The sequence below is a fragment of the Mauremys mutica genome, chromosome 14 (genome assembly GCF_020497125.1).
Source record: "Mauremys mutica isolate MM-2020 ecotype Southern chromosome 14, ASM2049712v1, whole genome shotgun sequence".
NCBI classification, from domain to species: domain Eukaryota; kingdom Metazoa; phylum Chordata; order Testudines; family Geoemydidae; genus Mauremys; species Mauremys mutica.
The window spans coordinates 31,883,786-32,027,964 of record NC_059085.1 but is presented as its reverse complement, the minus strand read 5'-3'; the positions used below and the strand labels follow the sequence as shown (position 1 = coordinate 32,027,964).

The window sequence follows — 144,179 nt, the reverse complement described above, 5'->3', positions numbered from 1 at the left end:
ATTAATATGAATAATGAGATGCTTACCCTCTAAAACCTTTAATATAGAAAAGGCTACACTAAGCCGTGGTCTATTTAAAAATAGAACCTTGATGTCATGCGAGTGCTTGGGTCACAAATGCAGCTTTCCAGTTTCTAAAAGCCTCATTTAACATACCTGTTATCCAAACACAATATATCGCTGGGGACTTGAAATACCACAAATGCAATTGGCCTGTGCTTTATGAAGCGGTACAAGGGAGGTACTAGCACATTTTTTCTGAATAAAAACCACAGTAGCACAGATTTGTCCATTCAAAGATCTCTTGGTCGCACTCTTCAAAACTTCCCCCACAGGGTCTACCCACAAGATCACAGTATTAATGATATGTGACCATTTCTATCTTCAAGATGGATGAATGAGTTTTTGAAATTCTTTTTTTTACAGACAGGAGAGCTCTGTCTGACTCCATCCCACTCCCCCCAACTGGGCTGGAATGCTTGTAATTATATTTTCAGAGCTGTGGTTAAAAACAAAAGATACAAAGCGCACCAGCAATCACCCAGAATAAGTGGAGTAGTACAGAGATGATGCAGTATTAGCATTGCTAAAGTATATGGATTAATGTGAAGTTACAGTGGGTTTTGGAGAATAATAGTGTGTAAAGAATCTCCCGCTGGGTGTGCTATATACATTTACTTAAGCAGTGGAAGCTATCTAAATAAGAGAATGCAATCATACCCATTCACAACCTGGAATGGAACAACAGATGCCAATGGATAATATACAAAGCCTAGGAGCTGATTCCATTATTGATCAGTTATTTCTGGATAATTTGCTCTTCCATCAATAGTAATAAAAAGAGGGAGAGGATTGATCAAATGCAGTATGACAAGAGACCATCTTGGGAAATGTGTATACAGATCCATCTTTAATTTCAGAGATGCTGTAATCCATTTTCATGTCAGTAAACAATATGTTGATAATGAGTTGAAGGGAAAAATGTCATTAGGATTACTTGTTCATACAACTTTCCTCAGTGAAATGAATTGATTTTCCTACTTATTTGATTTTTGGAGTTCTTGGTGGTTTTGTTCAAGACTGTAATCCAAATTTTAAAGAGACTGTGGCACATGGAATGACAGTGAAAGTAATGAATAGCCAATAGGGTTTTGTTTTTTCTTTGGGGCAGGGGGGAAGAGAAAGAGATCCTTAGAGATGCGTTAATTTCTCTTTGTGGTACTCTTACTTGTCTAAAGTATTTAAGTCATATTCTAGCGAGCTCTTAAATCACTATCCTTGTATATCTAGAGTGGGTAGCCTTCTGTTACAAGTGGTTACCCATGTGCTTGGCTGACCATGGCCAGTGTCTTGGTTGAACCACCTAGGGACAGGGCATTCTTGCCCAATGCTTTGTATTGAGTGCTCAGATAACACACTTCTGGCATCATTCCCAAGTTCTTTCCTTGTATTGGAGAACAAATCTTAGTATTTCACATGGACAGAACAAGCCCCAAAACAGGTCTCAAACAAATCTTAAAATACTGAGTGAAAATGAAATTAAAGCAAAAACAAAAAGGTACATGTCATAAACAGATAGTTAAGGGTTAATGCCTCTGTTACCTGTAAAGGGTTAAGAAGTTCACCTTGCCTAGCTGACACCTGACCAGAGGAACCAATGGGGAAACAAGATGTTTCAAAAGGAAGGAGGGAAGTTTCCTTTGTTTAGAGTTTTCAGTTTCAGCTGGAGTGAAAAAGATCAAGGAACCAGACTCTTATCAGAGTAGTAAGTTTTAGAAAGGAATAAATAGGTTTATATTTATTTTCTTTTGTACTTGTCTTGGTGCAAATTAAGGGAATTATCAAATTTGGGGATTCTTGTGTGTATTAAGATTTTTGCCCAGGGGAACATCCTGTGTTTTCAAGTTATTGTCTGTGAGATTAGCTGATATGCTGTCTCCCAGAGGTTTTTTTTTCTTTTTTACCTTTCTTTTCTTTAATTAAAAGCCTTCTTTTTAAGAACCTGATTAATTTTTCCTTGTTTTAAGATCCAAGGGGATTGGATCTGGACTCACTAGGAATTGGTGGGGGAAAGAAGGGAGGATGGTTAAATTCTCCTTGTGTTAAGATCCAAGGGATTGGATCTGGACTAACCAGGGAATTGGTGAAGGAGTCTCTCAAGGCTACCCAGGGAGGGGAAGGTTTTGGGGGGAAAGGGAGTGATCCAGACACTGAAAATTCTGGATGGTGGCAGCGATACCAGATCTAAGCTGGTAATTAAGCTTAGAAGTGTCCATGCAGGTCCCCACATCTGTACCCTAAAGTTCAGAGTGGGGGTGAGACATACGACAGTACAAAACATAAGTCTCAGGCTGAAAGTATCTGAGGTTAAAAGAGAAACAAGGCAGAGAACAAAAAAATCCTGGGTTTGTCATGCAGAATATTAAAGTCCTTATGTCTCCCTTGGCACATTTTTTTCCCTCCCCTCCCAGCCCCCATGGAAAATTCCTGTAGAATTTGAGAGAATGAAACAAATAGATGTTAGTACCCTACTGTGGGGAACTACAAAGAGGTCAGCACTTGAGATCTTTGAAGCCACTCTGCAGCTTGAGGTCTTCAAACCGCAATTTGGGGACTTCGATAACTCAGACATAGGCTAGGGGTTTGTTACAGAAGTGGATGGGTGGGATTCTGTGGCCTGCATTGTGCAGGAGGTCAGACTAGATGATCATAATGGTCCCTTCTGACCTTAAAGTCTATGAGTCTATAGAAGTCCATAGCAAGGATGTAATTCTTCTAAAAATCTACAGGACAGCATTAACATTCTACAGAAATGTTATTACACTTTATTAAATTTTGTAGAACTCTAAGGTCTCACTGACCAACAGCATTTTTCCATCTCTAACCTTTGGCATACCACAGCTGTGACCTCTTGCTACCTACTTCAATCACTTTGAAGAGTGCATTGGCATTGCATAGTAGCAAGAAAGTCAAATGTTTCATTATACATAAATGAGAATGTTTGCTCAGCTGTAGTAATTTGGATATAATGTTGTGTCCCATTTCTAGCAGAACACATATTCTATATAATATCTGAGAACTCCCCGCTATGGGGATGTCTTCACTGTAGAGTTAGCCCAGATGTTGCCCTTAACCCCGCTTCCATCCACAGTGTCTAACCTGAGTTTGATGGCACTTTAAGCTTGGGCTAGCAGGCACTGCTGAGGGAGTAGGCTTGAGCTCCGGTTTCCCTTTAACCTGGATTGGCAGCCCACTTACTTTGTTATAAAAATGCAAGCTAATCAAGCCTGGGTGCTGCTAGTCCTCCATTCCTATCTCATACTTTCACCTGGGCTGTATGCCTCAACCCCATGTTTGCCTGCTCCTTTTCTGCTGCACTTTCACAGGATTTGAACAGAGATACTATCCAAGAAATCCTTCTCCTGTGCTGCTAGTTGCCCAAAAGCTGACACCAGCCTTCTGGTAAACTATTGTGGGATATCAGTAACACCCATAAAAGCACTTACAGGAGCAAAGGTAGGACAGAAGTTCTCAAGCAATACACTGCAAATAAATTCATAATGGCCCAGTTTAATGCACTTCAAAGAACTGTGGGACATCCTGCTAGAAATCCAGCCCAGCAGATGGGCCACAGAGGTCTGGCATGGGTACAGCTTTGCAGTGGGGACACTACCTATGCTAGGCTAATTCAGGCCAGTTGTGCTGTGAAGATGTAGCCTATAATTCTTCTGTATTGAGAGGTCTTTTTCCAACTTCTTCAATTTCTTTAGCATTTTTAAAGATGCCTTGGTACTGCATAGGTATTAGCTCATCTCTAAGTATATTTTTGTTAGAGATGCTGCAGGTCTCCCTAGACCTCTCCTAGTTTTGAGCTGTACCACCTGGAATAGTCAAAATGTCCTATTTAGGAATCTGACTTCCTCAAACACTATTTTTGAGTCTCTTCCAGACTTTTAATTATCATTATACCAAATGCAACAATTTGGAAATGGAGGAGGAGATCACTGCTGGTTTTAAAAAAAGAAATTGGCCTCTGAGGAGTAACAATTAAACTAAGATGCTTCTGCAGTAAATTTGGATTACGCCATAGGGGTTTCTAGCCCTTGTTATGAATGTCTGAAAGAGCTTCTAACACCAAATACTACAAAGACAGAGGAGCTCCTTTCAGTGCTATCTGATAAAACTGAGTCTAACATTAAAATGTCCAGAATTCTTATTCTTTTTAAGTTAATGTCCTGGCTGAAAGCTATAGGGCTCAGATATAGTTCTGCCACAAATATGTAATGCAGCTTTAGGTTTCAGTGGGAGTTGTACGCACTGTGAACCAAGTTCATCCCTAGCATAATTTTCTGAAATAGACAATAGATGAAAATCTGTCAGTATTTACAGCATTTTCAAAAAACCCAAGTCCCATGTGTTACATTAGAACAGCTGGGGAATCAGTTTGTATGTGAAATTAGCAGTAGGAAGCTGCCCAGCAAGTTCCCACCCTAATTGCAGTTTATGGGGAAAATTGTCTCGGGTAAGAACTCTGGCCATTGTGTGAATAATTTTGAAAGCACTAAACATGCTAGGGAAAGAATTAACGGCCCTGAGCTGCTCCAGAATGAGCACAGGAGCTCTTGGGATTTGTAACTCTGAAGAACAAGCTGCTGCAAACAAAGGAATAAAAATAGCCCATCAGCAAAACAAATGGGCATATCTAGGCTGTAGAACTCCCAATCTCAGGTATGAATATGTTATTTCTTCATGATTGTAGGAAACAGAACTGATGCTGAAGGAATCCACCCTGGAAGAGAAATTTAATTCTTATTTTTAACAACTATCTCAGAGCTGACAAACTCACTACAACTAATACATCATTTTCACAGTATCTATCAATGAAGGATAGCATATGCAGTATCTACTGAAAACTTGTATCAGTATTCATAATCATTATGAAATGTGTGTAGAGATAATATTTCAGGAAAATGTAACTATTGAAAACTATGCCTTATGGTATTAGAATAAAAGTCAGCAGGGAATCATATGTCTCAGTGATGGCCCATTCAAACGGGAGGGAGTTGTCACCCTTTCCTGATGATGTGGTGCAAGGTTCAATTGCTTACTCTTGACCCATATCAGAACAGTCAGTGGAAAGCCATCAAAGACAATTGCCAACAATCAAAAGCACTTGGAGGTAAAAAGGAACATTGTGAGAGATAGGGGATTGCCCTGTCCATGAATAATGACAAAAGACTGCTTCAGTATTTCACAGAACAGAGAAAAACACTCCTCTTCCATTCACTAAGGAGATACCTTGTTGAGTGAAGGTGTTTCATGACAGACTAGATCCTGGTCCTTGAGCCAGTCATCTCTGCAAAAACTGAACTTTGTGGGGGGAAACCTACTTTGTTAGACAGGAAAGGTAGCTATTAGTAAGAATAGGGCCTAGTTTGCATTTTATGATCTTGTTTTATATTGTAACCATTTATTTCCAACACTCACTCTTGATTCTAGTGGAACCTCTATTCTTTCTTAAATAAACCTTCCTTTGTTTTATTATAAGTGTTCACAAATGTAGTGTCTTACTCAGGAGTGGCAATTGAAGATAAAATTGGTGAATTGCACTTTTGGGTGCAGAGGATCTGGAATTTCTGTGAGTAGCCAGTGTCAGAAGGGAACATTTCAAGGGGACTGGGCTGCATGTTAACCAGCAAGGCAAAGACAGAGCTGGTAAAACTGAGAGAAGAGTGATTGACTGGCTGACAGGCCGGTAGCGTCAGGGACCTAGCACCCAGATACCACAAGAAAGATGCCCTTTTGCTGAAGGCCGTGGGTAACAAGGTGACTGTCAGTCCTGGGTGCCCTGAAAACCATCACAACCAGTACCCACAGTTGCTCTGATACATACTGCAGACTTCCTTGACACTGGTAAACTACTATGGAGAGTTTAGGCCATGCTTGTCTCATCTGGTTAAAAAGAAAAAAAGCACCTGATTTTAAACTCTTTCTAAAGCTGGTCAGGATTTTTCAATACAACAATGTTAGAAAATGTTGATTCATCCATAATCTCCCCTCCTCACTCCTATCCCCAGGAAAAAGGTCAGTTTCAATGACTTACAATTTTGATGACAACTTTGTAGTTGTCCAAACATTTTATTTTGACTTTTTTTGAATTAAGAAATTCTGGTTTTCCAGTTACAAATCATGGGTTTTTGTTTTTAAGCTTAAGTTTTACATAATGTTCAAACTTTAAAAAATGGCCAACATTGAAACATTTCAATTGATGCAATCCATTTTTTTTTAATTTTATTTATTTATTTATTTTTTTGGTTCACAAACATTTTTGACATTGATTCTTTTATCCTGATTCAGGACAGGAACTTTGATATCACCAAAATCTTCATGGGACAGGTAAACTAATTCTCACTGATCTCTCACTTTTACAAAAATTAGAAATAGGCAATGGAATGCCAAAAAAAGTTGCCAAAGCACCTGCACAGCAAATTTTGACCTTTCGGTCCTGGTTTATGATGTCTGTCCTGTTGGAGTGGTGTCAGTGACCTCTCATGGAAAGGAGATATTCTGTCTCCCAATAACAATACAAACTCAAAATCACTCAACAAAAAAATCTCATTAGTATCCATTTTCAATACTCTTACATTTTACAGACATAAATTTTCAAATTGTACGGTTGGTTAGTCCGAGACTGAAAAGCAGTAAAGTCCTTGATCCTGTTATAACCTCTGATAAAATAGGCACAAAAAAAAGATGTGAGGCTGTATTGCTGGGACTCCTCTCTGGATATTTTACCACAACCTTGTGAGTTTAATACATACAAAATAACCTTCCTCCTCTAATGGCAAAAGACCTCAGTCACATGTCCAGTATCTTCTGGTACTCCAAGTTTGTAGTTCATAAATGGTGGGCTGCATTATTTATTAAGCAATACCCAGTAAGATCTATTACACTAGAACACTGCTAATGCAATTAAATATTAAAGGGAAGAATGAAATCATGCAGCTGAAATACAAGCCTATTATGACACTTTCATGTAAATTAGTTAACTGAATTTTGAAAATAAACTTTGCCATCCCACTTGCTACTCTATAGTTTATTAAAAAATGCCTTGTATTAGGAAGCATTAAACTGACAATTTATCAATAGTAGATCGGAATCCTGAAAAACAACATGCAAGTGCACAGAAAGTTGGGCAATAAAACAATGTTTGACTAGGTGTACATATTTTTTCATGTGTCAAGGTTAGTGAAAGACAGAAGGCGCAGGAGAATATTTGTTACTGCCCCTGTGAATGGAAGGTATTCACGATGAGGATCATGTAAAAGCCATTCTGAGGTGCCTTTGCACATGCAGGAAGAGGGAATTTAATTTAGATGTTCAATAGAAGTGTCGATCTCTAAGAAGCTCTTTGGATCACAACAGCAGCAATTAACAAATATACTGTTGGCAGTCAAATTTATCCCACAGGGCATGAGTTCAGAAAAAGCACAAATTTCCCAGCTGTTTTACATTTGAATTTTAGTGACCCATTTAAAAAAACAACAAAAAAACCTTTTAATTTGTAGCAGGATTTTTCTCTCACTTAAGAAAGCTTCTGTACCAAGTTTGGAAAGTGTAGATCTGCAAAATCTGTAAATTGCAACATTTCTATTTATCTGACATTGCAGTTTTGACAGGTCTCGGTAGATATCTTCTCTTAGGTCACATTAAGATCAAAGATTATATACTGAATTAAACTAGTTTGCAAATGCTTCCCTCTACATTAACTACTGGGACTCTTTATAGTCTAAATACTACAATGAGGATATAAAGTTTTGCTGACATAACCAGCATACTGAACACACAGCAACTTTTTGAAGAACTGGGATAGTTTCAGTTAAGGTGCTTTGGATATATTAATAGGTATATTAGAAACCACTGTGCTCTCACAACTGTAATCCCAACTTAATGTTTCAAGCCCAACCAATTATTTGTCTGCGTCACTTCATATATCTAAGACTCAGATGTACATAAATAGCAAAATGAAGTTCCAAGAACTTGTCTGTGTCTTTCTGATGCTCAGGATATAGAGGCTTTCCTGGTTATGTTTGCTAGAAAAATGGAAAACATTTTCCACAAGTTCTTTTTCATTCTCCTGCCTTTGGAAAGGAACAACTCTTTTTCCGCTTAAAGTTTTTTCACAAATCTTCAACGCTTCAGAATTGAAAGCTTTTTTCTGTTTGTTTATTTTCAGGTTTTCCCCTATGTCCCCTACTTGTCTCTGAAATAATGGGGAAGGGAAAATGCTAAACAAAAATCAAAAACAAACCCCGTACACTTTTTGTATTTTCCAGTTTCATTGCAAAAAATAGACAATTCTGAACATTTTTAAATGCCTTTGACAATTTAGTTCACGATTTACCATTTCATTTTTGTGCATACTGGAAACTATCAATATGATCACACTCAAAATGAGAACACCCCTAATCTTTCAGTATGAAACTTAATACTTAATGTACATGCATGTGCTCACATGTAGCCCTTAGGAATTCTGTCTCCTTATTTAAGGGAGGCATACCACACTTCCTAGGGTTTATGATACTTCAGCTATGCATATTGTGAATAGTACACATTTACTATCCCTTCAGAATAGCACCCTTACTCAACTCCATGAATTTGGCAGTGTTGAAAGTGAGCATCTAATAGCAATGAGTAGAGCCAGTATCTTATTCTAATATGCCACTATCTCTGCCAGGGCAGCATGCTGACCTCCACCCTCTTCTATTCAAGTTCTGGGCTTCTCTTGAACACTGACTGCCAATTGTATTCAACTCTGCCAAGCGGTGGTAGTTTTGAGACATAGGAAAAAGGTATTTCGGTTGGATAGCCAAGATTAATTAAAAAAACAATAGCTGGAGCCAGATCCAGGTCTCTTGATGAAGGGGAATGCAAGGGCAAATCCTTGCTAAGGGAAAACAGAACAGATGGTAAAAGCAAAGGGCTTGGTACCCCTGGGTAACTTGACTGCCCAGATATTTGTGAAGAGTAAAACTCAGGGCAGTAAAGGACTGAATTTTATTTTGCGGACAATAATCTTTGGCACTAGAACAGAACAGAAAGGAAGAATTGGGATGATTTAGTTGGGTTTGGTCCTGCTTTGAGCAGGGGGTTGGACTAGATGACCTCCTGAGGTCCCTTCCAACCCTGAGATTCTATGATTCTATGAATCTTGGAGCCACTGCTCAACAATATCACACATAGGGGCAATTTGAGCCATTTAGATATTGGCCCAGGTTGGGGGCAGTGTACCTCCCTAAGCCATAATCACTTCCCAAGTGATCTCTGTGCAGAGAGGACTACACTGGCTACTTCACTTTGCAGGGATGCCTACATAGTCGATTACAGATTACACTGATGGGCTGTGTGCAGGCTGCCTACCGCTTGTCTAGATAATATTTAGTCCTTTCTCAGTGCAGGAGACTGGACTGGATGACCTATCGAGGTCCCTTGCAGTCCTACATTTCTATGATTCCATACATTTAAATTAAATTCAAGGTCCTGCCCCTTATCTTAAAAATATCCCATATCCTGGGTCCAGGATATCTAAAACATCTGACGCTTCAGAGCTAAGACCATGGTCAATTACAGTCCTCTGGCACAATGGAACTCTCTACAATAACAGTGCAGCACATCTCTTTGGGAAACAAAGCTTTCTCTGGGGACAGCTGGAGACTATGTATTAAAAAACGACTCTAGCAGCTAAGGATCATCACAATTCTCACTGCTTTCTGCTCCAAGTGCAAGGTGCATATCTTTTGACTTTGCTTTCTCTAACACACACAGCAATGTGTGTGTACATATTTATACAGACAGTCCACAAGATTCTTTCCTTGGAGAGAGGGTGAGAGAACACACACACACACACATGCACACCCCAGATGTTAGTTATGTTGCTTAATGCACTACAGACACTACAATGATGAATAAGAGTCCAGAGCTGGTCACTTCAACCTACATCTCCCACATCCCATGCCAATGCCCCGACCACAAGGCTAGACTACACAAATGAGAGTCTGACATTCTCCCTTGAAGTGGCCAAAGTGAGAATCAGAAGTTTTCCTGAACCAAAGCTCAGGTTTCAGTCCAGAAGGGGTGGGGAAGGACATTTTGACCCAATTCTGTTTGCATGGAAACATTCAAAAGGTTTTGGTTTTGTTCCATGCTTGAAACAAAAACAAGGTTTTGAACCCTCAAAAGTTGTTGTAATACGGAATGGTCATCCTTTGGGTAGTTCTAATGGGGAGGGAGGAGAGATTATATAAACTTTTATTCCTTTCCAAAAAGCTCAATGACTCTTTTGTCATCCCTCATGGAATTTCTGAGCTAGGAATTGTTGGGTTTTTTTCCCCACTCTACATTTGTATAGCAAGATTTGTTTTGTAAAGTGGCATTCTGAAAACAGGAGCATTTTCAATGTCTGTCCCATCCAGAATGGAGGGAGAGAGGAGAAAAGCAGCTAACACTGTTAGGATTCTACAGGTGTCCCATCATGGATCATTGGATAAAGGCTCTTAGCTTGAGCCAAAGCACCCAGGGAAGTGAGCCAAGGGAGCCAACACGGAGCACTCGGTTTGCTGGGAAAAGGTCTTCAACCACAGAGAAGGAATGAAGGTTAAGATAGTCAAAGCATGATGAACACATGGAGAGAGGTTTCATGTGAACGTAATCCCCAAATGAGCCTCACCTAGTGCATAGGCGATAAGTAGGATGCAACCAAATTCATGGCCATGAAAAACGTGTCACGGACTGTGAAATCTGGTCTCCCCCATGAAATTTGGTCTTGTGTGCTTTTAACCCTACATTATACAGATTTCACAGGGAAGACCAGTGTTTCTCAAGTTGTGTGTGTGTCGGGGGGTCTTGATCCAAAAGGGAGTTGCAGGGGCATCAAAAGGTTATTTTAAGGGGGTCACGGTATTGCCACCCTTACTTCTGAGATGCTTTCAGAGCTGGGCAGTTGGAGAGCTGCGGCTGTTTGCGGGGTGCCCAGCTCTGAAGGCAATGTCCTCTGTCAGCAGCAGCACAAAAGTAAGGGTGGCAATACCATACCATGACATCCTTTACTTCTGTCTTCAGATCTGGGCTCCTGGCCAGCAGTTGCTTCTCTCCAGCTTCCCAGGTCTGAAGGCAGTGTCATCGCCTGCGCCAGGGAAGTAAGGGTAGCAGTACCGCAACCCCTCCTACAAAACCTTGTGACACCCCCCCCCCACACACACACACACACACAAACTCCTTTTTGGGTCAGGACCTCTACAATCACAACACCATGAAATTTCAGATTTAAATAGCTGAACTCATGACATTTATTGTTTTTTAAATCCCATGATGTGAAATTGACCAAAATGGACCATGAATTTGGTATGGCCCTAACTATCAGGTTTTTGCTGGCCAAATCCTCAAACCAAAAAAGGATCAGGAACATTTGAAGATCAGTCTAACCTGAAAACTAAGTCAGTGCTTACCCCCTCCCCCCAGCACAACTTGAAAGAGCTACATTGTACGGGGAGTGCAATCAGTGTCCACTTTGAACTCAAAAGCCTTGGGTGCAAACAGCATCATCTATTTGAAATGGGGTGAGGAATATGGTAAACATCTTCCTCTTCTAGAAAACAGATCTACCCCCAGACCCTCAAAAAACCTGCTCCACCCACATGACTAATTAGGATTCGGTTCTCTACCTCACCCCAATAAATCCATGAGTTTTGCCCTTTTTTCCAGACTATGTTGATTACCTGTCATTTTTCTTTTACAGTTCCCATGAGAAACTAATAACTGTAATTCATAAAACAGCTGAGCTATTATTGGGTACTCAAATATATTTCTTGCATCCCTTCCATTGTTGCACCAATAGTATGAGCTGTTCCTTTGTGACTTTGACTTTTTGCCTTGCAAAGTGCAGGCTAGGTCAGACTGTGCCTCTGGCATAAATACGATGTTGACTGACTCCCTTGAAAGGAGACAGTGCAGAGGTGAGATACAGTTATATGATGTAATTAAAGATCCCATAAAAAAGCCACAAATGAAAAATACCTTCCTAGGTAACAGGTGTCTCTCTAACGTGTCAATGCTGTGGGAGGGTAGGTGAGAAGTAGTGATGATAGATAGTGGATTGTTGGAATGAGAAACTGCATTAAAGGATACTTCCCCCACTATAGCCACAGGTGCACGTGTTACTATGTTGGAATCTGACAATGCCTGCATTGATGCTAGGACTGTAATAACAGCATTTTGTGGGAATGAGGCATTGATTAAATTAATAAGGATTCTCTCCTTCCCCTGCCTTGGAATTTTGCCTACTGTTCATGAACCTTTTTTCCCCTCACTACTGTTGATGCCTTAGACACACAGTCTTTGTTATTGTATAAATATAAGATGTATTCCATATTGTATAAGCTGACTTCAATTACTTTGTCCTAGGTTTTCCCAATAGCTTCTTCCTGCGTTCAAACAATCTCTCTCCTTCCAATTCTCCACTCAATGCTTTCATACATAGTTGATCTCATGGCTATTGACTTAAGCCATGAAAACTTGTGGTATCCCTTTTGGACATGGCATGAATTGGCATGGCTGGCAAGTATAGTTCTCACCATAATTATGTCAGAAAAATTACAAGTTTCAGCCAAGAGCCTGATCCAAAGCCCTTTGAAGTTAAGTCAGTGTGAGTCTTTCTATTAATGGGTTTGGATCAGATACAAATTCGGCTTTGCCTGGGAGGCTTTGCCTCTGGTTAACGTGCACTTTTTAAAGTGAGTTTATCCTAGGCAGGCTTTTTAAATTCTTCCTACATCTAACATTTATCTAATGTCTACTAGTCAAACTAATTCTCTCCATACAGAGTCTGTCTTCATAGCTATAGCAAGGGTGCTGTGGCTTGCTTTACAAGTATTACATGGGGCAAAATCAACTATCATGCATTAAACATAATTTTATTAGCTTTTGAAAGAAGCTGCCTTCCGCCTGCTCATTGGGATGTGTACTTAAGTTACTTGGGTGCTTCAGAAGATCACATCACTATATTTAATTCATTCAGTGTTTCTGAACATCAATTAATTGCTAGTACTGAACTAGGCCTATATAAATTCCTCAATCTTATCAACTTGAAGGGCCAAATTCTCAATTTTCATGAATGAGTACAGCCCTATTGACATATCAGTTGAGGATTTGGCCTTAAACTCTCTCTCTATACTCTTTCTCTCTTCCACTCACCCTACCCCCAGTTTTTGTCTCCATAATGTAAAAGCACCTTTCATTTCTACATGACATTGAATCTTCTCAATCCTTTCTTAAAAATACAATGCCCATTGTACCAGAAGGTAAGAGTATGACCTGGACAATTTGTTATCTGAAGACTTTTACTTATTACAGGTGCCACTGCTGCATTAATTTCCCCCCTCTTGGTGGTAAGGACTCAGTGCTGCAAATCTCCCCTTTAGAATAACTTTGCGTAGCTTAAAGAGTTACTGGTGAGGGAATTTTCCCCCTGCTGTATCCTTCAAGAGAACGGTTTTCTCTAGTGTGAATTTTGTTTAAGTCAGGTCACTTTCCTTTGAGAATCTTTCATCCTGAGGGATTAACTTATCAGAATGGAAAAAGCTTTTCCCTCTCAGGAGTCATGGTCACCACGTGCTGCCTTCTTGAATTTCAAAGGAATGGCACAAGCAAAATTAATGAAGCAAAATTTCTAGCTGAAATACTGTGAAGGTGCTCTTGATATCTGGGGGGGAGGGGAAAGCAAACTGCCTAGTGAGTCATGGAAGAGAATTTAAGACCTGTTACCATGAACAATGAGGTCTTTGTCTCAGCATCTTCATATATGCCCAGGGTCTTATTCTCTCTTAACCCATGTCTACACTATGAGCTAGGGAAGAGATTTCCAGCTCACGTACATATACTTGTACTAGCTCTCACTAAGCTACCATGTGAAACAGAGTAGTGTAACCACAGTAGTGGCATGGGATAAATCCTTGAGGTTCAGGGGGGTTGTATTTGGGCTAAGTAGCCCATGCCACCACTGCCCCTTCTACTATAGTTACACTACTATCTTTAGCTTGCTAGTGCAATGAGAGCTAGTACAAAGGATGTATATGAGCTGGGAATCACACTTCTAGCTTTACACTAGTTGTGTATCTGTAATGCCCCTGACTTTAGTTTAGTGACTCCTAACAGACTGGTCCGTGTGAGAAACATTGGCCCTTACCATCTCGAAGTAATAAATTGTGTATCTTATGCATAATGTATGTGTAACTTCCCTTTTGAGAGGCTGAATTTAACTTAAAATATACCCCCACAGAAAGGTGTAATGACAGTGAAAAGTGGGGGTGGAAAGCTACCTGGTGGTGGCCTTTATTACCATCTCTGTGCATTCTCTTTCTAAATGTAACTTAACCCCCCCCAATGCTATTGTCCTTTTATTTCACTCAATGTTACATCCAAAAAAAGTGTACATTAAAGGTGCAAAGTTAAGTACTTGAGAATTAGGAAATGCTAACATTAAGGCTGCTCATGACGCCTTAATTCAGCTCCCTTGTGCATATCCATTATGATCAAGTCTTCTATCTGATGACCATATGCTTCTCCCCCTCCACCAAGACCCCTGCCTCATTCAGTGAGCAGGATGGATAGGGGTCAGGGAATCAATTTGGGTTGTGCAGTGAATGAGGCTGTTGTTACCAGGATTCCTTCCTCATTTGTTGCAGCAGTTGGATGAGGAGTAATGAATGAGGTAGGGAACTGCAGGAAAATGATGAGCTCATGGTTAAGGCAGTTGGAATCTGTCACTGCCTCCATCACAGAGTTCCTAAGGGATGGGAGGTAAGTCACTTGACACAGTGAAACTTTTCACTGGTGGTCCTCATTTTCTTGAGGCACCTGAATTCTGAATTGCATAAGTGCTGAGCATTCACAACTGATGTTAACAGCAGCTGGAGATTGAGAAGACAGATAGGTTAAGAGATTCAGGTGGATGGTCTAACTTAGTGAAAAGGAAGGAAGACAGGGTTTGAGTGACACCATGGAGCTTTGGAGAACAGAGGAGAGGACTGATGGACTGTCACCTGCCTGCCTTGCACCCAACTGACAGCAAAACTGTCTTCATACCAATCACTGAAAAATCAGGACCACCAATATGGGGAGGAGTTGTGAGGATTTCCTGTTTGGCCTAGAGAGCTTATTTTTCTTTTAATTAGTTTAAAAAGTACTTGGGAATACTGGAAGCACAATACACAGTATGTACAAATGCATGAAATATGACTGGATAGCATGAGTGCTCTGTGAAAACTAGGGTCTCAACAGGCATAAGAAATATGAAAGAGTAGAAGCTCAGGTAGCAACTGTATAAGAAGCCACCTATCTTTCTACAAACATTTTTGTATAAATTGCAGGGAAACAGTAAAATTCTATGATTGCCAGCTAACTATTTTTAGGTTCTGGGGGATACAAGAGAAACCAAAGTGATTAACAAGTTTGAAATATATGAAATTATGATACAAATTCCCTCCCCCCACCCAGACTAGTGCATGACTTATTCAAATTCTGACTACAGTTATCTTGGGTCTTTAAAATAGAAGGGGAGATTCTGGTTGCATGTGAATCCAGAAATGGTGCTTAGACCTTATACTGACAAATAGAAAGATAGGCAACAGACCTTTTTTTTTTTTTTTAAAGAATGAACATGAGGTTAGGTTTTTCATGTATATGTTTTTTCTGAAAAATGCAATTTGTTACAAATTATATTGTCTGTAAAAGAATCACTACTGCAGCTCTGTGCTTTTTTTAGTATCAGAAACATAAAAGCACATCAAAACACATCATGTGCAAACTATGGTATTAAACAGATTAGAAAACTAAATGTCATACTATAACATGACCAGGACTTTTTTTGCAGTTAATTTACAAGGCAGGCAGATGATCTCAGCAGGCAATACTTTCTCCACATATGCACCCTGCAGCTAAAATACCTTGTGTATCTTACTGTTCCTTCAGAAAAAAAGGGGGGAAAAAAACTTTACTGAAGTGATAAATTTAAAAGATTATATGAGTTTTAAGATGGGTGCCTTAGCTACATTAATTCTGTATTAAGTCATGTATTTCTATTTTTTTTTTAAAGTCATAGTAGTTTAAAAAAATATTCCATAATAGACCATTCTAATGACTGCACCACAACTAAGGTGGGACAGTTTATCTGGGGCTTACCCAGGAAGGACAGCTCTGCTTTATCGTGGAGGGGAGGAGGAGGAGGAGGAAGAGGAAGGTCAGAAACTGCTGCAAAAAGGGTGCTCCGTGGTCAGCTTTGCAGCAATGACTCCTCCACCCCAGAATGTGAGGTGCAAAGGGCATAAAGGTACAAAACCTGGGGGGGGGGGCAAGTCTCTTTGTTCCACGCAGTGAGGAAGCCAGCAAACAGGATTGTGAAGCAGCCTGTCTCCAGGGACACGGAGAAGGGTGCGCTTGGGGAAAAAAAAAAAAAAAAGAGGCTGCTACCCCATGGCCAGGGCCGGTGCAAGGATGTTTCGCGCCCTAGGCAAAACTTCCACCTTGCGCCCTCCCCTGTCCCCGAGCCCCTGCCCTGAAGTGCCCCCCCCGTGGCAGCTCCACCCCTCCGCCCTGAGGTGCCCCCCCTGCAGCAGCTCCCCACCCTGAGGCACCCCACCGCCCCAGCTCCCCCCTGCTCCGCCTCCACCCCAAGCACGCCATCGCTGCTTCACTTCTCCCGCCTCCCAGGCTTGCAGCGCCAATCAGCTTAGGCGCCGCAAGCCTGGGAGGTGGGAGAAGTGAAGCAGCCACGGTGTGCTCGGGGAGGAGGCGGGGTAGGGGTGAGCTGGGGCAGGGAGTTCCCTTGCATGCCGCCCCCCCCACTGTCCTCTCCCTTGCCTCAGCTCCCTCCGCCTAAATGCCGGCGGCGACCAGGGCAGCCAAAGATCCAGCCACCACAGTCGCTGCTGGAGAAAGTGGTGCCCCCCCAAATCCAAGCACCCTAGGCGACTGCCTAGGTCACCTAAATGGTTGCACTGGCCCTGCCCATGGCCCCAGCTGCAAGAAAGGGCAGGCAGAGGCAAATTACAAGCAGGACACAAGGGGTGTAATATAGCAAGTGTAGCTGCTGCTCGGCATCTGCTGCAGTCACAAGACAGCGTGGCTTTCAGGCTCATGCAGGAAGGGGAGAGCAGAAAGAAGGGGAACTAGCATCCTCCTGCCCCAGGTACTTCCTCCCATAAGCAGGCCGGAAGCTGCAATCTGGGAGAGTGAATTGGCAAGCTAAGCTGATCAGCATCTGAAACAATCAATGTTCATTGGAGAGGGAGTGGGGGTCGAACAAGGACATTTAACGGTTTCATGTAGCAGCCGTGCTGCAAGTATATGTATGGGCTATCAAGCTGCAATTTTTTCTGGCTGTGAGCAGGTTGCGGCTCAGGTGTCTATACTTTTGTTGGAAAGGGGACAAAAAAAGGCAGCAGCTGCAATGCAGGGCAGTCCCAATGGAGCCCTAGGGCTGGAAGGGGACCCAAGGGAGACAGTATTGCAGCAGGGGCACAGGGTGATCACCAGTACGGGGGCTCCTAATGCCCAGGGTAGTGTCTTTAATAACCCTTGGCATAGCCCAGGGCAGCCTCATGAACTGAGGAAGGGGAATGACCGAGGGGAAGTGTCCACACATGCAGGTGGGCAGGCTGTGTGGATTAATGGGGTAGTCAGCAGAGCTGTGCAACAAGTGGTCAGTGAAGTTGTTTGAGGTTTTCTCCACAGCATTACAGCGCTTCCCAAGGGCACAGGGTCACCCAGAACCAGGATGTTCTCCTCCACTGAACACAAGGGATGGGACTAACACTGATCCCAGGGGTTAGTTTGATCTAAACCAGACTGAAGTTGGGGAGGGGAATGAATGGCAGAGGTGGCATCTGGCCTTCCAGCCTGGCAAGGAGTGATGGTCCACGGTGAGTTCAGGGACCATGCTCAACCAGTCTCTCAGTAAGTTCAGTAAGGGAACAGGAGTGAGCCTATTGGGGTAGTGAATACTCTGGGCCCAGAAGTTAGAGGTCCAGAAGCCTGGTCAGATACGCCTAGGAGTGACACCTTCAGTGGGGGCACAGATGGTATTACACAGCTGGTGAAAGCTAATTTGCATTTACTGTAGCAGCTTCAGGCAGCTAGATGTGAGGGGTCTGCACAGGGTGACAGGGTAGGCTGAACATGGGTGGCAGGACAGGCGCAGGCCCTCAGCAAGGGTAGCAAAGCCCGTGTTGGGAATGAAGCCCTTGGGCACATGAGGACTCAGGGCCGCCCAGAGGTTCAGGGGACCTGGGGTCTTCGGCATCAGGGGTCCTTCCGCTCCGGGTCTTCAGGGCACTTCAGCAGTGGGTCCCGGAGGGAGCGAAGGACCTGTTGCCGAATTGCTGCTGAAGACCCGGAGTGGAAGGAGCCCTTGCTGCCGAAGACCCAGAGTGGAAGAAGCTCTGAGTCTTCAGCAGTGGGTCCTTCTCTCATTCCGGGTGTGTTCGGTGACACTGAAGGACAGTGGGTTCTTTCTCCTCAGTAGGGCTGCTGGGCAAGAGGTCATCTGGAGATGTCTGGGAACCTGGCTGAGTTGGCGGGGAGGCAGCCAAGCAAATTGCTGGCGCCTCCTTGTGGTGGATGTCCAGTGCAGGCACTCCATAGGGAAGGCAACCAGTGACCAGATAAATGGCCTGATAAAAGGAGGTACTTGACACCACACACACAAGAATGCGGGGGGAGGTTGGGGACACCTCTGATCCAACCCCCCTGTTCTCATAGCTCACTTTAACACTCTTACTGGGTGGCAGATGATAAGGTCTAAGCCATGGGTTGGCTGGGGGATGTGGATGGAAACAAGGGTGGGGCTGGTGGAAGCCCCAGAAAAGTGATTTGAATAAACATGGATTTGCCTGCATTGTACACTTTATCTGCCGGGTAGTCCCAGGCATCTATATAATAAAGTTGTGGCCTGATTTAAATCCATAACAAATATCTCCTGTCCTTCTTGGTGTACCCAGACAAAGTTGGCACTACAATTTTATTGAAAATGTAGTAATTACATGAATACTTCAATCAGTAAACTTTTTATTGGATTCCAATTCAAATTTTATTCTCATAAATGTGTCCATTATAATGCTTCATACCTTCCAGCATCCCTGACAAAACAGATAAGGCTATGGACTGCTGTAGCCAAAAAGGAGTTGTATTGCTTGCTTAAAAATACACTGGTATTTTGGATATTCTTGCTAGTGGGTGTGGAGTAGTTAAATAGAGCATCTTATATTCTTCAGGGGGCTTAAAGTAAAGGCCATCATTCTTCTTAATTAGGGCTTTTCATATGGACTTTCACTGAAATCACGTTAGGTGCCTTTTCAAGCTCTCACCTGATTATAATTAGGCCCCTTGGAACATTAACCTTGTTTTTTTTTCCCCTCATGATTCATCTCATTAGAAAAAAATGAGTACTCACGTATAATAGCCTGATCCTTACTTCTACTGAAGTCAGTGAAATTTGACAGTCCCTTTTAGGGAGCAGAAACAGGTCCTATGAAAACACTACATCTAGGCAATTCCCCCAATGAAAAGAAATATTGCTCACTATGGAAATTCACTGTGTAACATTGCCTATTGCCTCTTACCTCAGATAATTAACGATGACTACAGTTGAGATGACACATTCATGGGCTAATAGCCTGGATGAGCAATCAGTAAAATACTGTAGTTCTACTTTATTTAATTAAGACTTCCTAGAGCAGTTCTCACTCTGGGTAGTTGGACCTTATTTTAATTTGACCTCTAAGTACCGTGTTACCAGTGCCTCTTTCACAACTGAGCCTATCACAACAATAGCTGCAGAGGTAGCATACACCACAGCCGGGCAAGCTCCAACCTCCACCCACGCTTAGTTGTAGGCTTATGTCACTGCAGTATGTTAACTATTTTCCTGGCTCTGTGCAGAGTTACTTTTCTCTGACTTGCTATGTTCTGAATAGCATCCTTCACCCACCCCCCACTTTCTATGGCTCCTTTCATCCTTTGATTGCTTTCTTAAAATATGAAGCACTGAACAAGTTTAAAGTGCCTTATGATGTAATAAATATGGCTTTCTATTGCACCCCTGTATTTTGTAATTGTTATAGTTACTTTTCCTAAAAAAAGTAAAAATATAGACCTTCAGCTTCATAATTAATCATAAATGGTAGTCATGAGTTACTAGATCTGCTCAGAAAACCTTTTGTTCCTGATTTCTGATCAAACAAAAAGTGAAAGTGACAGCAGTTGTCTCAAATTATGTCTGTTTTCACCTTACCAATCATCATAGCCCATAATAAACTTAATATCCCCTACTCAATCCTAATTAACAACTTGGATACTCAAGTGGTCAAAAATGCATCTTGTTAGCAACCATTAACTAGTTTGGGCTATGAAATTCAATTAAAATTAAACAGCACTGGGTCCAATTCTGCCTTATGAAATACCATTGCAGTTGGGTGAAGGATTTAAGGTTAGTGGAATTACAGGATATATAAATCGGAAAAGAATTAGCCCTTAATGCTTCAGTTTTAGGATAAAAGGTGAAACACCTGAACAAGCTAGTCCCATGAAAAATCAAAACTCCTAGTGCTTGTATTCCTGACACTGAGAACTATGCTGCCTGAGGAGGGATTGCTTGAAACATCTGTGTGAGAGATAAAGACAAAACTATTCACAGGCCTCACATGCATGTTGAATCTAGGCCATAGCTTCCTTTAAAAACCATTTGGTTATAAACCTATTAAATGAATTGTGGCATAGAAACTTAAGACCCCACAGGTTCAGGAGAAGATCTGCTGCTCGATCAGTACAGCAAGTTTTTAGGAGTGGGTGAAGATCTGCACTTCTGAACACTTTACATAAAAACAAATTTATCCTAGGAAAGCATCTAGCTATTTTTAGCTTTTGTGGCCAAAAGCATTCTGAAGGTAGTAGTCAGATAAATAACTAGAGAAAATGGGGGAGGAGGGTGTCAGACAATTGTGTCTATATATTGTGCAAAGAATAATCCAACAGCAGAACTGTAACAAGTATTGTTTTTGGAGGCACTAATCTCATTGAACAATATCAGCACAACTCTGAAAATAGTACAAGTGCTGCTCCGATACCAGCAAGAGGAGAAAAAAGTACTGTGTTTTGTAGGGATAACATTAGTGGGTAGGTCACTTGGAGGTCTTTGTGTTTTAAACTTGAACTCGGTGTGTTTTCTAAAGGCTCTTAACAAGATTAGGTATCAGTTTACATGTCAACATCGCATTATATTTAAATGGGATTTAGGATTTACATGCTCATGAAAATCCCAAGCTTAACTTCTGTTGTAGAAGTAATTTCTGGGGATGTGTTTGGGGAGAAGCCATGATGAACTCTTACACCTCTGAACTGATTAACGACCAAGAACAGCAACTTTCTGCCTACTTCCTGGTCAGGACTCCTACCTTGATCTTAACATGCCTAGAATGTCTCTATGAACTGCTCATTGCAATCCCATAAACCATTCTTCCAGCTGTCTAGGGAGTAGTCACCTACTACAGTAAAAGATACAGCACCTTTGTTATGCTGGACTGGGAGTGTAAAGTGAAGTCAATAGTGATGACAGAAAGCCATAAAGAGCAAGATGTACTCACTGAAATAAGTCTCACCTTCAAGTTTCATCATGAATTTGAAACTCCCAACTAGGTTTCATAAGCCATTTTGCCAAGATTGGAATTTGGGCTTAAAGGTGAGCCCATTTCTTCTTTTAGACACACACACCACACTCCTACCCTCCTCCCACCACTGGATTTTAGTATCTGGGATTACTTTGAAACACAATGGAAATTAACACTGTTAGTTCAACTGAGTTGTGTTGCTGATATGAAGTCTATTCAAGCTTCAAGTCTTGGCTGAAAAGCCAGGAAAATGTGTGCACAAGTTCTCATGAACTGAAACTGGCATTTTGTAGTGATATTCCCCAGCTCACTAATCCCTAGAAAGGTACAAAGTCAATTGGTGCTAAATTTAGGAGGAAAATGGGCTGAAGGGGGAGAGGGGTGAGTGCATTTGAGTAGTCACTCATTTCAACTCAATGAAAGCCTGCAGCAAAGGATTAACAGAAAAGCTATCCCCCAAGCAGGAACACTGAGTGTGTTTCTCAATTTCTATTTTCATTCTTATAAACCTAGAGTTAGGAATTGTGAAACCGGAGCTTAGTCTCAAACTTACTCACATAGGCACTGCTATTTCATACAACACTTGTAGGTAATTTCTGTTATACTGCACTAAAAAAGTGAGGCCTTTTACCAAACCAAAAAAAACAAACAGCCTTTAAAAATCCCCTTACAGTTCATGAAACTGATTTATTCCTTTCATTCATCAGAATGAAACTTTGTTATCTACACAATATCAATGTAATTCCAGACACAGAAGGAGCCAGTTTAAAAAAAAAAAGATACTATTTCTAAGGGATAAAGTATACAGGTGGGTATAAAATGTTTAACCAAGGGCAACAGTAGCTAGCCTGACATCAAAATTTAAAAAAAAAAAAAAAAATGAAAACGCTTGCTGAAAACATCCATTTACTTCAGTGTTCAACTAAACAAAAAAAATTTAACATGATACTTGTGCATCTGGGATACAGACACATTTTTCTTAGAAATAAATACATAGCAATGTCTAAATGATGATGCATGTTCAAGACATGATTTAACTCCCATCTCTCAGGGATGACTTAGTGAAGATGAAATTAATACTGCCATGATGCAGTAGACAGGTGGCCTCTTCCAATTAGAGCTGGAAGTAACCAGGAAGAATGTTGGTGGAAATAGGGGAAGAGGCCTTAGTGAGATGACAAAACACACACAAAAAACTTACCAATGCCCACTAGTTTCTTCTAGCTTTGCTCTGAGTTTTCAAAGCTTGAAGCAAGCCAGGGGAGCATCTAAATGATAAGAAATGAATGTCTGGGCTTATTCCCTCCTCCTCAAATCAATGCAAACAAAAACCAGCAGGCTTCACCTACTGCTACTTCCTACCCAAGTGATCCTGATTTGTCCTGCCTCACTGCTTAGCATGTTTTATTAATGTGTGCATTATATTAAAATAAATTCAGTTTTCAACTTCATTAAAGCAAATGGGCAGGACTGAGAGAGAAATCTGATTAGCTTACTAAAATTCCAGGCGGCTTGATTAGGAGACATTAAATTGCCATATTGTAGCTAGTATTTTGGAATCTCTCATCTAAGGGAATCCCTGCAGCCATCTGAAACTTTACAGCATTTTTAATGGCTATTAGTTAATGTTTGTAAAAATGAAGAGCATTATGTAAGCACTAAGCATTGATTAAACTAAAATAGCAATAATCGTAATGAAAATCAAGAGCAATGTTAGCATAACATCTTTTCCTCTGGGAATTGGGTCCTGCATATACTAACTCAAAACAATCCTGAACACACCTAATCTAGAACACTTTGATTTTGCATAGGTTAAGTAGTATGAGCCCCTTCCTGTTCCATGGAAATTAATGTGATTAGGGTCACTGACTTTAAAATGAGCAGGGTCAGGCCTTCATGGGACATCACAGTGACTAATTAAACAAAGGAAGAAGTTTGCAGGCTTGGGCCTTCTCCCCACAGCATCTTTTCCTTGTAGGATATTAACTGAAAAGCAGTATTTGCATAACTAAGAAATGGAAGTCCAAAACTTCAGATTTAATATCAAGCATTTTGTATGCAGCTGTTTTAAAACCTTGTGTGGTCATTGCACTTCCCTATACATCACTAACATTGTTTGAAAAGCCCACCTTTTCCTACAATTGTATACTGTACATCATTCATAACAGTTACTCATTCCACTAAGAATAAACCAAGTGCATCTCAATGTTGACAGTTTCCCAACTCAGAAAGTTTTGCATCCACAATATTAGACCTTGTCTCGACAGATAAAGAGGAACGGATCACAGAACTAAAAATGAATGGTAGCTTAGTGATCATAACTTGGTCACATTTATAATGTGCAAACAGAAGAGAGAGTCTAGGCCAGTGATTACATATACATACACAGAAATTTAAAAGGGTAAGTTTCACAAATCTGAAAACCATTGAGCCAAGTCAGCTGGGAGAAAGACTAAGTATGAATGATAATTTTGAATGGTTTAAGAATACTTTACCAGATTTCCAAAAAGCTACAATTCCATGAGTGAGGAAGGCATCACTACTGGTTTAAAAAAAAAATTATATATATATATAATCTCCCAACAATATCCCTGGTGTAGAGAGGAAGTGAAGGCAGATCTGTCTCTATACATATATAAAATGGGGAGCCAATAGTAATGAATATAAATCAGAAACTAGGATCAGTAGAAAACTGTTGAAGGGAAGCAAACAGACAGAAGAGTTAAGGACAATAAAGAGGGGTTTTTTTTGTTTTGTTTTAAAGTATATTAGGAAAAAAGAATCCTAACAGTGGTATTGATCCATTACTAGATGGAAATGATTGACTTAATGCAGAAGAATTCACCACATCTCTTTTCTGTATTTGGGAAAAACCATATACAACACTCCTGAGATACTGGTGTAATAGAAAAAGTATGTTAAGCAGCTACAAGAGTTGAATATTTTAAGGTCAGTTGGTCTGCATAACTTGCATCCAAGAGTATTAGAAGAGCTGGATGTGTTGCTCACTGGACTGTTAATGTTGATTTTCAATAGTCTTGGAACACTGGGGAAGTCCCAGAAGATTGGAAGATAGATAATGTGTCAATATTTCAAAAGGGTAAATGGGATGACCTGTGTAATGATAGGCTGTCAGACATCAATCCTGGCTGATTTGGGACTCAACCTGATTTAATTTTTTTTTATTATCTTAACTAATGCTAATTAGGTGGCTTTATGGAAAATAGATCCTCTCAAGTCATCCTCAAAAAAGATAGTTATTACAACTTTGGTTGGTAGAGGCAATAATATTGATGAAATAGACTGACATTTTGATTAAAATCTGGAATGATAAAATTATCATGGTAAACATTAAATGTATTAAAAGCTTGTTAACTGATAGGTCTCAAAATGTAACTAAACTGGAAGTCATTGAACAAGTATGTTTCTATTAGGTTCCCATAAGGTTTGGTTGTTGGCCCTACATTCTTTAACATTTTTATCAGTGACCTGGAAAACAAAATTTCCACTTAAAATTGGCAGATGACATGGAAAGTTTGGGGAGCAGTAAATAATTAAATGTACAGGTCACTGATAGCAAGTGATCTGGATCACTTGCTCAGCTGGGCTTGTGCAAACAATCTGTTTTTATATGGCAAAATCTAGGAGCCAAGAATGTAAGGCATATTCACAGGATGGAAGACTGGTGCATAATCAGCTGAACATAAAGTTCCCAGTGCAACACTGTGGCCAAAAGGGCAAATACTATCCTTGGATGCATAAACGGGGAAACCTTGAGTAGGAGAAGAGAGATTTTACCTCTATTTGGTACCGGTGTGACTGCTGCTAGAACACAGGGCAGGTCTACACTACGGGGGAAAATCGATATAAGATACGCAACTTCAGCTACGTTATTCACGTAGCTGAAGTCGAAGTATCTTATATCGATTTACTACCGTCCTCACGGCGCGGGATCGATGTCCGCGGCTCCCCATGTCGACTCCGCTACCGCCGTTCGGGTTGGTGGAGTTACGGAGTCGACAGGAGTGCGTTCGGGGATCGATATATCGCGTCTCATCTAGACGCGATATATCGATCCCCGAGAAATCGATTGCTACCCGCCGATACGGCGGGTAGTGAAGACGTACCTATAGTGTCCAGTTCCTGCTTTCTGAACCCTATTTATCAACATCCTGCTTGAGCTCTGAAAGAGTCATAAGCATGCCTAAAGGATTACAAAAGCTGCCATATAGTGACACTCAAGGAGCTCAACCTATTTAGCTTAACAAAGAGAAAGTTAAGGAGAAACTTCATTACGCTAAGTATTTACACGAGGAACAAATATTTAATAATGAGCACTTCAATCTAGCAGAAAATGGTATAACAAGATCCAATGGTTGGAAATTGAAGCTAAACAAATTCAGACTGGAAATAAGATGTGAGTGTTTAACAGTGAGTAATTTTACTCACTGGGACAACTTACCAAGGGTCAACCTTGACAGTGTTTAAATAAAGATTAGTTTTTTAGAAAAGCATCCAATCAAATTTAATCATGAGTAATCAGAGTTAACTTGTGCAATTAACTCAAATTAATCACTATTAATTGCAGTTTTAATTGCACTATTAAACAATAGAATGCCCATTTAAATTTTAATGTTGGATGTTTCTACATTTTCATATATAGTTGTATTGTGTTGTAATTGAAATGAAAGTGTATATTTGTAATAAAAGTAATATTTGCACTGTAAAAATGATAAAAGAAATAGTATGAGGTGAATTGAAAAATACAAGTACTGTAGGACAATCGTCATGAAAGTGCAACTTACACATGTAGATTTGTTACACAACTGCCCTCAAAAAACAAAACAATCTACATGTGAAAGTTGCACTTTCACAGTTTTCACTACATTACTTGTATTAGGTGAATTGGAAAATACTATTTCTTTTTTTACAGGGCAAATACTTGTAATCAAAAATGTACAGTGAGCACTGTACACTTTGTATTCTGTATTGTAATTGAAATCAATACATTTGAAAAGGTAGAAAACATCCAAAAATATTTAAATAGTTTTCTATTTTTGTTTAACAGTACAATTAATCATTCAATTAATTTTTTTAATCTCTTGACAGCCCTACTAAAACAATATGCTCTAGGATATATTTGGGGAATTTCTATGACCTATGCTTTAGAAGTCAGACTAGATGATTAGAGTGATCCCTTCAGGCCTTGGAATCTATCAGTCTTAAAGGAATGATTGATATTTAAATATACAGAATTCATTTTCTTTAAATCTTTGCCAAGAACCAGAATTTAAACTGTAGAGCAAGAGGGGTGGTTGCAGACAAAACAGTGTCAACACTAAAATCCCATTCACGCTACTTTGGTTTGCAAAAAAATACATTTTTTGAGAACAAGAACCATGCAACTTTAAGTGACTTGTGAAACAGAGATAGTTGTTTTTTTAAAGCTGAGTGGCCTTATCGTTTGCGAGAAGTTTCAAAGATGCATCAGATAGCACTGAAAGGATATACATCAAAAATAAACTCCCATTTGACATCCTGATAAAGGCTCTGTCTACTATTTCTACTGCTGCAGTTGCAACAGGGAGGAAGAGTAACTGAACTGTGGTTCTTCTAGGGACTGAAACTCATTCTTACATGAAGAACAATGCAGAGGCGTTCAAACAGGTTTGGGTTCATTTATATCCCCAAACAATGGCTAAATAAAATTAGTCTGATTTGGTCTGAGGAGATGGGTCCTGTAGCTGCTGTATTTGTCATCTCCTCTTAGTTCTCTGCTTCCATCTCTTCAAGTCTTACCATTTTCCTTTTTGCACGCGGCCTTCATGAAGTGTTTATGGATGTGACCCGATATAGCAGAGCCACTGCTGTAGATCATTAATCAACTCTTAAAAGGTCAAGAGAGGCTGATCCTGCATCCAAAGTCAACAGGAGTTCTACCACTGATATCAGTGGGTACAGGATAGAGCACCGGGGGTAAATTTCATGATCAAAGGCTGAGAGAGATCTTTTCCTTTTAATACACAATTAACTATCCTTTTATTTTTACCTCATTTGCAAAACAGGTAGACAACATAAGCCAGGAGTCTGGCATACATGAGGTAATATGCATGTGGTAGCAAAATGGGAAGTTTCTCCTGCAATTTCATTTATTTTCCCTTCACTTCCATCTTTTCTACACACAACTAATCATCATAGAATATCCCATCCCATGTCTATCTATTAACTGATTACTACTAGCAGAGCTACTACAAAGGAACAGCAATTGGACTGTTCCAGAAGTATCTGATTACCTCTTTGCTTCCTCCCCTCCCCCCCCACACTTTATGCTCTCCCTTCATCATTCATGGAATTCTCAATATTATTGCTTCTGTTGGCATCTCTACAGAAGCAGCCACATCCATAACTTGAGGGGTCTGAGTGATGTTCCCATGAGAAACATGTTAAAAAAATAAAATGTATCTGACTAGTATGGTGCATTGTGTGAATAGCAACTTTCTAGGCAGCTTTACCAAATAGCATTTTTCCAGCACCTGAGCTTTCCCCTATTTAAACTTAAAAAGAAAAAAATTCCTCTCTTGTTAAGCTTTCATCTTTGTCTTCCCTCTGTCTCCTCTTTATCCCCTGCCCTCTGTTAGGTCTCCTGCCTGAATTATTCTTTGCCTGGAGTCTTTATTTCCAACATATCTTAAAAGGTGCTATAAGTCATTTGGAAACCTAAAGACAACATATGTCATGAGCTTTGCTCTGAGAAACAAGCGAAGCCTGCAGTGCTGTTGTACATCTGACATGATGCCCTACTTTATTTAACCGCTGCTCCCTAATGATTCTTTACATCTTCAGTGTTAAGCCCCGGCACAAGTTGACTGACCTTTTGCAATTATCTATAAAACAGTGAAGTGGCTACATATGATCAGAAAGATGCAGAACATTTCATGCTTTTATCATCACAGAGCTGCAGGAAGCCTGCAGCTCCCATTGGCCAGGAATGGCGAACCGCAGCTACTGAGAGCTGCAGGAGGCCATGTCTGCGGACAGTCACTGTAAACACTGTCTCGCAGCCCACCAACGGATTACCCTGACAGGCTGTGTGTGACCTGCGGGCCACAGGTTGCCCATCACTGTTCTGTGAGCTATTGTTAGAGGAAGAAATATGAAAATTAACATCTCTCACACAATCAGTGTCACTGTAATAAACTGAAAGTTTCAGAGAGCCAAATTTGCAATCAGAGCTGGTTCAATTAATTGGGAATTTACTCTTCTCCCTCTTCCCCACACCCCCCATTTCCATATTATTTCTAAACTGATCTTGATCTGTGCAGGTGGAATTGTACTGTTAGAGAATCCTTGTCAGTTCTTTCTCTACTTCCACAGTACGTAACCAGTGAACAGTTTGGACAAACAATTTTTATAGCCTGTGGGTTTTTCCACAAACTGTTCCCTTCTATTCCACCTTTGATTACCTGAGTAACAGGATATTGCTTCTCCCTCAGAAGGCGACTTCTAAACAAATGACAGTGAATTAGTAGCAAACAATACTCTTTCAATATTTATTCATGCCAGATCTTGGGATCAGACAGTGGCACAAATGCCTGTGGTAAAAATGCCTGCAGAAGAGACTGAACAGACTAAACTGAATGCAGCTCTTTCAAACTAGAAAACTAATTTCAGTATTTGACAAGCTGCATTCAAGAATAGCTTAATAGCACTGCTCTCTCCCATGCTGGGGCTGCTTCTAGTCTTTCTACGTATGAAGCGTTGTCCTTCTTAATCATCAAATCATGATACAACTGCTACAAAGCTCTCTATTCTCCATTTATGGTGGACTACAATTTATATTAGGACGCTAGAAACCCACTGTAGTGGGAACTGTATATATAATAGTCCTTGCCCAGAACTATTTGCCATCTAATTAGATATGTGGGGGAGAAGCAGCATTATTATCCCCATTCCACAGATGGGGAATTGAGATACAGGGATACTAAGGCATTTGCACATGGTCACAAGAAGTTTGTAGTAGGTTGACTTACATGCTCTCCATCTTCTCAATCCCAGTCCAGCATATTGGCCACACAAAAAAAACCCACGCATTCCCTTTTGATGTTACATTTTTCAAAGAATGCAAACCTAGCCTAACAGATAAGGCATTAGAATTGAGCCACTGCACAACTACAATAACCCTTCAATATATTGTCTCCATGTCAAGCAATTCGATATTCAGGAAAGAGGAAAGTACTCCAAGTGTAGCTGTCCTGGTGACAGGGCCAGCTGTTGCACCTCTGACCCCTTCTCATCTGTGTTTTCATTTCTCCCAAGATGGAAGTGTATAAAGTGTTGTAGTTCCAACAGGATTTGATACTTGCTGTTTCCTTTGGAGCTTGTAACCAGCAGTGAATACAGTGACCAAAATAATTTTTAAGAAACTGTTCTTAATAATAGGAACAAAGCATAACATAAGAGTACTCAACCACATTTCTATCTTACCCCAGATTCCTAATTTCTGGCAGTGTGGTTGTCTCTTCTTCCCAGGACTTGGAGATGGAGAGATCTTTAAACCCAACCAAAGACTTTTTTCCCCCCCCCATTTCCACAGCTTGGATCTGCTGCTCCAACCCGGTCTGAGTTCAGCAGGGTATTTGAGGTAGAATTTCAAAACAGCTGACTCTTATACACTGTGCAAGTACTTAAGAGACTATGTATCAGGTTCCAGCTCCCAACTTCCTGGCAATCTTACTACTACATTAACACGCTGTCAAGATAATTTATCAATACTCTATTACAGGCAGTTCTAGATCCACCACAGTAGCCTCATTCTTCAGTGTGGGAGAATCCACATGAACCTAAAGCAGTTTTTCTGCTAATTTTGCAACCAAAAGTTAATCTGCTACTTGACTTTGTTTTTAGTAACTTGACAGTATTTTTCACCAGCAATTTTCAGTCAAATTCTTAGTACATTTTCCATGAGGAAAAAATCCATCATGAAAGCCTTAGAAGTAGGAGGTAGTCACTGATATATAATGAAATAATGTTGGTTATTTCTGGCAAAAGTTATCAGATATGCTCACAATGAAGCATGTACAAGGAGAGCATGTTGCTTGTAGGACAGAATACATCTTCATTTATGCTGAATTAAAGAGCCACTGTTATAACCCACTTTAAGAGGTGAAAGGACAAATTAAATGGATGGTTTAATACCCATGGTGATAAATGCATCAGCTGAGGTCTTTAAAGAAAGTCTATGTATACCAACAAGAACATGTGAACAAAAAAAGTTAGGGTGCAAAAGAAGCACACAAGAATACAGAATGAATCTGAGTCTAAAAAGTGATAAGGTCAAGGTAGTGAGCGAAATACAGATTGCACTAGAATAGGATTAAAGAATAAATGTTTCAAGTACAGTGCATAAGGAACAAGAGATCAGGGAAGGGGATAGAAAAGTATTTAAGTGGATGTAAAAGGAGGGTAACTTATTGACAAAGAATGCTTAAAGCACCCAAAGATTCTTTGCCTTTATACTGAAAGGAGAATAGTGAGGAGAAAATAGTGTGCATGCTTTTGTGGATGAAATACCGACAAAAAAGTTAACTCCAAGGCTAAATAGGATTTCTTCTAATTTAGAAATAAGTGATATAGAAACATTTAAAAATCTTTAAGTAAACTAAAGCTAGTTATGGAAGATGCTGCAGAATGTACTTCAGTGCACCATAGTAACTAAAACAGAGCTCCGAGAACTGAATGAAAAACTATGGATGTTCGTTAAGCCACTTAAATAAATGGTGGAAATGATAAGAAGTACATGAGAGTGAAAGATGACTGGAAAGGAATATGAGGGGGAGAAATAATGATCAAGGGGGAAGTGATGGGAGATGTTTAAATTAAGGAGAGAGACATATTTATGCTATACAGTATGTGGGAGGCGGCAAAGATAAGGGGAGTCTTGTGGGCAGATCCCAGTCCTTGTTAAGCCCCAGTGATAAAGATCCAGGAAAAACTAATCTGAAGATTCCACCTAGAGCAAAATAGTCTCTGGTTAGCCTAAGACCAGCATAGCTGGGTCTGCTACCTCTTCCCACCTTTGCTGATATGTCCCCACTATACCAATGGGAGAAGGGGGAGAACATTGAAAACTGGCAGCAACCCTGAGGCTGCTGTGTTTTGCAGGAGGCCCTTGCAACACTGGTGATTGAAGCAGCACAAAGATAGCTTTGAGCCCCTCCTAACTGTGCCAAGCAGAATTGTCGCAGCTGTTGATCTCACCCATGAAATATGGTCTTGAGACAGGAACAATTGCAGAGAAAAACCCATAGCTGCCATCAGAAAGAGGGGGTTCTTGAATATGTTTAATCAACTTTAGTGCTAAAATATGGATGTAAATGAACCTGAAACCAGAGTACTAAGCTGATGAAACAAGACTGTGTAAAATGGCTTCAGCAGAAGACTAAGAAAAAAAACACCAAACTGATTGCACTTTAAACTCAATTCTGGTTGTGCATTATAACTGAGAGGCAGGGCTCCAGGAGTTGGTCTCTTCCTCCACTATTCTCACTACTGGACATCAGACATGAGCTATTTCAAGGTGTAGGTCCCATTATTTAATAAAGGATGCAAGTCAAATACATCTCAGAAATAGATAGTAAGGAAATTAACTGTTCTAACAGAATGATCCCTGGATGTGAGGAGGTTCTTAAAGCCAATCAATAGTTAAATTTACATGAATAACTAGTTATTGAATTTGAATTTTCACTAACACAAAGATGTACTATGTTCTATAGTAGAGTTTTTTACAATTGCAGTGTATAAGTGTCCAAATGCAGTGGGCGAGTTCGCCAGTCAAATAGACTGTGTGCCAGCTACCTCCATGTGCATGTTCATGTACACGCCCATACATCCATGTCAGCAGTGTGTCACCTAAATCAGTGGGTAACAGTTTATTATTATGATGAAAAAAGTGGTGGCACATGCACAAAAGAGACCAACTATTTAAAATATATATATATAATAATTAAAAAGGTATATTCTGATGTACTCTTAGGGAAATAAACAGGCACACTACACAGCAAAAGTAGATTGGATGTTTGCTGTTTTTGGCTATTCAATAAACGTTACTGAAGGGCAAGAACTTTACAAATATATGCATTTAAGTGGAACAACAAGGCACTGATGAGTCATTGGATGCATACAGGGCCGGCTCCAGGTACCAGCTTAGCAAGCAGGTGCTTGGAGCGGCCACTCCGGAAAGGGGCGGCACGTCCAGGTATTCGGCAGCAATTTGGCGGAGGGTCCCTCGCTCCCAGTCGGAGCAAAGGACCTCCTGCTGAATTGCCGCAGATCACGATTGCAGCTTTTGGGGTTTTTTTGGCTGCTTGGGGCAGCAAAACTCCTGGAGCCAGCCCTGGATGCATAGTAACAAAGTACAAGAAAGATAAAAGGAAAACAAAAAACACAGACCAAACAATGAATTTGTTATTCTAAAAGAAAAGCTGTCTGGGTCTGACAATTGTCATGGTAGTCCTACATTGCTGCTTTAGAGGCCCTGGTTCTTCCAATTCTGAAGTACTTGGGCAGAGAAAAATAGAAAAGAAACAAACAAGTTTCTTAATAACTAAGTTCTGTAGGGAAGCATGGAGTCCTCTTACATTGGAGACTATTGGTGGGGAAATTTTTTGGTGGGGAGAAGCTGGGAGTCAGGGGAGTAACCCCTGTGACCACTCCTCACATTCTCCTCCCCCGCTTAGCCTGGAACACCCACACTCTCCCCATCCCATCCCTTCCCACCTTATGTGGGGAGGGCTAGGGGAGGCTGTCTCTGGCCTGGCTGCAGCCTTCACCGGCAGGCCGGGCAGCACAGCTGCAGCTGCTTTGGAGGCTGCGGGGAGAGCAGTGCACCCAGAAGCGGAGAGACTCTGGGCCCATCTCTTCCCTTCAGTCTCTGCTGGCTGTGCTGCCTCTCCTTGCTCCCTCTGTTAGGGGAAGGGGCTTTTTCCCCACCTCTCCCTCTCTATACCCATTCATAAGCCAACCCCCTTCTCCGGAGCTTCCCTTTACTAAAAAGATTCAGCTTATGAACGAGTCAAAGTAAAGCCCTTCTTGGGTAGCAAAGAGTTCACTAAACTGTCTGCTCTCTCCAAGGTCTTCAGCCCTTTGCTCAGGGTTCTAAAGGAACCCTATACCCCTTCCACAGCTTATGCCCCTTCACCAGCGGCTACTAGGGCAACCCAGTCCCACCCACTCTTCCACACTCCAACCCAGGGATCCTATAAATAGCAGCCACATACTGTTTCCTTTAGTTAGTTATTGCTGCATTTCCTGTGTGTCTCTTCCCACCCAGCCCCTTTATCTCCATCCATTACCTTAGTGTTAGAGTTCTCAGGTCCTTTCACTTCCAAGTTTAGTAAACACAGCCCACCAAACTCCTTTAGCCAGAGCAGGAACCCCTTCATCACCCTTCTGGTTTCACCCAGGAACTGAGCTGCTAACCACCTGCCGCTCCTTTTATCTGAACCTGCTGGGCTCTGATTGGCTGCTTCAACAAGGCTTCTCTAGGCAGGATTGCAGGACCCATCTCTACTGCTCCTTCCTGGGGCAGTATGTAGCAGGGCCTTCAGCAAGGGGCCACAAAGGGTCCCGAACACCTTGCCACAATGGTGTATCAAAGAAATAACACAAATTTGGGACATCTCTAAAAATTGCACTTTGATGTGGCTGGTAGGCTATCCTTATGAAGGGTTTTTTTTTTCACATTCTGTTACAAAGTATAGCACAATGGTGTGATGGTCATAATCATAACATTAAAGATATGACATGTAACTGTAATTTTTCATAGGGTTTAAGGCCAGAAGAGATTAAATCATCTTATATGACCTCCTGTATATCTCAGGCCATTACATTTCATCCTGATACTTCTATATTGAGCCCAGTAACTTGTGTTTGACTAAAACATAAATTGTATTTGGCTAACATAAATCTTTCAGAAAGCATCTGTGACACCCTGGCACCCCAAAATTCACCACTGTCATGTAATTAGGATATGCTTTGTATAAAGTATGCCTTGTGAGGTATCATTCTAAAAGTCATGATCTGCTAGACAGTAAAATATCATTGGATTGTATGTGCTATTGTCGTATGGGAAGTTATGAAGTTTAGCTACATATGTTTTACTGAAACATGTTGTGAGGTTGAAAACACCAACAAGCAGCCTTTCAGCTACAACAGTAAAAAGACCAAACAATGTAAATGGCTTATTGAGAAAGTGCACACAAGCACAAGGATTTCCCCAGGAACTGTGTACAATACAAACCTCTCAGAGATAGCCCTACACAATGGGAACTGTTTGACTCAGGTCACAGCAAAAGAGCTCTCCAGCAAGTGCAAAGAAGATATAAAAGGGGGGAAATGACATCATGATGATACCTTGTTCTCCCTACACCACCACACCTAGAAACACCAGATGGGCAAGGACTGAACTGTGGGCAGTGATGGTCCCAGGCTAGAAGGATTTTTAGCCTGTGTATGAAAATCTGGGAAAGCCAAGACAGCTTGTACCTTAAGATTCTGCCAACCTGTTTATCATTCAGGGTGAGAATTTGCTAATTCATATCCTATCTATCTAGTGTGTTAATCTCAGTTTGCAGTTATGTTTATTTACTAAGGTAATCTGGTTTGATCTGTTTGCTATCACTTATAATAACTTAAAATCTATCTTTTGTAGTTAATACACTTGTTTTTTGTTTTGTCTAAAACCAGTGTATAGAAATTATAACTTGGGAACAGCAAACCGCTGCCACTGAGAGGTGCGGGCGGCCAAGCCTGTGGACGGTCAATGTAAACAAACTGTCTCATGGCCCACCAGCAGATTACCGACAGGCCGCATGTTGCCCACCATTGGTTTAAGCAACAAGAGACCAGCAGATCATCGAGTCTGACTTCCCATATATCACAGGCCACCAGCACCACCCACACACTAAACCCAGACCTGCATTCCTTGTTGCTAGTTGTATAACTTTGCATTTGCAATTTGTTTGAATGAGCCAAGCAGTGCCGATCACTTGGTGGGACTGCCCTGTTCTGATCCTTCACCACTCTGCCAATCTTTGCGTCAGCCACACATTTTATCAGCAGTGATTTTATATTTACTTCCAGATAATGACTATATTGAATCGGTGGCTGGATCTTGTTTTAACTGCAGTCACAGATTGTGTGCACAGCATGAGTGTTGTAGGTTAACTAGTAGTAACCCAACATTTGCATGGGTGGGTGGGAAGAAAGAGGGTACAAAAGCAACCCTGAAAGTTTGTAACTCTGATTTGTATCTTTTTATCTGTGCAATGAAAAAGCTGTCAGGTGCAAGTTAGATAGTTAGAAAAGTTTAATATTAGGTAGTAAGGGTGATGGATGCTGAACTCCTCTGAGGAATACATTTTCACCTATTTCACTAATGTATTGAAATTAGGTCTTAAATGAACTTGAATGGCTTATACAGCTTCTTGGTATGATATTTCTGTGTTCAATATTAAATATATAGAGATTAAATGACCTGTGATCTCTAGCAAATGGAAGAGTTGAATTTGCTTCCTGCGTCTGTCTCCTCATCTAGGCTGCCTCCTAATAAATTAGTAGAAATTCACATTTACAGGGAGTGTATCATACAAGCAAATTCCTAGGAGGTTCACAGATTATGGACAGTGGTTTTACAAGCAAATCTGCCATCACAGTGGGCAAAATAATGTGATGTATACAAAAAGGGGCAAAGGCAGTAGATTTTTAAAGTCCATCTTTAAAGTCCATAACTAGTTTGAATGCTGAAGTAGTTAATATGAATAGAACCATTCCAGATTCCTTCGTTGTACTGTCTTAGAGGACCCTGCAACACAAGAATGCAATCAAGTCATGCCTCAGACCTAATCAATGCCAGAGATTATTTGGGCCCAGAAATTTTGCCATATGCTTCCAAATATAGTAGAGCAGCTGCTCCCATTCTTTTCTTTAGCCCTAGCTCTTAGCTCCCATGTAGTGACAATGTAGCTGAGAGAGGTGGCTACACAATGGAAGGAATATATTACATGACCCCCCCCACTCCCATGGGCCTGACCATGAATGTCCTTGAATTGGTTTATAGGGACAGAGGGCCATGCAGGAAGCCCTTGTACAGCTCTTTAACTGCTTTTTCTGAAGGTAGGATCTCTGCTCCCTGAAATCTGGAGAATAGGCCACTAGAAATGGGGTGGAAAAGAAGTGAGTTCATGACCACTCACTTTATGCACTGACGCATAGGCTGGTGCACTTATTGGTTCATCTGCTCAATGTTCATGGCTGAAGAAGGCTGAGAACCCCCTTCTGCACAAGAAGCAGCATCAAGAAAGCTAGTCTCTTGGAGGCCCCGTGTCTTTAATGCTACACCTGGTACAATGTGCACTGCCTTTTCCCTACTCAGAGCTGTGTCATAAATGTCACAATGTAGCCCTGTGTGATTAGGGTCATTATGGTCTCCGGAAGTGGAGAGGAGTCTAGAAATTGTCCTATTGCATTGTGTCCTTCTTCTCTTCTTGCCATATCTCCTGTCAGCAGTCTCTCTCAGTCACTCTGTTATGTTTCCCTCTTCTCTATCAGAGGCAAAGATAAGCACATTTAAAAGGGGGCATAAAGTTTCATATATGCTAGTGGGATAATTATTAGAAGGCATAGACGCTATTGAAAGACTGGGATAAAAACTCTCATCTGGGAATGAAAATATAAATGTGACTTAAATCTTGGAGGGTTTATTTACCCTTTGTCCTTCTCAGACACACAGAGGCACACTGGAACCTGAGACACTACACTGCAAGTAAAGTACTTTTCACACACAGAGCAAAATCAGTTTGCTTTTATCACAGAAGAAAAACTTTCAAACTAATTGTTTCTGTGGTGCCAAAACTGTGCAAGTTCTTTACAGATTTTTTTAGAAAGTCATTAACTCAAGGTACTTACAACCTGGTCCTGTCTAAACCAGATTCAGCCATTATGGCTGGGAACTGGGTTACCTTTACTGGTACAAATTCCAAGTGGAGACAAGGTCAGCTGACATTTGCCTTAGCTGAGTTTGCCCCTAATTGAAAGTGGCACAAGCTCAACCAGTGCAAATCATACCTTTTCATGTCTATACATGGGATTTGGTGCAGCTTCACTGGTTGCTAACCACCAATAGCTGAATTGGGCCCATGTATAGACAAGGGCTAAAACTTTTAAGAACTCCTAAATGACTTAGGTGCCTAAGTCCTGTTTAAAGGCTTAGGATCTTAAGTCACATTGGGTACATCTACATAGCCGGCAGCAACCCACACAAGGAGTTAATTCAGTAACAGTTAATTTGCTTTAAATTCACACTTTCCCTTATTCCAGATTAATTTTCATTTGTAGACAAGCTCAAGGATCACAGTTGGCTACAAATATGATAAAAATTCTTCTGTGAAAACTGAAGTTTCATTTTCTAAGTAGGAGGGAGAGAGAGTTTAATGAGAATGTAGAAATATCAGTGAATAGTATAAAATTGCAGTATCATACTGGAAAAAAGATTCCCCCTCTAAAAAAAAAATATTTTGTACCATAATATGAATGAAGGAAGGTGCTGGTCATAATAGTGAAAGTGATACAAAGTTTACATAGATTTAACAAATTGATTTAAAGCTGATTGACCTCTAGAAAAAATGTTTGTTGAAAAGAGCCAGTGCAGAAATAGCTCAGGTTCACAATGAGCTACTCTTGTGAATTGTCACCATCTCAAGTTTCCTACACAAATAATGGTATAGCAAAAATTGGCTCTTGTACATTACTCTTTCAACTACCTTGAACCAACTGTCTCAGATCCCTTTAGTATCAACTAAAATTCCAGTAACCTGGAGATATCGTATCTCTGAATATAGTTGAGAAAGTGAAAATGTAGCTCTCAGCTTAGAGATATAAATTAGTTCTAGTGCTGAGTTCTGTGATTTCATTCAAACACGCCTGCAATATTACTGATTCTACTGCTTCCTCGTGTTCACTAAATGAATATTAAGCTGTTTATACATTATGCCAAAGGATTGCTTTAGCCTGCATATTAAATACTATTTGAGAGGAAAGGTCTTGCCAAGCTAGGCCTACAGCCATAGCATGTTATTGGTGATAGTGAGCATCAAAGTTCAGAAGCCCAGGAGTTTGGAGGTTAGAAAATGTGTGGAAATCATATGTATAAAAAAAAGAAGAATCGAAATCAGTGCTAACCCACCAAAAAGAATACTAGTGTTAATGAAGCAACTAAACATGTTGCTTTCCAAGTGGGAGACAAGTAAGCTAGGATATAATTGCCCTAGTCTAGTAATGTTCCTCTCTCTCTTTTATATATATATATATGGCATTGATTTTGACCTTTCTTTCTCAGTCTGACTTTTATTGACACTAATCCTCATCCTATTTATGACATGCTGTTACCAATGAGTGTTGTGTGAAATTAATCATTTCCAACTTTGCAAATGTTGCCATTTCATCCACAGAACATAGTGGGTTTTTCCATAGTGAAAAGCGATTGGATTAATTTCACTTTAGGGGGGAAAATAATTGCAGGTTTTCACACAGGTACCTTACTACATTTTTGCTAATTTCCTCACAGCAAAACCAGATTTGAATTGAGAGACTTCACCTTTTATGTGGGGGAAGGAAACAGGGAAAAGAAATTAAGGCATAGCTACAGAGAAGCTCATTTTGAGAAAGGAAAGCCCTGCTGGTGTTGTAGTGGTTCACTCTTTCCTCAACACAGTTCACTTCCCAAAGAACGTTGACACTCATCAAAGGGCTGTTGTCTAATAATGAGCCTTTCATTCCCATTGGCGACAACTTGCCCCCAGCAAGATCAGATTCTGAGCTTGCTCAGTGGAGTGACAGAAAAGAGGGAGATTGACATTACACTGTTGCCACCTTCCTGCCATAAATGAATCCTGATGGATCTGAGAGACTCTCTTACTTTTTCAGGTTGAGTTCTTATAGTCAGGGGCAACATGCCAACTTTCTAATCTGCTCTTGATTGCTTGGTAATTCGGCTCAGAATTGAAGCAATATTAATTTGCTGCCTTTGTCACAAAATATACACATTTGAGGCATATTCTCATGTTCTCGCCTACAGAAATTGAGCAGAGTGGAAGAAAAGTTAATACTAGTAGGGAAGAACTTGTTGAAATGGGCAAAAGCCTGTTTCTTTCTTCTGCTGAATCTTTGATAAGAAGAAAGTGAAACAAACAAGGGCAATCGGACTCCAGTTGTTTGCTACAGCCAAACCCTTGAAGTACAGTAGCCATCCTATGCAAGTGCATTTCCACTGAAGTATGACATGGTTATGAAAGTAACCAGCTCTGTACAGCAGGGAGAAGCCATGTTTGTTCCACTTTTCATGCCCATATAGAGTGGGTGACACCTTTTTCACATTCATACTGCCAGAGCAACATTGTAAAATGGCATATGGATCAGAGCAATGCTCCGGAGTCAGCATTTGCCAAATGTAGGGGGAAACAGAATATAATTAGGGACAGCCCTAAAGGCAGAATTGCACCTTGAAGTTAAAGAACAGTCCTTCTCCCCCCTCAAAAAACTTCACCCACCAGATACTCCCATGGCCATCAATATTTGCAATGTACAAAACATTTCAAAGCCACAATAAATGAAAACAAACCTGAATTCAAATACAGGTGAAGACATCTTCAGTTTTACCCTGAAGTCTTGCAGGGAAATGCTAGATAAGAACGAATTTTAATGGCATGTGCCCTCAGTGGGAAAGGAATTTAATTTACCTTTACCATCCAGTGATGATAATTTTTAGTCAAAGCTTTGCCTGGTACTAAAATATTTTACCACTATTTTGTGGATGGACGCTGTCCAACTATGGTCCAGTACATTTGCCCCTCTTTTTATTATTTTGGAGGTCACCAGAAGAACATGGAGATAATCAGTCAATTAAAAGAAATATCCAATTCACTGCTAAGCAATATTCACTGGTGATAATCCATTTCACTGCCAAGCCAGATTCTGATACTCCTACACACACTGAGTAGTATCTTGCTCCATTCAAAGCATTGGAACTATTCATGCTACTAAGTCTACGTAAAGGCATGTGTCCTTTGATACTGCAATAAGTAGGTTTATTTATAAACTACTATATTTTTAACAGTCAGAAAACTGAAGTCCTCCTGCCCCAGAGGAGTAACCCTGATGGTCCTTCCTACATAGAAAAGGACTAGTGGCTAGGGAGGGGGTAATTGACATGTCTGGGTTTTAACACTAGGCATGCAGTGTGGACTTGGATATGTAATGTGACCTCTTTGTGCTGCAGTGTGCCGCTTGTATAAATAGGACTGCTGTGATCCTTGTTTTATTAATATTTTAAAGCACTTTTACTGCCTGAGAAGGAAGGTGCTATCTATGTGCAAAGTACTTCTGTGAGATAATTTGTTTGATAGGTGTGTGAGAATGTGATCTATTAATAAAAAGGTGCTTGTGCTGCTTGAGTTTGAAAGGTTTTCTGCCATTGAGAACTTGCCTTTCTGTAAGGGAAGAAAAAGATTTTTTTTTCCTTTGGACTAGATTACACAGATTGCATGCAGCTCCATGTAAGGCAAGTTGTGGAGGGCCCCCTCCCCTGGGGAATATAGGGAGTTCTTTCCACATTAGTAGTGTGCACACAGAGTATGCCTGCTGTTACATCCCTTGATATCCTCCATCATGTACCAGTCACACCTCTCCCCCACCTTATTGGGATGGAATGCCCCTCAACCCCATTGACATCGTAAGAAAAATGATAAATCTGTAACTTATTCTCTTTGAATAGTAAGAGATCAGATTGTGGCTGATCCTTTCACAAGTGAACAGGGAAGGGAAACCCATGGTATCTTTCCACTCCTTGCATGGACCATGTAAGACACACAACAGAACTGTGCCCACAGGAATCCAGTCACGACTGCTCCATACACTAACTGTGTAATCTGCATGTGTGGGAGAAGGGGGTGGGGAGTAGCAGCAGGCTTCTCACTTCTCCGCTGTGTTGGTTAATCCTTCAAGTCCAGCTTCAGTCCAGCCTGTTGTGAGCTATAGAATTATAATTTTCCTTATGATGAGAACTCGTGGAGCCCAAAAACTACATTCTAGTAAATCGTGCTATATTTGTCCTGGTAGGAAGTTCATCACTTACAGTAAGGCTAGCTGAAATACTGGTAAATGATATGTTGTAGATAATATTGTGGTAAACTCTCATTGAGGCCATGTTGAGTTTACAGAGAATTCTGGTAAAAACACAAAGTCATATTCAATTATTCAGAAAGGCCATTTTAGAATGTTTTTGTGGGTTTCTGTAACATATTACCCTTTGCTAACATTTAGTTGGATGTGAATTCAGAAGTGCAACAATAAACAGGAAAAAAAATGCTAATTTCTGCTTTTGTTAGAGTTTATTTGCTTTGCTAGTTATTAATACATAAATGTAATATTGGGAAGGTATTCCCAATTCTATTAATGTAATGATTTATTCCTTGTAGGCTGGCAGAGTTGGTAAGGTCAAATTTTGAAGACCTCTGAAGAGATTTTTCATCTATGGCTGTAGCTACACTGGGCACTTCTACAAAATAATTCCTGCTGTTGCTGCCTTCTGTTCAGATCCACAGGGCTAGTAACACCAACATCAGTAGTGTAGACATGGCATCAGAGGTTTCTCAGATGCTTTTCTTACTCTCACTGTGTTGGCTAATCCTGCTCAAATGTGGTTAAAAATGCCAGTGGGCCTGTGAATCTCATTGATCCTAGGTCATCCTACATATAAGTAGCTGGAACAGATGGATGAAATCTTGCACACTGATCAGATTGTTTTTGACATTCCAGATTCTTGCATTTTGCTGCATGGCTCTCATTTTTTTCACAACAGATTCTTTAAAGATTCCACTTTTAGCCTTCATTGTATCTTTTAAAGATTTTTGTGTTTATTTTTGCTTTAGAACACACACACACACGATGTATTTCACATGCCAAGACCAAAAGCCATTATTCCCTCATGTCCTCCAAGTAAAAATATTTTGCCCTGAGCAAGATTACAGCCAAGCTAGGGGTATATGCTCAAATGGATAATAATTCATCAGATATCTTTAGCATTGAAGACAGATATAATTTGAAAGCAAGTCACATTCTACATGTATAATGTAGCATCTGAACATGAACATCATAATACAGGTTAAATCCAAGAAAACAGCCCACAAAAAGACAAATCCTCTATAAAAATGTGGTTTTGTCACTTCACTTTGTTTATCATATACTATCCAGACAAATGTGTTTTTCATAATTTTGAAAGTAAGCATCACAGTTATTTTTATTAGTATGTATTAGATGCATTTAGATTGTACTGTCACTTAGTTGTAAATCCAGAACTGACCTCCACACGGTTACTTTAGATGTACTTTGTAAATGAGAGAAGAAACTATCCAGGCATATATCATATTGGAGTTTTCTGTACCAGATCCCCAGACTGCAGGTTAGAGTGGCTTGAAAAGAGAGAGGAGGATAAAGAATGAAAGAAAGTGTTGTTGAGCCTGTTGCCTCTACCTCTGCTGTTGCTTGCCACTGTCACAGTTTGCCATTGCTCACATAACATAAGAACGGCCATACTGGGCCAGACCAAAGGTCCACCTAGCCCAGTATCCTGTCTTCCGACACTTCCTGTCGCTGTCACCTTTAGCTGTCATGCCACATTCTGAGGTTCAACGGCCTACTCCACTCTGTAATGATTTCAGCAGATAGTGGGGAAACCTCACTGCTTCTCTTTTTTTGTGTTGTTCTTCACTGCCATGCTGTTCTCACATCAGATCTATAGCTCAGATCTCTTGATCAGCTTACTAGTGATTTTAGTTCCAGTGATTACTGAGCAGAAACAAGGACCCACAAATGAGTGTAATCAGCTCTGTCTTTAAACATTGTAGAGGGAGGATCAAATAGCATTTAAGGGCCCTTGAAAAGAGTCAACATCACCAGGTAAAAACACCTTCTTTCACTTGGATTTAGCATCGTATCTCCATTTAGCAAGTGAGATGAAATTTGTGGTAACCCCTCAATTAGGGAATATTAAGTATAGTTCCACTACCCTTTAGTCATACAGTAAGGATAACAACATTTCATTACTTCTGCATCCAAGGTGTAAGTTAATTTTAACCCAATCAGCCAAAACTGATCACTTTGGCAAAGCAGATGATCACCTAGCAAAGTAGGTCTAGCTATGCAAATAGTCTGCTCCTTCAGTCTTTTCCACCAGCTGATCAACAGATGGTAGGGGAGACCACTGACATATCCCATGTATATGCTTGTGTCCAATATCTTCAACTGCACCCAGTCTGAAAGAAGTAGCCAGTGCATAATACATAGTGTGGAGATTGCTGTGATTTGTTCATGGACTCTCTCCTCCTAACATGAGCCACTTCATTTCTACTTCTAACAGAAGATTCCAGTTACTTTTACAGCCCCAATGAGAGTGTAGAGTAGTTTTCTAACCTTAAACTTACAGGTTAAAATATACTTAATCATCTGTACAGTGTAACAGGGCACTAGTCGTGGGGTGCATGTATGTGGATCCCTGTGCTCTCTTTCATTACACTGATCTGGCAGCTTGGTCAGATGAAAGGCTTGTGGGAGGTTGGCAGGAGAACGAGCTTAGGGAAGTTGACAAAGACCAAGACTTGAGAGACAATGTGGAAAGGACTGAACCATCCACAGTGGTCCCAGGGAAGAAGTCTAGAAAAAGAGCAGAGTCCAGGAAGGAACTTGGGAAAGGCCAAGAGATAGGCTTAGGTAGGAAGAGGTCCAGGGAGGCAAAGCAAGCAGTATGCATAATTGCACCTTCGTTGCTTGCTACAGGGTCCATGAAGCAGAACCTAGTTTAGGCCATTCTGAAATTTTACCTTTGCTTCTCTATGCAAACCTAAGGACTTCCCAGCACTGTATTCCATTTGACTAATGAACCTACTCAGTTTTGAAAGGTTATCTGGTGTTGCTGCAGCTATTTGCTGAAGTGCAATGATCCCTGGAGAGGATAAAAGTCTCTGAACAACAGCCTATCTTAGCTGGACTCACCGTACAGACCTTATAGTGAGACACAGGAATGCTGGGCCCAAAGGCTCAGTCTCCAAGACATTGAGGCCATCTACCCTACTCTTGTGGATAAGTGTTACCTCTTGTGGTCTGGCACTCCAAAGGGGTACTCCCAGGAAACTGTCTAAAAGTGGGAGTGTAGCACATCTCTTGTAAATCCATGACAGCAGGCAAGCTGATACCCACAGATGAAGGGACTGTTAGGTACAATGAAACCTGCATTGAGTCCTGAAGGATCTTCAAAGAATAGTGTGTCCTAGGAAAGGACTCCATTTCACCTGAAAAGGGCAAGTTGGAGCCAATGGGGTGAACTGTGTCTGTACTTGTTTGTCAGTTCCAGAAGAGATGAATCATTGTGACATAGGCAGAGGACTAGGTCACCTCAGTAATCTAGTCATACTGGGAGCCTGAGGCCCACCAGAGGAAGACAATGAATCAGCCATGGAAAAGGGAAACTGAGGAAGACAGAATCCACAAAAGGTAAGCTATTTGATTAGATGCAACATACATGGGATTGAAAATCTCCTCCTGGTCAGGTTGAGCCATGACCCATAAGATTTGATTCCTTTTATCCTAATTTCCATAATCACAAAGATAGTTATTGGTAAATTATTAGGGATAATAGAGCTCCTGCTTCCATTAGATACAATGGGAGCAGAATTGGGCCATCAGTTTCTTAAACACAAATTTTATTACCAAACCTGTTGCAAATTACAGCCATTATTTGAAGTCCCCCCATCTCGAAGTAGGAGCAGTGTGAAGGGAATTCTGGGTGGAAAAGAGAACACTTCCACTAGATCACTAGTACTGATTCAACGCAACAAGCAGTGTTGACGGTCCCCAACAAGAGTCATGTCTGGCCTCCTTAAACCAGAAGAAAATCTTCTGTGATACACTGCTCTTGTTCCAAGGGGAAAATAACATTTTTAAACCAACTTCTTTATTTTTATACATTCTTTAAAAAAAGTGATACAGATAATATGGGCCAATATTTTGAAGAGATACATTTGGACATTTTAAATAGATTTTAGGGTAATGCTATGCATTAAAACTTTTCAATTTGCATATTAATAATTTTCAGGTCTCTAATTAGATGCAGATAACTGTGCAAATAGCTAAACATATTTGATATATTTGAGATTGCATTTCACCTATTATCAGTATCATGCGTTAAAATAATGAACACCAGCAATAAAAGGCTTTTGTGCAGATGCTTGCTTGCCTATTTTTTTTCCTAAGACAATAATCTAAGTTTTATGTAAATGATGTTTGAAAGGACAAAGTACAGTGACGGTGGATGTATAACACAGATATATTAATAAAATAAATTGTGTTCATCTAGCTTCCTTTGGATATTAATCACTTAGGATTCATAAGCAATAGTTTGTTCTGAAAATGTGTCTGAATGAGGTGCTTTTTAAGTGTACTTGAGTTTATTTCAGCCTATTTACATGCATTTGATCAAAGCTTGTCCCCAAGAAACTCTCATTTTCAGTGTTGCTTTTATCATGTACTTTTTAACATGCAAAGGAAAGAGGTGGTCCTCGGTACCTCATTTCCTAACTTTGAAAAAAAAACTGTAAAAATATTTGCATTTTGTATTAATTTAAATGTATATATTGATGCAGTGTCTCTTAACACAAAGAGGTTGTTTAATGTATGTTGCCCAGAAGGATAAAGCATACCATTGAGTCCGGGTCCTACAGTACTTAGATTGTCAGCTTTTTGAGTAGGGACTGTCTTTTTGTTCTTTGTTTGTCCAGGAACTAGCATAACTGGCTCCAAGTCCCAACTAATAGATAATACGTAATAATATCTGTAGCATATCTCATTGGGATATGATACTAAATAAACCTGTTATAAAACAATAAACAAATTAAAATGGGTGCCACTACCACACACTGTGAATAAGGGACACATAGTTGAACTGCCCCAGGAGCAGACCAGAGACTGAACTCTGACTCAATGTCACTTTTCAACCCTGATTCCCTCATGGTTTCAGAGAAGGGTCTACCCGTTCTGCACCCCTGCCTATCCATCCTCCCTTCTCACCTTCACCAGGAGAGAAGTAACGGTCCCAGGGAAGCTGCTCTCAGACCCCTTTTCCACCCCTTCACCTCACTATCATGCACAATAAAGGTAGCTCATGCATATTATACATATATGTTTTATATAAAGAGTGGGAGCACTACAATCTCCCTTAATGTGAAAAGCATAACACAGAACTATCTTGTCAGCAGAGACTCTGTTTCTCTTGCAGTGCAATTTTATAAAGAAATGCATATTTCTGTAAGCTATATATGGCTTGGGTATATGAATACCATATATTTAAGTCTACATTACTACAAGCACATAATTTACTATGTATTTCAGTATATTCAGAGTATGGTTGAAGCCACTTCAGTTGGGTGTAGATAACCAGGAAAGGTGCTGTTGTGGAAAAAGTTGATTTTTGCCTGTAAGATATAATGGGAAATGTATCCCTTGAATGGGCCACCACAAGTTATTGAACCCACTTCAATAGGATGTTTGGAGCTGCTGTTAGCCTCTTAGTCACAAGTACTTGTCTTACAAATTGTTCCTGGCTGTCACTTGGTGTTTTGTTTCCTCCAGACAAGGAAACCTCCTTTTTTTTAGCAGGTTCAGATGCTTGCTAGCTGTGCAGTTGTGGAGCAGTTGGCAATTTCAGAGCAAGGATAGGTGGATTAGTCAAAAGAGGACAAAAGGACACCTGAAAGGTGAAGTGATGTGAATGCCAACCAGAAAAGAAAATATGACGGTAAGGACTGTGAGGAGGCTGAGGTCCCATTGCTAGGATAAAAAGCCCAGGTTAGTTATGAAAGATTTGACCCCACTGCCGGCTGGTGGTTGCACTGAAAAATGCAACAATGTTTTCTAAACAGAATACTGAGAAAAAATATTTTGATGGTAATACTATATCATATGATAATATGGTATTTTGCCAATAAAAATAACTAACAATGACCCTGGGACATTATTAATGTTGATTAAAACTGGATCGTTTTCCTTTTTATTTGGCACTCTGAAAGATGGTATGCACCATGTCTAACATTAAAGCAGAAATAAAAGCCAAGAGTATGATTTTAACTTTATTTCTGCTACAGAGAAAAGTAACTTATTGCTGATAGTAAAAATTAAACCCCTTTAATTTGCCAAAAGATCTCCAGGTTACATATAATAATAAATATACACCTCTACCTCGATATAATGCTGAACTCGGGAGCCAAAAAAATCTTACTGTGTTATAGGTGATACTATGTTATATTGAACTTGCTTTGATCTGCCGGAGCATGCAGCCCCGCCCTGAGCACTGCTTTACCGCATTATATCCGAATTTGTGGTATATTGGATTGTGTTATATTAGGGTAGAGGTGTAATATAATATAAGGAGATATACCTATCTCTCAGAACTGGAAGGGACCCTGAAAGGTCATTGAGTCCAGCCCCGTGCCTTCACTAGCAGGACCAAGTACTGATTTTGCTCCAGATCCCTAAATGGCCCCCTCAAGAATTGAACTCACGATCCTGGGTTTTGCAGGCCAATGCTCAAACCACTGAGCTATCCCTCCCTCCTTTATTTGTTAGTTACTTGTCTGAACAGGATTTCATTTTCCAGGAATGGTTGAGGTGAGACAAATAAACAAAAGTTACATCTTAGCTGCAGAAAGACTGTGCTCATCTACTAGATTTTCAAAAGAATACAAAATTGGAGACACACACATTTGTTCTCATCCTCATCAAATATTGTAATTTTGAGTTTGATTTAAGTCAGCTGAGGTATATGTAATTAAAACTATAGAGAACCAGATTTATAAACATCCTCTAACTTTTCATATGCAGGTTTTTACCCAGAAAGGATTGCAGGCACAAGTGATATAATTTAGGCGGGCATCACTATTGAATACTAGCAGCAGGAAAAATAATATTAAAAATAGTTTTAAAGCATTTTTCCCCCTGGCAGTGAAATCATTCGGGTATAAGGCACAGAGGTCTGTATAAAAATTGAAGCCAAAATGGTGATTTTTAAGAGTAAAAGACTCTGATTCTTTATTAGAGCCTAACCTTTTCACTCAAGTTCAAAGTTGAACTGTGGATATGGACCCACGGAAAGGAGGCCCTTGAAGAATTCCACCTGGATTTCAACAATTTCCACTCCACCATCAACCTCAGCCTGGACCAGTCCACACAAGAGATCTACTTCCTGGACACTACAGTGTAAATAAGTGATGGTGACAGAAACACCACCCTATGCTGGAAACCTATTGACTACTATACTTACCTACATGCCTCTAGCTTCCATCCAGGACACATCACACTATCCATTGTCTACAGCCAAGCCTTAAGATACAACTGCATTTGCTCCAATCCCTCAGACAGAGACAAACACCTACAAGATCTCTATCAAGCATTCTTAAAACTACAATACCCACCTAGGGAAGTGAGGAAACAGATTGACAGAGCGAGACGGGTATCCAGAAATCACTTACTACAGGACAAGCCCAACAAGGAAAACAACAGAACATCACTGGCCATCACATACAGCCCCCAGCTAAAACTTCTCCAGTGCATCATCAACTATCTACAACTTATCCTGGAAAATGATCTCCCACTCTCACAAGCCTTGGGAAAGAGGCCAATCCTCGCTTACAGACAGCCCCACAACGTGAAGTAAATACTCACCAGCAACTACACACCACAGAAACACTAACCGAGGAACCAATCCCTGTAACAAACCCTGTTGCCTTCTCTGTCCCCATATCTACTCTAGCAACACCATCATAGGACCCAACCACACCAGCCACACCATCAGAGGCTCATTCACTTGCACATCTACTAATGTGATATATGACATCATGTGCATATCTCTTCATGTGCTAGCAATGCCCCTCTGCCATATACATTGGCCAAACTGGACAGTCTCTATGTAAAAGGATAAATGGGCACAAATCAGACATCAGGAATGGTAACATACAAAAGCCAGTAGGAAAACACTTCAATCTCCCTGGACACTTAATAACAGATTTAAAGGTAGCCATACTTCAACAAAAAAAACTTCAAACACAGACTTCAAAGAGAAACTGCTGAGCTACAATTTATTTGCAAACTGAACACCATCAATTTGGGCTTTAATAGGGACTGGGAGTGGCTGGCTCACTATAAAAGCAGTTTTCCTCTCTTGGTATTGACACCTCCTCATCAATTATAGGGAGTGGACTACATCCACCCTGACTAAATTGGCCTTCAACATTGTTTCTCCACTTGTAAGGTAACTCCCTTCTCTTCATGTGCAACTATATATTTATGCCTATATTTGTAATTTTCACTCCAGGCATCTGAAGAAGTGGGTTTTTCAGCTATGAAAGCTTATGCCCAAATAAATCTGTTAGTCTTTAAGGTGCCACTGGACTCCTCGTTTTCATGTAATCTGGCTGTCATGTTTTGCGTGGAACTCTAATAAAGACTGTACCATGAGGATATGTTTTGAAACCCTGTTTGGCTGTTTCATTTATTTTGATGTGGATAATAGTGAAAATCAAAATGAAAACAAGGCAAAAGAGCTTAATAATATTGTGTGACCATTACTTACAGGTGTAGATGACTTCAGGGGCCAGATATTCAAAGCTGGCATATAATTTTGGAGCCACAATTTTGCACACATAGTACAGGCTCAATCAATTGTGGGCACAAATGATAGAATTTAGAGAGCAGACTATTTTGTTCCCATAAATCTATATGTTGTCATATGGACCTACAATTGAATAGGGGCACAAAAATGAGAAATGGGAAAATTGGGCCTCAAAATTTTATCGTGGATGCCAATATGCTAATGGTAAAGATGCTTCAGATGGAAACACAGCTAATAGAGCAAGTCCAGACAATTGGAGAACAAAGAAGATGAGAGATGCAGGATCCTGTTTATACAATTGAAGCACTTACCTGTTGGTCAACAGAATGAAATAGTTCCTGATTCAAAACCTATTCAAATCAATGGCCTATTCTTTCCAATGACTTCAGGGTCATTGGATAAGGCCAGTAATGACAGCAGCGTGTACCAGCTAGGGGAAGGTGAAAAAAGAAATTGACACAGGCTGCAGTTCATAGAACAGCAATTTCTGAATCCAAATGAAGCATAATTACTGGTTTGTTTATATTCCAATTGCTTGTCATCAGGCTGGGTAACAGGAACTCACATTTCTTCCCTTTGGGCAGCTGTGACAGCAATATTGACCAACAGCCTTCTTAAAACAAAGTATTTTATTTAATATTTGGAACAAAGCATGAGAAAATGTGAGGATTTAAAAACAACAAACAGCCTATGTGCATATTTATCCTCAATTAAACACATGCTTCACTATAAGCTAAGGTGCACAGGCTTTCCTTTTAAGTTACAGGAATAGAGCAGAACCAACTTACATTCTTTAGCAATCCCAACTCTACCTTTGACCCACCCGGAGAGCCACTCACAGTCACCCAGTGGGAGTGTATAATATATCTCAGATGCCTAAAAGGAACTGCTTCCTTCAGTAACAGTCTTCACAGCCCGTCCAGCCGTGAGTCCTTAGTCCTAGATTAAAGTCTCTTTCCCCTTGGGCTCTGGCCAATCCATATGTGCAGTGCAATCTCAGGGGGTCCCCACACTCAGGTTGCTCCCTGGAACTGTCTCCCAGCCCAAAGTTCAGACTCTTCACCTGCTTTGTCCCTGGAGCAGCAGCACAGACCCCCTCTTTCAGCCCACACAATCTCTTGTAGGAATAACAATTCTTTACTCCAACCAGAGAAGAGCTGGGGAACCAGGAAGTAGGGACAGGATTTTAAATGTCAAATGAGCTCTCTAGCCAACCAGGGCTCTGTAGAAGAGCAATAGTATCATGCACAGATTTCAGGTAACCCTTGTTGTAGCTGAATTATTGCAGGAGTAAAAAGGGCTAGTTGAGGGACTTAGGCTGGTGGAAATGAATCTCATTTGAGCAGGTGATCTGATGGCTTTTTCATTTTGGGGCTAGATGGTCTATTACTCTGAAGGGAGAGGGATCCATTTTGAACAGATATAATTTTACTACTAGATAGCTGTTTAAGTGACTGTTAGAGATTATTTTTTATTTTAAGTACCCTCATTAAAAATTGCAGCCTAACATTTAACTAAAAATAACTATGATGAGCCCTGATTTCCTGCATTTGTGGTAGCATTCCCATATGCATTCATAAAGCTCCTAACATTGGATCAGAACATTTATTTCCTTGTGTTTTGAGTCATTCAATAGGTAAGTGGATTAATAGACTTTCATTCCAAAAGCACTTAGAAGAATCATATACATGTTTATTCATTGTCCCTGGCACTCAAACTTACACAATTTTCCCATTCTTACAGCATGTTCCTTTAATGTCTTCTATGATTGCAATTAGATCAGTACCTAGAGGAAATGCATGCACTTAGAAATTGATTGAACCCACTATTAATAGTGCTTTTTGGATTCTGTATTAGATAGCAAGGAGTCAGATGTGAAACAAAATGTTATTATAATTGAGCATTAATGCAAAGGATAAAAAAAATCAAATATGATTAACAGACCATGGATACATTATCTCACTTGGAATAATAAAAAAATGCCATACAAAACAAGGGGTAGTATTAATAAATCATTTTTATACACGTAACAAGAAAATATGTAACAGTTGTTACTCTTAGCAAATCTCATTTTTATGTACTACAGCCATTTAAAAACTGCTGCTAAGTATTTTGAATGATTCACCAGGAAATTTTATGTATTTCTCTGTGGCACTCAAAGATATGGATGTGATTATTTTAAATATTCTGAATTTTATATATACTGTTTTACATTTCTGGCTACTTGTTTTGGAAATCTGTATCTGACATGAAAGCTGCTTTCTTTCTTCCAGTCAGCATGGTTGAGATAGTACCAAACGCATACAGGAGAGCCATTGCTAAATGACACAAAGCTAATCTACACACTCCATAATTTGCACAGAAAATCTCTCCATGCTTCTTAGCAAAGATTTAATATTAGGTCACTGTAATGAGGTTCCATTGCTAAACACTAATTGGTCTTAGAAAGCACTGTAGAACTGTTTATTTTGTGCACAAACAACTGCCCTCATATTCATGTTCTATTATATTCACCCCTCGCCAGCCTTTGCTGCAAAATGATTCCAGTTGACTCTATTGCCAAATACCCAGGGGATTTTTCACTAATTTAATGCAAGCAGGACTGGCCCATAATTTGTACTGCATATGTGAAGAATGACAACTTAAATAAGGTCCAAACCTACAAGGTGTGGACTGCCTCCCTTGAAGAGAAGAGCATAATGCCTTCATTTCCCCCTGAAAGTACTAACCTTTGAGGGTATTCAGCTCTGGGCTAGTCACCAATTGTAAAAATAATATTCAGTATTTGCATGGATTACGGATGAGTGAACTTCAATTTGTTTCAGGTTGATTACTGAAGCTTCCATTGCTTGACTGTGGCACCTGAACTTTCTAAACTGCTTGATTCTGCTAATGCATAGAAAAGTCGCAAGAACCAACTTTCTTGAGAGATTTATGGTTCTTCTTTCCAGTTAGCTCTCTCTCTCTCTCTCTCTCTCTCTGATAGCTAGGAGAACATTTCAAATGTGTTCTGGGAATATACTCTAAAATTAGGCTTGGCAGAATTCTATTTTTATTTTTATAATTTTGGAGGATAATGTTTATTTTTAATTCATTTTTATTTATCTATTTAAATGTTCATAATTACAGAACATTATGGGGGTATCAGACAGTTACTTAATGGTAATAGATGCTGAGATTCAAAAAGTTAAATATTCATATTCATTAAAACACAAATTGTCAATATCACATCAAAATATACAAAGTAAATATCCTCGTATCAAGCTCTAATAAGGTCTAAACCAGCATTTTCCTTATTTTGCCTCTCTAAATTTTGATCATCATCAATGCAAATATTTTGTCGGTTTCTGGTGAAATAGATGTTTTCTGACAAAAAATTAATCCTTCCAAGTTTATTTAAAGATACTTTCATAATACTGGCACCTCTTGTGCACGCACACACTGAAATTTTAAGCCCATTTTCTGATTATAAAAGGTACACTCATTCAGTCAGGGGATAGACACAATACCATGTGACTTATATCACTAATTGCACAATATGAATAGTGAAAAATGTAAGTGAACATTCTTAAACCAACCCATATTTTAGATAAGTTGTGATGTAGTTATTTCAGAAAAAAATTGTCTGCCAAGAACCATAGTTTTCCCACGTAACTAGATGATCCTCCAGGAGTGTTATCCCCTTGATTGGTACCAACTCACAATCTTCAGTAGCACTAGCAGCCTGATGATTAAGGGAACTCCACTGAATATTTATTAGTCACAGTCACGCAGTGTAGAAGTATGCAGAAGACAACCTTTGACATGATTAATACTCAGGAGGGATTGTGTCAAGGAAGGCCTTATTCATCTCTATGCCTTCAAAAGCTATGTGATGCATACAAAAACTAAAGTGGTATTAGCCACTTGGTGAAACAATAGCTCAAGAATTGAAATAAAATATGATAGTTGTTATTTGTTTGTAATGACAAGAACAGCATGCCCTGATTTGAGAGAGGCAAGCCACTGAAGTGCTTCTGAAAATCTGGCCACTTTCTCTGCGTGCCTAAATAGGAGCTGCTGAATGCTGAGCTCTTCTGAATCTGTAGCCCACATTTTTTAAGAAAGGGGGGGGGGGGAATTCAGAGTTCATACTAAACTGTGACTTTTATATCAAACTCCTATTTTTTTTCCTGTAATCCTTTGTAGAACAGTTAAATTGTAGTTAAAATGAAAAAGAGAGCACTTTGAAGGTGAGCAATAAAATCAAGACGGTTTACTGTCAAATATCTCCTTTTAGATTCTCATTGTTTTGTAGTTTAGATTCCAGTTTTAATTATGGCCACCTGTTCTTATAAAGAATGGAGAACTCTTCTACATCCTCTTTACTGCAAGTATCTTTTTTCTTCAGGAGCACACAATACCTTACAATTTATTAACCTTCATCCTTAGATTTTTAATAGCTAGGCAAAATAACAAGGGTTCTGGGGGCTTGGAGAGGATAAATATCTAAACGTATAGGCACTTATTAAAACTTATTTTAAACGGCCTAAAACATTGCCATCTTGCAAGCTCAGCCTTTTCAGAGAGATGATTGATACTTCCAGGTTTTATCTAGGCCAGATATATAACAACAAACACTTCTCTCTTTCTATCAAAACTAGGAAGTACATATTCATGTGACTTTATTGAACCTCATACATATGGCGTTTTATTTTGTCCAAACTGGTTCACTTATTCCTAGTTCAAAATGTATTAGATGTCCCTGATCCTGCAATAAACTCCAGGCATGTGTCAGCATGGGGCCCCATGAAGTTATGGGGTGTTCAAGAGATTGCATGGTTGTAGGGATCCACCCACCCAGAACACACTGCAGGATTAAGGATTTAGGCTGAAAATTCCTAGGGGAAGGGATTCTGTAGTAGAATGTGCTGGCCCTTTAAGGAAGCTACAAACCCAGCATGGCCAGGACTCTGGTACAATCCAGAACCCAAACATTCTGGAATCTATTGATTATAGTTTCCAGGGTGGTGTAGTTCTACTGAGAAAGGAAACTGTATACAAGAACTCCCTTCTGCTCCAACTGAAGAGAAGCCTGAATAGACTAGGTTGTGGGTCTCACATGTACTAAGGTATGGGTGTTCATAGAAGAAGTTCATGAAGAAGGAAAGCCTAGAAAGGAAAGGTTTTTGGAACTGCTAGTATGGTAATCCTGAAGTGGGGAGAACTCTACTAGGAAGGGGAGGAAAAAGGGCCTGGGGAGCCGAACCAAGCACTCTTCCTCTTTTTGGGGTCCAGGGCCAGAGCTTCCAGGAGAGGGTAGGAGGAAGCTTCCACTCTGCTTCCCTGGACTGTGAAGTCACCAAGAGTTGTTGTTGTTACACCCCAGAGAGATGGACTTCTGTCTCCCGGGAATGGCTGGAGTTTTGATTTAGCCAGAGGGCTAAATTAACCCACTGCAGAGGGCAAACTGAGGCAGTAGTCACATCTCTACAGTGAAAAGATAAGTCACTGCTACCGGCTTCACTTTCATTTGTCTGTAAAGCACCATCAACACTTGCAGTTCTGTAGGATTAATAATTTTGCACAGTATTTTATGTATAAATCATTCAGATGTTATAACCTGTGTTTTTGCCTTTTCATGCTTGAAGCAGCATTAAATGTACTTGTTGTTCATCATAATTATATTCCCTCTAAGAGAAAACAAACTTGTTCTCATGGAATATAAAGGAGTTATTTGTTCCAAACAAATGCTTGAATTCCACTATAGATTTCCATATATTTGTTTTACTACAGCTTGTCCATTTTATTATTGGAAATGCTAAAAGTGAAGCTATTTTATTAGCATACAGCTACTCAGTAGCAATACTTCTTGACAGCAAAGATGCAGGATAAAATAAAACAAAACACTTCTAGTTCATTAAAAATCTATTCCTTTCTTTTAGATGCAATGTAATTGTTCTAATGTGCCGCCTGGACATGTGGCTCACATCATATAAGAGCCTAGTATAGTAAATAGACTAAATCCTGTAGATCAAGGAAGGGTGTGGAAGGCCCTGTATGAAGCAGAAGCAGAGTGGCTCCATTGTATAGTGCGGGGACCCCAGAGATAGTAAGAAAGGTGGTTTGGAGGCAGAGTAGAGTGGATCTATGACAAGCCAGATCCATTAGCTCATTCCTCATTCAGAGGCTGTGAATGTGACTCCATCAAGTAGCTGATGCTATGTAGGGTATATACATGGATACTCTACCCCCTATTCTTAGATTGGATGTGAGGAAAGAATATCAACATCTGCTCACTCAGCTGAGGCTAGTGTGGGCCTTGGATTAAAATTAATTCATGTACTTCAATGTCTAGAATATCTGAGCATATTATTAAAAGCATAGTGTTTATTAAATGTTATTTAAACCAGCATATGATAGAAAACTAAAATAAGTAACTAAAGCAATTATCAACATATAACCTTACCACCTGATGACCTGGATTATGAAGGGGGAAAATGTCTTACAAATTGAGCTGTGATAAACTTGCAAAAACTCAGTTGTTTGGTGAACAGCTTACTGAATTCTCCAGGCTCACAGCCCTTCCCTGCTCATCCTTTGCTCTAGCTTTGTGATAGCAAATGGCTTCTCCAGACTTCTATAGGACTTTCTCCCTGCCAGCAGTGATAATGGTGGCAATGTTGGCTCTTCAGGGAGAGTCTCCGAGGGGAATCCTCTTTTTATTTTTATTTTTTTCTCCACTGTAACCTCCTCCATGCTTCTCCTCTGTTCACTCAGCATATGGTATATTTTATCCAGTTCCCACTACCTTCACTCCCTCTCCACAGGCTAGCAGTCCAAGAGGCCACCACATGTTAGAATATAGATATTCAGGCCTGCCTGTAAAGGCCTATACTTGAAGAACTTAGGTGTATTTTTTATCACTGAGCTAGTTACAGGGGTATAAAAACAAAGAATCAAAATCACAGCCCGCCTGTGTATGGGCTTTCTCTCACTAGGACAGTCAAAAAAAAAAGCCCTCAGACTAAGGCCTTTGGCTAAGCATACGGTTACATCCTCACCTTCCAAACCAGTCACTTTGAAATAAGGTGCTATTGGGCTGTTAGGAAGATTCTCTCCTGACAGTGCCCATCATCACCAGATAAAGAAACGGATCTTAAGATGGTTAAAGAAAACTTAGTTTGACAGCATCCTGTCTGGCAAGAAATCACTTATCAATGGTTGTGGTTGTGAAACCCTCATTTCCGTATTGTTTTATCTTTATGCCCCCCCCACTTTTCTATTGTTACTCTGTCTGGTTCTCTAATTGTTTCTGTCTGCTGTATAATTAGTTTTGCTAGGTGTAAGTTAATTAGGGTAGTGGGATATGATTGGTTAGAGAATTATGTTACAATATGTTAGGATTGGTTAGTTAAATGTCAGTAAAATGATTGGTTAAGGTACAGCTGAGAATATTGGGGGAAAGGGAAATTAGAATAACGTTTGCTAAGCAGGAGAACAGGGACACAGGGGGGAATGAGGAACAGGGACACAGGCCAAGGCTTTGTGGCATCAGAGCTGGGAAGGGGGGCACGGGGTAAATCCTCTGCGGCGTCAGAGCTGGGGATGGAACACTGGGGAACAGACTCTATCGGCGTATGGAGATAAGCCCGACTGGTGTGAAGGGCTTTGGAATATGCTTGCTTGGAAACTAACCCCAATTAACACTCCATTGTTTGCACTTCAGACTTCTGGTCTTCTGCTGTCTGTCTACGTGACAAGAACCAGGGCAGAGGGTGAAGGGAAAGCCCTCTAACACCACAGAAGATTATAGTCTGGTAGAGGTTCATGGACTAAGCCCTAGAGGCCCCAGATTCAATCCTGCCCGCTGGTAACTGGGGTCTGTCGGTGTTACAAGTCGGGGCTCCTCTGGGATTTCAGCTGGGAAGTCTTTGAAGCTTAGGACTCACTTCCTCAGCTAGAGGAAGTGTGTAACCCACACACCTCCTGGGTGTGGTGCTCTGTCCCATCTAGTGGCAATGAGACCACTTAGAGAGAGAGAGAGATAAAATGAGTCTGCTCTACAGCCTTAGCTAACAGCCAGTTGGCTTTTAGCTCATGCAGTAGAGGCTCATGCTCTAAGCTCCCGAAGCCCCAGGTTCGATCCCACCTGCTGATGACTGGGGTCTGTCGGTGTTAGAGCTGCACTCGAGCACAAGGAATTGTGTGGCAGCAGGAAAGAGTTTGGCATTGTCTTAGTAACTGAGGGCCCAATTCTGTCACCTTTACATGGATTAGTACTCTACTTTGAGTAATCTCATTGATACAACTGGGGACCACTTGCATGATAAGGTACAACTCACCATGGATGAGAGTGAAAGAATCAGGCCCTCAGTTATAGACAGAAATCTGTACAATAAGAATAAGCTATAAGTTGAGAGGGCATTTATCTGGGAAACTTTACTACATTTCCTCAGACCTTCTTTTATATAGCTATGACGTTAGTGAAAAGGGATTTCTCTGTGATAGCTACAGACTTGTTCTCGGACATCACGGAGTTGCACAGCTTCTCACTGTGAAAAGAATGATCATAACAAATTACAAGGATGAGTTCCACAAGTATATTTAGCAAGAGAATACAGGTATATGTAGATTTTTTAACCCCGACATTTTAAACAGCTACACCAATGCATTCATTCTAAAGAACTGTGGAATTTTCTCACTGCTAACCAAATAAAAGTTCATGAGAATGTGTGTAATGTGTTATTATTAATAATAATAATTCAATAGCAACATTTCCAATATTCTCTGTGGGGAACAGAACTCAGGAACAGCTGATCCCAAAAGCATAGACCTTTGCCACTGGAGTTACAGATGTTCTTGAGAGCGAAAACTTCTTTATGCCACTTTTTTCATAATGATGCATAAAGAATCATAGAATCTAAGGGTTGGAAGGGACCTCAGGAGGTCATCTAGTCCAACCCCCTGCTCAACGCAGGACCAAACCCAACTAAATCATCCCAGCCAGGGTTTTGTCAAGCCTGACCTTAAAAACCTCTAAGGAAGGAGATTCCACCACCTCCCTAGGTAACCCATTCCAGTTCTTCACCACCCTACTAGTGAAAAAGTTTTTCCTAATGTCCAACCTAAACCTCCCCCTCTGCAACTTGAGACCATTACTCCTTGTTCTGTCATCTTCTACCACTGAGAACAGTCTAGATCCAGTTTTGTCTTTTGTTTTTTAATCTGAAAGGATAGTGAGTGGTGGTTTCCATGTTGGTTTTGTTTTTGTTTTTTTAAACCTCAGTAATATTGGGCCAGATCCTTAGCTAGTGTAAATTGGCATCTCTCTAACTTTGGTGGAGCTATGCTGTTTGCCACCAACTGAGCATTTGTTCCACAATCCCCCCCCCCCTCCTTTATGATAGTACCTTATTTCAAGGCTTTTACTTATCTGACTTTACTTAGACCTCCTCACAAACACATGAGCAGGTCTGGTTCCCGTATACAGAGTGATTAGTTTGTGAACTAGCCAACTGTCAAGGATTACATTTGACGAGTTGAGTCTGAATCCTAAAAGCTTCTATTTCCAGGGTTTGCATGGTTATTGCAAACTGTATATACCTATTAGAGTATCACAATCCCCCCACTATATAGCCTAACAGACACTTGCAAACCAGTTAACATTTTTCATAGACTATGATAAGTCATGTAATATCCATGTTTTCCAGTTAGGGTTGTATACATTTTGATATTTAGTCTTATTTTCCCAGGATCATTTAAACTTTTATATTGGGGCTAATTCTGATCTCAGTTACACCAGTATAAACTTGGAAACTTATAAATTTATAAACAGTGAAATTGCTCCAGCTTTGTGTAACAGCTCCTTTCATCTCATCTCACCTGCCTCCTGTAGGAAGTTGAGGTCTCGGTTGGTACTCTGGCTCCCACCCAAAGTCCCAGGACAGGCTGGATGGTGTGGAGGGGGTCAATGCTTTTATACCCATCCTCAGGTTTGTGGGACCTGGGGACATTAGTGTCCAGTTGAATTCTTCACTAGAACAGCCCTCCTGGGTAGTGGGGGGAGAAGGCCTCCCTCTTGGCTATTTATTTCAATAAAGTAGTGGCCTCCATATTTAACCACATTATGGCACTGGTCTCATTGTTTGTGCGTTCACATCTGGGGAGTATAACACCTACCTACATGACAAGGGTCTGGTGGGACTTAACTATTGTAAATTCTATGTGATCTTTGGTTGCAAGATACTACATAACTATCATTTATTATTAATTAATATTATTATTATTGTTACCTTTTTGACCTGAGCAGTTAGCCAATTCTTAGCGTCTTGGAGATTGTTTCCATTAGGCAGAGAAATTGATGATGGAGACGGGTATTTCTCTGTGTGATGGGATATACCAAGTCCACACTGGGCTTGAAGGGGTGAACGAGAGCCTGTGGTGCAATTGGCCTCACCCCACTACACCTGCACTAAGTATCAGACTTAGAAAAAGGTCTGAACCTGGCTCAGTTAGGGCCTGACCAGGAAGAAGGGCAGATTTCTGCCTCTCAATCAGGGAGAAAAGTCGGGCTGGAGTCAGGAAGCTGAATGGGTCAGCTGGCAGACAGCGCTTCCCAGAACACAGGTACATCTGAATTCTGTGTGGTGGGCCTGCAGAGAGAAGAAAGACTCCAGCTGGCTCAGCTTTTGCTCTGCAAGGGAAATGGAGAAAACTCTTCTGCCACAGAACCAGCTGGACAACAGAAATAGCTAAATAGTGAAAGGGTGGGAGAGGCTTAGAGAGTGGAAGGGGCACACCAGGAACCCAGAAAGAGGTTGAGGCAAAGGACCAAGATAGAGCAAGATAGGAAGTGGTCCGGGGGGGGGGGGGGCAGCAAGGGGGTCTGTGTAATCAGGCCTTGACTGTCTTTTTAAACCCAGTGGAGAGGACGGCTTTGGGATCCCCTTCAGCCCACTGAGGAAGGTGGAGCAGAAACCCTCCAACAAGATGTTAGGACTACTGAAGTCAGGAGTAAAGATAGTCTGGGCTTGGACCGATGGTCTAACATGAAGTTGGCATACTATCAGGGATTAGACTACTGGTTTATGCCAGAAGGGTGGGACAATATGTGACCTGTCCAGAGAGCTAAGTCACAAAACCATCACAGGGCCAGTGCGGCTTTCAACAGAGATGCTATAAGGCAAACTTGCTATGCCATGCCCAGCCACCAGGGGGCATGCCAGCTGGTGAGTTTACATTTTGATGCAATCCTGTGTGTTTACAAAAAAAAAAAATGTACAGAGTCTTGTTTTCTTGATCACATTGAGAATCAAACAGGTGACAATTTCTTTGGTCACAGTCCAAAGCATCTTTCCAGCCCAAAAACTTTTCCCCCATAGAGCTCTCTCTTGGCTTGTTTTTATCAGGGCCACATTACCAGTGCTTTTTTCTATGGCTGCTTCTATAAACGATAGACAAATTTCCACCCCACACAATGCACAATTCAATTCAACCCCCACTGAAAGCCTACCACCCACATAGCTCAGCTTCTGACCAGCCTTGCACGTAGACTGTGTTTTGGGCAGGGGCTACTATTATTTTAAATATATCACATCAAAAAAAGAGTTTAACTGCTTCTTGTATCCTATTGAAGGGTGTCTATCACCCAGCCTCCATCACAACATTATTAACATGCAAGAACAGCTCATTATAAAATATGTGTGCTACACCCTTTGCCTGAATGCATTAGATATGTCCCAGTGTATTCTCCATGTTGTAGGCAGTAATTCAAGTATTTATGAAAGAACAAAATATATATTATGTTGAAATATAAACAATTTAATGTACAAAATATACACAATTCTTTCTTAATCCTCCAAAGAAAGTCCATAAATTGCACTGATGTTGAAGAGGGGGTTACCACAACTTCCAAAACAATCAAGCATCGACTTCTAGCACAAAATACAGTCGTTTCTGAATCTGAACATAAGTCAGATAAAGTAGGAAAATCTCACCTTCAGACCACTTTGTAAGCTCTAGTGTCAAACCTTTGTTTCACTTTTCTGCACAGCACAGTCGCTAAAGGAACAGTAGGTGGGCCATAGCATCCTCACTGCAGAAAGAGAAACATGAAGATAATAGATTCTGTCACAAAACAGAGTGGTCAATGATGGCATTTCTGCTGGAGTTAAAATGTGAAGTAACTCAGTGTGAGCTTTGGTCTAGCTGTCTGCCCCCCAGTTCTGTTGAAATTCAATAATACTCCACTCAACTGATCAGTGCTCAGCAGAAGAGAAAGAAAGAGACACCTTTACAAATAGAACATCTATATAGCGTGCTAAATTTTTAGCTGCTGCAAAGTGGCATAGTCCCAAAGATTTCAATGCAGCTATGGGGATTTGCACCATCTAAGAATCTGGCTCATTTAATGTGTATCAGTATAAATTATGTAAGTAGCATGACTGAGAAAAACTGCCTACCTGCCGATGTGTTCCTGCATGCCGTCCCTAAACACACACACACGCACACAGTGCCTAAATTAAAAGAAAACTAGGGTTCCAAAGTCAAGCAGTCACCTTTGAGAGATGCCAGACTGTAGGCTGACTGTGCACATGGAGGAGGAAATTGTTTATTTTTTTAAACCTGCCTCCTTAACAGGATATGAAATATGAGCTTTCACTTCTATCTGGCTGTTCCAGGGCATATATAGGTTGTAATGGAGATGCAACCATATTGGGTGCATACTCCTGATGTTTGAGCACCAATGGGCCATAGTAAGAGGACTTGATATGAGTGGGTAGATCAGGGGTAGGAGGTGCAGACCAATTGCTCAGTGTTATGGGGATTCTGCATTGCAACTCGTAGGCAGCCATGGGAAGGCTGTCCCTAAATTAGAGCAGTCCCCTGGCCTTCAGACCAAACAACAGCCTAAAATCTGTGCAGCAGAAAGATGGTTCAAATCCATCTTTGCCCTTTCTTCTTCCTGTACTGTGCATCCCAGGAGGAACAGCACAGAATCTGTCCCAAGGACTTTTTCTGACCATGGATTGTAATGGATCTAAACTTTTTCACTAGTCTTGATTTCACAAAAAGCAGCTTCAGTATGACTCTATCCCCCTGCTCCCTTACCCCAAACAGATTAGCCATTGCAGTACAGTACTTGGTTTTAATGTCACCAGTGTCTGCTAAACAAATGAAGCGGTAGACTGAGGAGTGGTAAGACTACCAACCAAGGAAAAGGAAATCCTACCCACCTATCTGCTCTGCAGAGAGAGTAAGAAGGTGTTTAACCTGCATCTCTCCCTGCAGAACAATGCAGAGGAAACTGACTATAAACTCAGCATTTCCTGTATTTCACACAGGATTAACTCTCAGTGGAGGATGTGTCAAACTGTGCTTTGTTGACCACAATTTCATTGCCTAGGAACAGGAACAGTGACTATAACTTATTTTAAAAGAAACAACATATTAGCATTTTGTTTTTATTTACAGTATTATAGTCAAACAATAAAGTGCCCTTTTAAATAATTCATTTAGAACTACAATTACACATTTTAAGGATACATATTTAATTCTAAGAAGCAATATGAAAATGGATACGTTTTAGATTAAATAAAATGTTTAAAACAACTATTCCTTATCACATTAAAATCTAATGTACAGTAATTACTTACATTAATAGACAGTTCTCTCATACTAACTCATATCAATTGTGCAAAATCTGTAAATCTAATAGTACAGCTACATTTAAGAGCTAGCAGTGCATAACTGGTGTTACAAACATAACAAAGCAAATAAACCCAACTGATACTCACTGGAAAATATTGGCAAGCTTTCTTAGCAGAAACAATTCTCCTGATAACATTTTCTCCCTCCCCCCCAGCTTTTTCACTAGTTATTGCTATTTTGCATGAAAATCTGATCATTGTGGCTCAGAAGTTTATTTGGCTCTTTGCTTATTTCACTGGACCTTATAATACTTTGTCTAACATCACAACTGATTAGCATTATTTGGAAGCATTTCTATAATGCCCTAAGTGTAAAAATTTAAGAACAGTCTAAAAAAGTTCCCTGCTCTGTTAAAGTCACCAGTATTTGGTAAACAAATGAAGTGGTAACATTACTTGAGACACCACCACACACACAACCAATATGAAAATAATTTGGGTAACAGAAGGTATGCCTAGATCGCTAGTCAGGGTGGGGAAAGGGTTGTAGTGACATAGGAAAGGACTTAAAAGTAAGAAGGAGGAGGTTGCTTGTCAGACTTGGACTGAGAGACTCTTACAGGGATACATACACCAAACAGCCTGAAAATAAGATATGATGACAGCAGTGGGAGAGTGCAAATGTTAATGCAGTGCTGTACCTGGGTATCACCAAGACCTTATCCAGGGCTTTTCATTAGTAGATTTTTTTTACAAAGGAGGTCAGCATCATTCTGCCCAATTTACAGATAGGGAAACTGAGGCACGAGGCATAAGGCAGTGACTCACCTAATGTCACCCAACAGGCTGGGGTCTCCTGAGTCCCAGTCCAATGCTTTATCCCCTAGGCCACACTGCTTCCCATGAAGAGCTTATGGATTGAACAGGAAGGAGCAAGAATTTACATGGGCATCACTAAGCAAATATGAATGCAGTTTTTGTCCACAGGCCAGATTCTCTCTCCTGCTCTTCAAAATCATAAAGAAAATGCTCAGAATTGTCAAACCTGAGTGCCTAAATTAAGGCTCCTAAAGCCATATTTAGGCATCTAAGTAGAAGTGACATGATTTCCCCGCCCCACCCCCCCCAAAGGTGCTGAGCAGTGAGGTCAAAGGACAAATACACACCAATGTTGATTATTTCTGCTAGATTTTTTTTCCATGTGATGTGTTTAAAATTGGTTAAAATAGATGTTGACTATTCCATCAGTCATTGTATGTTAATAATATTAACACTTTCAACCTTTGAAAATGTGCCTTATTTGTACCTGTAGATAGTTGTTAAATTCTGAAACTATCGGTGTTCATCTTCTTGGCAATCCCTTGTCTTTCAGGCTACTCATACGACACACTTAACTTTTAGGCCCCAATTCTGATTGGTATTGCACTGAAGCGCAAACCCCAGCCTGCAGTAGGAGCCCAGAATGATAGCTGTTCTCCTGGATTCCGCCTCCTGGCAAAAGTCCCCAAAAGACTGTCCAACTGGTCTTCCAATGGGTAGGGGATTGAGCGGGCAAAGCCAATAGAGCAGTGTAACGGTGCGGGACTCACCCCTGTGGTGCCTCCTGCTGGTTGTCCAGGTAATTAGCTCGTCCGGCCTCCGGAGCACCCTCTGCAGGCCAGTGTCCCATTTGCTAGTGGGCCGGAGTCCATCCTGGATGCTGGTGCCCCTTTCAGGCTGGGGTGCTGCCCCCTGGCAATACATGACAGATCTGGGTCTCCCCTCCCTGGGGAACCCCCACCCTCTATCTCCACCTCGCCTCAGTCTATGGCCACTGCCAGTCATCACCTAGCCCCCGTTCCCTGGGACAGACTGCAGTATACGTGCCACTCATCACCGGCAATGGGGGGTTGGACCTGCTGCCTTGGCCTACCCTAGCCTGCACCCCTGCAACCCCAGTACCCTTTTCTTGGCCTTTATCAAGGCCTGCAGCCTGGGGCGTTTCTAGGCCAGAGCTCCCCAGCTGCTCTGGCCTTCCCCCAGCCCTGCTCCAGTCTCGATACCCTGCTTAGCTCCTAGCAGCCAGGCCCATCCCTCTCTGCATCTAGAGAGAGGGAGTGTCTGTGCGCTCCTGGCCCACTGCCCTCTTATAAGGGCCAGCTGGGCCCTGATTGGGGCATGGCCGCATCTGTGGCTGGTTCCCCAATCAGCCAAGGCTTGCTGCTTTTCCTAGCAGCAGCCTCAGCCCTCTCCCAGGGCTGATTTCAAGCCCTTCAGGGCAGTAGCGGTGGTCACTTCACTACAAGCAGGAACATACTTTGGAGCTCTTGTGCTTTCATGTGTAGCAATCCTGCCCACATAGTTGGCCCCTCTAGAACCTCTTGGCAAATTATTTGTGATGTTAGCAGGAAAAGAACAACTTGGGGAGCTGGTATCACCTAGGCTAAAAAGTGCATATGAATATAACCGTACAGACTGTAGGATAGAATGCAGACTAGAATTTGTATAGGACTAGAACAGCACAACTTCAAAGTACATATTTCATCATCACAGTAGCAGGGATAGGTTGGCATAGGAGAAAGTGTGCTGACTGTGGGCAACTGAAGGATGTCCCTATACTGAAATAACAATTCTGGGACCACATATGCTGGCTTTAGGACCATAGTCTTTCACCAATGTGCTTCTGTCACCAAGAAGCTCTAATACGCTAGAGAGTCTGGGTCCAAGCTGGCATACATTAGTTACAAGTACAAAATCTAGTGCTATCTTTTTAGTCTTAGATTTTCAGTAGAGGTTGCTTGGTTTGCACATGATGGCTTTTGCTTTACATAAAATACACCTTATTCAGGCAGAACTTCCACTGACTTTATTGGGAGATATGCAATATGATGCCAGGTCAAAGTCCACAACTATAACCTAACATCCGAATGATGTATAAATGGGCAAATCTAGTGACTAAAACCCACCAATTGACTTCACTGGCATTAGTGACCCTTCTATTTACACATTTGCAAATATTCGGCTCTATTTGTTCAATACAATGACCATGGAAAGCAAAAACATCATGAATTCTTGCATGATTAAATATTTTTTGACAAAGCTTCCTGCCAAATGTGCTCACCTTGAAAACATTATTTATTGTTAGTATTAGCTGTGTAATAGACATGCTGAACAATTACGTATAGATAATTCATATGGAGATATAATATGCTGGTTAAGTGACCCAGGGTGAATATCCACATGTTCATTAACAAACTATTGGCTAACTTTATGTACAAATAATTAATACATTCTTAGAATTCATGACCTGCTCATGGATAATTTGTGAACAGGATAAAAAAAAGAGGTTAAACTAATCAGAAATATATTACAATGAATTAGGGAACAATTCTATCCCTAATTGTGCACTTAAACCCAGATCCAAAGCCACTGGAGAGCTCTATTGACTCCTGGGGAGGCTGGATCAGACACTTAAGAGAGAGAGAGAGAGAGAGAAAGTGTGGGTGAGTGTTTACTTCAGCGGGTATCCATGAGGACAGAATTTGCTTCTTGATGTTTGTTTTTTAGTTTAGTTTTGTTTTAGTTGTGTTTTGTTTTGTACGTCTATCAGTGGGTCTTGAACGAAGGGTTGAAACTCCAGAAGGTAAACTAATTAAATTGTCAGGGAAAAAAAATATGAACAAAATAAGCAAAAAATGCTTATTTAGTATGTATGTCAGTTCTCGACATTCAGAGCAGGCTCTTGGAATGTGCACCAGTTTATCAAATGTAATCCTGGGAGGATAGATTGGAAAATGATTTCTACTCATTTGCACTTGTTTCAAAGGTGACTCCATCATCACTGTCTGAAAGACGCTCTGCCCCTCAGTAACAAATGATTACAGCTAAATGAATCCCAGAGGTTTCCTACTAATGCAGAACAAAGGCATAAGAATGAGAGCTGTGGCTCAAGATCTATTTTTTATACCAGCATAATTTTTTGCTTCACTGATCTATCACTAAACAACAGCTGCTGGGCTACAGACTTACTGCACCGGAGGAATGGTACCAAATCCTTTAGTGACTGGTCGCATGTGTTTGCCTCAGGCCTTCAAAAAAGTCAGACTGGGGTGGAAGAACTGGCAGGTTAATGTCACCTCACTTCTTCTGTCAGGGATTTGAAGATGCCAGACACATCGGAATGACAGCCTGCAACAAGACTGAATTCCATATAGATTTACATTCTTATCTCCGCAGTTGTAGCTTACCTCTTTTGAAGGAAGAAAAGAAAAGTAAAGCAAACAAACCCTTTTTATTTGAGTTGCCACAAATATTTTTTTTTTTTTGTACTTTAGCTTTCACTTTATCTAAAAGTTCTCCTAATTAACAAACATCTTTGTTCCTGTTTCCAGGTGTTTAGAATGGCATTCAGATCACTTTATTATTCAAAAAGTATTGAACAATAATGGTATGAGAGACCAATTAATTAAGAATTGGGGGAAAATTAAATGCCTTTTGTAACAGACATCTCAGCAGAAGGATTTTTTTTAAATGACCCTTGATTGCATTGTTTGTGACCACTATTTGAAATAAGCTTTCCTATTTATAATAGAACCATTAAATTCACTTTAAAGGTGATTAATATTTCTGCAGACATGGATGTTCTGGTATTTAACAGGGTTTAGAGGCTATGTTATGAAGTTGGTTTGGAAAGGAATCTATCTCTCCTATTCTTGAACAAAGCAACCCTTGATATTGGGTAACTATACTGACACACATTTTACAATAGTTCATTTCTTCTAAGCAGTTGTCAGGGTCTCCTCATAATAAGACTCTTTGACCTTTAGAAATAATTCTCCTTGAATCTGAAATGGACTGAATCTGCTGAGCTTCACAACAAACTGGAAGGATCAAACTTTTCCCAGGTTCCTGGGTAGAGTGAGACAGCAGATAGGTTTGATATTATCATGACAATGGCCACAGGGATGGATGTGTGGGCAGATGGGGTAGGATATTGGGGATCTGATTCTCTGGTTGGCCATGTCCTGGTTTGGAAAAGTTGCTGATCATTTTTTATATAACTATTAACTGTACAAGTTTCCTTATATCATCTCAAACAAATAAATTGCCCTCATTATAAATGACATGAGACCCCAGAGGTCTCACTTTTTTCAGCAAAAGTCAAGTTAGAAGAAGTTAAGCTTTTATTCAATGAAATAAGAGTTTACATTTAATTTCTCTAGAATAATAGATAAGCCAATTGATGAGACACTAGGAGGGAAATTATATAAATTGATGGACTAGCCCCTCAGAAATCAATAATTATTTTCTTCACCCTCTTTTTTTCCCCTCTACTTTACAATGAAGAATTATATAGTGATAAATTACATTGGGGCACATCCTGAGGCGCACAGAGGCCTTCACTTTTGTGAAAAGGAGCTTTTAATAGGCCTGAATGATCTTGAGAACAATTGGGGTTGGGGATAGGATAGTGAGGGGGTATGGAACATCTGAGCAGATGCTTCTCAGGTAGGTCTTGCATAGACTCACAAAGGGGCTCAAATATCATGCAAACTCTCTTTTCATCTAACTCGTTACCTTCCATAGATCTTTTCCCTTTTTTCTCCCCTGCACAGAGACCATAGAAGCTAAGGTTATCCCAAATAATAGGGATGCAACATGAAAGAATCTGAAGGCTGCTTCCCATTGTTAGAGTCTTTCTTTCAGCAGAGGACTATGAAGTCATCGTCTAAACTCTATTGAAGAAGACACGTTCTCTCAGTATATGTTCATTAAAGAATGGTAAGGATCCTTTTAGCAGGAAATTCATATATCTGCCAATACAATTGTTTACCCATGTGAGATAGGGAATATTTCTCCAAATGAGATCTAATGGGAATATTTGTTCTCTTACCAAACAGGACTTGGTACAAAAGAGTACAGAACAGGGGCTGCCCAACTTCTTAGAAGGGAAAAGTCAGTATACCAATGTTAGAACGGAATTTAAATAAATGGGCTTCTAAAGGTTGGGGACTCCTTTTAAAGGACTGGGTATATTTGAGATAATAGAAGGGCTCAGGAGCCAAGTATTATCCATTTGAGTTATCCAGCTTAGAAAAGGTCTGACAGTTTCATCCACTTGAGAACACATTTCTAAATGTCAGAAGCTGAACTTACCTTTTATCCATTTGTGAGTCAGAAATCAATTTGGAATATCAGTTCCTAATGGAGAAACACAGTCAATGTGGAAAGAAAAAGTACTTTTTGCTGAAAAGTATCCAATCCCTCCATTGCTCAGAAATCTAGCTGCAGAACAACTGAATGAGTTGGCTGGCCAGAAAGCTCTTCAGTAGTGGGAATAGTGGTGATTTGGCCACAGCTGCTTGTATCACTGTGGAGACTTTAAAAGGGTGTGTGGGGAAACTAAGTGGAACACCTAGATAGCAGCAAGAGCATAAGTCATCCCTCCATTGAGTCAGTTCCTTACATGAATGGGAGACGTGTGAAAATAGAATATGACACAGAAGCACATGAAAAACCGGTAGAGGTGAAGCAGTGAGTGCAGGAAAGATGAGGAAGGCTGATGAGGAAGGCTGAGTTTGGCAGCCTGAGGGCTTAAAATTTCTCGTGTTGTAACAAATCCAGGATTCGCAGCAGTGAGCGCTGATATGTAGCTCTGAAAGCTAACAGGGTATGTAGAAGGGCACAACAGAAGATGGAAGTACAGACTATTCCATAAAGTATACTTCTCCCCTTGACTGTTAGCTGAAGGGTTGGGACCTCAGTTTTTATTAAGCCTGGCCATGCTATACAAAATTTCTTCAGAAAATGAGCACATTTAACTGGTTTGCATCAATTTTGCAATAAAAAAATTGCCTGGTTTTCCAGAAGGGTATTTGCAGTCAAATATGTGGTTACAGTGAGTCAGGGTTTTTGTTTGCTTGTTTATTAAAAAGGGAAAAGGAAAAAAAAACACACAGGTTTCTATTTCACACATTTGACAAAAGAGCTGGCAATATCTGAAAGTTTGATAGGGTGGGATGTATCATTCAAAAAATGCAACTAGCAAATTATATATGTTATTTTCTAGCCAAGAATATGTAACTGTAATATTAGAGAGTATTCAGAGAGGTGGTCACAATATTAAGATCGACTGGAATTAACAAAGTATATAATCTTTTTGGATACTTTCTCTACCTTAGTACCAACCACAGTTGGGTGGAATACAGGCAGTAGTGGAAGTGGTAAGTCATCAGTTTAAAGTGACATGTAATGGAGAGTTTAGTGGAGAACATACATATTCATGATGGATATCTGTTGGGTAAATTCAGCTCTTCGGATGATGCTTGTCTCCTGTTCATAAGAGAAAAGAGGGATGGATGCATCAATTTTAAATGAAGATGGTACACTGTCTCCAAATAGACGGTCTTCTAGAGTTATAAACCAACTACATACACATCCCAATTTCTGGGAGCATAGTTATAAATCACGACAATTCTTTATGCAGTTCAGTATTCTCCTTGTTCTCTTTTTCGAGTCTCTTTATGCCATCTTGTTTGCATCTCTGTCATATTGATCTTCCTTATGTTGTCAGTGTCACACTGTCTAAAGTGTGCCAATCTCAGGACAGACTGTCAAAAGAAGGGCAGACACCCCAAAGTGGTAGTATATTCTAAAATTAGATTTCACGAACCCAGTCACAAATGTGAACCTCTAGATCTCTGTAACAGATTTACCATGGAGTCAGAGACAGTCCCTTTGGGCTCTGCACTCTATCTTGCCACGCAGGCAAGAAGGACTTAGTGATAAATGGTCACTTCCATGAAAAATCACAAAATATTTAGGTTGCTTCCATTGCCAAAAGCCAGTCACTTAACCCAGATTAATATGTACTTTAGATCTCACACCAAAGATAACGCCTGAAGCCAATCCTGTAATAAACTAACTAAAGGTTTGTTAACTAGAAAAAATGAGTTGTTTACAAGTTAAAGCAAGCAAGCATATATACACAAATGAGTGTCAGTCTGTGATTCATAACGTGGCAGATGTAATCCGTCATCACTGAATGTCTTTTTTAGGGCTTAACCAGGTTGACCCTGGGGAATCTCCGTTTTTTGTTTGTTTGTTTCTTAGCTCTAGCCCTTGTGAGAATTCAAACAGCAAGCAGATGAAAAATCTTCATGTTAGCTATTTTTATTTCCCTCTTGCAGCATTGAAACCAATGGGAAGAGGACTTCTGCCCCCACTTCTCCATGGGTAGATGGGGCAATTAACAGAACTTTTGTCCTGTGATGGTTCACTTAATTTTGATAGTCCTCCTGGATGGGCGGGAGTTCACAAGTTCAGAGCAGGCATTTTTACAATTGTAAAACAAACTTATGTTTTACCTTGTAGCATAGAATATGGACATTACAAGTAAGATTAATGCGTGCAGCAACTTATGAGCATTTTATAGAGTCAAAACACGGAGCAGACCTTTAGAAGTCTAATATCTATCTTGAACAAATATTAGCATGAGTTGAATTTTTTAAATCATGATTTGAGGACTTCAGTAACTCAGCCAGAAGTTATGGGTCTATTAAAGGAGTGGGTGAGTGAAGTTCTGTGGCCTGGAATGTACAGGAAGTCAGACTAGAAGACATGCTGGTTCCTTGTAGCCTTAAAGTCTATGAGTCTATGAGAACATATAGTTGAGCTGGTCTGGTTGCCAGCTATGAATTTGTCAGTGCTCAAGCTGACACCTACAGATTTGGCAAGAGCTGGCACAGTCAGAAAGGCATGAGATTGGGTGGGTGTACTCACTACTCTTCAAACTATCCTGCCTCAGTAGCTAGAATAGTTGATATTTTGTTTTTCTCCCTTAGGCACACTTTGAGATCATCAGGCTTTTTTTCAAACTGTTTGAAAGATGAAAGACTTAATTTCTTTAAGAGGCTGTGATATGGTTTCAAGTAGAGATAGATTAATATTAAAAAAAAATCCCACTGCTACATTGTTTACAATCTTCAATTTTTATGAATGAGTACTTATCTGATTATGTTTATGGAAAGGCTTATGCTAGAAGCATTCACATGGCCCACCACTAACTGACCAGGGGGAGGGTAGGTGTTAAGAAAAAACATTACTTATATCCAGGTTATTCCATAATGGTAGTCTCTGGGATTTGTTGCACCTTTCTGAAAACATCTAGATATGTTCACTCTCAGAGAAAGGCTAATGACTTCATGGGCACCTGCATTGATCTGGTATGGGCAATGCCTATATTTCTCTCCCTATTTTTAAAAATATCATAGCACCAGAAAAAAAAAATAAAGAGGAGGTGAGGAAGGTTGTTCTGGATGTGACTCATATTTTTTAAACAATTTTTTTTAATTTGAAGAATTGTATTCAAAATCTTAGCCAATACTCTTTCTTTAGACTTTCTTCAGACTTTCTACTACTTTTGGTTGTGGATGTCAAACCTTTATAATTTTTTTTTTAAATTCTGTTATTGAAAAACAAACAAACATAAAAGGTAATGTTTTTCTTTATCCCAGCTGGTAAAATCAGAGATACACCTACCTTATCAGGCTAACTCTGAATATCACTTATAAAGTGTCTCTGCAAACTATGAAGTGTCTAGTGTGTGCAAGAAAAGACAAATTCATGCAAGGAACTCAAATTTTCAATCTGACAGAAGAGAAGTAAAGGATACATGCACCTTCTATAATCTGTGTACAAAATATAAATCTCAACCTGAGTGGTAGATTTTTTAAATAATGGGCAGACTTTTTAAATAATGTTTCTTTTTATGTTTTGGGTTGTTTTTTTTTACTATGATAGTTGGGCTGGAATAAAGAGAGTGATTTTAATCAGTTATGTATTGTCATTAAAGGGTTCTAGAAGTCAGAAACCTGTATCTTCATATACTTTCTCAAGAATGATCACCAGATTTAGGAGCTGTCCAGACATTACATAACACATTTTTTCATGACTTTTCAAGACCAACCCAAACTTTTGTAACACTTTGTAACACTGAAACAACACACAAAATTAAGGATCCACCTACCCCTTAATATCTTACATAATTTATGACAGCCCATTATGTGAACAAAAATTTAAAAATTATGTGAACTCCTTCAATGTCAATAAAATGGTCCTGGCAATGACTGAAATTACAACAAACATATATCTCATGTCTATAGGGTTACACAAATGCTTCCACCAAATATATGTCTTTATTCTAGAAATGCTTATATAGTAACTAGTGACTATTATAGGTGAAATCCTGGCTTCACTGAAGTCAATAGGTGTTTTGTTGCTGATTTCTTTGGGGTCATGGTTTTACTCTATTTGGCAAATATAAACCTTTTGTACATCATGCAAGCACTCCTGAATCAATCTTGTATGTTGTGAACATATTTACTACCTGATTTTAGGTACATCATTATAAAACCAGAATCATTTGACTTCACTGGCGCTACACCAGATTTACATTGTCTTAAACCCGTTGCAGTTCAACCCTCTTTGTTCAATGGCCTGTTAAAAGATCTGTTGTCCTCTTTGGGCACAAAGCATAAGTACATAACCTCCCGCCCTGAAATACATTGAATTTCCTTCCGAAATAGATTGAATTGTTCCCTCAATTTGCATTTACCTTTGCTAAAGGCCATTTCCCTTTTTGCTAGATTTGGATTGTATTCAGAGAAACATTAGATAAAATTCCTTCAAACTACATTTCTCCAGTACTTGTATGTTTCACTGTGATCAGTGAAAGACTCACTTATTTTTAAATTTTAAAACAATAATAAATAACTTGAAGGATTATATTACAATTAACAGCAGTGTATTGTAGTTCATCAAGCAACAGTCAACATTTTATGCATATAGAATATAATAGCTCAAACAAGCAAAACTCCCACTGAAATCAGAGCAGTTAACCTAAATAAGAACTGAACTGGGCTCCATCTTCCCATCCGCTTCTGAGAGTAATTCTCCCTGTATTTCCTTTTGGCTTATGAGCAGCCAAGGATAACCAGATCAAGATGAACTTCTTCATCATGAAAATTTGATGTATCATATCATACTTTTGTAGCTACCACTGCACCAGCAACAGCCTAAAGAAGATAACCAGGTTGAAAAGCACTGGAAAAAATAAATAGTACAAAGAATCTCCCCTCTGTTACGTCATTTTTTTACAGTGATGTAACTGTTGAATCAATGGAGTAATCCTGGCATAATACTAATGCAGCAGTGGAAGAATTGGGCCCATAGATTTAAAACATACCAAATGTCCTATGTGCACAGAGGCACTTACTAATATGTTGGGAAAAAAAGCATAAAACAGTATAAATATGTCCATTATTTCCTTAAGGGAATAATATGCCATCTTATTATTTTAAATAGTTATCCTGATACTTCAAATTAAACACATTGAATTAAATAAAACAATAAAACAAATATATTAACTACAAAGAAATAGATTGTAAGTGAGTACAAGCAATGAGGCATACAAGTCAGAAATGGTTACAAGAAAAAGAGACATAAAATGCTTACCGACACCTAACAAACTAGATTGGATTCAAAGCTAAATTTTCTCACCATATGCTGTCAGCAGTCTTATTGCCAAAACTCTTTAGGTCAGGACCCCTCCCCAATGCTTCCTTTGTCTTTTCCGTGCAGAGAATGCAATGGCAGGGGGAGAGAGAGAGAAAGAAGGGTTTCTGCCCCTTCTTTTTATAGTCCTGACTCACCTTTGAGAAGCATTTCCAGTTGGGAGTAAGACAATGGGCAGTCTGTGTGGAAGGGAACTTCATGCTGTTTCTTTGCTAAGACATAACTTTTTGCCCCTGCCCAGTTTCCTGCCAAAGAATGGCTACCTAGCAGGTAATGGTCCAGCATCCTGGTTTACAGCTGGCCCTTTGTCTCTGAGGAACTGGTTTAGCCATCCACAGAAAACACACTTTTCATCATCATCTCAGGTTATGTTTATAACTTCACATATAATGCTGCAAAATGCATTTTGTCATGATATTATTGATCAGCAAATGATGAGTTTTTAAATGATACCTCACAAGGCTTTCCTGGTACAAACATTATTACTAGGGATGTCAAGTGATTAAAACAATCAATTGTGATTAATCACACTGTTAAAAAATAATAGAATACCATTTATTTAAATACTTTGGATGTTTTCTACATTTTCAAATATATTGATTTCAATTAAAACACAGAATACAAAGTATACAGTGTTCACTTTATATTTATTTCTGATTATAAATATTTGCACTGTAAAAAACAAAATAAATAGTATTTTTCAATTCTCCTAATACAAGTACTGTAGTGCAATCTCTTTATCATGAAAGCTGAACATACAAAATGTAGAATTATGTACAAAAAATAACTGCATTCAAAAATAAAACAACGTAAAACTTTAAATCCTACAAGTCCACACAGGCCTATTTCTTGTTCACCCAATCACTCAGACAAACAAGTTTGTTTAAATTTGTAGAAATAATGCTGCCCGCTTCTTGTTTACAATGTCACTTAAAAGTGAGAACAAGCATTCACATTGCACTGTTGTAGCCAACATTACAAGATATTTACATACCAGATGCACTACAGATTTATATGTCCCTTCATGCTTCAACCACCATTCCAAAGGACAAAACCCCAAGGAGTTCAGTCACACATTTAATTAAAGCATTATTTTTTAACAAATGTCATCGGCATGGAAGCATTTCCTCTGGAATGGTGGCTGAAGCATGAAGGAGCATAAGAATGTTTAGCATATCTGGCACGTAAATACCTTGAAATGCCAACTACAAAAGTCCCATGTGAACTTCGATTCTCACTTTCTGATGACATTGTAAATAAAAAGTGGGTAGCATTATCTCCCATAAATGTAAACAAATTTGTTTGTTTTAGTTATTGGCTGAACAAGATGCTGGACTGAGTGGACTTGTAAGCGCTAAATTTTTGTATTGTTTTGTTTTTGAGTGAAGTTATGTAACAAAAGAAAAGACATTTGTAAATTGCACTTTCACAATAAAGAGATCGCACTACACTATTTGTATGAGGTGAATTGAAAAATACTATTTCTTTTGTTTATCTTTTTACAGTAAAAATATTTGTACTAAAAATACTATAAAGTGAACAGTGTACACTTTGTATTCTGTATTGTAATTGCAATCAATTATTTTGAAAATGTAGAAAAACATCAAAAATATTTAATACATTTCAATTGGTAGTCTATTATTTAACAGTGCAATTAAAACAGCGATGAATCACAATAAATTTTTGAATTAATTGTGTGAGTTAACTGCAATTAATTGACAGCCCTATTTATTACAATAGTAGGTAGGGTGTGAACATAGAAGTTTAGTCTGTCACTTCTTCACATAAATACGATATAATGCACTGCAGAAAAAGGTAATATTGATTTTTAAAAAAAAATATAGAATATTGGTATGCATGGACACGATTATGCTGCAATTCATATTTTTATGATCACCGTAATTACCCTTTCTGCTTTAATGTTGTGACAATTCATTTCATGCTTTTCAGTCACAATTTTTGGTTTGAAGTCTACAGATAATTCAGAGCTTATCATACGGGAAAGGGTGTGTGTGATGGGGTCCAATTTACTAAGAAAGAACCGAATTTAAAAATACCATAATCTATGCAGTTCGAATGGAATCTTGACAGCTGCTATTCACAAATATTGCTGACATGGTTTATATGATATTAAAATTCAGAATTACTGCACTTTCATCAGTTTCTAGTTCCACAGCTGGCATTTCATGTTGTCAGCATCCTGTGATTTACAAGACTGTATATAGTGTAAAAATGTTGTTTTAAATGGACAATTTCCTAAGCATGTTTACTAATTGGTAGGCTGTGGCAACTTAAATGTAAACATACCGTATGTTCCGAAAGTCAGACTGCTTTACGTGAGAAAAAGAGTTGAATCTAATAGCATGAGTTTCATTAAACTTTTATGAAAATCACTTGGAAAACAAACATTTCTATGCAAATTTAGAAAGAATGGTTTAATTTGTGAAGTTATACCAAACCATAATTTTTCCAATGTCACAAATGCAATGTAAAATACATGAAAGATTATATTGATACTCACTACTTCAAGATACAGAAGCTGTTAACCAGACAGTGCATGGAGTCTTAAAAATAAAGCAGTGTTTCTAATAATGTTTATATCAGATTAATAATGATATTTAATTAAATGATGTAAAGCAAGACCAGCAGAAAAATGTAAAAGATCAGGAATATTCTTCTTCTGAGACCTGCAGAAATGATGTAACGCTCCGGGAATTAAGTCCATATATTATACATTACTTGGAACACCACGAATCCAAACATAAAGAGAGTTTGAGGATACTACCAGTATGTTATTAGATTTCTAAATCTTGCAGTGCTACAAACCTTATGCATATATGTAACTTTCGGCATGTAAATAGGTCCTTTGAACTCACAGGGATGACCCATGAATACAGTCGCTTATGTGAGTATTCGTTTGTAGGCTCAGGGTCTATATATAATTATGAGTTAATACTAAAACCTACTTCATGTTTTATGCAGGGACATTTTGAGCATGATTCTTTTATTGGGTCTCATATTTCTGTAAGTGTGTATATTGTTATTTACATTTTGAGGCTCAAGTTTTGTGGAACTAAGTCCACATACAACTCATCAGTAATTCAAATCAAAGTGTACACAGAATATTTCTAGTATACAAACAGAGGACATTAAAAATTGTGGCCTAGATCCTCAGGAATGCTGGAGCTCTCCGTCGCATGCTTGTGAGGGTCAAGGAAAAGATGGCATTTAACCATTTTAATGCTTCCCCATACTGGGGCTTCTGGAAGCACTTTTGATCTTGACTGCAAGTTAGGGCAGACTTGGCAAAGTTAGAACTCTGGTGGACAATCTTCAGCCCATGGGCTGCACACGGCCCATCAGGGTAATTCGCAGGCGGGCCACAAGACAGCGTTTACTGTCCACAGGCATGGCTGCCCACAGCTCCCAGTGGCCGCGGTTCACCATTCCTGGCCAATGGGAGCTGTGGGAAGCAGCGCAGGCTGCCCATAACTGTTAGAACTTGTTTTGGTTTGTAATGACACTCTAGGTGACTCCAACCACACTGTTTGTGATGGAAGATGAGGGAGAGGAGGTGTGGGACCTGCTATGCTTGTTCTATGCCATCTGGGAATTGTGCTACACAAGAATACCTACCTGCCTTCTTAAGGTAGTAAGAAAGAGTTCCTTACACTAGAGTCCCTGAAGAAGGTAGTCACAGGAGTTTTGAGGGTTTCAAAAATGCAGAAATACATCATCTTTACTAGTATGCACTTGATCTTTGGGCTGTGCCTAATTTGGTAATTTCAGAATCTGAGTTGAGGGACAAACCCTGATCCTGGGGCAGGCTAGGGGCTAGTTTGAGCAGATCCAGAGCTGCTGCAACTGTTACCAGCTGGCTATGGCTCTCATGTGCAGTTCTCTGGCCATGTTCCTTCTCTGAGATGTCACTTACAGCTGGTTCTGAGGGGACTAAGGGATGATATAGTGCAATTTGCCAGCTCTCTGTGGTGAACCTCAGCTGACTGGTTAAGGCAGTGTAGCACAAGCTAGACTATGGCCCTCTTTATCAAAATACACAGGAGTCTCCATTCCCATTGATTCCGGTGTTTAAGTAACTCCTGTTACTGTTAATGTGCATTCTGGATACTCATCAATGCTTTGCAATATGCATATTTAAATCTCATGATTGATTAGACTAAGAGAGGTGACTTCACTCGACCTATACATAGAATGATGGTCTGGACCTATACATAGAATGCTTCCGCCAACGTTCACAGGCAGAAATTGTGGAAAAACAACATCACTTGCCTCATAACCTAAGTTGTGCAGAATGCAATGCCATCCACAGCCTCAGAAACAACTCTGACATTATAATCAAAGAGGCTGATAAAGGAGGTTGTCATCATGAACTGGTCTGACTACCAAAAGGAGGCTGCCAGACAACTCTCCAATACCATATTCTACAGGCCACTTTCCTCAGATCCCACCGAGGAATATACCAAGAAACTGCATCATCTACTCAGGACACTCCCTACACTAATACAGGAGCAAATCAAACACCCTTAGAGCCCTGACCAAGGTTATTTTATCTACTACCCAAGATCTGCAAACCTGGAAATCCTGGACGACTCATCATCTCTGGAATTGGCACTCTCACTGAAGGACTATCTGGACATGTGGACTCTCTACTGAGACCCTACACCATCAGCACTCCCAGCTATCTCTGTGACACCACTGATTTCTTGAGAAAAGTACAATGCATTGGTGATCTTCCAGAAAACACCATCCTAGCCACCATGGATGTGGAGGCTCTCTACACAAACATCCTACACACAGATGGAATACAACCTGTCAGGAACAATATCCCTGATGATGCCACAGCACAACTGGTTACTGAGCTCTGTGACTTTATCCTCACATACAATTATTTCAAATTTGGTGACAATATATATCTCCAGATCAGTGGTACTGGTATGGGCACCCTCATGGCCCCAAAATATGCCAACATTTTTATGGCTGACTTGGAACAACACTTCCTCAGCTCTTGTCCACTCACACCCCTTCTCTACCTACACTACATTGATGACATCATCATCTGGACCCATGGAAAGGAAACTCTGGAGGAATTCCACCACAATTTCAACAGCTTTCACCCCACCATCAACCTCAGCCTGGACCAATCTACACGGGAGGTCCACTTCCTAGACACCACAGTACAAATAAGTGATGGTCACGTTACCACCACCCTATACTGAAAACCCACCGACCGCTATGCCTACCTTCATGCCTCCAGCTTCCATCCCAGACACACCACATGATCCATCGTCTACAGCCAAGCACTGAGGTTCAACCGCATTTGCTCCAACCCCTCAGACAGAGACCAACACCTACAAGATCTTCACCAAGCATTCTCAAAACTACGATACCTGCACGAGCAAATAAGGAAACAAATCAACAGAGCCAGACATGTACCCAGAAGCTCCTGATGCAAGACAAGCCCAAGAAAGAAACCGACAGAACTCCACTGGCCATCACCTAGAGTCCTCAGCTTAACCTCTCCAACGCATCATCAGTGATCTACAACCCATCCTGGACAATGATCCCTCGCTTTCACAGACCTTGGGAGGCAGGCCAGTCCTCGCCCACAGACAACCCGCCAACCTTAAGCATATTCTCACCAGCAACCACACACCACACCATAGCAACTCTAACTCAGGAACCAATCCATGCAATGAAACTCGATGCCAACTCTGTCCACATATCTACACCAGAAACACAATCACAGGACCTAACCAGATCAGCTACAACATCACAGGTTCATTCACCTGCATGTCCACCAATGTTATATATGCCATCATGTGCCATCAATGCCCCTCTGCTATGTACATCGGCCAAACTGGACAGTCCCTATGTAAAAGGATAAATGGACACACATCAAATATTAGGAATGGCACTATACAAAAACCTGTAGAAGAACACTTCAACCTTCCTGGCCACATAATAGCAGATTTGAAGGTAGCCATCCTACAGCAAAAAAACTTCAGGACCAGACTTCAAAGAGAAACTGCTGCGCTTCAGTTCATTTGCAAATGCCCCTACTTATACAACCCAAAATGCCATTGCCAAGAAGGCTAATGGCATTTTGGGTTGTATAAGTAGGGGCATTTCCAGCAGATCGAGGGACGTGATCATTCCCCTCTATTCAGCACTGGTGAGGCCTCATTTGGAGTACTGTGTCCAGTTTTGGGCCCCACACTACAAGAAGGATGTGGATAAATTGGAGAGAGTCCAGCGGAGGGCAACAAAAATGATTAGGGGGCTGGAGCACATGACTTATGAGGAGAGGCTGAGGGAACTGAGATTGTTTAGCCTGCAGAAGAGAAGAATGAGGGGGGATTTGATAGCTGCTTTCAACTACCTGAAAGGGGGTTCCAAAGAGGATGGATCTAGACTATTCTCAGTGGTAGAAGATGACAGAACAAGGAGTAATGGTCTCAAGTTGCAGAGGGGGAGGTTTAGGTTGGACATTAGGAAAAACTTTTTCACTAGTAGGGTGGTGAAGAACTGGAATGGGTTACCTAGGGAGGTGGTGGAATTTCCTTCCTTAGAGGTTTTTAAGGTCAGGCTTGACAAAGCCCTGGCTGGGATGATTTAGTTGGGTTTGGTCCTGCTTTGAGCAGGGAGTTGGACTAGATGACCTCCTGAGGTCCATTCCAACCCTGAGATTCTATGATTCTATGATCATCAGCTCAGGATTAAACAAAGACTGTGATTGGCTAGCCAACTACAAAAGCAGTTTCTCCTCCCTTGGTGGTCACACCTCAACTGCTAGAAGAGGGCCTCATCCTCCCTGATTGAACTAACCTCGTTATCTCCAGACTGATTCTGGCCTGCATATTTATACCTGCCTCTGGAAATTTCCATTACATGCGTCTGACGAAGTGGGTATTCACCCACGAAAGCTTATGCTCTAATACATCTGTTAGTCTATAAGGTGCCGCAGGACTATTTGTGACTTTACTGGATATTCATTAAATGGCCATGAGGAAAGAACTTCATGAATACCACATAGAACTAGTGACTAGCCTTGTCTATGAGAGCACACATTTTTTAATCCTCTTTGCTACAACACAATGTTTATATCTTTAGACTCACTCTCTCTAGACTTCGTGCAGAGGTCTAAATCCCACTCACTTTGCTCACACAAGCAGTCTCATTCTCTTCACTGAGATTTACCAGAGGTTGTCTTCTGCAAGTAAGGCAAGCAAGATCTGATCAGAAGCGCCTGATCCTGTTGTCTTTACCTGGGCAGACAGAAATCAATAGGAGTTTTTTCCTTAGTGCACACTGTAAGAGAAGGCCTGTAGATTAATATGAATCCTTTTAGAAGTCAGGATAGACACACATTGTGACTGTGATGTCAAGAGTTATGCATTTCAGCTCCAACCACTGTTAAGGGAGCTTTCAGGGATGTAAGATGACAGATGTACAATTATAGTTGTTATACCCCCACTTTTGTAACAAGACAAGTTAAAATAAAAGCTGCTGTTACTCAGACTTCATAGTACTTTACGCAAACTTCATTACAGATTATATTGTTTTAACAGAGTGCCGTGAAAATAACATCCCAGTAGGGTTTCCTTAGTTCATTTACAATTATTTCTTTCATAGTTTTTCTGGAAGAGGAAAATATGAACCTCTACATATTTGTGTAAAGCCGGTTTTCAAGGAGCAGATTACGGTACTTTGTAATCAATAGTGCTGGGGCACTAAGAACTGCTCGAAGGTTTTCATTAGCTGTAAGAAGAGCGTAGTTAAAGGAATACTAAAAAGTATTGATGTTTAAATTTGATTTATCAGTGTTATTTAAGCCTATCTCTGCACTGCAGTGAGTTTATTTTTCCAATTAAAGAATATTCTGAGGTATCTCTTGGGTTTAGACAAGTTTTAAACAAGATAAAGCACCTTGTGAATTAATTTATTTTGAAGAAACAAGAAAATACAATTTCTGTTGTCTTTTCATTAAATTATCCTTTGGAATATTGATTTAGCTCAGGCTTAGAACTTATTTAGCTAAAAAAATAAAAAAGGTGTGTGTTAATTTGGTGATCCTGTTCCTATAGCATTATATAGAAATAACTTTTTTATTTTTACATTTGGATGCTATAGATATGGGGAGAGGGAATTAGTGCTCTTTATACCTTGTATGCCTTGTAGTGATAGACTCAAAGAACTCAATCTATTTAGCTTAACAAAGAGAAGATTAAGGAGTGACTTGATTATAGTCTAAAAATACCTACATGAGGAGCAAATATTTAATAATGGGCTCTTCAGTCTAGCAGTGAAATCTGAAATATGATCCAATGGCTGGAAGTTGAAGCTAGACAAATTCAGACTGGAAATAAAGCAGACATTTTTAACGGTGAGTGTAATTAACTCCAGGAACATTTTACCAAGGGTCACAGTGGATTCTTCATCAGTGACAATTTTTAAATCAAAATTAGATTTTTTCCAAAAAAATACGCTCTAAAAATTAATTTGGGGAAGTTCTATGACCTGTGTTTTACAGGAGGACAGACTAGATGATCACAATGGTCCCTTATGACCTTGTAATCAATTAACCTTGTAATTTGCAGCTTTTGTATGCTCTATTTTCATTTACAATACACAATAAAACACTGGGCACTAGTCTACAATTTCTTCTGATGAAAAAATAAATGTGACCAGGTACTACTCTTATATTTTCAAACAGCAGTTAGCTGCAAAACAATTTTTTAAATATTAAAGTTGGCTTCTAAACAATTAGTGTGTTTACATTAGAATGTGTTGGAAAAAAGGAGACATTTCCACTGAAAATTTTGACAAAAATGAAAATAAATTCATTTTCATTGAAACTTGCCATGGTAAATTTTGAACTTTCGGTTAAAAAAAATTGAAATCCCAAACATTGTGTGGCCATGGTTTAACATGAGAGGTTTGGGAAAGCTATCCCATACAAAAGAGTAGGAGAATGAGACACCCAAACTACAATTCCTGTGAGGTATTGCAACGACACCTTGAGATTTAAACATTTGTCTTTCAGCTGGAAACATTTCAGTTTTCAGGAGTTCAGGTTTTTGACCCCCAAAATGATTTTTTTCATGGCAAGTATGTACTTTTTTTTTTTTTTTACACAAAATATTTAATTTAGTCAAACCCAATATTCTGTCAAAACAGTTTCATCAGAACATTTTTAACTACCCATGGCGTATTTGCAGAAAATTGACTTAAGGTATACTAGAAGTTGTTCCTTAAATTTCATTACAAATCTATAATTACTCCTTGGGCTCAATGAAACCCCCACTGCTGTCAGTGAGAGCTGTTACATTGTCTTCAATGGAGCTGCATCAGGGTTTGTGTGTAGCACTCCCATTGACTTTAACAGTTGGTATGCATTTGGGCCATGTGGACGGTGTCCTTGTATCTTTTGTTCATAATTTCAAAATCTAATGAGAAGCAAATTCACAGCTATTTGGTTCTAACTTCTCGAGCCAAATCCTCCACCCCATTAAGTCCCCTTTGTGCTACGTCAGGAGTTGCTGTAACTGTGTCCTGAATATTCCCCCAGTGGAAACCTTGATGGTCACAGAACCAGCCATACTAGCTCCACACCATCCCTTTGTAAGGCTCATATCTGGAACATGGCCAAAGTGCCCAGTAATCCTCACTAGAGCAATCTTTGGTAGGGAATCATGGTGCGGAGGGGAGGAGAGGAAGCATAAAACAGTTCGGATTTAGGGCCTGAATTGGTTCCAGAAAACTACTTTTGCTCCTCCCCCAGGTGCAGTGAATGCTATTCTGAAGATTTAGCACCTTGTTTTTTTGGAAGACATGAATTAATATTTAGTACAATGGAGGTTTCTTTTATTAGTTTGAATGGTGTTGATACTAGTTATTTAATCTTATCTCTTAGGAACACTTACATTCTGGTGCAGTGCGGGGCAGCCCTTGTAAGCTAGCATTACACGTTGGGAAAACTAGCCTTTGTAATTAACTTGAAATATTGTACATAGACATGTTACAGTGAAATCCAATTTTCCATATTATACACACCAGGCAGCTTTGCTGAATGATATTAGATTTTAATGAGATTTATAACCTGATTTAATAATTTATTTTTTAAGTTAAATCTGGAAAGTAAAATATCATTAACTTTGTAGACTTCTCTTTAAAGTGCTCCATTATTTTGTTAAAAACCTTTAAACTGTGAAAGTAAATTCAACATTGTTAAGCACTTATTGTGTAATTCCTGACAAACCCAATGGAACCTAACATTTCCATTGATGATTTTCACCACTAATCTAATAACCAGAGTTATCCATTAGCTAGAGCGAAGATTCTAAAAAAAAAAAAAAAATCTCCAGGCTCCTCAATTAGTATTTAAGGTTTTAATTAAGTGCCCTGATTTTATGAACACCCATTTACTTCAAAATAGTTGTTGCTGGGTACTCAGAATTTTGAAAATCCAGCCACTTATTTAGGATCCTAACTTTTGATTCCTATGTTTTGAAAATCTTCATGATTGAAGATTTTACAACAAAGCTAAACTCCTTGGTTTACTACATCATCTCACTTCCAAGCACTCTCAAATCTATCAACACATTTACTGACAAACACCATAAACCATGATTTATAGAGATTCAGTGAGAAAATGAGAAAGGAGCAAAAGATGATTATTCTAGGGAAGTAACCTTCTAATTACAAATATAAATGGAACACAGCATTTTTTTTAAAAGGTTTATTTTAATTCTTCACACTGGTAAGACTGAAACTTTGTCAGCCAAGGATCTCAGCGCCAAGGTGGAGATGAGATGTTTCTTCTGGCTACAGAAGAAGAAACTGACTCAGTCCCAGGAATGAGGGAATGCCTTTATATCATACTTGAGTGCCTTCCTCTAGCTAGCACCAAAAATCATATTCATGAACTTCTAACAAAGCCACAAAACCAGTTGAGGCAATATTAGGGCAGGATTGTAGTTTGAATTTCTTGAAAGTCAGCCTGATGCAGAAGCTACACCCCTTATGTACCACAGGGTGCCTAATATTGCAGTGAGCTAGGAATGTTTAGAGCTGGGGTAGTGATGTAGACAAAATAAGTCAAAGGAGCTTGGGCTCCTTAGCCAATGCGCAGTGGAAACATATTAGCAGAGAATGGGGTTCAGATCTACTGCCGAGGAGCACAGTACCCAGGCTGTGTGGCAGCCAGGAGTCTCTGGAAAGAGGCATAACACTGACTTTTGTTCTGCAATGATCCTGGGGCTGCTGTGTGGGTTGATCCTTCCTGGCCTGATTTTCCACAACCTGTCAGATCCTGCTGTAAAGCCTTCTTTCAAGCCTTCTTTTAGGCTTTTTCCTCATAGACCTGAGGAGGAGAAAACTTACAACCAAGCTTTTCTCAGTCTTTCCCCTACCCTCCATTTTCATTTGGTTATGATAAGGTCCTGTCTACATGGGGTTCTGTACATTGTTGTAGCTATACTATAGTAGCTGCATCAGCATAGATACATACCTTTTACATTCTTCCAGAACATGAAAAGGGCTTTTATGTAACCATGAATCAGACCCTAGAAGTTCATTTTATTGTCCCGTTCTCATAATTTCAGTCAGGGTTCCAAGGGTCAGATGATGGGGATCTATATCTGATGTCTGTAGCAGCTGGGGATAAATACAGTTATCAAATTCTGATGTAGATCAGAGAGCAGCAATTTGAAGAGAGCAGAAATGTTCCTATATCAGGAGATGTATTGCTTGTGAATGTTACACTTCCTGATTAGATCACAATTTGTCATGGAAGCATTTGGTCTGAAGACTTTTGGGGGGGGGGGGGAAGGGAATTCCTAACCAAAAAAACAAGTTTTGGATGTTTTTTAACTTTAAAACTAAGTTAGCTTATTAGAAATATTTGGAGTGTATTGTTCTTTTCCATTGAAGACAACGGTTAGTTATAGTGTCTTCTGGTTAGAAAGTTCAGCTTGTGTTTGTCAGAGAACAGAGAGATTTAAGAGATTCAGTCATTAAAGGAAGCTTTATCTCTATATATGTAAATCGCTTCCAGGAAAGTTGTAAAAGCTCTTTTTCAAAAATATCCTGAGTAAGACAGCAACAGGTTGGTACAGCCAAAAATGTATTGGGATAAAGTACATAGCTGGTAAAACAATAGGAAGGAGGCTTCCTTTTTCTCTTTATTTAAGGGATTTCTTTGGTGTTTAAAAACTGCAAGTCTGTGTATTATCAAACCTGATAAGATAGGCAATAGTAAGGGGAGGTTTCAGGGGACAATAACATTTGCTTACCATACAGGATTGTGTTGTAGCAACATCATGACTTTGAAAATGAAAATTCTTACCATTGTATTGACGTGTTCATCCATTTGGGACATTTCTGCTTAATGCACGTGTTTAATTACTTTGTCAGAATTGTTCCTGATCTGTACTGGATCACTGTAGCAAAAAGGAAAAAAAACCAAACCTATAGACCTGAATAAAATGAAACTCAAATGGTTTATTTAAAGTTGAAATAAACCATGTAAATTCCCAGTTAGGTCATACACATCATGTTGTGTTACTAATCATTCTGAAACTATTTACTTTACTAATAGCTAACTGCTAGCTATGTTAATTTTTTCTAAAGATATTTGCATTCTCATAAGAGTTTTGCTGTTATATTTTTGAACTAGCATATGTTCCTACAGTTCAAAATGGTATGGTGCTGTGCATAATAAGTGCATACTTATATAATATGACTCTATTATGAATCCCTTTAACAATTATATATAAAATCTATAATGGCTCTTTTGTTGCGGTTGTTAACTAATAGTTGCAGTACAATTGTTGCAATTAAGCATCACTTTTATGCATGGTGTGAGGCTCCTGAAATAAAATACCTCTGTTCTTGGTTACCAACATCATTGTCAAATCATATACCGTATTGTAATAAAACTCAATCTTTGGCTTTTAAACAGCAGAGTATCAACAGAAAGAGTTGTTGTAGTCTTGTGCCCTATTATATATTTTCAGGAACATCACCATAAAATGTTTTCTCTTTTGAGGAAAGTATATTTTTGCCACTTTGGCCAAGCAGTAGCCAACATTTGGGTCTTTGTAAGATGGTTTCTGTTTGAATGAGAAATTGGGGACAGAAGGCAGTGTAATTTGTTCATTTGCAAAATGCATAAGTTTTGTATCTCTGAACAGAGGTAGGAGGAAAGCAGCACAGAAGCATCTCTCTTCACAGAACTCTTAGGCCAGACACCACTGCCCTAGCCCAAGAAATAGTAATCTTGCCTCAGACCTTAACTTCGCTGGTGGGGAGAAGAGTGTGTTCTTAACTCAAGTTAACTAACCTGAGATACAGTCCCGATGAAGAAAAGGCAGTCTGTAGTTTTCATGAGTGAGCAGGTCAAGTTGAAGACTAGCCTCCCCCAGGGTCTTTAACTCAACCCGCTCACTCATGTTTTAACGTTAGCATTATATTGCTAAAACTTGATCAGATCATTGTTAGGCTAGTAGGATAGATTTAAAAACATAAATGCCATTCATCCTTGCCATCTGCTAACTTCATTCATGGCAGACAGCATAATCTAGTAGATAATGGACTGATAGACACAGGTGCTACTCCTTTTCTTCAGATCTAGATTTGCCCTTCAAAATAATTCTGCTACCGCAAAGTGCAGACGTAACTGGACCTAGAGTCTCTGTTCCAGACTCATTAGGTTATCCTTGACAAACTTATAGGTTGTTCTGATTATAATACATTGAATGATAAATAAAATCATAACCATAATAATACTGTAATACCACATGGAATCATTTTACTTATAAAACCTGGCCAAAATCTTCAGAAGTGGTCTTGCATTTTGGATGCCTCAATTTTTCAGTCTGAAGCTAGAAAAACCAACAATTTATTTTTATGTGATGTATCACTCATGAAGTAACTATTCTATCGGGTTTCAAACAGAAGTAATTGACTTCCTGATTATGAAAAAGAATATCATATGAATGAGATTTAGCCCATAATGCATTTCTGATTACTTAAAAGATATATATAGTTCCTTCACATTGAGACATGGGCAGACTTTCTAGTATATCTGGAGTATTAGATGTATTTTGTCCCACTCTAATTCTATATGTAAGTATTATGGAAGGGAAAAAAATCATCTTTCTGTTCTTAAATTATTCTTTCCTTCTTTGTCATTCTTTTGTGTTTCAACTTGTTCTCGTTCAAATCCAAAGCCCCAGGAAAGTCACGGCATGTTAGGTTTTTATCACTGTTCATCATCAGGTGATGATGTACTAATACTACCACAAAGATTCTACAGTTCTTGTGCTTCAAGCCTAATGTGTACCGCAAAGAATGTGTGTTCTTTGTTGGCATTCACGAGCCACTGCAATGAATGATCACTAGAGAACTGTTGTTAGTTGTCCTACAAAACTGATAAGTTGTCATTTTCTCTAACCTCACAGAGAGATGGCCCTGGAAATGTATTTCCAGTGAACTAAAATGAAACTCAGTAAAAGAAAATTGCTGACTTTCAACACTTTTATTATTTAACTGCTAGTGGGTTGTCCGTGTTTTCCATTCAGCATACCCTAAACTAGAGCTTGCTACTTGGAGAGCAATTTTTTTCTCCCCAAGAGAAGATTTTACAAAATGTTCCTTTCTTAACACATCCTGAAAGAAGCTGATGAAAAAAAAAAAAGCATTTGCTGAGGGACTGCTGATTGTCTCCCAGCTAGCACTGTAATGTAAATATTCTAGACCAGATTCTCATTTGTTGTAAATTGCCTTATTCAAATCAGTGAAGCCTTACTGAGGATCTGGCCTTCAGTTTTTATTTTTAAAAGGATGCCATGTATACCATTGAGCCAGAGGACTAATAAAGATTATTAGAGTGAGGGGTTGTGAGTTTTTTTGTTTGTTTAAGAACAAAGCAAACCTCGAGGTTTAATTATGTGTACACAAAATTACTTTTTCTCAACTGAAAGGAACAGGAACTCTAATATCACTGTAATGGGCATAATATAAAACAGATTAGATAGATCTATAGATGGACAGTGACAGTATAAGAATGTGAAAAAAAATCCTTTCTGAAATGATTTGTTTTATGCACAGCTTTGTGTTGATGCACTTATAAAATTAATTTAATTCAACTAGCCCAGGACATGTGTGCATTCCTTTCTAATGCATAAACATCCGCTGAAACAGCCATGAATATTCATTTGAATTTTTAATACAAAATTTCTACTTAACTGTGTTAGCAACATTTTTCATCTTTGCGAGACTGGACTTGGGTAGCAAAAATAGTCACAAAAAGCAAAAATTTAAATTTGACTATTCACCAAAACAAAACTTTACATTATATATTTAATTGTTCAGAATTACTGTAATATAAACCCAAGTAAATAAATAAATTAAATAATGCTTTGTTGAGTGATTAGGGAAAAGAAAACAATGTTATAGTCCTGATCCAACAAACTTCAAATTGATCGGAGTTACTCAGATCTTTAAAAAGGTACTATTGTGAGCAAAGGGTATGTTTACAAGGCACTGAGGATTTATAAAACAAGCCAACATAGTGCAAAATAAATTTGGAATATAAGTTTTATACACACCCACACATGTTTGGGCTATTCATAGAAAGGGGGAAAAATTAACAAACAAAAAAACCCAATGAGGAGTCCTTTTGGCACCTTAGAAACTAACAAATTTATTTGGGCATAAGCTTTCGTGGGCTAAATCCCACTTCATCAGATGCTTGGAGTGAAAAATATGGTAGGCAGGTATATATATTACAGTACATGAAAAGATGGGAGTTGCCTTACCAAGTTGGGGGTCAGTGCTAACAAGGACAATTCAATCAAGATGGAAGTGGCCTATTCTCAACAGTTGACAAGAAGGGGTGAGTAGCAATAGAGGGAAAATTACTTATTGTAGAGCTAAGAAGGCCAATTCAATCAAGATGGGCATGTGATATATGCCATCATGTGCCAGCAATGCCCCTATGCCATGTATACTGGCCAAACCGGACAGTCTCTACGCAAAAGAATAAATGGATAGAAATCAGACATCAAGAATTCTAACATTCAAAAAATCAGTAGGAGAGTGCTTCAATCTCCCTGAGGACTCAGTAACAGACTTAAAAGTGGCAATTCTTCAACAAAATATACTTCAAAAACAGACTTCAACAAGAAACTGCAGAACTGGAATTAATTTGCAAACTGGACACCGTCAAAATAGGCCTGAATAAAGACTGAGTGTGGCTGGGTCACTACAAAAAGTAATTTTCCCTCTCTTGATATTCTTCTCAACTGTTGGGAATGGGCGATGTCCACCTTGATTGAATTGGCCTCGTTAGCACTGACTCCCCACTTGGTAAGGCAATTACCATCTTTTCATGTGCTGTAATATATATACTGCTTACTGTATTTTTCACTCCATGCATGTGATGAAGTGGGTTCTAGCCCACGAAAGCTTATGCCCAAATTTGTTAGTCTCTAAGCCCTGGTCTACACACAGCCCCTGGTTCGAACTAGGGTACGCGAATTCAGCTACGTGAATAACGTAGCTGAATTCGAACTACCCTAGTTCGAATGACTTACCGTCCAGACGCCGCGGAAGCGAACTCCGCGGCTCCAAGGTCGACTCCGGCAACTCCTCCTGCCGCGGTGGAGTACCGGAGTCGACCGCAGCGCTTCCGGAGTTCGAACTATCGCGTCTAGATCAGACGCGATAGTTCGAACTCCGAGAAGTCGAACTCGCCGCGTCGACCCGGCGGGTAAGTATAGACGTGGCCTAAGTTGCCACAAGGACTCCTCATTGTTTTTGCTGATACAGACTAACACGGCTACCCCTCTTAATTTAGAATGAGTAACTCAGCAATTTTCACAATGTGCTCACGAAAAGTTTGTGAACAGAAAAAAAATAGATGAATTATTTATTTAGCTGTAATAATGGACTGAGATTCCGGAAACCTGTGTCCTATTCCCAGCTCTGCAACTGAGCTTCTGTGTTTCTGACCTTGACAAGTCACTTAACTTCTCTATGTTTATTTCCTCTCCCACCCATTGTTTGTTTTTTTCTCAGATGATAAATTCTTCAAGGTGAAGATTGTCTCTGACTTTGACAGTGCCTAGTGCAAGAGGGCCCTGCTCTTGATTGTGGCCCACTGTTACTGTAAAAAGGCAGGCAATCTAGTCCATTCATAAAGGCCAGTAGAGAATTGTTCCTTATAGCATTTGTTATAATTCTTTATCTAATTTAGGTTTAAGTACCCCAGTTTAAAATACATTTAAGGAGCAATTCCTGAAGTCCATCATACTCAAACCTACCAACGGCTTGATACATTCACTAGAGTGAATGAGAAACTAGAAAATGATTTCATTTTAAGGGCCAAACCCTGAGAAGTCCTGCAAAGACTTAATACTGGATAACTTTACACACGGAGTAGTCCCATTGATTTCAGTGAAACTGCTTTGGCCCCAATTACAACAGCAAGTAGCCCCAAAGGGTAGAAACATTTATCACATACATATGTCTTTGCAAGATTGGGGCCCAAATGCGTAACATTTAAATGTTTTATACTCATACTTTTGAATGGAAATGTTGTAGTTCATTTATACTGCAAAACCTCATATAGAAATATTAACTTGTAATGCTCTATACCTTTCATTCTGCTAAATAAAGATTTCTGCAGTTTGGTTCTAATTTTATTTAAAAACTTTCTGGAGAAGAAACCATACTTCAAGATCTTGGAGGGAAGGTGTTGACTGATATCTGTCAACCTGAAATTAAATGTTAAATTAATGAGTTGTACCATAGCTGTATTTGCAATAGGGCAAGCATTAGTTTCAGTCTCAACATCCGAATCTTAAATAGAAGACAGAAATAAGATAATCATAACATTAGAAGAATTTTTTTCTCTGTTTTTATCATGAAAGTGGCATATGCCATATTTGTTATTTCTCTGTTGGCTTCATCAATGTGAGCTTGTCATATACATTTTAATACATGATTTATGGTTATAAATTCATATTTTCCATTCTCATTTATTATATAGTGTCACATTGTATCACAGCTCCATTTAATCATCTCCTGTCTGCATATTAATGGTTACAAATCTGATACCTGTGTAAAACTAACAAGCCAGTGGCTGTAACTGTCTTAAAGTGCAACGGTTGAATGCTTTGAAAAGTTGGGTTGAGTAGAAAAGTTTAGACATCTTTGTGTATGCATAACCATTTTTAATAGCTCAGATAGATAAAATTACATATCATCACTAAGGGCTTGATTCCACTCCCATTCTGCAAAGCTTTTTGTAAGTACTTAACTTCACAACCTATAAGTAGTCCTAGAGCATAAAGTTAAATCATAAACACTTTACATCACTATTAAAACACTTTTTTGTTTTATTAGTAGTAACAAAAGTAAGCCCCAATCCTGCCAACTTTACTACTCATAGTTATAACACTGAAATCAGAGTAAAGCCCATGTGCAGACATGTTTGCAGGATCAGGACCTATGGTATCTCTCTGACCAGGAAACATTGTGTTAAAATTATCTGTGTTATTTCACTCTGAAAATTTAAAATAAGCACAATAGATGAATGAGTGTTAATTAGATGAGAACAAATAATAATAGTCTAGGTAGTGCTGCTGAATGACTTATTGTGCTTAATATTTCAACCAAATATAAAGCAAATACTATAGGTGAATATATTTCAGAATTATGTAGAAGAAAAATAGATAGATGTAAACCAGGATTTTCAAAAATAGCTTTATTAGGGTCTTAAGTCTATATTAGACTTTTATTAAAGTGGCCTGATTTCCAAAAGTTTAAAGCACTCAACAACACCCACTGAAGTGAATGTGTGTTCATCAGTTTGGAAAATCAGGCTATTTATTTTGGAGCCTAACTATAAATTTTGGAGCCTAACTTTAGGTACCTGTTTTGGAAAAGTTTGACCACACGCTCCTATCCTGCAAAGAGTAATGCACATAGTTAACTTGAAGTCAATAGGCAAAGCCACATATTTAAAGTTAAGCATAAGTGCAGGGGCGGCTCTAGGTATTTTGCCGCCCCAAGCACGGCAGGCAGGTTGCCTTCGTCGGCTTGCCTGTGGGAGGTCCCTGGTCCCGTGGATTCGGCGGCACACCTGCGGGAGGTCCGCCGAAGCCGCGGGACCAGTGGACCCTCTGCAGGCATGCTGCCGAAGGCAACCTGCCTGCCGCTCTTGCGGCGACCGGCAGAGCGCCCCTCGTGGCTTGCCGCCCCAGGCATGTGCTTGGTGTGCTGGTGCCTGGAGCCACCCCTGCATAAGTGTAGGGGCTTGTCTTCACTACTGGGGTAAGTCAAACTAAGCTACTCCAGCTACTCGACATACCTTAGGGCAATTTACCCTGATGTCTTCACTGCGCTGCGTCGGTGGGAGGCTCTCTCCAGTTGACTTACTTTACTGCTCTCGGAGAGCTGAAGTACCGGAGAGCACTCTGCCATTGATTTAGTGGGTCTTCACTAGACCTGCTAAATTGACATGCAATGCATCGACTGCAGTGTCAAGTATTTGTAGTATTGAGGCCAAAGGGGCTGATCACAGATAAAGCTTGCGAAAGCAACATCAATTTAAATTCACCTAAATGACCACCTATTACTTACCAACCAACACCTTTTACCAGTATTTTTTAGAAAAGCAGTATTTTGTTTGTGTGTGCGTGCGAGTAATTTACACATGTTCCCCCTTTGAGCCATTTGCAAGTAGGCATGGCTAAGTTCAATGTAAATCTTTCCAGGTAAACATGAATAATGGTTGTTTTTAGAAGAAGAGTGATTAAAGTCAAGTCAAAATTTCTAAGGGAGAACAGAAAAATCAACAAATAATTAGATCTGTGGGGGAAAAAAAGAATGAAGTCAAAACCAGGCAAAATTCAACTGGTTTTGAACTATGTTACAAGCCCAACTTTCTCACCTCTGAAACCTTATGCGTAAACCCAAGCCAAAGTAAAAGGATATCTGAGCTGGGTTTTGCACTGTTTGACCACACTTCAAGCCACTGATCCTCCTCTCTATCTCCATGCAGCCACCAGATCTAACCTCTGGGGTTTGTAGCCTCGGACAATAATGGTTTGAAGCCACTGTACTAGCTGTTCTGCATGGCACTCGGTGTCATGGCCCCACCCCCTAAATTTATTTATTTATTTATATTTTTATTAATTAAAGAAAAAAGTAACTAAACTGGGTCCCTCAAAGAAAAAGAAAACTCTTTCCAGGATAATTTTTCAGTGTTTTTTAGAATTATTTGGATGTAAAGAAACTATCCTTCAGTAAAAGTCTCTAACTTTTTGTGAATTTCCAAGTCTTGCTGTGTGTTGTCAGAAGTGAAGTAATTTGCAAAATTCCATGACAGACAAAGACATGGCCCTGACAAGAATAATTCTCACTGTCTCAGTAGTTCTGTCTATGCATGCAGAGCATGTTGCAGAACAGTTGACAATGCCACCACAAATGTTCTCCTTTTTCCAAAGTGGGCAATACAGTGTACATGTGTCATAATGTTGAGAATGGAAGTGGGTTAGATAGGTGACAGGACAGAACTGCTGGGGTTTTATTTTCTCTTTAAACTCAAAGGCTAGAAGCTTTCACAATATCTTAAAATGGAAAGCTGAAGCTAATGGACATTTTAAATTTAATCAAAGCAGTGTTGGATGGCCATTGGATGTTCTCCAAAAAAATCCAGGAGTTAGTGGACAAAATCCAAGCTGGAACTGGATTCTGCTGCCAAACATTTGAGCTCAGCTTGAACAGATCCAGCGTTCCTATATATATACATATATGCTATAATGAATATTTGAGGCAATTTTATCAGATACATTATACATTCTAGTTAATTTATCTTTCCTTCCGCTTGGTTTTCTGAGCAAAGGTTCAAATACATTTTTTGATATATTTCCCAAAATGAATACTGAAGTGGCCAATATGCATGATAGCAAATGGAAACATCTTAATCAGAGTTTGGTCATGGGTTTCAAGGAATAGAAGGTGGTATACACATCATGAGGAACCCTTTCTAGAAAGTGGAAATTCTTCTGGGCAATTTAGGGAAGAGATCCAGGACAAGAGAAGAGCAATTCTGAATCTACACTAGAAGAGCTGCTGAGTGATATAACAGCACTAACTGAATATAGGGAAATTAATAGGACTTTTGTCAGAAGTCTGCCAATGTGCTTTTTTAGTGAGTCCGTGGGGTAGCTTCTATAGGGAAAGACCATCTGCTGGAGCAACTGTTCACAATTCACTTGACATAGGCTCGGATTCCCAGGTCTTCACCAGGTGAGAAGTGAATATGTGGTTTTGTAAATCCACGGCTGTGGGTAGGCTGAGGAGGATGGTTTGGAGAGACTGCTATAGATAGTAGTTCAGAGGCCATACTAATGGGGAGATGATGATCTTCATCCTATCCTCCTCTGAGTTTTGTTTTTGGAGTCAGGGATATATCTTTGGGTAGGTGTTTCCTTTTGGTTTCTGACTGGCAGTCAGTCTGGTCATTTGGGGTCTATTTAGGGCCTGATCCATTGTCCACTGAAGTGGATGGGAATCTTTCTATTGAAAAGGTCCTTGGATCATGAACCTGATAGTTTGACAGTATCTTCCTTTGGTTTTTTGCTGTTTGTTTGTTTGGATAGTCTATTTTAAATAGCCTTAATGTAATTCTGTTTATGAAGAAATTATAACATTGTACAAAAGTGAAGGTGAAAAAGAGTTATTAACTTGGGCAATGGAACTCTGCAGTCTTTGTTGCCAGAAGGCATTGAGATAACTGAAAATGTGTTGAACTTTACACACATTACAATGCACCTAACATTCAAAATATAGTTAAAATTCTGAGTGCATCTTTCTTGAAAATAAGATGTTGCATGCCAAACTCATTTTCACACATTGTACGCTGAACATATGCTCCAAAGAATTTGTCTGTAGTCTGTGCAATTCTGGTCTTCTCATTCTATGACTTCTTTTGATTAAGCTATCTGGGCCCCAGACTCTAGCTGTTGCCCACAGGAAACTGCAAATTGATTGATTGATTCCCTCAGTGATGGCCATTGCTTTCTACTGATCCAGCAGACAGAAATAACTTTTTAAAGTTAGTTATTAACTAGCTTTAGCCAGATTTTTTTTTCTTGCTTAACTTCATCAAAGTTTTGAAGAATATGTTTTATTATAACTTGTCCTTGTACTGTACTGTCTTATTTACAGATATAGATTTTATCTGAACTAGTAGGGGGAGAAAACTTTTTTTTTGCTTTTGTAATGAATTGTATATGTAAGCCCCACGGACACAGGACCTAGAGGATGGAGCTCTCTGCTCCCTCCGTCGGTGAGAAGGAAAAAAGCCAGCTCTGGCCAGCTTCATTTTACATCTTGTTTATCCATAATGCACCTCCTATGTTTGTTGTTTAGTTGGTATTTAAGTTTTGATTTGTAAAGATGAACAAAAAAATCCTTTCTGACTAATGAACGGAAATAGGAACTGTGCAGGACATGCCCTGAGTGAGCAGTCACCATGACGTTATGAGAATAAATTTACTAAATGCTAATCAAACCCTATTCAGAAGACATAAATAGTAATTTCCTTATGGACTTTTCTATACAATTTATTGCTATAGCATGAGTGCTTCACAAACATTTATTTATTTCAGACAAGTCTCCTTTACTGCACAACATTGATTAATTTCCAGAGCAGGCTCATCTTATCCATTGAGTCAGGGGTTCTATGGAAAAAGTAGTATGTGATCATGTAACTAAACTATATCATATAGCATACAGACACCAAGAGTAAATAGGTTACATGGGGGATTTCCTATGCTTCAGTGTTTAACTTTGCAACCTTAATGTTTTTAACATAATATGTGTGTGTGTGTGTGTGTGTGTGTGCGCGTAATTTCCTAGTGTGTTTTTTTTAAATCAATCTGAAAAAAAAAATGCCATCATGGGCTATCATATTAACAACAACAGGGTCATCAGCAGCATTTGAACCTTTAGATTTCCCACATGGACATCTGCCAGTTGAATTTATGGAGTAATTGATAGCAGTAGTAAGTTCTCATCCTCTACATGGACCAGTACTAGAGGGGAATGGGACACTTTTCCAGCGGCTGTCACAGATATTTGCTGACAGCAAGGGAATGACTGATGAGATTCAGGAAGATTGGGTTCCCTGTCAGGTTGTGGAGGAGAGCGTGCTGAAGCAGGAAAAGACTCTTCTGCCCACTCTTCCCAAATTTGATGCCCTTCTGCCCTCTCCCTTACAATCGGTTCCTGTTCTATTCCTATCTTTCTTCCCACCGCTACTTCCTTGTCCCATCCCATTTTTCTCACTTAGACCATCTCAGACCCCACCCCTCAAGCTTCTCGTCCCTTGTCCGGCCATTCTCAGGCAGCACAAAGCTCCTTGTCCAGACCGTGTCTTCATTCCCCTGCCTACGTTGCCCATACACACTGGCTGTTAGTCCCAGTCTCCCTGTCTGGTCTCCCCATTCAATCTGTGTCACCCACCCACATGGGCTACTTGTCCCATGCAAAGACAGTCCCAATTCTGCCCCTGGATCCTTATCCGTCTCCTCTCAGTCCCATCCCAAGCTCCTTTTCCAGTCTCACTCCCTCTCAACCCCAGGTCCGGCCTTTGTCCCCTCAGCATTAAAATCTGTCAGCTTCCACTAGGGTGACCAGACAACAAGTGTGAAAAATCGGGACAGCGTGTGTGTGTGTGTGGGGGGGACCCTATATAAGAAAAGGACCCAGAAATCGGGACTGTCCCTATAAAATCGGGACATCTGGTCATCCTAGCTTCCACCTCCATGCTGCCTGGGCACAATAGTGGGGTCACTGCAGCCTGCAGGCACAGGAGAGACAGGCTCCTGCTCTCATTCTGGTGCCTTGACTAGGCCCAGCCCAAAGCTGCAATTGCAGGGAAAATCCTGCTCAGCTGCTCTCAGTAGCCCCAGGCTAGAGCATGCTAATGTGGACAGACTCTTCAGACAATTTAGGTGCGACACTCTAGATGTCTCTGTGCATTTGCAAACTTATTTATTTCCTCCTCCCCCCCCCTCCAAAGGCTTATAACTTGATCAAATTTGAGATCGGGGGACTGGAAAAGACACATCCCTGACACAAAGGGCATCCCTCTGCCATATCCCTACTCCAAGCATGGGGGGCATTAGAGCTTCTCCCAACAAAGATCACCAGAATTTACCATGGGCAAAAAAATATTTTTCTCCAACCAGATTATTGGACATGGGCTGGACCTAGGGTGACCAGATGTCCTGGTTTTATAGGGACAATCCCAATTTTGGGGTCTTTTTCTTATACAGGCTCCTATGACACCCCCCTCCCATATCCCAATTTTTCATACTTGCTGTCTGGTCACCCGAGTTGGACCATTTTGACTGAAATTCTCAAACACAATTTAGACTGAGGCAGAAGGCTGGTGTGTAAAATTGCTGTCCAAATGGTTAAAGTTTCACAAAGTTTAAGCAACTAAAAATAGGTTCTTATAATGGGAAATGTCAGGAAACTTTAAGAATAAGCAATGTTCTTAGCCCCCCTCCCCCAGTGATTTGAAAATATGAGAATAAGCCACCTACTAATTAAGGGCTGCATTTTTATTTAATTTTTTGCACTATTTGAAAGCTTGAGAAGTTACTACTTGTCATTCCATCCCAAGATAAAAATAAAACCTTTAATTATGTATAGCTCATATTGTACTACTTGTATCTGTTTGTCTTTATTTGTATTTTTCTTTCGGGATTTTTGAATGTCATCATTATAAAGACATTTCCTGTGTTCAAAATAAATGGTACAAGACTAATCTGACTCCCCCCTCCCATCTGGATTTTTGCTTACGTAAGGAAATAGGAGATGTTATGAATAACATAGAAAAAGCTTGTGCATGATGAATCTTGATGCAGTGATTGCCAACATTTGGTAGCATATACAACATCATTATTTGCTATTTTAAATTGTAGAGAGAAAAATAAACTGTCATCTCTCAGTAACAGCTGTGTGGTAACAGTGAGAATGTCCTTAAAAACCTCTAAGGATGGAGGTTCCACCACCTACCTAGGTAACCCATTCCAGTGCTTCACCACTCTCCTAGTGAAATAGTTTTTCCTAATATCCAACCTAGACCTCCCCCACTGCAACTTGAGACCATTGCTCCTTGTTCTGTCATCTGGTACCACTGAGAACAGCCGAGCTCCATCCTCTTTGGAACCCCCCCTTCAGGTAGTTGAACTAGAATGCAAAGAAATATTTTGGACTTTGCTCATGTATTAAGCAGCTCAGTCAGAGTAGGCATAGCATGGCTAATCATCATAAAACACATTGCACAAACATTCTAACCAGTGTACAAATCAACTGCTGAAACTTCAACTCTACCTGCTGCAACAAATTTGAACCGTGTAATTCAATTATGCTTAAAATCCAATAATAAGAGGATACGTACCATGAGCAAAAACAAAACATGTTTTGCTTTTGGAGCCAAGTCCAATAAATGTGAATCACTACAAGCACATGCAAAAATATGTATGCTATTGATTTCACACTGGAGAGCTGGTAGGATGAATCCTTCACAGCCACTTTTTGAATGATTCTTATTGCAGCCTCTTTCCATGGCTTGTCAATATTCCAATGAGGTGGCATTTGTACTCATAATGTTTGGCTTTATTTTACCACAATCTCTTGCTGACTTTCATATTTGGGACTTATCTGCCTCACATTAAGGACAGTCAAACCAAGTACTCAAAGGAACTTACCTAGCTATATATTGTTTATTTACTACTTAACATAACATAAGAACATAAGAAAGGCCGTACCGGGTCAGACCAAAGGTCCATCTAGCCCAGTATCTGTCTACCGACAGTGGCCAATGCCAGGTGCCCCGAGGGAGTGAACCTAACAGGCAAATGTGTACTTCTGCTCTTGATGTTCGTGTGAACTTCCCATTTACTTTATTTGGAGTTCCACTGTGGATTGAACATATTATGGGGTCCTTATTAAATGTGGAACTGGGCCATCTCAGTAAAATGAATTTAGTACTCATGCACTAGAGAGATTTCGGGGTAATTCCAACACACCAACAAAATCTCTTCCAAACATTTCTATGTTAAGTGCTTATTTCCCAAATCTTAAAGTTTAGCGCTTATACTCTTGGGATTGATCTTGCACTCTTTATTTAGGAACACTGGTAATGCCAGCAAAAAGTGTGTTTCTGGATAAGGAGGGATTGAGAATGCAATTTTTCATCCTGCCCACTGTTTGCCTACCTGCCTAGATTTTTTTTAATTTTTCCTTTGCTATGGCCCTTCTAAGGGAAGAATAAGTAATTAATTAATATCTCCCAAGCTTCCAGGAAAAAAGAAATGCAAAACAAGTGCATTTTGGATAGATATCACCCTCACTAAAATCATGTTATTTACTTCTATCCTCCTCCTCATTCAGCTTCTCATCTTCATTGCAACAAGTACCTGGAACACATTACTGAAATATGGTTTTGTGCCTAATCTGCAACCTCATAAGAGATGGGAAATGACCATTTTATGTTGTAGCCTACCAATTTGTAGATAATCTATCTCTGTGAATATTACAAGTTACGCTAGAGCATTTCATTCCAGTTAGAAATTCAGCACCATATCTGCATGTGATTGCATATTTTGTATGTTTCTGCACAGAGGCCCAGAGAATCTGACTGTTACCCAGAGGAGAAATTGGCAGAGTCCAATTAAACAAATGATATCTCTTCTGTAAAATTGGCTCATCATCCATTTTAGGACTGATAAATATCATGGGCCAGATACATTTGAGGGTTAACATCAGGGACGAATTTGACCATGACTTTCTACCACCAATTTGGCTGGCTGTGAAGAACACAAAGGTGAGCCAGTCTTTCCTATGTTTATATTCAACACATATATGCTTAACATAAATGAGGTGATATAATCACATCTAGATTACAGAGTTTCAGGTTCAGTGTTTGCTTATAATAATCAGAGATTTCCCCCTCTTTAAAAGGCAAGGGTGAAAGGACAAGGGTCCTTCTAGCTACTTACATACAGAATGGTCCAATGAGAGCTCAAATACAACATGCAGAGGATAGCAGAAGGTTAAGTGTAATATTGATATGATAAATAGTCATACATTTTTAAAGCCATTCTTTAATTATTACTGTAGGTTCAAAGCACTAGGTTTGAAGGACAGAACAATTACTCTTTTAGCTTTGAAAGCTTGTAAATGGATAGTGGTACATATATTGTGTTTCTCAATACTTCTGACTAGTCAATTACAGGTAATTCACATTTCAAAGCAGAGTTTGGCCTAAGTGGTATACTCAAGTAATAGAAATTTCAGACCTCTCAGAACAAACACCAGCTCTTTGATTAACTAATTTATGCAGGAAGTAGCAAAATTAGACACCCTAAATTGTTCTGTCAGAGTTCACACAGACCTCTTAATTAATGACTTATAAACCAAAATTCATAATTGATACCAGGTGGCCTAAATGCTAGCTGAGGTCACATTACAAAGTGTGTGCCCACAGTAAATCACATAATATTATATCCTTTTCTTATGTTTTGGCCTTGAGACTGCACAATATGGGAGCTAAGAGAGTTTTGATGCATAGAGGAAAACAGTAAGAGATGGCAAGATGAGTTTCCATGAAGGGATATCTTGTGGGTTGGGTGTCTTATTCCTGAAGACTGATTGGGGAGGGGAGAGGGGTGGCGCAGGGGAGGAAGAGATCTTCCAAAAGTATTTGGTCTTTATCTACATCAGGCTTAATCTTTCCCCTCACTTAATGGTTGCAAATAAAATATCCACTGCATTTTATTGCAAACCAATCATAATATCTAGTAATATATTTATTTAAAGAAAAATAATTACCAAAGACTTTATGAAACAAATTTCATACTACAGCCTGTTCAAACAAATCATGTTGATTATTCATTATTTAAGGGGGGGGACTCAACACTTGAGTCACGATATTATTTCAGTTTAACAAAACTGAACAACTGACCACTGACCCCAGCAGCTGATTTGTCTGTGCCCTATTAAACCAGTTCCTCTGGCTAAAGGCCAGCCTTTTCTCTAGGGTTTCCTTTTTCAATAGAGGATCGTTGAGAGTTAATGACCTTCTATTGTTGATCCTTTGCCACTGAACCCACTGGAATATTGGTCCAACGTGGAGGTTGAAAGGAGAACAGAGAAGACAAAAGGCTGCACCTTTAAAATTGAGTTTGCAGTAGAGCTGGCTGAATAATTGATATTTTGGTTCAGGCAACAAATTGAGAATCAGAACAAATACTCTAGTCAGTTCTGAAAATGTTCAGAATTTGTCAGCAAAATCAGAAGAGTCCAGAAAACACATTCAGAAAACTGCATGTGTTCCCCCTTAAAACATCGAGCTTAGGGCACTTAGAAGGATGGGGGACACCCAAGTTTGGATGCAAGGACTCAAACTCAGCTCTCCCTCCTCCTATCCTAACCTAACCACCAGGAAACAGGCTATTTTGGGATGGGTCGTTTTCGATCTCTCCTTTTGAAGCTGTTCCACTTTTTATAAGTACTTAAACATTCATTGAGCCAAAGAGAGAGAATGACTCCGTAGCCTGGTGATTAAGGCACTAACCTGAGAGATAGAAGCGGTGGATTCAAATCTGTCCGAGTCAGGCAGAGAGAGGATTTGAATCCATCTCTCCTACCTCTCAGGTGAATTCCTTAATCACCAGACTACAGATTCATTCTCTTGCTGTTTGGCTCAGTGAAAATTTAAGAATGTATAGAAGGTGGAACAGCTTCAACAGGAAAGTTTGAGGCCAGGCTAGCCTATAGACTGGTGATTAGGATGCTCAGCAGACCAGCAGGGCGTAGTGATTGGAAATCAAGTCGCTACTTCAATGACTACTTATGTAGTTAGACAAAGTAGAACAGCTTCAACAGGAGAGAGTAAGAGCAAGCTGCTCTAGAACAGGCTGCCTGTCAGGATGCTCAGCTGGAAAAGGGAAAATATGAGTTCACAGTTCTAGAACGGGGTTCAAATACGAGTCTCCCACATTCCAGGCAAATGCCCTAACCATTTGTTTAAAGGTTATAAGGGGACCCACATGACTGTATGTTTTCTGAAGTGGGCCCTGAAAAACCTTCTTCCCTGTTTAAACTAATCAGGTCAAATTTGCAAATAATTTTGGGTCAACCAAAATGCATTTTGGGGGAATATCATAGAATCATAGTTATTTATTTGAAAAACTTTGCATAGCCATTCTTTGCAGCTTGGTAAAGATACATTCAGAATTAATAAATTACACAGATAGTTCCCCCAAACCATTACATAGACCAATAGCAAATATTTCCACCAATAAGTCAGTGGACATGTGAACAACAAATAGCATAACCTGGCAATAAAAAAAAAAAATCAGAAAATGCAGCATGTTTATTTAGGAAATTTTTTTTTCATTACTTGTGCATAGAGACAAAATCTGCTCTTGTGGGAGTTAGGTGCCTGGAAACCTTTAAGGATCTGGGCTTTAGTTACTGAATCAAAGCTAAAGCAGGTCAAAAAATATTGACTGAAATATACCTGTCAGCAAATGTGGTTTTGTTAAATTGAAATTTTGTTAAACTGAAATTTTTATATTTCAATGAAATGTTTCAATTTTCTGATTGGAAAATTCACAATGAAAATTTTTGTTTTGGAGTGACATTACAAAATTAATTTAGCTACATCAAAATTAAGCAAGCTAAATTAATTTTGGTTGTTTAATTTTGATTTAATTAAGATTTAGGGGATGACAATGCAAAACAGCCACTCTGCACCAGAGAATATGGTCTATAATTAGTAAAAGAACAGATTTTAAGTTTTAAGTTAATTCATGGATGTTAAAATGAAGCCTTTATGAGACTTAGGGCTTGTCTATACTTACAGCACTGCAGCACTTAGTGAAGACACTTCCTACACTGAGAGAAGAGTTTCTCCTGTCAGTGAAGGTACACCACTTCCCCTAAACGCAGTAGTTATGTCAGCAGGAGAAACCCTCCTGTTGATATAGTGCTGTCTACACCAAGAGTTAGGTCAGTATAACTGCATTGCTCAGGGGTGTAGATTTTCCACACCCTGAGCGGTGTAGTTATACAGTAACTCCTTAATGTTACAGTTATGTTCCTGAAAAATGCGACTTTAAGCAAAACGATGTTAAGCGAATCCAATTTCCCCATAAGAATTAATGTAAATGAGGGGGTTAGGTTCCAGGGAAATTGTGTGTGTGTGTGTGTGCACACACACACACACACATCTTTTGTCTGGTGAAAACACACACACACAGTTTTAAACAAACAATTTAATAGTGGTACATAGTGATGATGATTGTGAAGCTTTGTTGAGGTGGAGGAGTCAGAGGGTGGGATATTTCCCTTACGGCTAAATGATAAACTAGCAATTGGCTGAGCCCTCAAGGGTTAACTCTCTCACTCTGCAAGGCAGCAGGAATGGAGGGAGATATGTACATTTCCCTTAAGTACACTGCCTTGTTAATTAGATCAGCTTGCTGAGACCACAGCTGCTACAAGCTCCCTCCGTCCTGAGCCCTGCTCTATGGAAGATGGGGTAAGCAGGGTGCAGGAGGGAAGGGGACACCCTGACATTAGCCCCCCTCTTCCTTCCCTCCCCCCTGGCAGAGCAAGCAGGAGTCTCAGAGAGCAGCTCCAAGGCAGAGGGCAGGAGCAACACATGGCAGTGGGAGGAGGGACACAGCTGAACTGCAGGCAGCTGCTGCACAGGGAACTTAGGGGAGCAGGGAGCTGATAGAGGGGCTGCTGGTCCACCCTGGTTACAAGCCCCCACCAGCTGGCTGCAAAGGGCTGCTCTTCCTGCAAGCAGTGGACAAAGCAGGTGGCTGCCATACAACATTATAAGGGAGCATTGCGCAACTTTAAACAAGCATGTTCCCTAATTGATCAACAACGTAACAACGAAACAACATTAACCGGGACGACTTTAAGTGAGGAGTTACTGTACCAACATACATTTGTACTGTAGACTAGGGCTTAGTTTTGTCCTGTTGGATGTCCTTTCATTAATAAGTCCCCCTCTTCTACTATGGGAGGTAAACTGAAGGAAGAAAAGCATTAAAAAGCATACGTTTTATTTTTCATTTGATCTGTGCAGGTAGTTCAAAACCTGCTTCAGTGGATTATCTGAATGGATAGTAAATGTGCCTTTCAGTGTCCTTTAATACTGGTTGAAAATATGAGACTGAATAGTACAAAGATATAACCGATCATTTTGCTATCCTGAATAGAAGCAGAAAAAATAATAAAATGATGAGAAAATGATATACAGGTCACTAGAGTCACTGAACATTAGAGGGTAATTGCTTTCTCTCATGGAAGCTTACAATGGTGGGTAGCCTAAGTGGAGGAGTGTCGGGTACCTGTCTAGCAGAAGAGTCATTCTGCCAGCATCTCTGGCTTGTACAGACTACAGTCTGTAGTAAATGTGCTAGCTGGCCATACATCCTACAGGCAGTCTATATCTGCCTAGAGCAATGCTGTGTCATGCCATTCGAAAACAGGAGAGAGGGAAAGCTTTTAGAAATTTTCTACATATAATATTCTGTCCATCACTCACCCTCCCCTTAAGTTCTTTTTCATAGCTTTTTGGGGGGGAAAGATATGTATTACTTAAGATAACAGCACAAATTGCACTGGAACACATGTCCAAAAGTGCATTAGTTAAATGACTGATGTGTTTTTCTGTAGCCACATGTTTCTCCAGCCTCACCCCTGGCTGCAGCCTTCCCATTGTCTCTTTTGTAAAAACACTGTTAGTTTAGAGCTTCACACCTGCTAACACCATCACCTTACTCAAATGCCAGCCTTGATGTTTTATAACAAAAAAACAAAAAATATCTTGCTTTGGTTAGACAGTGCTCTCTCCGAGTCTCTGCTCTCAACTTGTCTTCTTATAGTTCCTAATGTCTGTTTATTCATCCACTGCATGTTGTCTAAATACTAGATGATGAGTTTTGAGTTGTAGGAATTGCCTATGTTACTTATTTGTACTATATGTAGTACAATGGGGTCATATTTTGGACCTGTTTGAGGTCCATAGGCACTACTGCAATAATAAAAGTCTAGAAGTAGCTGCCAATATGTTACTGAATTTGTTCTTAATACCTTCAGAAAGAGTCCTTTATTGCACATTTAATCCATCATCAGGCTACATTATATGAGTCTCTTCCATATAACTCATTTGACTGTCAAAGTTAGAAGATGGTAAGACAAAGTATAAGTTTTCATGCAACACTTTTACTTTTGGTTTCACATAGGAGTTATAACCAAGTTTGATACAATAATTGTGAAATAATGTCATCTCAGCAGAAATGAATGACATATTTAGGAGCAGGAAAGATGTCATATGGTATTCAACAGCTGCCATAACGCCATGCAATGTAATCATAATCTAATCCCATTAGATGTAATATGTTCTAGTGCAATGTTTAATTGGTTGCACTTTACAAGACTATCCTGTCAAACTGTACTCTGGACAATCCAGCAATACTGACTTCCATATGTCAGTATAATCCTTAAAGTGCAATGATAGCATTTGCCTTTATTATTCAAGAATGTGCCAATTCAACAGCAACATATATTTTGGATGGAAAGATAACTTTCAAATATTTGTCAGAGTACATATGAACATAAGAATGGCCATACTGGGTCAGACCAAAGTTCAATCTAGCCCAGTATTCTGTCTTCCAACAGTGGCCAATGCCAGATGCCCCAGAGAGAATGCACAGAAGAGGTAATCATCAAGTGATCCATCCCCTGTCGCTCATTCCCAGCTTCTGGCAAACAAAGGCTAGGGACACCATTCCTGTCCATCCTGGCTAATAGCCATTGATGGACCTATCCTCCAAGTACACTGCTTATGTAAGAATTTATGGACTTAAAGGGATGGTTTCTGACATTCTTCATGTTGATGTGGATTTTTATTTTAATTCCAGCACCAGTCCTAACACATGCACAGACTAAATTCCTATGTATAGCTGAGTTGTAGTCCAATGGAAAGAGACAGGAAAGACCCCACATCCTGAAAAGCATGCATCTTACTTAGTTCGAGGTCTTACCAGGACCATCATGGTGGAATATTTTGTAAACTCTCTTTGTCCTATTCCATGTTATACTACTCTGAGTTGCATAGTGTAAAGTCACTGTACATAGAGTTCTAGGTACATTAAATCTCATTATAACTGCAGTGGTTCCATAATTATTTGTTAATATATACGAGAATTGGAAAAAAATATAGAAGACTAAGAAACAGAATTTAAGGATTGTCTTGGTCAATAAAACTTATTCAGTGGGGAAGGAGGGGAGAAAAAGAATGTCATTCTAGTGCACAAGACCCCAATTAAGTATACGTTTAGCTTTAAGCACATGTATAATCCTATCTGAAATCTGGAAACTGAAAAAAACAGGACGGGATTGATTTGAGAGCCTTGATTCAGAAAAACATCCCTATTCAAGACAGCATTTAATCATGTGCTTAACTTTAAGCCACTAAAATCAACTGGATTTATGCATGTGCTTAAAATTTAACTTACTTCAACTTACTTTGTTTTAATGAGTTGGCGGCCCTAGCACGGGTGAAGATGCACACACACTTCGAACAGCAAGTCTAGCACTGGTATAGTCAACCGCTGAATATCACACACGAGTTTGCACAGGATATTCACATACCGAATCTCTGGATGTGATCACAATCATAATTTGGGCATTAAAACCAACGCTGGTTCAAATGTTTCCCACTTCGGCCCATATACCACCATCCAAAATCTGGATGGACACACATACTGTTTGTGAATACAATCAAATCATGACTAACTTGAATTTACCAGTTCATGAGAGCCTCCAAAACCTTATGGACACACCTGAAATCTCATAAACCTTTTTAAGATTGGGCTAAAGTTCTTAATACATTCACAATCAATCCTGAGGCTTACTGGAAAGAATTCTGAGATAATCTCCCAAAATAATACCTGATTGCCAACCCCTAAAAAGAACTTCCAGACTTCAACCTATCCCAGAAACAATGGTCCGAATTGAACCATTTTAGACCATCCCCGGCACATGCTGCCATCTCGTACACCTCTGGAAGATGTGCGACAACAAACAACATGATTTTAGACACCAGTCACAAACTATGGATTACATTGTAAATAAATGCCTGGTTCAAGCATTTGCTGGTGGCATCTTAGACTTACACCAAATCACTTCCAAAGCTGCTCTCGGGCTCACTAATATGGATTTAGTTATTGGAACATTGCTAATCATGTCTCTTACCATGCGACATTCCTGTATTTAAGTATGCCACATAATGTTTGTTTAAAGACGAGGAGAGAAAAGACAAAGGAAGAAGGCAAGGACAGTTTAATGTTTAAAAAACATTGCAGAAAAAAGATATATATGCAGTCATTGCAGTTGTATAGGCCAAAACTCTCAAAAGAAGGGGCAATAGGTTCACCTAGAAAAATGCTTTTGCATTCATTACCACTCCTCGCCCACATACACAAAGAGGGAGAGGAGTAACAGCTCTGCAGAGGCTGCTCCCTGCCCCTCTTCCCTTAATCATGAAAAGAGTTTTACCCACAAGTTGTTTCAAATGACATATATTTAACCTGACAGAATTGGCTCATTCTTGTACTAGTAGTTTGCTATTCCTTGTTGTTATTATTTCAAATAGAGCTTATCTGAAATTTACTAAATCATAGGCCTGTTGTTCTTGGATACCAAAAGTACATTTTCCTTTACATTGATGATTCAGGCAAGCACAGCACAGGGAGATTTGAGGCCACGAACAGATATTTTCCAGCATCATGAATCAAAATCTGCAAATGCTGTAGCAATGATTAGTGCAAATGGTCATTACGAAAGTCCATTCCTTACAGAAATGACTACTGAGCTAATATACTTAACTGATCATTTTGTAGTGTGGAGTGAGTCTTTAGTAAATTCTCTGTACTTCTAACTAATATATTTTTAATTAGGGATGTAACTGTAGTACATAAAAATGCTATATAGTTTCTTCTTAGTTATGAGGTAATTTCAGTGTCATAGGGGCCACTTAATGTTATAATTTCTAATAGGAAAGTTAAGTCCTGGCTGTAATGCAGTGCTTCTCTCTGTGTTAATGAAACACTGACAGAGCTCAATGAGTACTAACACTAACAATCTCATTTGTTCTTACTAGCATTCCACCTCCTAGCACACCAAATGACACTGTCATAAAGAAATACTGTATGTGTGGACAAAGTTCATGGGGTTAGAATTTATTTTCAGAGAAGAAAACAGAACAAGGGCTTTAATTGTACCTTTATGTTGCCTATACTGTATTTTAAATGGTGGTGAGAGATAAAGAAACTATAGTGAAACAATCAGTATGGGTGGGAAGCAAGTGGGTTAAACTTAAAAAAATAATTGAAATCTCAAGCTTGGCATTTCTTTGTGATAGCAGGTACATGCCTTGCATTTTTCTCCCCATGTATATTTAAAATTAAACTAAAGCTCTTTAAATAAGAAACATAAAACAACATGATTCTGATGTGATGTATGTACATTAACTTCAATTACACCCGGAGATCTTTCTTTCCCCCTCTATATGCAGCTTTTGATTTTTCTCTTCTTTTTCTGGAACACTCAGGCACCCCATTTAATTCAGGCTAATAATTAACAACAAAATAATTCTCCGAAGAAATTCATTAGGTTCCATTAAACAAACTCTCACTTTGGGAAACTCAATCAACAAACTCTGGATTCCAAATGAAAGGTAATTATGGTGCTTCACTGAGTACAGATTGATTATTGTACTGAGCTCATAATAATCTGATCTAAGATTGAGTTCACAATCAATCAATATATAGCTATAAGCCCAATAATACACATTATCTCTATGAGCACAATCCAGTTTCTCTTACAATCAATAGATATTCTCTTGCTAACTTCAGTGGGCATTGGATTCAGCCTTTTATACTTTAGTCATTATGTTTCCCTCCCATATAAACATGAAAGGTGGGGAAGATATTAACCCTCTATTTTCCAGGAGATTTTATGTACCATTGAGCTGTGTACCCATCGCTGGCTGTAGGAGAGGTAGATGTGGTTGCAAGCAAACGGAAAGTTAAACAAGAATGCAGAGGCCAGGGATTCACAGGCCTCTCTGGTCCAATCTTGAAAGTCCCCAGTTAGGCATGCAGAGGGTTTTTCCAGACTCCCACAATTCCATCAATACCTGTCGTGCCCAACACAGCTGTCTTGCACCTATGATTTAAATGACTAGTAGCAGTACTCTGGTCTGTATCTCACTCTCATACACGTTCACAGAGACAGATTCTGATATTTAACATGGAGTTATAGTATCACTTTACTCCAGTTGTGCTACTGAAGTCAATGAGACCATTTGTGGAGTAAGACTCAGACTGCATCAATATGAATAAGAGTAGCTCAATCTGGCCCAGAGTGAACAAAGATCATTAATGCTGCTTCTTGCATCACTAGCTCTTTTGGAATAGGTTAGTCTATGTAAGAACATCAACATGCCATTCAGGGCTTTTGTACTCTGTCTTGGGGTACGTCCATACTACCCGCCCGGGTCGGCGGGTAGCGATCGACTTCTCGGAGTTCGATATATTGCGTCTCATCTAGACGCGATATATCGAACTCCGAACGCGCTCCCGTCGACTCCGGAACTCCACCACCGCGAACGGCGGTGGCGGAGTCGATGGGGGAGCCGCGGACTTCGATCCCGGTAGCTGAACTTGCGTACCTTAGTTCGAACCCCCCCATAGTGTAGACCAGGCCTCCATTTCCTATTTCTTGACCAGGCAACCCTTTCCTACATTTTTCTAGGAAGCATTAAAAAAAAATCAATTTCTATAGTGCTTAGGCAAAGTGTAATATTTAAGGGTCCATTACACGGTTGTATTAAAATAAATTTTCACCAGAAGACTCAGACACTTTCCCTCAAATGGGGACTCTGTCCATGCCAAACTTCTGTTTTCTATCCTTGGCCTTCCATGTTGCAATTGTTTCAAAATGATATATGCTATAGGATATTTCCCTCTCCTTCCCTCCCCTCCCCCATCCAGTTCTCCTTTTACTAAAACATGATGGAACTGTTTTTGACTAAGAGAAATGGAAAAATAATTCCCTTTGAGGCAGAAACAAGACCTTAAAAATTTCAACTCAATAGTTAAAAGTTTTGGAAAGATATAATTACAAAAATCAGGGAGCTGAAATTGAAACACATATACAATCTCAACTGTAGCAGTTTTTCCTGATATAATTATAATTAGCTCTGGTAGTGACAACTAGTTAACGTTGTGTACTACTTTCCATTATAAGACTGTATTCATTTGCATAGAACACCACCCACAATTAAGAGTTCACAATGACATTCTCAATGCTGGATGTATGCTCCAGGAGGAAAAGTGTAGGAATGTTTCAGCAAATATAACAAAATTTTTTAGAACAAAATTAGGAAAAAAAGATGCTGTTTCACCCATGATAAAATTTGTAAGCCATTTCATTGAAAAGCTCTAGCGCTGCTCTGCTTTGGAGGGTGTCAAAGCTTGCCTTTTGCTGTCCCCATGGAAATCTGTCCAATTTTCGCCTCTGAAATATCACAATTTCCACATGTTCAGTGGAGAATTGTTAGAGCTAAATTCTCAGAAGGTTCCATCTGCACCAAGCATGCTCCATTCCCTCACACCTTCTGTCTCCTGACTAGACAAAGCACATGCGATCCCCACAGAACAACTGACCGTGTGCCATCATTAGAATCAAGAGCAAAGGAGATTGTGTTGTGTTCTCAGTGCCACCCCATGCTTCATAAACAGGAAGGAAGCAGATTGATAGAGGGAGATTGAGGCAGGAGGACTGAGACAATTGCCAAGGAGGGGGAAGAGGTCAGACTCGGAGGAGAGGAACAGGAGCAGAAGGCCCTAGACTTCTACAGCACACGCCTGCCAGAACTATTTTTACTCACATGAGCATATAATATATTTTCTATAGCGTCTCTGTCTCATTCAGTACACTGGATGCATGGTGCTCTGAGGATGAATCAGAATTGTGTAGTGAATTAGGCTGTTGTCTGAAGGATCCCCTGCTCATTTGGAGCAGAAGTTGGAGGTGTGTACAGAGAGATGCAGTGATTGCAGGAAGAGGAAAGATCGTCTCAGTTAAAGAAGATAAATGCCATCCTGGAGAACTGAATTCCATCTCTGCCTCTGACACAGAGTTTCTATGTGAAGCTGGATAAGTCACAAACTAAATTTTTCACAAAAGTGGCCACTAATTGTGTGTTTCCTAATTTTTTGGTTTCTGAGCAACCTTAATTATGACATTACTTAACTTTTGAGTGCTGGCTGCAGCTCTGACATTCTCCTAGTATAGTTATTTTGGATGCAATATGTGTGTGTGTGTGTGTGTGTTTATATATTTTATATATATATATATATAAAAATACACACACACACACAGCATCCAAACTAACTATATTCGTGAAGAATCTTTTATACTGGTTATTCTACTTAGCAATGGTGTGTATATACTGGAGTATATATATACACATACATACACACACACACACACACACATATATTGCATCCAAACTAACTATACTAGGAGAATGTCAGAGTTGCAGCCAGCACTCAAAAGTTAAGTAATGTCATAATTAAGGTTGCTCAGAAACCAAAAAATTAGGAAACACACAATTAGTGGCCACTTTTGTGAAAAATTTAGTTTGTGACTTATCCAGCTTCACATAGAAACTCTGTGTCAGAGGCAGAGATGGCATTTATCTTCTTTTTATATATTATATATATATAAATACACACACACACAGCATCCAAATTAACTAAATTCGAGAAGAATCGTTTATACTGGTTATTCTACTTAGCAATGGTTCATCAAAGAAGGAAACAGGAGGAAAATTCATGCAGATTGAAAGAAGGTATGAGACAAATAACATGTTGTTTATCAAGGGGAAAAAAATATATGACTAGCTCCTCTGCTGGAATAAATTCACATAGGTGTAGTTCAACTGAAGCCAATGAGACTATTTACACCCACTGAGAATCTGGCCCAAAGACTAAGCAAATATGTCAGATAGCATCACAGAAGCTTTTGCTGTTCTACTCTAATAATTACTAGTGGACAGCTAATAACCACATTCAAAAATCCTTCTTGTTATTGGTATCAAACTTGCCTGTAGCTAGAAAAGGAAAAGTAATGGACAATTACTTCAAAGGGACTTGGTCAGATACTTGGAACCTAATTTATAAGAAGATGACAGCCCAGGGTTGGCTCAGGTATCATTGTTTCATCAGCATGCAACACCAGTGCCACTCAGTGAAAGAAAAGAGAGTTCAGACGCACAAGAGGAGAACGAGGAAAAGAAGGAAAATGCTGCTTTGTTTTGTTATGGATTTTCTAATGAAATGTCCTCCCAGCCTGCCCTGCCCTAAACAAAACAACCAGCTTCTGGTTCAGCCTCTTCTCCGGTGACATTATTAAAAAAAAAAGGACAGATACATAATCTGGGAAGTTTCCCAGGTTTCTCATATACAATCTGCAGTTTCTATTTCTCAGCCTGTGTTTCCAATACATCACATCACCAATTTTATAATGGACACAGTGCTCTACACCAGTAAAACGCTGTCCATTAGAATAGATTTTGCTCCAAAGGGAGGCAAATCCTTTTGTATTGCTGGCAAGAGAACAGCCAGCCTATTCCTTCTTGAACAATGGCAGCGGCGCTTGTGTGACTATACTGCACAAAGGGGGATGGTCTGGGGAATTATGCAGCTGGTTGCACACTTCTTATGCAAAGTCCAGATCCATGGGGTTCCCTATGCAGCAGTGCATACAGGTAGGAGAGAAGCAGGGCTACTGGATCTACCACTGTGTGGATCTTCTTTTCTCACCCTGCAGCAGTCACACATTGAGGCCTCTAAAAGTTGATTCACCCATTGGGCCTAAGTAGTCACTTTGGCCTCAGATGGGGAAAGAATCACCATGGAAATACTGAGAGCAAAACCTGGTATTTAATCCATGGATTTGGCCTTTCATATGTGTGGTGCACTCCCATATTATCAGTATTACAAGCAACTGAAATACAATAAGTATTATATAATTAATATTAACAGGAGTTCAGAGCAGAGCAATCATGGAAAGATGAATTAAATCCCAATTCTGGAAATTGGATCTTTAAATCTTTTAGAGCTAGCTTATAAAAAACAAAGAGAAAAAGCACTCACAATAAGACACTATCCAAAATTATGTTTGTGAGATGGCTATGCTATCTCTCATCCTGCAAAATCAATGCTTCACATCTACTGTTATGATTGCTGGGTTCTGTGTTGTTTCTGAAGTTTTAGACTGTTGTAAGTGTCTTAAAATCTGTTCTAATTCTTTTTTTGGCTCCAAAAATATAGCAGTACTTCCTTTCCTCACCTTCTGATTGCCAGCCCATCTTTCCTTGTCTGTCTTTATCGTTCCCTCTGTCTTTTTGCTCCCATTCTTAAATGAAAGTGCTAGTCCATTGTATTGTATCTCTTGCCTGGAGTTCTTATAATGCCAAAGAGATAACACCTCTGTATTTACCACCACACAGAAAGAAAATAACAGGAGAGAGGGTGTGTTTGACCCATCGGTGACAGTGTATTTTCATTATAATTTTTTAAAAAATTAATAGATTCTAAAGCTTAAAATAGATTTTAATATGTTCATTTCTAGTCCAGTCAGTTGGGACTGCAAAAAGGACTGTTCTGAAATATACAAAGAGATATTAAATATTGATTAAACTTATTTCATAAACAAAAGAAATACCAAATATAACTTCCAAGTACAGTTTATCATCAGTTGATTTGTAAGCATTTAATATAATCTTTTTCTGTATTTTTTCTCCTATTTTTCTACAAATACAATGCAGTATTGTAGAGTGAACAGCACAGGTAAGAACACTATGAAACCCAGATGATCTCATCGTATAGTATAATATAGGGCCTGATCCTTCAAACCTTACTAATGCAGGTAAGTCCCATTGACCTTGCAAGATTTTCAATCTATTTCCCATTTTAAATACAGTTGATTATTTTACACCAAAATATCATGAAAATAGGGTGACCAGATAGCAAGTGTGAAAAATCAGGATGAGGGTGGGGGATAATAGGTGACTATACAAGACAAAGCCCCAAATATCAGGATCATCCCTATAAAATTGGGACATCTGGTTACTTTACATGGAAACTGGCCAATTTTTTATCTGAACTGCATATTTGGGAATATAGATTTTAATTAGATTGGGAATAACATTATGAAATATGGAAAATAGATTGGATAAAGCTATGTGAGGCCAAATTGTGGTCTGGTAGAACGATAGAACAGGGGCATAAATAGCTAAATAGAATAGGGAACCAGCAGCCAACATTTGCTAGTGTTTTATCTCATTGATTTGTTTCTCTTTAAAGAATTGTTCTTCTGACTTTTCAGAGCTTAAAGCAGTGTTTCTCAAACTGGGGTCGCCGCGGCCCACACTGCTTCCAGCAGCTCCCATTGGCCTGCAGTGGCGAATCACGGTCAGTGGGAGCCGCGATCGGCTGGACCTGCGGACAGGGCAGGTAAACAAATCGGCCCAGCCCGCCAGGGGCTTTCCCTACACAAGCAGCGACCCCAGTTTGAGAAACACTGGTTTAAAGCTACCCAGTGTCCTCCTGTATCAACTCATAATATAGTTCTTGAGGAGTGGAATTTGCCTCCACTTGAAAAAGATCTACTTTTTTGACATATTGATGTGCCAATGTCTGGCATTTTGGTTCAAGGTGACAGATAATAGGGGCTTTTTCAGAATCAGGTTTTTGTGGGTGAGGAGAGATGATGCAAATGTCCATAGTTATATCAAAACTTTTCTACATATGCCTGTTTGACAAAAAGATAAATGGTTATTCTAGAATGCATATTATTTGGAGGGGGGGGCTTATATTCCCCAAAAATAAATGCATTTGATTTTTTAGTTTAAAAATAAGTTGCTGAGGACACAACAGCTTCTTTCTTAAGAAGAATTTGATTGTAACATACTCACTGTGCATGAACAAGATGCACTTGGGTTATGCAGATTAAAACGGCTTTAATTATGAACATTTTCACTCAGATAATACAGGAAGCAGAGGGTGGGGGGGCACAGGGGAGGGAGGGAAGACAAAATCTACAGAATCTTTAAGAAACTGTCTTTGAAAATGTTGGCAAGATTATGAGCTTGAGAGGGAGAATGAAAGAAAAGGAGGTGGAGCAAGCCAAACTTGGAGAAAAGCCAAGAGGGTTGTAAGTATAGGAACCAATCAAGTAAAAGAAATTCTGCTCTTTGGTGGCAGAGTTGGTATGAGAAGAGGATAAATATGCAGTGGAGAAAATCACCATTACCCCTGTATTTTATCCAGAAGTGCTCTGTAGTTAAAAGCAGCAGTGGAAAAAGCAGCAGTGAGAGGGAAGCCAGGGCTTGGGACTGGTGGAAGGGAGAAGAGAATACTGGAGATAAGTGTTCTGGAGAACTTAGATCATTGGCTGTGAGGGAGGGGAGGAAAAAACAGAACTTTAGATAAATTAGGAATGTTGATGGATTGTAGCTTAGAGGAGGATTGCAAGGTAGGTGAATGTGGCCATTGATGAAGGAGAGAAGGCAGTGGTCAATGAATGTGAATTCAGTAGGGAGATCACAAGGATCTTGGTTAAGATAAGATCAAAATAAATTGACAAGAATTTGTTTTTTTAGAAACTGTGATCCATTTTGTTAATATCTTGTTAGTTAAATATTTCTGCCCTCATGGAGGCAATATGCAATTTTAAAATAGAATAATCCATGCTTTAAATTTCTCAAAAAATGTAGCATTTCTAAAAAACTCTGTTGTTTATTGTCAAGTATCGGAAGATTAAAGAATCATCAAATAACTAGTGATATTATGAACATGTAAAAGTCAAAATTACATATTTTTTTAAGTGAAGAAATTAACTCCAATCTTTTGCATTTATAAACCAGATTTTTAAATGCTAGTTTATTGGTAGATTTTAATAGTTAATCGATATAAGAGTCTGTAGATGTCAACTAGAGATTTTTTTTTCCAAGTCATTAAATTTCTTCTTCCATTCAAATAAAGCCATTTTACTTTCTCTAGAGATCATAATTTAGATGTCAGTCTTTGCTGTACTGAAATTCTGATGTTGGAGCCTTTGCTGTGCTGAAGACTGGTTTCCCAGTATAAAATTAAATAGTTACAAAGTTAGGAACCTCTTAGTATTTTTCTTGAGTCACTGCAGGACTGCTTGGATATTTATTTAAATTAGGGAGGAATTAAATTATGCAAGTTACAGAGGGTAACACAAAAAAAGTGGTACAAATAGGTGAAAAGATTTAATGACAAAACAACATAAAACACTCTTTACCGTCAATTCAGGGCAAAGATCTCTCTGCTCTTAAACAGGGGCAGCTCCAGGCCCCAGCACGCCAAGCGCGTGCTTGGGGCAGCAAACCGCGGGGGGCGCTCTGCCGGTGCCGCGAGGGCAGCAGGCAGGCTGCTTTCGGCGGCTTGCCTGCAGAGGGTCCACTGGTCCTGCGGCTTTGGTGGCCTGCCTGCTGTGCTTGGTGCGGCAAAATGCCTAGAGCCGCCCCGCTCTTAAAACATGTGTAAATCTCTCTTCAAGATCAAGTAAGAAGCTAACTTTAACTACAGTCAATGGCTGAAGCAAAGTTACCAAGACAGAAGAATAAGATACAGTAAAAATCATTCAGGGTAAATTATATATTAATTAATGTATGGTGAAAGTGTCATATAAATACTAAGTACTATCTTTATTGTTGAAAAAATAAAATTAGTTATAAAGAACAGATAAAAAGATTAAAGAAAAATAAGAAATTGCAACAGTATTTTTACTCCTTTTGTTGATATTTAAGCAAAGAATAGTACACAAATACAAAACTACAGTACAAACAAATGCTCATATCAAATGGTGTCTTTTGTAGCAGGACAGCATCCAGAAGGCATTTCCCAATCAGACCTATTGTCCATCTCCCTTCTGGAAACAAACCACAAAGAGTCCCAAGCCACATATATCCCATCCAAAAAGGTTGTCTTGAACAAGGTTGCCCCACAAAGTCAAGTCTCAGTCATATGAAACACCAGTGGTTTAGGGAAGAGATTCCTTTATTCATAAGTACTTGCCTTACTGAATTCCTAAAGTATATGCAAGAAAGGTGTAATTATCAACAAATGCAACAACAATTTAGAGCAGACCAGTCTGTATTTTTCTAGAGACTTCTTTGAAGTATACATAGTTATCAAATGAAAAATATAAAACTCTTAACACTGCTTTGATATACAAGAACTGGTAAAGGGATCTATTATGGGGAAGGCAAGAGAGAATGCAGAAGCCATGAGGACTTCAAATCTGAAAGATATTTCCAGCCAAGAGGACAGCAGCTCTGAGATCCTCTTAAAATTTTAGATCTTACATTGTGGAAATTTATTTTTAGCTACAAAATTCATATTTGAATCTTAAACGATTCATGGGGAAAATGTTTTTTTCAGGTTAGAAAATGACTGTCACTTGAAGTTACCTTTCTCTTTAAACTTTCTGGAGAACTTGGGAATTGGTTATTTTTGTTCAATCCCTATAGTTGATAAGCTATATATTCATAGGGAAAGTCCCCAAGGATGCAGTAATTAAAACCCATCCAGTATATCATATCAAAGTGGGGTTTCTGCTGAGTGAATTGAGTCACTAACTTTCAGGAAGTGCTTTAAAGTGAAGTGGGGACAAGTCTTAATGGGACTGTTATCCTGAGATAATGTGATTCTGCTAATGCATTTCTCATGTTTCACTATAGGTGAGGCATTATTTCCAATGAATAATGGTACCGTGACCCATCACAAGATCTGTGGACAAGTTTGAAATTCACAGATAACTACTCTAGGGCTTCTGTTGAGATGGGAATTTTATCCATTAGTCTAAAATGTAATCTAATGGGCCCCTTTTAATAAAGGGCATCTTATATGTCCATATTACTGTAAGTGTATTCAGTTATAGTAGTTTTGTTAAATTATCTGGTTGTCCAGAGTCTCTTGCTTGATTTGTTTCCTTTTCTAAACGTTACTAATTCTCTCTGAAGCCTTCTTATGCTGTTTTTTTAAATGTCATGTTTGGATTTGTTCCTTTCCTATTAACATATAAGGACATAAGATCATAAGAATGGCCATACTGGGTAGGACCAAGGGTCCATCTAGCCTAGTATCCTGTCTACCGACAGTGGCCAATGCCAGGTGCCCCAGAGGGAGTGAACCTAACAGGTAATGATCAAGTGATCTCTCTCCTGCCATCCATCTCCACCCTTTGACAAACAGAGGTTAGGGACACCTTTCCTTACCCATACTGGCTAATAGCCATTAATGGACTTAACTTCCATGAATTTATCCAGTTCGCTTTTAAAGACTCATAGTCCTAGCCTTCACAACCCCCTCAGACAAGGAGTTCCACAGGTTGACTGTGCGCTGTGTGAAGAAGAACTTCTTTTTATTTGTTTTAAACCTGCTGCCCATTAATTTATAAAACTAGGGGCCCCAAATATTTCTCTCCAGTCAGGCAGAAAAAATCTGGGGAGCCAGAGGAGGGGAAGTGCGGCTGAAGGGCTGGTTAATGAAGACACCCTCAAGCCATCAGTAAGGGAGCCCTAAGGTAAGGGTGAAGAAGAGAGCTGTAGGGAAGTGGCCCAGGGAAATGTAGCAACTCTGGCAGTGAAAGGTTGGCTGCCAATAGCTGCTACGATTAGGGTCCCTGGGCCAGAACCTGGAGTAGAGGGTGGGCCTGGGTTCCCCCCAACCCGTCACTACAGGAACACCTCCTGGGAGGGGAAGTCAGGCCCCTGTCAGGACAGGAGGCTAAACTGTTCTGAAACAAGCCCCCAGGGACAACAGAGACTGTGGGAGTTCTCTCACCAACCTCCTTGCTGGCTTATGATGAAAAGGGCTCAGTAAACTGTAACCCTGACCCTAGAGAGAGAAGGGCTATGTGGAAGGTCACAGTGAGCCACTGAGGTTAACATAAACCGCCTAGAAGTGCGAGACCTATGGGGACAAGCTCGGCGCTCTGCCACAATACCAACATATTCTCTTCACCCAAGCCCTGCTTGCCCCTCTACACTGCTATTTTTAGCAATGTGATATATTGCTACCTTGCTGCAGCTGGAGTCTTTCCCCACTACAAGAAACAAAGGCTCCCCCCACATGGAAAGGGTCTGGCAGGGCAAGGCCTGGGAAAAGGTTCCACCAGCTCCCCTCTGTTGCAGCCTCTCCCCACTGCAGGGAAAGACTGTGGAAAGGGAGGAAAGTCTCTGGCAGGCAGCTGGGAAAGGTTCAGTCCCTCTCCCTACCACCTCCCCTTTGCCAGAGACTTTCCTCACAGCAGGAAAAATATGATGGCAATTAGGATGACCAGATGTCCTGATTTTATAGGCTCAGTCCTGATTTTTGGGACTTTTTCTAATATAGGCTCCTATTACCCCTCCTCCCCCCCACGTCCTGATTTTTCACATTTGCTGTCTGGTCACCCTACTGTCAATGGGGAAAGGCTCCAGCAGAGGGGAGGCAGCGGAGACAGTGTTGGGCAGCTCCCTGTTCCTGGAGTGCCCCCCTGCAAAAGATTCCACATCTATTTTCATGGGTACACCATAGAGTGAGCTTTCCCTTGAATAAAAGGTGGGGGGAGAGGGGGAAAATCACATTTTGTGCTGACTTATTCCACAGTAGGAAAAGTCTGGCCCAGCTTCTCTCTACTGTCTCCCCCCTGCCAGAGCCTTTCACTGACACACATAGCTACGCACTGCAGTGTAGATACCTCCTGCTTTTCACTGTGCGTGTAGCTACATGTAGACTCTACACCAAGCTCTGAGGTGTGTAGCGTTGATGTAGCCTGAGATTTGCTTATAAGAAGTTTATTGACCAAAGCTTAGAGATGCCAGTGATAGCACAAAGAAATATTATAAACAAAAAGTTACATGTGAAACAATCAATGTGTTTCAGAGCCTAAACATAACTAACAAGATGACCGCTTGCTAACAAGGTACTGCTTATCCAAAGTCCTGTCCACAACATATTTCAACCAGGATGGCTGAGACCCTCCTTTCATGAGGCCAAGCTCTACTGCCATTGTCAATGTAAGTGAATGCTGAGAAAGACACCATTAACTTCCCAGGTGCCCCTTCTATGATGTGGTACTTTCCCCACCCACTCTTCAAGGAAAAGCAGCCTTTAGCACAGCACTTCTCAGCTGCATCCCCCATGGCCTCATGCGTCCTACCAGGGGCTTTTCTTGCGGCCACAGACTCTTGGGCTGTGATTTGGGGGGAAGCAAAGTAGTGGCCTCCTCTCCCAGGGCTGCCAGCAGGGGTTGGGCCCTGCCCCTCTCTGGAGACACAAATGTTGGAGGTGCAGGAAGCTGGTGAATTCCCCACCTTTCCCGGGAGGGTGGGAGCTGGGGGAGGCTTCAGCCACAGGGCTTCAGGCTCTGTCCATGCAGTTGCAGGCTATGGTTCCAGCCTCAGGCTCACCACCCCCAACATTGTCCCTCCCTGCCCACCTCCCCATCCAGGGCTTAATTTGTCCCAGGCCTTGCCTGGGCTGAGTAAATCTGCTGTGGAAAGTGATATTAACAAATATCGCTTTTCACAGCAGCAGACTTGCCAGCTAGCAAGTTTTTTTTTAAATTTTTTTAAAAGCAAAAGAAACAATAAAAAGTCAAGAACATGCAAAGCGCCTTATTTGTGTTTCTATTCTGTTTAGGTCCAGTAATGAATAGAGACAACTGCACATTATTTTTATTGCTGAGTCTAAAAAAACTACATGAATAAATTACAATGATTTGGATGTGTATTGTGCATATTTATTGGCTTTTCCTATGTTAAGTATTTTAGGAACAATTGTCAGGGCGGCGATCAGCAAGAATTGGTGGCCGCACTTTTAGGCCACCAAAAAAATTTGTTGTGAGAACCTCTGCTCTAGAAGAATGCTTCCTACAGGCCCTAAAAGCAAGATTCTGAAGCATGTTTGATGAAAAGCACATTCAAATACAATAGTTTTTCCCCGTTTGGGATTTTTCTTTTGTAATTCTGCCTCTGGTATTCTTTCTCCAGAACCTGATCATCCCTTTCTGAGGGGTATATCCTTGGATTTCCATGTATGGAATTATAAAGGTGTATTTATAGGAATATAGATATAATTATTGAGGTATGGACCATAATAAAATTAATACTGAAGAATACATTTTATTAAGATTATGACCTGACAACAGAAATTCCGAGAATCTTATGAGAGTCCTGAACACTTCAACTCACATGGGTTGTTCAGAGTCAGGCAATAACAAATAGAGATATGTAAACATAATTAAGTTATAACTGTTTCAATTGTATTTTTAAAAATCTGAATGTACATTGTGACCCAGCTTTCTATGATATTCATTAGTTACTAATATGCATTTTCTAGCCTTTAAAAAAATTGAAAAAAATCAAGCATACTTGCTTACACTTTGACCTCAAAACTGAACTGGGGCTTTCTATGGATGAATCCTCAGAGCTTGTCCTATGAAGCTCTGACTGCTTTTCCTTTACTTAGTTTGCCCATAACAATCCTACCTAATGGATACTGGCACTAAACAGTAAAATGGGATTTAGGAATAAAATGGCAAAATCTAAATCTCTAAGCCATTTGTGAGTTATAAATAAAGTATAATGCATTATAATGAATTGCTATTCCAAACCCCATAGACAATGCAGATAAGCAAATCCATGTAAGCTCTCAAGTCTAATGTAACCATCTTTCAAATAAAATCATGTTAAGTCAGTTTAGTTAGTGATTGCAGAAACAGATGTGCTGTACTTTTTAGTTAAGTGCATACTTGTATAAAATGAAATATATACAGATTTCATACATTTTAATCAGTTTCCTTTCAAGTATTTGTTACTTCAGTAAATTGTTTAACCTTATGTATTAGACGGTATATAATGAAATGCATATAGCTCTCCTCTACCCCTCCAATATACTGCCTATCCTGCACTTTCAAAACAAATAGTATTTAAAGGCCACTATCAATGCAAGATAATGTGCATGTTTGAGTTATCATTTGATTTCAATATGGAAAAGTGGAATGAATACTGCTTATCTTCCACTTTCAGAAACGAGCAGACCGTTAGGTGCCATTATCAGTCCTAAATTTTGAAGGTGTTAACATACCTTACATGATAGAGGGATCAATACCTAAGTCCATATTCAGGGAAAAGTGAGTAAATGGACTATGTGCTGAGATCAGTGGGCTATAGGGGATGGATTGGATTACCACTTCTCGCCTATGCATAGTGGTGCATGGACACACAAACTCTGTGACCTCTACCACAAATTCATGGCTTCAGCAGACGGTGCTGCCTTGCACACCGGTCTGTGACTGGGGTAGCAGTTACAGCTTGTGAACCCATGTGGTTGCAGACCTACCAGCTCCCCTATTCCCTTCTTCTTCCCCCTGTCCCCCTCCAACTGCAATCAGACTCTCTTGCCTCCGATCGGAGTATACCTGCCCTGTTATCACTAGCACTAAAACATCAAGGTGTTATCTGATGATGTAAGCCAAGCAGGATCATCCATCCTGGTCTGTACGAGAATGAAAAAATCTCCAAGGAAAACCCAGGTAGCTGTTTGGAATAGTGCTGGAGATTTCGCAGGGAAATCCTGTCACTATGCCTGGTATGGAACACAGCTCAGAGGGCCAAACTCAGGTCAGACTGTCAAAAAACTGGACTCACCCCCACACTGATTTTATATTCTATGAATAGATTTAACCAGATCAGCAACAAAGGTGTGCTCCTGGATCACTATACTAGCTTAACATGGAGTCCCAGAGAGTCCCCTTAAACACTCCTGGCTACATTACTAGCCAGATGAACTGGACTTCTGTGATGAAAGGTTATTAAAACTAAACATCACCACACATTAGTTCTACCTGCCCACAAGGCCAGTTGCTTATCCAGGTCAGTGGATGCTCAGGACCTGACACCAAAGACAATGCTGCAGCCAATCCTTTAGGAAATTAACTAAAGATTTATTAACTAAGAACAAGAAATGAGAGTTGTTTAGAGGTTAAAGCAGGTAAAATACATGACAGGTTAGAGTTTGTAACGATAGTAGGGAGGTTAAATCTGCTAGTTTTCTAAAAGTCTCTCTAGATTGCCCAAAGAGTTTATGGGGACCTCAATCCTTTTGTTCAAAATTTGGTTAGAATTCACCAGCCCAGGGATGAGGTGGCTAGGGGGCCTTTGTTCTTCCTTTTCAGGTCTTGACCTTTTTTGTTGGAAAAATCCTGGCTGTGTTTTCAGTCAGGTAGTTTGATGGTGTACTTGCTTTGCCATCAGTCCTTCATATGAATTGCAAATTCTAGTTTGCACCTTTTGCGTAGGTTGCTATTTGAGGTGTTTTTGGGAATGATGTGGGGAGGCCTTGTTTAGAGTGCCTTTGTTATTCCTGAAGAGCTAACCTGTGGGTGTTTTTCAGACTCACGCCATGTTTGAATTAAACATACAGCAAAATTTTGTAATTTCACACACAATTTTGATACCCACATTATAAGAAGATGATAATTTGCAACAAATTGCAGCTTTTCCAAGAATACCTCAAAAGGCATACTTCATACAAAACTTCACAATTTTGTAAAAGTGTTGTCCATATTAGTGTAGACAGTCACCTTCCCTTTTATACAGCACCACAAATCCTTTCTCTTGGTCACTACTGAGTCAACGTCCATTCACAATATTAGGGGTAATAGGCTGCTCAACTTGACATTTTTAGGACAAGATTTCACAATAAGATCCTGGCCTTATGCTTCTAAAAAACCCACAGAAATTTTTGCAAGAGTAGAGATGTTAACCCTGAGCAATGACCAGAATCCATTTTGGGTAAGTACATTCTTCTTCCCTAAAATTACCCTTCAGTTGCAATTGGCTATATTATTCATTTCCAGTCCTAAAATGTGGTATGCTGTTGCTGTTAGAAAATGGGGCCAGATCTTCAATGGGTGTAAATCCACTGAAGTCAGTAGAGCTATTTAGTTTAAATCATCTGAGGATCTGACCCTGGGGTATTTTTGTTCCAGGTATGGCTTCATGTTGTTAGGGTGAAAGCATTCCTATATTATGCAACACACACACACAATTTGCAAAGTCTACAAAGCACTGAGGATCCCTCAGGACAAAGGACTGCAGCAATGTAAGTCATTATCATTAGTCATTATTCTTTTGCATTTGCAGAGAAAATGGGACAGTTAGATGTCATTTTTTGCAGTCCTGCTTTAATATCAAAGGAGTAAGGAAAATCAATAAAGAAAGTCATTTCCTTTCAAAACTGACTGAGAATAATGCCATGGACAGTAAAGTTTCATTCCCCTATCCTGGGATTACACATTCAAATCTCATGGGTGGCTATAGATTATCTCCTTGGGTCATCTGATGTGCTCTAGCAGTTTTAAGGTGTGAATGTGGAGATGCTTCTGGGAGCATATGCGCGTTTTAGAAATACAAAAACGGAGTTGATTATCTTTTCACTTGCACTGGGCAAAATCATGAGTAAATGAATGGAGTTACTCCAGCGTACAAGTGTTGTGGCTGAGCTTGGCTATGTTAAGGTTGTACTCAGAAGTCCGAAAATGGTTCTGGTAGCATTAAGCCTTCAAACGAAAGTGAGTTGTTCTTGCTTTATGTGTGCTGTCTTTGTATGGCAGGATTGAAACTAAACAAAAGATCCCATGGACATGTCAGATAATTTTTAAAAAATGGGAATGGTTCAGTGGGAACGTGCACAATTGGATTTAAAAAAAATATGGAGTGTAATTAAGTGTTAACTTCACTGGAGCTGCTCCTATTTACACTAGTGAAGATTTGGCCCATAATGTGTTTTCTATTGCATCAAGCCACTGGGGCCACACTGTGCCACCCGTCCGCCCAGCGCTGGAACTATGCTGCATCTGGGGACACTCTGGCTGTGATGCCCAGCGCTGGGGCTGAGGGGTGCTTGGAGGGGGTAGTGGTGGGGTAGTGTGCTCTGGGCACTGATGGGGGCCTTGGCATAGGGGGAGGGCACAGTGACTAGCCTCCCCCAAGAGCATGTTCACCTGCCGCCCATGGATACACACATTTGCACACAAATACTCTAGCTTAATTGAATACCATTATTTTTAGAGGGTGGAATTCACCCCTGTTGAGAAGCATCACACAAAGCCTATGCTCCAGTTAAGCCCTGCTTTGAATGGAATTGTTTTCAGCTTTTGCACAGAAGTGAATTTCACCAACACAGAAGAACCATTTTGCAACAAATTGTGACAACATTTGTGGCTATATGAAAGGGGTGTAAATACAGGAAAATTAAACAGGAGAGAGAGAATTCATCCAGCTCTAGCTCTGTCTGTGATCTTATAAGTGAAAATATTCATCAGAAGCTTCCACACCCTTGGCCACATTTACCCCTCATTGAGTATCCATCCTTCTTCCAAGCTAAAGCCATGAGTAAAGCAACCAGGATTGGCTTTCTCTGTGTCTGCCATGCATTCTCAAACATGCTTCTGTGTGCTACCGATAATGCCTCTGTGTGCTAAAAATAAGTCCTTACTTAAAAATAGTACTTGAGATTATTAACATCAAGAGAAAATTTAAAAACTTTGCTTTATCATTTGTACAAATATGCACCAAGTTAGTGTGGAGGCGTCAGGAACAGCCAAATCTAAAGCTACAAACACTTGCTAAAGTCGATAGAAATACATTATTTTAAACTTCCATATTTGTGCTTTTAGCTCATCTTTAACTTGCCCTACTCTGCTACAAACATATTAATATTTAATTACTCTACTAGTGTAAATGCTGTTGGCCATATTTACAAGTAGGGTGACCAGATAGCAAGTGTAAAAAATAGGGACGGGGCATGGGGGGTAATAGACACCTATATAAGAAAAAAGCCCCAAATATCGGGACTGTCCCTATAAAATCGGGACATCTGGTCTCCCTATTTACAAGCTATGCTTTATAAAATGATGCCTCCTTTAAAACCAGGCAGAAACTTCAAAGGACACACAAAGGAAAATGTAAAAACTTTGCAAAACTATGAAACAGAGGATATCTTGACCTTTGCATGAAAGTTGGATTTCACTTTATGCCAATTACATTGCAAATCATCTTCCCATCTAGTATAATTTACTTTAAAAAATGAAAATAGGATGTTTCATCTGAGTGCATGTCAAAACTGTATAAACAAAATTTACATTAAGAGCTATCCAAAAATGCCTATGACCAGTGCACTTAGCTATTCTAAATTCATGATGGAGCTAGCTGACTAGCAGCCAACTAATCTCCTATCATTTAAGCTAACCTAGAAAACCTTGCATAAAGGCTACCTGTTATCTGCCAAATCTGCACTTCATTCACAGTATTTTATTGTCATCTAGTCGACACTTAATTTATGCTATTATTAATACTATACATAAAAATGAGTTCTGGCTCATCTCTTCCTGATTTTTTCCTCACATTAGATATAATCAGTTTGCATAAGGTGTACCCTATTAGATAAATTCCTTCAGATGTTCAGAGCTGCTTTGAGCATAGGGAGCAGATCTTAATTAGATTAGAGCTGCGCAAATAACTGACTTTTTGGTTCACTGACAGTGTTAAAAAAAAAAATTGTTTTGGGTCAACCACAATTTAAAATTAAAAAAAGTTTCAGGTGACCCAAAACATTTCTTTTCAATTTCTAGCATTTTAATTAAAAAAATAAAATTGAAGAAAATTTCAAAATAAAGTCATTTTGCATTAAACTGAAACATTTTGTTTCAAAACTGTGAAAATGAAATAGACTATTTCAGATTTTTTGACACAAGGAATTCAGCAAAATTGACATGAATTCAAAGTTTTTCAGTGTCTCTGAATCTGCATTTTTTTTTAAATGGTTTTAGCTGAAATATTTTGCCCAGTTTTAATAAGATCTCATCTAAACCTACTTTTTCACCTAAATTCCCACCACCAGTAGACATGCACAATACCACCTAAATCTTGATACTGCCCCATAGCTAAGAAGCTGCTCAAATGTGCCAAACCCCTTGCTGTAGTCTTTGTCTACAAATCCTAATCCCATAGATAGTCTCACAACCCACCTTGTACAAAAGATAGCTCTGGGGCACATTCATTCTCCAGGCTACCCAGCAGACCAGTGTTCAGGGCCCTCCCTAGAATGTAGAAAACTCAGGTTTGAATCCCAACTGTACCTGGTTTACAGCAAGAATTCAAATCCAAGTCTCCCACATCTCAGGTGGGACTTCAGCTTCTAAATAAAACAGCATAATTTTTTTCCCACTGGAAAAATGCAAAATCAGTTTGACCAAAACAATTAATGAATTTAGGGGGATTTCAGCAAAATATTTCAGGTGATTAATTTTTTTCCTGGAATTGTTAAAACTGTTTTGGCATTTCTGAAACATAATGCTTTGACTTTATATTTCAGAATTTTACTCAAGAACTTTTTTTTTTTAAACTCTCTCATATATGAGCTGCATGAGGGAATAAGCAACTAGATGGTAAATGTGGAGTTAGGGTTAATCCACCAGAATGTCCTGTTAATTTTATATGGGAGATTTGCACAGCATCCATGCTTTCAGATATACACAAGCACCAGTTCTGTAGATCTCAGTAGAGGACTGGGCCCATTATATAGGAAAACATATATTCATTGTAATAGCATATTGTTTGTTTTCAACAAAATTTAAGCAACTAGTACCCATGTGATCAACAGAAATCAGCAAATCCTCTTTAATTAAGAGCATGCAGAGGAAACTACAATTATATTCTCTACAATCATGCCACTGTTCAAAATATTAAAACTTATTTTTATACATTCCATGTTTGGAATTTTATATATCCTTTTCTGTTTTGAAATGTTTTATCTCCAAAAAGGTATTTTTTATTTGATAGAACCATCTTTTACAGCACTTTCCTACAGAAAAGAAAGAATTAAAAATCTACAACATGCTAAGCCTATTAGAAAAAGGAAAATATGGACCTTACACTCTGTGTAGTTAAATGGTAGCGTTTCACACCCAGAGGAGACTCAAGCCCTTAGTAGCTCTTTATCTCTCCCATTCCAAAACAGACCAGGTCCAGTATTGGTCCATTTATGAACTAACTAGGCTGAAAAGAGTTATATGGCTTCTGACTAATTTATGCTATAGATTTTCCAGTTCTAGTAAAGACATACAGGTGCTAAGGTATCATTTATCTGTATCAGTTTACTTTTTAGTTCTATCTTAGATCCATTGTTCTGCCAAAATGAACAGTAAGGGCTTGTTCAGAAGTGCACTGAAGTCAATGTAAAGATGCCCGTTGCTGTCGATCAGGTTGGTATGGAATTATGGCCAAGCTGGAGGTAGCACAATATCACAAGAGATGTCAAAACCATTCTAATTTACTATTTATTTAGGGCTAGATTATGGAGCCCCCATTCAAACTGGAGAGCACTTACACAAACAGTCAGTGTGAGTAAGGACTCTACAACGTATCCCCTCCCCCACACACACCTCTTACAAGATACATAAATATAATAGTTACAGGATTAATCCTGTATCATATCTTACTGTGCAAATAGCCCCACTGCTTTCAACAAGATTACTTTCGGAGTAAGGTTAGGTACTATTCAAAATTTGGCAGCATCTGGCCTCATATGTTTAATGAATGATAAATACACTGCCATTCTAGAGGAGATTTTGTGCATGTGACTATCTCTGGGCCACATGGAGAATTTTGACTCATTAAGGACTAAGAAAAAATGAAGTAAGCACCTCTGGATTTTTTCCTACTGTGTGTTTGTTCTTTCTTGGCCCTCTACTTGTGTTTTTGGCTAAATCCCATAATTATACTTCTATAATATTTATTTAGGGTTTTTTTTTAATCAAATGATGCTCATTCATATGCTTAGTTTTATTTGTCTAAACTACATCTGGCTCAGACTAAGACAACTATATTGCATTTGTGATTATGGGTAGATAATGATCATGCTTGCAATTTAGAAAGAAGTATGGGAATTACAGTACTCTAAAGTATAGTGTATAACATAAACCAAATAGTATAGTTAAGTTATATGAGCATTTGGGAGAACAGTATATAATGTATATAGAAAAATTGCACTACTTTATAATATTTTCAATATAAAAAAACTTTAAAAGACCACAATTTTTAAAAATCTATTTAAATTTCCATATCATTACTCTATTGTTGCTAAGCCTGCTTTTACAAGCCATTTTAAAATAAAAGATACAAAAGAAATAATTAACAGAAAATTATATAGTGATGGCTGCTCATTTCCAAGAAATATTATGTTTGTACTTTAAGGTAGAACATTTAAATAGGCTGAAAAAAATAAATGCTCTATTCATTTCTCTCTCTCTTTTCAGATCATAATACAATAGTGTAAGACAGTCATCATTTAAAAAAAAAACGACGTGGCTAAAATATATGTTGTAAGATTACACTATATCTAGTTTCAGCACAAACATTCTAAAGCAGGAGAACAAAGGTATCTCATATGAAAAAGGCTGCTACCTTCATTATACATAATTTAGAAGACTGAAAAGAAGAGTGAAGATACAGTGTGCAGGGTGGTATCTGAGACCAAAAGTAGAAATTTCTAGTGTGCCATATGTAGAAGTAAGTAATTTTAAAGTGTATCTATTAAAATATAAAACTTATTCACAGCATAGAATTTAAAAGCAAGTAACTGTTACAATTTTGTTTTTAGTTTAAAATTTCACAGCATATGTTAGGGCTATTTTGTAATATCTAAAACTACTTACTAATTAAGTGGGTTTTGTTGTTGTTTTTAAAGACAAAATAGGAAAAAAGCTAAACAATGAGGAAACTGACTGGAAGGCATTTTTTGGATCCTAGGAACTCCCTGGGAGAGGACATTTTTACAATAGTTGTCATTTGGATTTTAACTTGGGGTAATAGTTATGAATAAAATATTTACTAAAAGTATACAGCAGATTTTTCTTCTACTCTGTATGAAAGCCTCTCTCTTCCCTCCCTCCGCCCCCATCCCAACGCAGCCATTTTCCAGGTTGTCAAAAGATGCATGGTCTCAAGGGCTGGTTTGTCATAAAAGGTAAGATCAAACCAATAGAAAAATACAATGAGCTTGTGCAGCAGGCCCACTCAGCCATGCAGTGATAAGAACAGTGGCGGTCTTTGCAACGTAATCTGACACACTTCATTTGTCTCAGAGCAGATTTTGACATTATGTCACATGCCATGATTTCCCATCATCCCTTTGCTAGGTTGGAGCCACTCCTCCAAGAAATGTCAAGGGATTGTGCAAAATATGTAAGCAAGAATGCCAGGAGATTTTTTCAAACGAATTTGACTTTTAGGAGACTCTGTAAGTCAAGCACCCAAGCAGGCATCAATTGCTTTCTCACAGCCAAAGAGCTGTCACTTTTCTTGGAAAGTTAAATTTGTCACAAGGACAGAAAATTTCACCATAGTCTGTTTAAATAAGTTAGGGAGTAGAAGCTTTTCCCAGGTGATTTTTTTTCCTCCCCCTCAGAAAGCAAATGTATCAATCATTTTATTCTCTGAAATAACAATTTATTATCCATGCAGGAGGCCTTAGATTCAATCTCCACAGTATACCGAATGTCATGTCAGATACTAAAATCCATCATCAGTCTTTATCAAGGAAGTCATTCTGCTCTTGTCATCAGTTTTTATTAATAAGACTATTTATTACTTCAATAATTAATTATGACAAGTAGTCTGCCACTTGGATAAAGAATAAATGTTGATAAATTGCATGGCAAATACACTGGGGCTGTGTAACTAGCTTTGAAAATATGAGTGGTGGTATAATAAAGAGTTATAAATTGGATATCACATAGGTAGAACAGAATATTTTATATTCAGCCAACAAAAGGATAATGGTCCCTTCTGGACTTAAAAATATATGAATCAATGAAAAATCATACTAAAAGAATGTTAGGAATCTAAGCCAAGATTGTCAAAAGTGACTTCAGATTTCATGTGCCTCAGCTTTGAATACTCAACTTGAGACCCCTTAAAAAGGGGTGGTCCTCAGAGGGGAGTTTAAAAAATAAAATAAAACTGAGGTTCCCAAATTCACTAGTAACTTTACAAAATCTAGTTCCGAATACATAAAGCATAAAGAGTCACAGATAGATATTTAAGCGCCAATATTTTTCTTAAAGATGCAATTCATAGATACCAGCAATTTGGGACAGGGACTGTTTCTTACTAACTGTATGTATAGTACCAAGCAGAATGGGACCCTGATCTTGGCTAAGGCCTCTTGACATTAAAATAATTAATAATAATGCAGAAAAAGTAATTTGTAACTTTATTCTACTACTACTAGCCCTCTTTTGTGCTGTTTCTTGCATTTGTAGGGTACCGTTTGATCAGACTTTTAGTGTCTCAACTTTAGATATATTTTTTGTCTGTCAGACATGGATTTTTAGGAAGGGGTCCACCAGCATAACTGATGTTTGATATCCTCATGGAAAAAGCCACTTGGTCTATGTCAATACTTTTGTAAGCTGGTCTTTTCTGTTGACTATTAGGTTTTGTGGACTCATCTGAGGACCCTACTGGAAGTGAGACAGTGTTGTTCGAATGGCTGAGTTCTTTCCTCTCTGGAAGACTCCATTGGGTGGCCTTAAGAGACCTTTCATGCAGCAAAGTTTTATTTTGCAGGCATATACAGATATCTCTTCCCCCGCCCCTCCCCAAAGGATAGTTCCACTTTTGAATTGATTAGTTCTGTATGTGGCTGCATGCCAACTTGGAAGTGTCACCTGTAGAAATTATAAAGACCCCCCCCACACCATGGCAGACATGAATGCAAGATTGACTCTATTTCCTATTTACACAGACCCTTACCTCCTTTCTCGGTAATTGCTAGAGGCAGCTCTAACCCCACATCATCTACTGAGAGTTTGTCAGCTGCATTGCTAATCATTCTTGGGAAGAATTTATGGTGTTGACTTTAATATGTGTACTGCGCCATGGCTGTGGTTATTTCAGAGACCACCATCCCACCATTTACCTCTATGACAATTGTGACAGCTAGATTGCTCGAGTAAGAGTCTGAGGATGTGTGTGTCAGAGGACAGATAGCTGGGCATCTTCTGCTGAAAGTTCCCACATTCCCCACTGGTAAGAGCCCGGATTGCTAACGTGTATGGCACAATGTGAAGCCTCTCTCATAGAATATTTAATAGTCATAGAATATTAGGGTTGGAAGGGACCTCAGGATGTCATCTAGTCCAACCCCCTGCTCAAAGCAGGACCAATCCCCAAATCCCTAAATGGCCCCCTCAAGGATTGAACTCACAACCCTGGGTTTAGCAGGCCAATGCTCAAACCACTGAGCTATCCCTCCCCCCTCTCTCAGTTCGTAGCCTCTAAGTTGTGGGTGTGGAAGGAGTTGTGGTGATGCTGTGTGTACATATAATTATATCAGGAATGGAGGAAGTTTCTTGTAACTTAAAAAAAAAATGGAAAAAAAAAACCCCACACACCACATATTACATTGTGCACATGTAGCTAGAAACTTTGTGATTGGTCAGTCACATTTTCTAAGTAAAACATTTAAAACAACAATGAAAAAGATCTGTTTTGGTTTTTTTTGTTTTTTGTTATACAAATGTGTGTGTGTGGGGGGGGTAGTGTGTAGCATCTCGCACAAAGGTAATACACATGTAGCAATGAAAAACATATATAAGGTAAGATGGTCTCCCCAAAAAGTTCACATTTCCCAAATACAATCCATATGGAATGTCTCATGTTATCTTCAGTGTATCTATGGTAAAATCCACAGGCAAACAGATTGCTTTACCTGACAGTATTAATGGCAACTTCTTTTCACCAAAAGCTTTTACATTGATTAAACTTTTACATTGTGTGAATTTAATTGGATATATTTTATTTTCTCATTCATTTGTTTACCAACAGACCCTAAAGATAGAAAGCTTTTGAAATCATAGGGCAAAATGTAATTAAGAGTTACTCAGACATGTAATTTAATCAGCTGAATAGGAAATAAATTTAGGGTATGAACAACTTCACAAATGACTTAGAATTATTTTTGGTGCTAATTCTTTCTTGATGAATATTATCAGAGATGGCTTAGAAGGACTTAAAATGTTTGATTTCCATTTTATTTTATTTGGATTTTAATTACATTAAAAATAAAATCAGCAAAGTTCATCTAAGCACAATAGAATGGTGATGTCTGTGCTTAGCACGTAAAATCAATTTTCAGTGCTTACCACATAAGGCAAATAAACATTGAGTGATCGGAATCTGAAATGAGATTTAACATTTATATTGGGAAATTATATTTTTGAATATTATTTTTCTTGCTCCTGAATCCTGTTTTCTGGGCTCCTTTCCAAATTGTGAATGGCCTCTGCACAGAAGGCATCTCAGTTCCCCCACCCCACTTCCTCATCATTTCATGTGTGGCCTTTAGGATGTCAGTTATGGCTCAGTCCTTGTGTGCAGCTGAGTATCCTCGAACACTCAAGTCACTGAGACCAGTGTACATGAGAAAGGGGCACCAGTTAAACTAAAGATGTAATTTTAAACTTAGTTAACTATTTTAAGATTGGTTTATTTCAGTTTGCTGAAGGGTGTGTACACAGGGAGACTGAGTGCACAGCAAGATGGGTGTGAATCTACAGCCCACTAGCTTGCCATGCACTAGCTGGCCATGTGGCCCCTGCTGCCATGCTCTAAGATTCCATAGTACACACCGATCTGCTGCTATTACAAATGTATGTAGATTAACTAAACTGATTTAAAACCACTTAGAGTTAACTGGTGCAAGTTTCACATGTAGACAAGGTCAGAGTAGTAAGGGTAGTCAGAACCTTGCAATATCTAATCTAGATTCAGTTTACTGGGAAGGAATTTCATGAAGTTTACTCTAGAACCAGAATCAAACAATTCTGCCCTCCACCATCCTTCCCAAAAAGGTTCAGGGGGCCCTATTCTTAAAGAACAATCTGCACACATACAATGGAGTACATAACACGCTTTTCTGTGCGCAAACAAAATGTCTATTTTCAAGAGCCCTGTGGATGTGCACAGATGGACTGAAAAGAAGGTGGGTGTGGAAAAAATCTGCTTTCCCTAGAAGCCTTGTTAACAGACTGGAGCAATGGCTTTGTGACCATTGTGCTGCTCTAATTGCCAGACTCTGGCCAAAATAAAACCTTCTCTGTTCTAGTTGTCTCTTCCCTTCCTCCGCATGTTGTCAGGCAGCTTGTTCATGAAGAGGAAAACACAATCTAGGCCAGTGTTTCTCAAACTGGGGTCGCCGCTTGTATAGGGAAAGCCCCTGATGGGATGGGACGGTTTGTTTACCTGCCCCGTCCACAGGTCCAGCCGATCGCAGTGGCTGTGGTTCGCCACTGCAGGCCAATGGGGGCTGCTGGAAGCAGCGGCCAGTACGTCCCTTGGCCTGCGCCACTTACAGCAGCTCCCATTGGCCTGGAGCAGCGAACTGCAGCCAGTGGGAGCCGCGATCGGCCGGACCTGCGGATGGGGCAGGTAAACAAACCGGCCGGCCTGTCAGGGGCTTTCCTTACATAAGCAGCGACCCCTGTTTGAGAAACCCTGATCTAGGCCACTGCAGCCTGTGTCTCAGGTTTATGTTCAAAACAGATTTCCACTTTTTAATTGACATAAATAGCGTCAGTCTTTACAGAAAAAACAAGGAAATCCTTCTGTATTACTATGCTGAATGTAAAATGTTATTTTGGAGGACTATCTGTGTGATGTTAGAGCACAAGAGGAGGAGGGATTATCTTGGATCTCTAGGACCTCATTGGAGGCCTACTCCTGTAGCACAGCAGGTCTGCTTATGTGGCCCTGATCTGACTGACACTTGCATCCTCATGGCAGCATACAATGCGTAGAAATCCCACAGACATGTGCAATGAAACAGCAGCTGTATAACTCACCCAAAATGCTCTTTTCATTTCCAGGCTCCCTGTTCAAGTCCTGTCTCTGTGCCGATCATGCGACCGTATCCTCTACTTCATCTGCCTCATACACTCACTCACCAGGACCCTGGCTCTCACACAGGAGACTCAGGAGTGCTTGGGGTGAGAGCTAGAGGGATTACAGAATATGTGGGAGGAGGGGAAGGAGGAATTTTCTTCTAATTCATCATTACATGCCATGCAACTTTAGTATAAAACCAATGGCATTCTTGGCAAACCGAAAAAATGTGCCCTGCTGCTTTAAACTGGCCGACTAGCCTCCCTGAAAACATTTATCATCCTGCATTGGCTGGACCATGTGCACATTTCACTCAGGGATAGACATATTGCTGATGGCCTTTGGTAGGCCTGGTTTCAAAACCAGTACTGCAGTGAAGGTGCCCCACGTAGTGACTGTGCAGCACTTTCCCTGCCCTTTGTCATGTTAGCATATGCTAATAGCACATAAATGTAGAGTAAATTATCCCATGCAAAACTGCCCAAATTGGCCAGGAATGCTGAGCCTGCCAAAACTGAACAATCTCCTTATTAAATGCTGATGATGGTGGGCTCAAGGGATTTTCTATATTTTTGTTTGTTTTTAGGCTGTGTTATGTTGGCTAGATATCCTCAGGGCAAAATGTGCGCAGTCCACGAGACCCGAGGTAAAAGGAAACAATCGTCGTAAAGAACTTCTGCATAGTTTGCTGTAATTGCGGTCTATCTCTGGGGAAACTGATAGAGCTCTGGGCCTTCTATTTACCAATACGTGGGTTTTCTTTAGCAGCATTCACTGTTACCTGTGCTCATTTGAAGTGTCATAAGGAACTCATCCAAACATACGGGTGTGGATGACTGGTTGATACTTGTGCTGTCCCCAATACTTATCTGGGATGATTCCATCACCAGTATTCCCAGGGGCACGTTTCCATTGACTCCAAGCTTTCTGTAGTGGCTATAGATAATCTGCACGGCCAGCCTTTGCCTCTGGAGCATCTGAACCTCTTCCATGTCCAGGAAGCTGGAACATGTATTGCTGACTATTTCCTTGAGAAGGGTACCTCATCTGTCTCAGTACAAACTGCTGTTTGTTCCTCATCCACCTCCCCACAAACTCTTTTCCCCTCTCCCCCCAAACTCCTCTTTTCTCCTAGCATCCTAAAATGTGCTTAACTCTATTTGTCCCAAGCTCCATCTTTCTCACAACTTCCATCACAAACCAACCAACCAACCCACCCACCCACCCACCCTATACTGTCTAAGTGCAACTGCTAGGGAGATTGTGGGTAGGGATTCCCTGGTGCAGCCACCACCATTCTTGAGCCAGAGTGGTGGATCCAGCAGATGAACTGATTGGAAACCCCTTTCTGCTGGCTTCTGCCTGCCAAAACAATGCCTAAAATCTTCCTACAGTTGCCCTGCACATTTCTGAAAATAGATTGTGTGCTTATCTCTGGCCATCCCTAAGATGCTTCCCTTTTCCATTCAGCCAGTCTTTGGCGCTCACACGTTCTCTAGAAGGTCTGTGCACTCCTATGTCCTGTTTGTTCTCCAGGATGTATGCTCGCATCAGAATTAGTGCTCGTGCAATGTGTCCCTTCATTCTCCTATCTGTACCTGTGTAAATCACTGCTGATCATCTCAGAGATGCTTACAAGAAATGAAGAATAGGTTAATTTGCAAAAGTGGAATTCTCTTCTCTCCTAGTGTCTGTCAGGTAACTAAAAACACACAGCTCTGCCTAAAAATACCATAGAGCTGGAACTTAATCCATTCCTTTATCTTGTTGTATCCATTTCCTATGCTTCACACATTCTCAGTGATCCAATACCATTAGTGCCAACTAACTTCTATGGTTGCTGTGCCAAAGGCTGACAGATTAATAAATGGTAGACAATGACTATCAGTCTAGGGGACACACTTCCCTGGGCCATTTTGTGATGCGTTCACTACACTTACTTTTCATTTGTGAAATCAATATCTTAATACATCTCCTAAAAGAAGAACAGCTGTTTTCTCCACAGATATATCTGACACTAGCACTCCTCAATGTGATCATCTCAACCATCCTGATACACAGATGGTAGAACTGGAGTTTGTCTCATTTTTGAGTTTGACATATGAAGTGTGATTTAACTCCTACATAAAATGTCATGGAGAAATAATTTGATACTCAAATAGTTGATTAATTTAATTAGGACCTTAATCACCATTGTTTTATAGAAAATGGAAACTTTGATTTCAGGCCTGATGATTTGTAAAGTAAAGCACTCTTGTCATAGCAATGTGTCATCCAGACACCTATTTCTCACATATTGCTCTTTTAATTAATCAGATACAACAAGGTGAGAATTATGGTGTTAATAATTCACACACTGTTTGTTGCTTTATTAAGAAAAGGTTGAAGACTAAGCACCTTTGGAAGTATTAGGCATCATAATTCACACCCTGTAGTGCCTTAATGTGGTTACTTTTTCTTTAGTATTCTTGCCGGCAAGTTAAGAAAGTACGGGCTGGATGAATGGACTATAAGGTGGATAGAAAGCTGGCTAGATCGTCGGGCTTAGTGGGTAGTGATCAATGGCTACATGTCTAGTTGGCAGCTAGTATCAAGCAGAGTGCCACAAGGGTCGGTTCTGGGGCTGGTTTTGTTCAATATCTTCATTAATGATCTGGAGGATGGTGTGGATTTGCCAAGTTTGCAGATGACACTAAATCAGGAGGAGGGGTAGATATGCTGGAAGGTAGGGATAGGATACAGAGGGACCTAGACAAATTAGAGGATTGGGCCAAAAAAAATCTGATGAGGTTCAACAAGGACAAGTGCAGAGTCCTGCACTTAGGAAGGAAGAATCCCATGCACTGCTACAGACTAGAGACCAAGTGGCTAGGCAGCAGTTCTTCAGAAAAGGACCTAGGGGTTTCAGTGGACGAGAAGCTGGATACGAGTCAGTGTGCCCTTGTTACCAAGAAGGCAAACAGAAAATTTGAAAGCTTAAAATATAGTAAATATTTTATGTTCCTATTATATCTTGATGGGAAATAGTTCATGTCAGAATAATTAAAGTAAAAAGCAAAATCCTTCAGGTTTTTCCTCCTCTTTTGTATTTAGATTAAATATTGCCTTTAGTTTTGAACAAGCAGCAATATTACTATGGGTTCAATGATGGATCAAATAGACATTTGTAAAGCTCACAACACTGATAAGGTTACTTTCATCGTTCTGTAAAGCTTTTTCTAAAAATTACAATAAAGAGACGAAACAAGAAAAAAAAAACCACACACACACACACACACAGCTCAGGCATTGTTAATGAATAGACAGTCCCACAGGCCACTTGATCTGGGAAACACATTTCAGTGATATGTATGTAGTGTGTAATTAAAACACACTAAATGAGGAAATATACAAAAACATGAATTACACACACAACATATGGTGGCTTAACTATTGGTATGTACACATAAATGAAAAGGACTCTACAGTATATGTTAAAACAAACCAACCAACCCACCCACCCACCCTATCTGTGCTAAACTAGTAAAAATCCATTTCTCAAATCAGTTAAGAAGTTTTATATGGCAAGCTAACAAATGGACACTATAGTAGATGTTGCTATTTGTTACAAAATGACCAGTTTGCTAAGAAGCCACAGGCAATGGAATTAATTTTGCCCTGAGTTTTCCCCCCAAACTCATATACCGGGGCACAATCATGTTAGAGACCACAGGTATTGCTCCCCATTAACACCCTGGTACCGACTGGCTACTTTAAAAAGGGGGAGAATTTAGGGTATAGCTCGTCAGGGGCACAGTGAACACTGGGACTACATCCTTGGAAAGGCTGCCAGAGCTACCACTATTAATGCATTCCTGGGTACATACGGAAATAAATCATTGAGTTGTTACCTAAGTCAAGCTGAATTTCTCCTGGGGGCTCTTGTAATAGCATGGCCCCTTTCACACCTCTTCTAGCTGGACTGTGACATATATTTAAAGGTATTGTCAATCCTGTAGTTGTAGCTGAAACAGGTTGGGTTTACTGGAAGAAACCAAAAATGCATGAAGGCTTCTGAAAGCCAACCTGAGAACTAAAACTGAACAAATACCTTAGAAAAGCGGCTACAAATAAACAACAGAATAGATTGGTAGAGAGTGTGTGTGTGGGGGGGGGGGCGGTAATGCATACAATTCATTTTGTTCTTTAGTAACTTGCTTTTGTAAACTATTAGGTAACAGTGGTATCAGGCAGACGCCACTGGAGCCTCTTCAAGCTTCCAAAGCATACTTCAAATATACTATACATCTTGCATTCTGGTTGTTTCACTGCTCCTCATCCTAAGGTCCAGATCATTCCACGGGGAGTTAGGCGCCTAAATACTGATGAGGATCTGGGCCGGAGTGCACCTACATCTCACAGAAATCAATAAGTGGGGGTCATTCTGCTCTATCCAGGAAGCACTCAATATTTTGCAGGATTGAGCCCTTATGAGAGCTGAGTGGGAACCAGATTTTCCATTTCCCACCAATATCCACAAGTTGGGAATTTTGGTCCATTCCAGAACTTAAAAAAAAACAAAAAACAAAAAAATATTTTCTTGAAAAACAAAAACAAAAAAAAAATCGTTTTTTTCCATTTAGATAAAAATCAAAATAGTTCACTCCAATTTCAAATATTTCGTTCCTTTTACAATTTCATAGTAAATACATAAAACAAAGTTGAAATCAAAAGACATTTCAAAGTGGAAAGGTCAGAATGTTTTCTCCTGAAAAGGGTGAAATGGAATGTTCTGACCTTATCAGAATGTTCCATTCCATTTTTATTTTTCAAAATGAAGTTGTGTCAAAATCAAGATGTTTCTCTGAAACATTTCACATTCAACAAATCAGTATTTTTCAATGGAAAAAATGTTCCACTGGAAATTTTCTGACTAGTTCTACTTACATAATTTAGGCTACTAGGGCTGATGTTGACACATGAACTTTGGACAGAGCCCAGCAGCACCTCAAATGGCCCCAGGGCTTGTCTACAGCTGAGCTGCTATAGTGCTTAGTGAAGATGCTAACAACTCCAAAGGGAGAGCTTCTCCCATCAGCAAATATGCGCCACTTCCCTGGGAGGAGATATTTATGTTGATGGGAAAAGCTCTCCTGTCCACATAATACTGTCTACACTAGGGATTAGTCTGTATAACTGTCACTCGGGGGTCTGCATTTTTCTCACACCCCAGCTACACAGTTATATCAACATAAGTTCCTATTGTAGGCCAAGCCCCAGGGTCAGACAGACAGCCAACACTCTGAGCCCATTCATATGGGCTTGGCATGATGTGGAGGATTTGCTCCTTATGGGACTGCAATTTCACTGGCAAAGTTCACATTCATTTTATGATGAAACTGTTAGGAAAAGTGACCATTTTCCCCCCCTTTGATTGCTTCATCTTATGAGAGATTTTTCACTCAGTATCAGCTGTTACCTTAAATTAAATTATCAACATATAAAAGTGTCTAGTATTCCAATCGCTTTAAAAGAAGCAATGGACACTAATTCTTTCTATGATGTTAGATACTAGTTAATTCAGTGGTGTGATGATTTTTAATAGCAATAATACTAAAGGTTTTCAAACTGAAGGTGCATTAATTTGACACACAATACACATACCTGTTTATATTTTGACCAGTTTCATGCAATGTTTTTAAATGTTAGATATAAATAATGGACAAATAATTTTGTTCTCCATGACTCTTAGCTGTGTGATAAATGAAAAGGACTCACACTGCTGGCAGAAATTAAAAGTCCGTAGGGCATAAAAGGTTACTATCTATTTAAAGCACAAGAGACCTACATTCAAGATCTGATTAATTTCTTAAACAAAATACCTTATGGATTGCTAACTTCTATGTTAAACCCTGAAAGAAATAAACAGTAAAATCTCCTATTGTCCTTCAATTGAATGACATTATCTTGGTGCTGAGAAAACCTGAACTTGATGGCTTATGTTTAGAGACCTTTATTTTGCTGAGCATTACTTTTGCAAAACTAGCACTAAAATAATTGTGGTTTTTTTTTACCATTATTGTGAATTTATAAATATGAATTAACTTGTTTTGTTCAATGATGCCTTGAAAGAAAAGAACGGCCTTTGATCCAGTCAGACATCGTCTGAAAATGAAATGAATATGAATAAGGTACTTTATTTTGAAAAACATAATACTATTTGCAATATGATAATGCCCAGGCGCCTGAGTGAAGGTCTGGGTTCTAGTCCCAGCTCCGCCACTGATCACCTG

General features: G+C 39.6%; 1 long non-coding RNA gene across 3 annotated transcripts; it reads left to right on the top strand.

The window, feature by feature from the left end:
* The first annotated feature begins 55,465 nt into the window (after window positions 1-55,465).
* LOC123349492 lies at window positions 55,466-138,594 on the top strand. 3 transcript variants are annotated; one of them, XR_006573567.1, is made up of 9 exons: window positions 55,466-55,589; window positions 69,704-69,869; window positions 102,398-102,600; window positions 116,707-116,807; window positions 122,840-122,973; window positions 126,951-127,063; window positions 132,279-132,531; window positions 137,892-138,011; window positions 138,494-138,594. It is a non-coding gene; the product is annotated as an uncharacterized LOC123349492 (long non-coding RNA). The 3 variants fall into 3 exon arrangements; XR_006573566.1 differs by lacking the exon at window positions 102,398-102,600 and having other exon boundaries at window positions 116,707-116,728; window positions 138,494-138,587; XR_006573565.1 differs by lacking the exon at window positions 102,398-102,600 and having other exon boundaries at window positions 138,494-138,586.
* Window positions 138,595-144,179: the final 5,585 nt, after the last annotated feature.